Raw genomic sequence first — 144179 nt, forward strand, 5'->3', positions numbered from 1 at the left:
AAATTAGAAATAATTTATTGTCAGATATATTAATGAGTGATAAGACATATAACAGGCAAATAAATTTAATACTAGATAATTAACTACTCATATTTATTAATATAAGAATTTGTTTCAAAATAAATTTTTTTTTTTTTTAAACAGACATGTTAGTGCAATACAATTAATAACTAAACTATGACAATTTAATTACCAACAAAATTTAATAAGCATCAAGAAATTATATTTGCAAGTATTTTTAATGCTAGAAAATCAATTATATGTATTTATTAATGTAAGACAAAGTAATTAATGTAAATATTAAACAAGCATATTATTGTAATAGTTTTTGGATCACGCTAACAAGTCCCCTTAAGGCAATGGTTAACAATTAATTTTAAGAAATTTTGACACTACTTTTATGAGAAATGAAAAAAGTTATCAAAATATTAATTGTTCTTTTTCCCTTTCCCATAAAAATTTTCTTTAAATGGATTGTTAACCATTGCCTTAAGGGCATTTGTTAGCATTTCTCATAATTTTTTTCATTGATTTATTGCAAGATATTTAATGTCTAAATAGATAAATTTTATTTTTTCATAAATTTAATGAGTCAAAAAATTTATCAATCATATATATTTAATGTTGGATATTTAATAAAGCACATTTATTAAGACTTTTGTTAATGAATGCTAAAAATGAAAAGTAGAAAAATTACACTGTCCCTCCTTGAGCTTTACTAAAATTACATTGACCTCCCCCATATTTTTAGTTATACAAAGACCTCCTTTGTTTTTCAAAATAAATTACAGACACATTTCTTCTTGCAACTTAACACTATCAAATCCACTAAATAAATTTTTAATATAATTTAGAATTCGTTTTAATATTTTTACCTATATCCTCATTTTCAAATGAAAACCCCATTTTCTTATTAATAAATAATGGATTTAAAAACAAAAAGAGATTTTTTTGGGGGTATAATCAAAATTCAATAACAAAAAAAAAAAAAAAAGTATCAATAATGCAAAAGATCCCATCAAAGAAATATAAGGTACCCTATCAAGAAATAACATTATTCTAAGGAATATCACCCAAAAATCTTATAGTGCACTATTTTTCCCTACTTAACAAATTTGAGTTTGACATGGAGCTATACCCACAAAACTACCCAAAAAAAGAAATTAATTTAATTTATCAAGTTTCACAATTTTCTCTCTAATTGTATGTTTACAAAAACTAATGAAGGACTGAGGCTGAAGGTAGTTTGAGCAATTTTCGAAAATATATCATTTCATCAATGAAAATTATCAATAAAAAGATGTTGATTATCCCACCGTTTTGTAATTTTTTTTTTTTCCTTCATATGAAAAGAAAGTAAAAATAAAAATAAAGAAGTGGAAAAAAATTTGCTAAGAGTGCCAGTGGATTACTAGGCAAAAAGTTGTGGTGAAAAAAAAAATATCCTACAGTGTTTTTGGCACTAAAGTTAGTAACAAAATGAAGAAATTTCTTTGATGGTCTGTTATGAATCTTGCAACAGTGATTTCTTTATTTATTTATTTTTTTTTATTTTCTTTGTTCTTGAATATGGATGTAAAGAAATCTTTATTTATCTTTTCTATACTCTTTTTTTTTTTAATTGAGTTTTCAATTGAAAGTGAAGGGTAAATGTACAAAAATTTTAAATTAATTTATATTTTTAGACAATGAATATAATGTTGTTAAACAATTGGCAAGTGAGCAGTTTATTTTAAAAAGTTATGGAAGTTTGTCTACAATTTGTAACATGGGAGATGTTAGTATAATATCAGGTAAATTAAAGGGGAGATCAGTGCAATTTTCCTAATGTAAAGTTTAGGTGCATTTAATACATATAGCAATCACATATAATTTGAGCTTGCTATGTAAACGTACAACTAGGCAATCCCTAGGTATAAAAAGTAGAAGGACAATGTATTGCAAGTGTAGCCAAATAGCTTCTTAAAAAAAAGTGTAACCAAATATCCTTTCTGAGCACCAAAAAATGAAGCAGATATTATCTCAATTTTATTTTTATTTTTTCTATTTGTCCTTCTCTTAGCCTTTGACCTAAGTACTTCTTTTACGTTAAAGCACTATGTACAAATCATCAACCATCTCAACGAACCCCTTGACTACCATTGTAAATCTAAAAATGATGATTTAGGCATTAGAATTCTTCAAACCAATGGAGAGTGGGAATTTTCTTTTCACATCAGCTGGGTAGCCGTGACTGAATTCTACTGCTATTTTTGGTATGATAACTTCCAAGCTACTTTTGATGTGTTTAAAGATGGTGGTCTTTATGAGCAATGTGGTGGAGAACACTGCATTTGGACAGTACAAGAGGATGGATTCTACTTATATTCTATAAAGTTGGGTTACAATGTGAAGATGCATGATTGGAGCAATAAATGATGAAAAGTCTACATATCATAATGAATAAAAGTGATGATTTGACGAGAGAAAATTTAGGCTAAAATACATCATTGATCCCTAAAATTTGTCTACTAAGTGCTTTTGGTTCTTAAATGTTCAAATAAGCGAACTGGTCTCTGAAATTTAAAAAATGAGCTCTGTGAGTCTCTATGTTTAACTTCCATTACTTTTCTTGTTCATGTCTGACAGAACATGGATGTGATAGCCTTTTTTTTTTTTTTTTTTTTTTTTTTTCTTAATTACTAAAATTACACATAATCATGAACAGGACCAACCTATTTTATTTGTTCTACCTGCCTAATTAAATCCAAATCAATGATGAGTGAAAGTTTCTCTGCCGCTAGTGAAAGTTTTGTCTCTACAAACTTCTTCTAGGCTGTAGAATATTTTGTCTCTATTTGTAGGTGCATTTGTCCCTTAGGATAATAAGTTTATCTTTAAGGTTTGTGGTTATACTTTTTCGGGAATACGGGAAACACTTTGTAGTTATGGATGAACTTACAAACCATTGCAATGGTTTGTCAATTTCTAACAGAGTAGGACCAACTTTTGATCTGGAAGAGGAAATGGCTACATCAGAGTTCATCATTGCTACCAAGTTCTTCACAAGGCGAGCTCTAAACATTGAAGCAATTTCTTCGACTTTAAACCATTGTGGAGATCAAAAAATGATTTTAAAGTAAAAAAATATGGGAAACCACATAGTCCTCTTCACGTTTGATAACAAACTCGAAGTGGATACCACCTTTCAAACGAACCTTGGAGCTTTGATAAACATTTTATGGTGTTGGAATGCTATGATTAGGACATGTCAATTGAGGATTTGACTTTCAATCTGACATCCTTTTGGGTGCAGGTCCATGGAATACTAGTGCGATTCATGAACCAAAAGGTGGCAGAAGGCATTTGTGGCACTGTTGGTAATGTGGTTCAACATCCAGAGATGGAGGTTGATGGTGGAAGTTTTATAAGAGTCCGTATTAATTTGTACATCACTCGTCCACTGAGTTGAGGAAGAATGGTGTCTTTAGGACAAGTCCAAGAACAATGGGTCTCATTTAGGTACGAGGGCCTACCAAAACTTTGCTATTGGTGCAACTATCTCACCTATGATGATAAGGACTGTGAAGTTTGGTTCGATAGTGAAGGCTTTCTTATTGCCACGGACCAACAATTCGGACCTTTGCTACGTGCTGCACCAGTTAGTCAAGCACGTAAAAACGTGGTGTCAGTACTAGGTTTCTACAAGAAGACCACATGCAACACTTCCATGCCTAGGGCTCCTATAACTTCAAGGCGAGTACTAGCGGATGCCACGACGACTCCACCACGATCGATGGCAACTCCTGATATAGAAAACTCTCAAAGTGGAAATTTAATGAACCCAAAATTACCCTTCTCCACGGTATCGGTTACAGCTGGCCATAATAACTCTTCTCCTAATTTTATGCAGCACCATAATCATGAGGATCCATTTATGAGTCAATTGGAGGAGATAGACAGCGAGTTAAAGAGATTTGATTTGCCTAATAATAAGGCATGGGCTGTTACTCCACCAGCAGCAAATCTGAAATTAGCTCCTCCCCAAAAAGAATCCATTCCAATTATTACTCCTACAAAACAGAGTTAGCCATTTCACAGAGATCCTTTCCTTTCCAAGTTTGTTGAAATTGATGAGGGTTTATCAAAATTAAATTTTGTGTCAACCCCAATTACTAGCTCAATTAATCATGATTCACCAACGCTTATGAATTCAGAACACGCAAGCAACTGAGCAAACGGCTAGGGTTCACCGAGTTTAGGAGTCCGAAATTCACACAATTCCACTTGCAAACACAAGTGGCAAACAAAAAATACAAATCTCACAGAAAAAAGGCTCATGGAAATGATTGAACAATCCAGATGTAAGACAAAGTCATTATGGAAAATTGTGCTCAGAAGCGTAGACTCCGCATTTTGTACCCCTTACGACTCGAGCCCCCGTTCCCTTATGATGCTCTAACTCTAAAGCCCAAGGCCAATTTAGAGTTCAATCAGATATTAAATTGACTTGAGAAGTGTCAAAATGGAAAATATAACATTTTAAATAAGCAAAAATCTATTTTTGGAAATAAAATGACCAAAGACGCACTCAGCCTGCATACGTGGGTTGCAGCTTGCATATGCAAGCCAAAGCGTGCATACGTAGACACACTCCTGCATACGCAGCTAGGGTTTTAGAAGTATAAGTGTTGATACCGTATTTTGTCTGCCTTGATTTGCGTGCTGGACCCCCAAAAAAATTCAAAAATATCATTTTCTCTCTTCGGGGCCATGAGAACATCTAGAACAACGTGGCATAACCCGTTCGGGCATCGGAGCACCCAAAGTGCCTTTTTCAGCTAAAATGACCAAAATACCCCTAGTTAGCCCTAGGTTTGACCGAAGGTCAAACGAGGTCCAAACTTTCACAAAACAACATTTTCCACAATTTTGCACCAAACCTGAGCTTCTTGGAGATTTTTAACAACTTTGACCAAGTTCGACCCGAAGTCGATCTAGGGTGGGCCCAAAAACCCTAATTTTGATCTGGCTGTTAGAACGGGTTGAAAGCAATGCCATTGCGAAGATTATCAAACTATCATTCCAATGACTATTCATGGGTCGAAATCGGAGTTAGAACAGTCGAGATATCACGAAAACCAAGATGACGCACTAATTGATGCATCGCAAACTTCCGAGAGCCATAACTTTCGATCTGACTGTTGGATTTTCAAGATCCATACCTTTTTAGAAACAGGAAGTCAAGATATTTCCAGGAGTGTCATGATCCATTCATTTTGAGGCCTTTCGAGGCCGACAGCCCTTGAAGGGCCGTTTCCTCAAAAAACGCGCCTAGGGCTATAAATAGCCTTAAGCACCCCACAAATAGCGAGGAGAAACTTTTTTCTGAAATTCTCCTTTTGCCCATCCTCTCTACACATTTTTTTCTCTCTTCCAAACACCAAAAAAAAAAAAAAAAAAACACCCAAAAAACACAAGGTATTGTTCTTATACACAATCTTCCTTTCCTTGGTTCTACATGTTGGATTTGGGGTTTAGGGGTGTGGATGTAGCTTTTTGGCTAACATCCACACCCCTAACCTTCTAAATCTTTTTCTAGCATTTTATGTTGCTTTTATGCCTTAATAACATGATTTATTGTTTTCCTAGCATGTTTCTTGCCTTTTTTGTGCTTCTAGCTTAGATCTTCTTGGTTGTTATGTCTTATGCCATGTTTCGTGTTTAGATCTTTGTTTTCACACTTATATGTTTAGATCTACATGCTTAGGGTTTTTTATGCCACACTTCCCTTTGTTTCGTTCTTCTTTGTTTCATTCTTTCTTTCTTTTTTCTGCTTGATGTTGATGTTAGGGTTATATGTGCACATGTTTATCATGCATTGCTCAGATCTATGTTCTATATGCTTTATGCCATTTTCCATGTGCTTGTGCACTCCATGCCATGTTCATATGCCTAGACCTAGGATCTTTTTGTCATGCCATGTGTTATTGTAGCTCTTTTGTTGCTTTATCTTTCTTTCTTGTATTTTGGCCTATTGGTTCAGACCCAATCTAGGCCTTGTGGTCTTTGTCATTGTCCATGCCCCCTAGCCCACATCAAAGGGTTTGGATCATCCTTATTTGCATGTCTATGCTTGCTTGTTTCTATGCCTTACGCTTGTGTTGGCCTCTCTTGTTCTAGGCTTTGTCATGTTTGACACCCTCAGCGGGTTTGTAGTTATGTGGCTACATCCGACGCCTACGAGGCCTTGTCTGGATGTAACCACTAGGGATGCATCGCCACGATGCCGGTTGCTTCATGCATACCTTTCCCCTTTTCTGCTCCGTGTGATGATGTGCTTATCATGCTTGTTTGTGCCACCCATTGGCTTTCTCTGCATCTTTACACGCTTGTTTACATGTCCATGCATGAGCCTTGCTTGCTAGTGTGTCGTCCATGCTTCAACACAATGAAGCTATGGACATCTAAGCCAAACCTACATTTTTCCCTTGCGGACACCACCTTTTGTTTGCTTTCTTGCTTGTTTGCCTTTTTGCATGTTTGCTTGCTTTCCTACTATGCTTGCTATGTCTATCATGCTTATTTGCTTTATGCCTCTTTCCTATACTCTTTGCATCTTTTTTGCCATTGCTTGTCTTTGACTTTGTGTCTAACACACAGAGCAAGGACGCACAGAGCTAGGGCATGGTCTTCTAGGCACGAGCAAAAAGGGCGCAGACGCAAGCATGTAGATAAGCCAAGCAGCTGCGTTCAGTAGGCTTAGGAGTTTTAGCCTTTCCCTTTGGTTATGTACTCCTTTAAACCCCTTCCTTCCTCCTCCCTTTCTCTTTTAGATAGTTTGTATTAGGTATATCATGCCTTATACCATTCGTCCTCATCTCTAGAGTATGGCGACCCCTGTTTACTTTCTTGCACCTATATTTTGGGTCATGCTCTAGGGATGCATGCATTTACTTTCCTAATCTATGTGCTTGCATTGTGTATGACGTATGTATATATATACCTGCTCACCCTTTCCAGTGTGATTGTCATAGTCCGTGTCACCTAAGGCAAGTGATGCCTAATTTCCGCTGTGAAAGTAAGATGACTTCTCGCCAGATTTTCGCTGTGGAAATCTGGCACTCTGCTTGAACGCCTTAGGAAAGCATAGATTAGGACCACACCCATTTAAAAGCCAAACCTCAAAGCCCCCATGTATGCAAAGCCCCGAAAGCCAATGCCGAAATCATGTTTTTTGCCAATATCTGAAAATTAAGGTTTTATCAAAACAAAGGACTGTCCTTGGACAGGCGTTATGGGGTGCCTAACACCTTCCCCACATGTAACCAAACTTCTAGACCTAAGAATCAAGATTTTTTGCCATCCACATTAGATTAGGAAAAAAATGCCCTTTTTCTTATCCTAGAATTGTTAGAAAAACCCAATGATTGGTGGCAACTCCACTTACCTTTGGTAATCACCTAAAATTTGGCCCAAGTTCTTGCCATAACGCCAAAGGTAGACCTACCTTCCTCCATAGAGAAAGAGAAAGCACCTGAAGCTCCGTGCGAATCACTCTCGTGCACTACACCGATCATTGAAAGGGGCCTTCCAATGAGGCCCCGCGTGCGCAGGAGCTATCGCCATGACGGGTGGTCGAATGAAGGCATGGCGGCGGCAACGGTCTTTCCGCTTAGATGGTTGAGGCTAGGCCTTGATAGACTGGTAACTCAACTGGGGATCGATAAGAGTTTAGCCTTTAGAGTTTTTGATAAAACCATAATCTTTGGACATTGGCTTTCGAAAACACAGAAATTGGCATTGGCCTCTAGGGTTTCCTTGTGAAAAAGACTTCTACTATATCCTATAGACTATTTTCAAAAGAGCAAAAATCTTTTTCCAAAAAACCTTTTCCAAAAGGTTGGCTTTGAGGTATTTTCAACATGGGGCTTTACCGCTTTCCTCACATGCTTTACCACTTTCCTCACATGCTTTACAGCTTTCCTTCACATGCAAACACAGGGTAGCAAAATTTAATTTCTGCTACACCTTTATCTACTTTCCATATATATATATCTGCTGTGCTTTGAAAAAGTATTTCCCTTTCATTAAGGATTGCATGACATATACACCCTTTTTGAGCCGAACCCGGGCTTTGCACTGCTGGCGTTGTCACATCTCTTTGGGGATTTCATCACCCTATCTACAGATGCCCAGACACACACATCGGCAGTGTTACCCATAGTTAGATTTGGGGCTGATGTTGTAGGCACTTCTGGGTCCATGGGTGGACAAGAGTTGTAAAAAAGGCCCCCTTGATCCTTCCTACCCCAAAACCTCCATGAAGGGAGGGGTATGGCGATTAAGTACCCTAGGACAGGAACCACCTACCAATTAAGCCTTTGCATACAGTTGGCCTAGTTATGTCAAACCTGTGAGGACTAGATCAAGCCTAAAGCCCATCAGGACTAGGTGAAACCTAAAGAGTGAACATCCAAGCCTAGGAAAGGATACCCTTATAGGGCTAGAGATCAAAGGAAAGTGTGTTGTAACAGGTGCACCCTTTTTACTTATGCCAAAGAAATTGTGCTCTACTCCAGGTTCCTTCTATCCTGTTTGCACAGCATCCATGATCAAACCCTAGGAAAAGCAACCCCATTGCTTGTACATGTTAGATCACACCCTATTCTTAAGGGTTTACAACCCAACAAGGGCACTCATGCATACACTAATTGCTTATGTCACCTAATTGTGCAAAGATAAAATTTGTGGCAAGTGATCGAAACTCTATTTAAGGGGGAGGTGCTGCTGAAAAAACTGTCGAGAATCCCAAGACATCATAAATCCAAGATTTCTCCTAAGGAAGATCCAAAAAAGATTGCTAGGAGGCCAAGGGCTCCCCCAAGAAATCTAAAGGTCCGAGATATCCATGCTGTCCAAATTATCAAGAGATCCAAGTGGTCCACATTGTCAGAAGCCGAGTTCTTTCTCGCAATTGCATTTCTTGTAAAAGGCCCACTGTTGGAGCTGATGAGCCCAATATTGTAAAAGCAAGTCTTGTACAAGCATGTGATCAAAGGATGAGTCCTTCTCTCATTGTTGAGCATATCATGAAAGTTTTGGTTACTTGCCAATCTTGTGCATTAATCTTGCATCATAGTAGAAACTCACCGTGATAAATACCTGACCAAGGGTGCAAAGCCAAATTTTTCTGAAAATGGTAAGTGCATGTTAAATAGCAAGAGCATAAACTAACTTGATTTTGGTGTTGTGTTTCCGCTTTTTCAAACACACCCCGTTTCCTTCACCTCCCGCTATTTCTCAGGATCAAAAGACTAATAGAAAGGAACAGGCTAAGCTACCGCCATGCCATAATCCCATCGTCACTAGGTCTCACGTAAGAGAGATGTCTACTAGCATTACTTCTCTCCTTGAGGAAACTACTCAGGAAGTCGCTCTTCTGAAGGAGCAAATGGTAGAAATGATGCGTATGATGCAACAACTATTTGTAGGATGAGGACTAAACTTTTCCGGTCATAGTCAAGGGGGTACCCAAACGAAGAATGAAATCAACCTCCGCTAGTACAGGATCAGGGCCACAATGTACCGCCCCAGGGCAATGACTAGGAAACAGATCCTTCTAAGGACAAGAACCCCGAATCTGGGTATGGCCTAGTGAAGAGCCAAGTGGAAACTCTAGCTGAGAAGCTTTGTATCATAGAGGGCTCCAGTGTCCATAGTAGCATTGATCTAGATAGTCTGACCAACTACCCTCAAGTCATTATGCCTCCCAAGTTCAAGGCACCAAGTATGATGGTACTAGAGACCCTTGCGCGTACTTGCGCATGTTCTATAGGAAGATGGCTCCCTATGGGGATAATCACCCTCTGCTTTACTAGGTTTTCCCTGATAGTTTGACTGGCCCTGTGGCCACATGGTATGCGAGATTAGAAAAAACCTCTAACTTGAGGGAAATGATCAACTCTTTCCTGGAATACTACCAGTTCAACACCAAGATAGCTCCCGATCACATAGTTCTTCAGAGGATGGAAAAGAAGAGTGGGGAATCCTTCTAAGAGTATGCCCAGATGTGGCGTGAGCTAGCTGCACAAGTGCAACCCCCCATGATGGAGAACGAGATGATCAAGTGGTTCATTGATAACCTCAAGCCTCCTTACTATGAGAAGATGATCAGCACCCAAGTCACTCATTTCGCTAGCCTCATTCTTATTGGGGAGCGCGTTGACGAGGGTATTAGGAGCAAGAAGATCATGGATGCTGAGTCTCTAAGTTCCATGGTTGAATAACAAGTCAAGAGAATGACTGGTCACAAGACCAAGGAAGTCGACGTTTATATGGTCGATAACACATCAAAAAGACCTAGGGGTGTTGCTCCCGCCTATGTTGCCCCAGCTACTAGGCCTTATCAGCAACAGAATCAATTCGGTCGAGCACCTAACCAAGCCTTTAATCAGAGAGGGAGGCCAAACCCGCCTCGTCCCTTTAGGAAGGAAAATCGAAAGTACACTCCGTTACCCATGCCCTTGGCAGACCTCTGCGCTTACCTATTGGAAAGGAAGCTAGTGACCCCAGTATTTTACAGGCCTAAAGAAGGCCCCCCAGCGCTTGGTTTCGATCCATCCAAGAAGATTGAACACCATTTTAGGGTCGAAGGGCATACCCTTGAATAATGTTACCATTTGAAGGACCACGTCCAAGACCTCTTAGATAATAAGTTGATACAGTTCGATAATGTAGCTGCTCCGAACACCATCACAAACCATTTACATCCCCATAGGAAGGGAATGTGAATGCCATCATCACAGTGGAAGAAAGGGTTCCAGATTTCTCCTCACCATCATTCCCGTGGAAGGCTATGCTTCGAGCCTTGGTCCAAGCACTTTGATCTTAAAGGTATGGGAACCTCAGGATTTGATTGGGGAATCTGCTCATTCTATGACAGTGGAGACAGTTATGCCCTATTTGATTGCAAAGTGCTCCGAGCACAAGTGCAGAGTTTAGCCGAACACGGTATCATTTGGATTGAAAGGGAAATTGTGTAAAGAGATGATTGTATGGCAGCCAGCTTATGTCCTCTAGCTACCCAGTCAAGAGCCAATTGCAATGCTATATCAGTTGGGTCAAAGAAGGAGTGGGACAAGTATTTACTGAAACGTCTTGGCCAGGTTACTGCAGCACCTTCCTCTTCAGTAGTCATTGAGGATATCGTAGAATCACTTATGGATTCAGGATCATTAGATTCAGGGAAAGGGCAAACCCCACCTGCCATTGGAGGATTCGCTCCTCTAGTCCTTGCATTGCCTATGGTCACAGGGCTAGCTTCACCATCAGTTCAGGAGGGAACTGCCATCATTCCCACCATTCGAGGCTTCGATCCTTTAATTTTGCTAAAGTCTTTCTCGGGAATCTCTGGGGTGTCCAGCTCAAAGGCCCTTGAAGCCATGCTGCCAAGTTCGGTGGTCATTAATCTGAAGATGTTCTCCATAGCACCCAATTTATAAACTTAGGAGGGTGTTATCATTCGCATGCCAAAGCCATTCCTTTATGAAGATAGTCATCGTGTCCCCTGGAAATACGATGTGTCCTTGATCTCCACTCGAACCGGAAAAGAAGAGGTCTGTTCCAATATCTCTTCAGGTCTATATGGGCTTACTAGGAGTGGTCGTTTCTGTACTCCCGAGGAGCTAGAAAAGAGAAGGAAAGAGATTGGTAAGGGTATCGTCAAACCTATGAGAAGCAGGGCCATCACTGAAGAAGCCGAGGAATTCTTGAAAGTTACCAGAAACTTAGAGTACAGTGTGATTTAGTAGCTAAACAAGTTGCTGGCTCATATCTCCATCTTGGCATTATTTCTATCCTCTGAGGTCCACCACAATACTCTTTTGAAAGTCCTAAAAGAGACACGTGTTCCTACAAATGCTACAGAATTTGCCTTTAAGGGTATGGTCTCAACAGTGTTGGCCACCAACTAGATTTCCTTTACGAATGATGAACTACCACTAGAAGGTAGAGACCACACTTTACCCATGCACATTATAGTAAAGTGTAAGGATATGATCGTCGCCAGAGTACTGATTGACAATGGGTCGGCCCTGAATGTTTGCCTGATGTCCACTTTGGAGCATTTGAATGTGGATACCTCTCTTATTTGCCCTACCACCATGATCATTAGAGCTTTTGATGGCACTCTCCAGGAGGTGCAAGGCAAGATCGAGCTAGCCATTGGAGTTGGCTCCATGTCTTTCATGGTCAATTTCCAGGTCATCAAGGTGGATTCCCTTTATAACTTGCTCCTATGGAGGCCTTGGTTACACGCCGCGGGCGCGGTTGCTTCTACTCTTCATCGAAGACTCAAGTTCCCATCCAAGGATTTGATGGTCACTATTATGGCTAAAGAACCCCTGACTTTCTTCAAGGAGACTTATGTTCCTTACACTGGTGCTAATGCCTTTTCGGAGGCAACTTTTCACAGTTTTGAGCTAGTCTCCATAATTTCTAGAGCTTCGAAACTCGAGTCAGCATGGCCCTTATCCACTTTAATGGCCGACACAGAGATGCTCAAGTTTAGCTATCAGTTAGGCCAAAGCCTCAGTGTCGTAGGACATAGGAAGGCTTCTCTAGTTGAACTCCTAGACAGCAAATGAGGTTTTGGTCTAGGTTACGACCTTTCCGATGAAGAACTCTTTCAGGGGTCACTTTTCTGGCTCTGGCTGAGGTCATCAAATCAGAAGCAGCACAGGAATCATGCGAGGAAGAGTCAGATCTGGCGTGTCTTATCCGCCTTTGTCCAGAAGAATTCTCAGTGAATGTCATCATATCCCCAGGGGATGATCTGACTTCTACTATTAGGCCCTATATGCCAAGCAAGACAGTAGGCCATTGGACCGCTGAGCCCTGGTTTATGATTGCACCAATAGTGTGGTTGGGTCCTCCAATTGCCCGAGAGAGTTGGAATAGCATATCTAATTTGTTTTGCATGTTTATTTCCTATTCCTGCATTCCTTGTTTGCATATTCCAGTTTACTTTCCAAGAAAAAAATGTTTTCCTTTTTATCATTATCAGGTATGAACTTTGTTATCCCCCTATCTATAATCCCTTAATGAAATTATCCAGTGTATTATTCAGGAAATCTTTGCATTTATCTCCTTACTTGCTTTCTTATGAATATGTGTGTGCAAATTGTCTTATGGTTCCTTGTATATGTTCCGTTCTATAGGATCTATTCTAATTCCCAAGCGGGTACATCGTCCTGTTGCTATAACGAGGATATTGATGACACGAATGAGACAATAGAGTTGGAACATGATATTGAAGGGTTAGAGGAAATTCTGAGTCTGCCTCGTGATATTTTGGAAGCTCTAAATAGAGAGAGTGAAGGGTCCAAGCCCAACATAGAAGAGACAGAAGTGGTTAACCTTGTCAACGAAGGCAAGAATGAAAAACCTATCAAGATTGGGGTAAACTTTCCTAAAAACATGAAGCTTGAGCTCATAGCGCTACTCAAGGAATTTAGAGAGATCTTTGTCTAGTCCTACCAAGATATGCCAGGGTTAGATACTGAGATTGTCGTGCACAAAATTTCAGTTAAACCTAAATGCCCTCCAATACGATAGGCCCTTCGAAGAATGAAATCTAAGATCATTTTGAAGATCAAAGAAGAAGTAGAAAAGCAGTTGAAAGCCAGTTTCCTTACTGCAATAGCCTACTCAGATTAAGTTGCCAACATTGTTCCTGTGCCTAAGAAAGATGGGAAAGTATGCATGTGCGTTGATTACAGGGATTTGAACCGGGCCAACCCCAAGGATAACTTCCCGTTGCCACACATTGATACCCTGGTCTATAATACTACCACCAATAGGTTCTTCTCCTTCATGGACAGTTTCTCAAGTTACAATCATATCAAAATGGCTGAGGAGGACAAAGCCAAGACAACATTCACCACTCATTGGGAAACTTATGCATATGATGTTAGGCCATTCAGCTTGAAGAACGTCGGTACTACCTAACAAGTGCATCTTCGGAGCTAGTTCAGGGAAACTACTTGGCTTTATAGTCAGCCAAAGAGGGATTGAAGTGGACTTAGCAAAAGTCCAAGCCATCGAGGATATGCTGACACCGTAAACCGAGAAACAGATTTGCAGCTTCTTAGGCAAGGTCAATTACATAGCTTGCTTCATAGTGCAGTTGATTGCCACATGTAATCTGTTGTTCAAGCTCTTGAAGAAAGACACCAAGATAGAATGGAAAGATGAGTTTCAAGTGGCATTTGACAAGATAAAGCAGTATATATTGAACCCTCTTGTTCTGGTTCCCTTGACGCCGGGATATACGTTGATCCTCTACCTAGCGGTACAAGAAACCTCCATAGGCTACATGATAGTGTAGCTAATTGAGCCCGATCAGAAAGAAAGGGTGATTTACTACTTAAGCAAGAAGTTCACCAATTGTGAGATCAACTACATCGCCATTGAAAAGACGTGTTGCGCCCTAGCATGGGCATCACGCAAGTTATGGCAATATATGCTCTACTTCACCACAAGGCTTATTTCCCGCATGGATCCCATTAAATACATCTTTGAAAAGCCAGCTCTAACAGGGAAGATCTCTCGTTGGCAAATGTTGCTCTCCGAGTTCGACATTGTGTTTGTGACAAGAAAGACCATCAAGGACCAGGCCATGGCTGATTACCTAGTGGACCAGCCACTAAACAATCCAAAACTTTCAGAATCCCTCTTCCCTGATAAGGATGTCACGGCACTAGAGCTAGAGCCAGACAGTGTGGACCATGGTGTTGGAAGGTTTATTTCGATGGAGCCGCCAATTCTACCGAAAATGGAGTGGGAGCAGTCTTAGTTTCCCCCAAGGGCCAACAAATCCCTGTTTTAGTCAAGCTGAATTTCGGTTGCACCAACAATGTCATAGAATACGAAGCATGCATAGTCGGCCTACAAGTGACCCTAGAATTTGGAGCCTATGACTTGAGCGTCTTTGGAGATTCCCTGTTTATCATCTCCAAAATTGAAGGAAAATCGCAAGCCCAAGACACTAAGTTGATTCCATATCAGAAATACGTCAGCCGCTTGATTTTGAAGTTTTGAAACATCACATTCGCCTACTTGCCCTAAGCACACAACCAGTTTGCAGACACCCTTGCTACCTTGGCTAGCATGGTCAAGTTATCAGAAGGAACTGACTTGCAAGAATTGTGCATAGAAGTTTGTGGCATCCTAGCCTATTGCATGAACATTGAAGAATGCATGAGTGTCGAAGTCAAAGCCAACGAAAAGCCATGGTACCATGATATCAAGGCTTATATCAAGAACAGGAATACTCGCCCAATGCAACAAACAGTGAAAGGAAGTTCATTCGACGCATGGCCTACCAATTTTTCCTGAGTGGAGAAGTCCTGTACAAAAGGAACCACGATTCCACCTTGCTCCAATGTGTAGATGCCTCTAAGTCTAATCATCTAATGGAAGAGATGCATGAGGGCTTACTTGGGGCTCACGCTAGTGGACCCCTATTGGCCCACAAGATCATAAGAGCTGGTTATTACTGGCTTACCATGGAAAACGATTGCATTAAATATGTGAGGACATGCCACTGTTGCCAAGCCTATCAAGACATGAAGAACGCTCCTTCTCAGCCTTTGCATTCTTTGGCAGCACCATGGCCCTTCTCAACCTAGGGTATGGATGTCATTGAACCCATGATTCCGAAAGCTTCAAATGGTCATGAGTACATCTTAGTGGCCATTGATTACTTCACAAAATGAGTGGAAGCTGCTTCGTACAAGAGCGCCACTCAAGCAGTGGTAGCCCAATTCCTAAAACATAACATTATTTGCCATTACAGCGTGCCAGGAGAGCTCATTACAGATAATGGAACGAACCTAAAAGGGAAAATGATCCAGCAACTATGCCAACAGTTCAAGATTGAGCATAGAAATTCAGTTCCCTATCGTCCTCAAATGAATGGTGTAGTAGAAGCCGCTAACAAAAACATAAAGAAAATCTTGGTAAAGATGGCAGACACATACAAGGATTGGCACGAGTACCTATCGTTTGCTTTATGCGGGTATCGCACTTCTGTTCGTACTTCCACAGGTGCAACCTCGTATTCACTAGTATATGGCATAAAAGCCGTCCTTCCAGCAAAGGTAGAGATCCCGTCTCTCAGGATTTTATCTCAGACATAGCTATTAGAAGCTAAATAGGCCCGTTCCCGATATGAACAACTAAACATGATAGATGGGAAGTGCATGACCGCAATGTGCCATGGACAGTTGTACCAACGCCGTGCCAAGCAAGCATTCAACAAGAAAGTTAGACCCAAAGTCTTTGAAGAAGGCGATCTAGTCTTGAAGAAGCATAACTAGGCCACGCCTGATCACAGAGGAAAGTTTGCCCCAACTTACGAGGGCCCCTATGTGGTAAAGAATGCCTTTTTTGAAGGAGCCTTGATTCTAGCCGACATGGACGAGCATGAATTCAATATGCCCACCAATTCTGACACCGTCATACAGTACTTTACATGAAGGAGCCTCGCCATGCACCTCATTTTTATGTCAAAAAAAAAACACAAAATATATGCAAAAAGGCAGATTGAAAACCCGAAGAGGCGGTCTACGCAAAAGGAGAGCCAAAAGAAAGAGAGCGTGAGAAAATGCAAAAGGTAGATTGAAAACCTGAAATGGCGGTCTACTCAAAAGGAGAGCAAAAGAAAAGAGTGTGAGAGAGCCTGCTAGATTGAAAACCTGAAAGGTCGGTTTAGGCAAAAATTAAGGTTATCAAAAAGTTAGTTGAACTACGTAATGACCTGATCCTTCCTTGTGGAGGTATGTAGGCAGCCATCTTAGTTCGGTCACATCTGAAAAGAAAAATCAATCAGTTGTACTTGCTTGAATTTCTACTCGAGATCAGAAGATTAAAGGGATCCAACAACCAAGTCAAGATAGGAAGACACCTCCAAGATTGCTCTCTGTCTACAACACTACCACGACCCAGCGGTTTGCTCAAGATGTTTTGGCTTATGCCAATGGGAAATGTACCTCAATGGAAAAGGAAAAGATTTGTCTAGAATAGGATGTATCCTTGGAAAAATAAGATATTGATATGCATGGATTTTACATTTATTACTTATTTGTATAATCTTTCATTTTCAAACCATTTGCCTACGTATTCATTAAAATCCCTGTATTGTGCCGTTCTGTTTCTTTCATACATTTTGGTATCAAAACACGAAATCTCATCTCATATATAAATTTTCTGAATATCATCATGAAAATCTCTCTACACCATCTCTCAGTTTCTAAGCATGCCTAACAAATTAGACTATGCTTTAAGAACTCAAAACAAAAAGCAGAAGGCCTTACGCAATTACCTAGCAATTTACGAAGAACATTTCCATACATGGTGGAATACTAACTACATAGCTCATGTGCAGAAATAAAGTAAACAGAAAAGAATGCCAGCTAATCAAACATGGTCTAGAAGATCAAACATAGCCTGGCATAGCCTCCCAAAGCCAATGCGGAGAATCGGGTCATCCTGAGCATTAGTGCAAAGCAATCAAGCTGCATCGAAGCCCAGGTCTCTGACTACTTCTCTAAGTCTGTCATGAGAATGCCAAACTCCCTCTCCATCGTGGGATCAGAGGTAGAGCTCTGCCTCTCAGTCTCTAGCAAAGCTTACAAGGTGCTCACCTCTATAGTAGCGACTCTCAAGGCCTCCTCTCTCTCGGCCAGTTCAATCTGAAGGCGATGAAAAGCCTGCTACGGCTTGCTAGGCTCATCACCCTCTCTCCCATACTCCATGCTTAGGGTGGAGTGAATATAGGATCTCGCCTGCAATAGCTCCAGTGCTAAATCATCAGCCCGACTGCTAGCCTCGGCCCTGCCAGCCTCCAACGCGGCTCTTTTCTCATCCCAAGAGTGATCTAGGGTGGCACACCTCTGAGGAAAAGCCATAAGCTCATCCTCTAAACCCACGATCCAGGATCTCAACTGGACATATTCTGCCTCTATGCCTAGAGGGGTTGGCCCCCTCCGATGGAGCTCTGCCTTGAGAGCAGCGAGCTCACTCTCCTACACGCTGCTCATCTCTTTGATATCCTCCATGAGTGTATCAACTATCTCCCTGTATTAATCTTTGTCCCTGACAGCCTCCCTCAAGCACTCCCTAAAGTCTTCAAAGGCCCTCTCGACCCTGATCTCAAACTCCAGGGTATAATCTCTCAAAATGTCAGCCAGGAGTGGCATATCAGTCGAAACTGGCAACGACAAGTCAAGTACAAAGACGAGATCCCTCATGTCTTGCCACACTCTATACTCAGTAGAGAACCACTTCTAGTCGTCCCTAGAACAGAGGAGGAAGTACATACTCGATTTGTGTGCCTCCCAGAACATAAGAGGAAGTATACACTCGTCTCAGTAACCAATCGGGCACTTTGATAAATGGAACCGATCATGTAGGAATTTGAAGGACATGCTCCCTCCTACCCCACTATCGTGCCAAGTCAGCGCCTCCACAACAAGCCTCTTGAAGCCCATCAGATTAGCAAGTCGCTTACGGTAGTGTGTCCGCACTAGTGGAACGAAAACAATGCTCAAAGGAGTAGAAAAAGAGAGAGGAAACGATCATACTCCTCCAAAGTAGGCACCAAGTTGACTTCTCCAATGGTGACACACCTTAGAGCAAGGTCCCAACAAAAAGTGATGACTTCTAGCAAGTGCCAATCTGGTGTAGTGTGGAGCAAAGCAATGGCGTCTCGAAGAAGCCATCGGAGGAGTGCCTAGTCACCACAAGAAAAAGTGCCCCACCACCTCTTGAGCTTCTTCTCATGGTATTCCTCCCTCTCAAGCTCAACCAAGGTGTTATATGAATGAGCACTAAGAACATCCATGAGCAAGTCCTACGGAATCTGACAATCTAATGAAGATCCGCGCAAAAAACGATGAAGAACGGTGTTTTCTAAGTATTTTGAGTGAAGAAAGAGGTAGAAGCAAGCCCAGAAAAATCGTAGGACCAAATAAGTTGGGGCTGGGCTGAACCCAACTTTTTATACACACATCTCAAGGCAGCGGCCCTTGAAGGGTTGACAGACCTCGAGGAATGTGCAAGGGCTTTTCAGCCCCCCAGGCACAAACCACCATATTTGGCATGTTTTTGACCACTTTTGAGTGAAGATTCCCTTGTTTTAGTGCCCACCATAATGCATAGTCTACCCAATAGTGAACCGGACTATTGGAAACTCTCGCTCATGCATCCAAGGCCACAAAAATCCTACACTAGAGCAGTTTATATTTGTGCGTCTCATTTAGCGCTTTCAGATGTCTTGAACCTCATTTTCAAAGCCCGGTTCACCCGGTTCAAGGGTCAATTCAGCCCTGGTAATCAGAATCTACAACAAAAAAATGCTAGAGCCCAAACTCAGCCATCCGACGGCTTTTCTAGCTTATTCGGAGTACAGTGGAAGTTGTTTCTTATGGTGGTACCTCGAAATGCTCGTTATCAGACTTTTGGCTCGCTCGGGTAATAATCGGAGCAACCAATGCACACCGCTTCATGACATGTCTAAAGATGCCTCGTTCGAAGTATCCGTATTTGGTGTCAACTTTATGGTATGGGCTATGAAGCCAAGGCCACTTTCAGCCGGTCTACAAGCTCGAAACCCCACAAAACCCTAAACTAGGGTAGTTTATTTTGTGCGGTTCTCTCCCCCTTTATCCAATATATAAGGATGGGTTCGCCCCATTAAGGATGTGTCTCTCATATCGAGAATCGTATGAAACCCTAAATTAGGGCAGTTTATTTCACGCGATCTCTCCTTTCTATTTCCCCCAATGAGACGATTTTTGTTCAAAAGCCATTCACAAACCCGTGAAACTACGGTGCAAAACAAGTGGGTGTGACACAAGCCGGTTCAAGACCACCATCCATAACGAAAATGCAGTAATGCGTGCACACGTCTTAACAGTCCTCTTAGAGGCATTTTCCAAGATTGTACATGGTTATGCATATAAGTCCTAATCAAAGACATTTTTTTCATACACACCAGCTGCCTTCTTAAAGGCGCCTCCCTGGAGTTATGCATATAAGTCCTAATCAAAGGCATTGTCTTTTCTACACATCGGTAGCCCTTTCAAAGGCAGTTTACAGAGCTATACATATAAGTCCAAATCAGAAGCACTGTTTTCATATACATCAGTTGCCCTCTTAAAGGCGCTTCCCTAGAGCTACGCATATAAGTCCTATCAAAGGCATTGTTTTACACATACATCAACTGCCCTTTTAAAGGCATGTCCCTGGAATTATACATATAAGTCCTAATCGAAGGCATTGTTCCATACATACGTCATGAAACAAAGAGATAATATCATACATCAAAGCTCACTGTGGGGCAATACAATACATACATGTCCAAGCCTATCGAGAGGCGATGCATAATACACATACATAACTGGCCCATCATGGGGCAATGTCTACAGAATACATGGAAAGCATATGCCCATGCAGGGGCTACATCATGCTACAACAAATGGCTAATCCTATGGAGAATCATCACTGCCAATAAACTGGTTTGTAACTGACTCCATTCTCTATCCATCGTGGCAGCTCGCATCTCCCTATCTCCCTGCCAGATCTCCCTTTCTCGAGCTAACGCTTGAGTAGTCACCTTTTGCATATGTGCCTCTCTAGTAGTAGATAGGGCCTCAAGCTCTGTCACTCTGGCCTCGACAGTCTCTACAGGCGTTCTTCACTCTGCCTCGGTCGCCACCTAAGCACGAATAATGCCTCCCAGCACTCTACCTCCGCTCACGGGGACATCTCCAATGATAAGCCCAACAAAGGACTCTACAAACCAAGTGAAGTAGTCTCTGCTCGTATCCACATAAGCATCAAAGGCACCCATCGTATAAACTGGGTCGCCCATGACCGTGGCCTCGAATGACAAGCCGTGAGGAGGCGGATCTCTAGGCACTCCATGTACTGGCATAACCTAATAGAAGGTCCTCCCCATCAGAAAGAACTCCCAGCTCGTCAAGACCCGAAACCAACATCGGACCCTCGACTGGCCCATAGTAATGGTGAGCTCTAGCCTCTCCAGTAGCCTCCCGTCATAAGGGCGAACTATGATCTCATCCTGGGTGATGCAATCTAAAGCTGCAAAAATAGTGACCGGCTGCACTACAACAACCTTCATGATCCTACAATAAGCCCATGCATATGCTCAAGGGTATCCTGTCTCAGACAAGCCTGTATAATGTGGTTGTAAGGCTGTGGGATGTACTCATACGCCCACCATGTCAATATCTTCCAACATCCCTCCAAACTCCTAAAGTCTCACTAGGAGGCTCGCCTTAAGAAAGAGATGAAGAAGCCATAGGTCACTGACCCCCAGTCGTATGTCTTGATGTTGAAGACTACTCCCATGGCCCACAGTAGCTGACACTAACCGGTTGTTGCCCAAGAAGCAACTACCAAGGAACCACAGGAAGAACCAACGAAGATGAGCGTCGGTGGGGGCCACATCCCAAGGAATACTACTTTGCAGCCACTCAATATGGATCTATGGCGATGCAGTAAGCCCGAAATATCCCCTCGTCTCTACAATCAATGGAAGAGGGATGCCTAAGAACTTGCAAGCCATGTCAAAACTCAGTTCCTTGGTCGGAATCTGGTGGCCACCAAATCTAATACCCAGGATGGTTGTCTAGTCAAGAAGGAGGATCGCATACTCCCCACAACTCAAGTGAAAGGTGCCTGTCTTGGCATGAAACCCCCGCTTCTAAGCCTCCGCAATCCCGTGCCACATGGTGAACGGGGGAATCTACAAGAAGTCCTAAAATCCCTGCTCTCTCAAAAATGCAGCATACTGCAATTAGGTCCTAGGAGCGAACAACAGCCAAAGGAAGATAGACCAGGCGCCCTGACCACGGAGCTTGTCGCCCCCCTACATTTGAAATCAAAAGCTATTTATTAGTACATGCATATAATCAGAATCTGAAGGATCAAGAAGAAAATGCAACATACCTCTCCCCTCTGCGCTGGTGCGAAAGAGTGATCCTTCAACCCCTGTTGAAGGTGAGTGTCCTGAACAGCTCTATCTACGGTCCGAGTGTGAGTGTCAGCCTCGGCCTGATGTGGTGGAAACCTCAGCCTAAAATTGTGCCTTCGCGCCAAACTCCAATAGAACCTCAGGCCCAGCAAGGTTGTCATCTACGTTTATGAGGATGTCCTCAGCTCATACCACTCCTCTGAAGGCCCCCCCTCCTTTTAATCGGCCTACGCTGTGAAGTAGCCCCGCTAGAAACGGTATGGGACTCAAATGAGACACTGGCCATCTCAACTGACCGCTATCTCTTGGACCGCGTCTCGAAAGATATGTCGTCGACAGGACCAATATCCTTCTCCCTGCGATCGAAATAGCTCTGCAGAACTCGAGCCACCTGCTCGGTAGCCGAAGCGGTCTTGTCATCAAAAAAATCTCCCCCTAGGATGTCGTATACATGAAGGCCTTACCCCAATCTCCCCTAGAGATAGCTCTTTGAGACATAATCTACGAAACATTAAGAAATTCAGACATAAGTGGTAAGCCTATGAGTTAAATGGCAATGCAGATGAACTAACACCTTTTCCTAAATATGTTATGCAGGTATATGTCAAGCACATGATCTCACAAGAAGTAGATTCTCGCTTGCATTCTATACTAGGCACACTTGGACTCACACCCTACAGTGGGCGCACCAGCAATATACATCTCTGGACTCACATTCTACAGTAGGCGCACTAGCAATATACATTCCTGGACTCACATCCTACAATAGGTGCACCAGCGATATACATCTTTGGACTCGCATTCTATAGTGGGCGCACTCGCAATATACATTCCTGGACTCACATTGTACAACGGGCACACCAGCGATATACATCTCTAGACTCACATTCTACGGTGGGCGCACTAGCAATATACGTTCCTGGATTCACATCCTACAACGGGCGCACTAGCGATATACATCTCTAGACTCACATTCTACGGTGCGCGCACCAGCAATATACGTTCCTGGATTCACATCCTACAGCAGGCGCACTAGCGATATACATCTCTAGACTCGCATTTTATAGTGGGCGCACTAGCAATATACATTCTTGGACTTATATCGTACAACGGGCACACTAGCGAAATACATCTCTGGACTCGCATTCTACAGTGGGTGCACCAGCGATATACATCCCTGGACTCATATCCTACAATGGACGCACCAGCGATATACATCTTTAGACTCGCATTCTATAGTAGGTACACCCGCAATATATATCCCTGGACTCACATCCTACAGTGGGCACACCAGCAATATACATTCCTGGACTCGCATTCTATAGTGGGTGCACCAGTAATATACATTCCTGGACTTCCATCCTACAATGAGCCCACCAGCGATATACATCTCTAGACTCGTACTCTATGGTTGTCGCACCAGCGATATACATCCCAGGACTCACATCCTACAGTGGGTGCACCGACAACGAGCATCCCTCGAGCTCACATTCATTCAAAAGTTTTCCAAAAATCCTTAATCTACGGTGGGTGCACTGACGATGGGCGTCCCTCAGGCTCACCTTCACTCAAAAGTTTTCCAAAAATCCCTAAACTACACTGGGTGCACCGATGACAAGCATCCCTCAGGCTCACATTCATTTAGAAGTTTTCCAAAAATCCCTAATCTATAGTGGGTGCACCGACAACAAGCATCCCTCGGGCTCACCTGCACTCAGAAGTTTTCCAAAAATCCATAATCTATAGTGGATGCACTGACGGCAAGCATCCCTCGGGCTCACATTCATTCAGGAGTTTTCCAAAATCCTTAATCTATAGTGGGTGCACCGACGACAAACGTCCCTTGAGCTCACATTCATTTATAAGTTTTCCAAAAATCCCTAATCTACAATGGGTGCACTGACGACATGCGTCCTCGAGCTCACGCTCTTTCAAGAATTTTCGAATCACTAATCCACTATTCTCAACTATCAGGTACGTCCTCTTACCCATATCCCGCATTTTATTTTCAGCATTTAAATTCCCGCACTCATATATCCAAAACAAAAATATATATGTGCATTTTCCTAAGATAGCATGGCATAAATAATGGCAAAAAGTATACACTTGTAGAAAAAAATAAGAGAAGAAGGAAAAACAAACATTGACCTCAAATGCAAAAAAAGCTAAAGCAACAGACTAAAATGTCAAATTGAGGTTGCAAAGACAGACCCACTAGGCTCTAAGGACCTCAAGGAATTTTCGTAAAGAGTGACGAGTGGAGAGAAAAGGTGAAATGAGCCAAAAGGGGGGCCAAAAGGCCTTTTATAGGCCATAGGATGCCCGGCGGCCCTTCTAGGGCTGTTGGGCAACGTTGACCAGGTTAACGCTGACCCAGAAAAACCCTCAAAAAAAAAATCCTCTCCTTTCTCCTCTCTTAGAGCTCAAAGGCGCATTCGGAAAATAGTCCAAGCTGCAGCAAATCGGGCCGAGTAGGTAAAGTCCGGTCTCGGTCCATGAACAGTCTCCGCACTCAAGTTTGGGGGTAACAAAATTTGAAATCACATTCTTTATCTGACACCTCTCATTGCACTCGAGATATCAGATAAAGAAGAGGCAGCTATTGATATCGTATTTTGTTTGTCCTTGATTTGCGTGCTGGACCCCAAAAAATATCCAAAAATATCATTTTCTCTCTACGAGGCCATGAGAACATCTAAAACAACGTGGCGCAACCCATTCAGGCACTAGAGCACTTGAAGTGCCTTTTTCAACTAAAATGACCAAAATGCCCCTAGTCAACCCTAGGTTTGACTGATGGTCAAACGAGGTCCAAACGTTCACAAAATAACATTTTTCACAGTTTTGCACCAAACCCGAGCTTCTCAGAGATTTTTAACAACTTTGGTCAAGTTTGATTAAGTTTGACCTGAGGTCGATCCGAGATGGGCCCAAAAACCCTAATTCTGATCCGACTGTCAGAACAGGTTAAAACCAATTCCATTGCGAAGATTATCAAACTCTCATTCCAACAACTATTCATGGGTCAAAATCGGAGTTAGAACGGTAGAGATATCATGAAAACTGGGATGACGCACTGATCGATGCACCACAAATTTCCAAGAACCATCACTTTTAATCCAACCATTGGATTTTCAAGATCCATACCTTTTCAGAAACAATAATTCAAGATCTATCTAAGGGTGTCAAGATCCAAAAAACACACATCAAAGCTTCTTGATTCTTCCCTCTTCACCAAAAACACAAGGTGTTATTCTTATACTCAATCCCAAGCTTATACCAAAGGTCAAAATTAGTCAAAACCATTCCAAAACAACATTTCTCATGCTTTCACATCAAACCCAAGCTATTTGTTAATCCACTTTGACCAAGTTTGACCCAGTGTTGACTCTTGAGGGCCCTAGAAACTCTAATTTTGATCTAATCGTCAAACGAGTTGAGACCATCATCATTGCAAAGATTGTTGAATTCCTTTTCCAAGGACTATTTATGGGTCGAAATTGGAGTTAAAATGGTTGAGATATCTTGAAAACCATGCAAAGCGCATTAGCTTGCTTCCCGAGACCATAACTTTCGATCCGACCATTGGATTTCCAAGTTTTTTAGTTTTATAGAAATTAAACATCTAGAACTTTCCAGGGACACCAAGATGAACCCAATTCAAGCCAGGGAAGGCCTTCATCAGGCCATTTCAAGTCGGCAACCACTGAAGGGTCACTTTTTCATTATAAATACCCCCAAACCCCCTTAGATTTATATATATATATATATATATATGGAATTGGGGAAATTTTGGAGCATTTTCTAAGCGGATTCTCTCTATTTTCCTCCCTAAATTCTCTCCCAAACACATCAAAAAAAACCTTTGATTCCTCTCTTCTCTCAACAATCAAGAGTTAGTGTTCTTGCACTCTTTTTCCTCTCCTTGGTTTTAGGACCTTGGATTTAGGGTTTAAAGGGTGTAGATGTAACTTTTTAGCTACGATCACCCTTTGCTTTATCTTACTTTATAATATGTTTTATTGCTTTTCCTAGCATATCCATTGCTTTATTTTGCCTCCTAGCATGTTCTATAGCTTTCCTAGCTTGTCTCCTTGCTTTTTGCCATGTTTTAATGCTTTGATGATATTGGCCTAGCCTTCTTGGGCTAGGATTGCCTAAATTCTATGTTTATGCTTAGATCTACATGTCTATGTGCTCCTTGCCATGTTTATGCTTAGATCTATTTGTTTATGTGCTCTTTGCCATGTTTGTGTTTAGATCTATATCTTTGTGCACTTCATGCCATGTTCATATGTCTAGATCTACATGTTTGGTTGCTATGCTGTGTGCTCTTATAGCCTTTTTTGTCTCTTGATGTACCTCTTTCCTGTGTTTTGGCCCGTTTGGTAGGGTATAGATCTAGATCTTGTGGTCTAGGCCTACATCCATAACCCTTGGCCTATATCAAATGGTTTAAATCATTTCCTTTATGCCTGTCTATGTTTGCTTGTTTGCTTCTATGCTTTATCTCCATGTTGCCTATCTAGATCTAGGCTTTGACATGATTTTTGCCCTCCGTGGGTTTGTGCATGTCGGTCTTTGGGCCCACTTGCTTGCGTGGTTGCATCCACCCCTCTTGTGGCTTATTGGATGTGATCACTTGTGAGATACACCTCCGTGGTGTTGGTGTGCTTGAGACACACCTTTCTCTGCTCCATGCGATGTTGATATGCTTGCCTTGCTTGCTTTGTGCCACATGTTTGGCTTTCTCTACTTCATTGCATCTTTGCATGCTTACCTACATGTTCATGCATGAGTTTGTGTGTCGTCCATACTCCAATCCAATGAAACTATAGACACCCAATCCAAACCTACATTTGTCCTCCTAGGACACCCTCTTTTGTTTGATAATATGCTTGTTTGCCTCCGTTTGGCATCTTTTGCTAGCTTGTCTTTTAGCATGCTTTCCTTCTATTTGTTTCTTTGCTTGTTTGTTGGCTTGTTTGTTTTATCATTGCATGTACACACATGGAGCATAGACACTTGGAGCAAGGGTGTGACCTCCTAGGCACAAACAAAAAGGGCAAATATGTAAGCAAGAAGACACAAGCCCAAAAAGGGCAATGTTCAGTAGATTAGGGGGCCTAGCCCCTCTTGAGTGGTTTTCTCTTTCCCTCTCTCTCTCTTAGTCTCTTCTCTAGAGCATGTATTGGGGTTTGCTCTCTCCTTATACCCTTTATCTTTTCTTGCTCTTTAATTGGGCCACGTTCCCTGGGTATGGCAATGTCTGTTTTACATTTCATGTACCTTGCTAGGCCATACCCTTGGAACGTTGGCAATATCTGTTTTACTTCCCCGCTCTGTGTGATAGCATTGTGCATGATGTATGTATGTGTGTGTATGCCTACGTGTGAGTGGGTGATCATGCACTTTGTATGATAGACTCTCATGGCTACATGATCGACCCTTTCTAGCCATGAGTACTCTGGATCTTGTGACATGAGTATGTGCTCAAGGTATTTGCTGTAGGTGCATATTCATGTCAAACTGTGTGCATAGTCACCGCAGTGTGACCGTCTCGATCCATGTCACCAAGTAACACTGGTTTCCCTATGTATGCAACACATATCAACGTGCTTAAATGCTTTAAGGAGCTCCGACACGTTCTGGCATGACCATGTTGGCACATGTCGTATACACATGCATGAAACCTTGTCAGTGCACCATAACGCACCAAACGCAAAACTGTCAAATTTTCGCTGTGAAAATGGGGCATCCCCATTGCCATATTCTCACGGCAAAAGCTTGGTGAGAATAGTGTTTTGTGTGCTATGACGCACCTAAGGCGAAGCGCTGCCAGATTTCTACCACGAAAATAAGGTTAAAATGTTGCTGAATTTTCATTGTGGAAATTTGGCAACAATTCCAAACACAATTGGGAAGCATCGATTGAAACCACACCCTTTCCAAATCCAAATCTCAAAGCCCAATTTGCTTAAAACCCTGAAAGCTAATGCCAATAGCTCAATTTCAATTGCTAATCCCAAAAATTGGTTCTCAAATCAAATATATATTTTTTAATCTTATTTTTCAATTTTCAATATCCCACAATTAAAAAAAAAATTAAATGAAAACATGTTGTATAAAATTTTCATTTTTCAACCTCAAATTAAAAAGCACTTGAACTTTTCTCCAAATAAATAAATTTCATAAAAATAGAAGCACTCTTTTTTTTTGTCGGGGTTTATATAAAAAACAATTTCCATGAGAATGTTTTTTAATATATTCACCCAAAGGTCCTAAAAAATTAAATTAAATTTTGTATAAGGCACAAGAGCATTTCTCAATCACATATTTGCACGAGGCACAAGAACATTTCTCAATCTCAAACCTCTTGAGATTTTGGGGGGTTTGATAAAATTTCTTTTTGGCAAGAAAATCTGTATTCATGAGATTTCTCCATTTTGTGATTCACTATTAAAATTTTCCGTGAACTCCAACAATATTTTCCAATCACGTGTCACATTACATTACCATTTTTTTTTCTCTTTCAAAATGCACGTGACATTTTTTTTTTTAATCTACACACATATAAAGTGGCTAATAATGTACTAACATCTCAAAGAACATATCTTTTACCATGTTTTCCTTAACAAAAAAAAAAACAGGAAATTCAAAAATAAAAATTCATTGTATTTTCAAGTCTCATGTAGATATCTAACTATATACCACCTCAATTTTTCAATCCTATAAATATGTTAGTTGCACAAATCCCTTTCAATATTTTGCTTTAATTCATATCAATCAAATAAGTTTTTATCAAATGTCTTTAAAAACTTCTAACATATTATATCATTAGTCATTATATCTCTATGAAAAAATGTATATCTAACGATATACGTTCTCAAGATGTCCGTCTCATGGTATTAGAGGTCGAATTTATGCATATGAGTTTTCACTTTTCACTAGTAATTTTACACCCAAATAAGTTTATCCTATATGACACATAAACTCTTAACTTTGAATTTCATTTGCTACTATATTTCATGCACACAAATTGACATATAATAATGAACCAAAACTATATATATAAAATAAGAGATATCTTACTGCAAACTCAAATATTCTTGCCGCTCAGATTGCTTTTTATCTGAGAACTTGTTGAGATTTCCGCTATTGATATCCAAGGCTTCATAGCTTGAATCTCCATAAAATTGTTAGTGATAATACACTAAAATATAATAAAAATTACACAAATTTAAAAAATTAGAAAAAAAAAAAAAAGTAGAGATGCATTATAAAGAAAAATAGAACAAAACCAATTAGACTAAGGCGCGGCTCTCACCCACTTTAAAGAGATTCAAGCCCACTATAGTTGGTAATTTCACAAAACAATTCTGCAAAACTTTTATTTCACTTGCCTCCTCCTAAATACAATAGCCCAACTGGATCGTTGTGTGGCTTATGCTAATTCCGCACTAATAGCTTAGTCCAAAGCTCCACCAAACAAAAATACCTTTCTTAGCCCAACCGTTCTCAAATATGCATTATTGTAAATCACTTTTTACATACATAGATATTTTTATACACAGCAGAATGGTTCATATAGGTCTATATATATATATATATATATATATATATATAGAGAGAGAGAGAGAGAGAGAGAGAGAGAGAGAGAGAGAGAGATAAATTACTCAAGATTAATGGATAATATAACCCAATATAATTATATTCATTAGTGTAATGTAGTAGTTTCTAAAATTTAAAGATTGGAGTTAGAGGTAAGACACTAACTCTCCATAAAAATTGAAAGTCCTACACCTTTTCATTTACCAACAAAAATCAATACAAATAAATTTTATTATATCCCCATTCGGTATTATTTACCCACTCCCCAAATATCCTTCATTAAAAAAAAAATTAAAAAAAAAATTTGGGCCTCTACAATTATTTCCCACCACATTACCAAAATTGGCCAGAATATAGCCTATTTTTAAAAAGCCCAAAATCTTAAAACCCTAGACAACTACTACTTGGCAAATTATCTCAAATATCTTCCATAGGAGCTAAGATTAATAAATCTTGGCAAATAGTATTATTTAAGCCCATGGAAATTATTATTTTAAAAACCTATGGCAAATATTATTTATGAAATACTATGGAAATTATTAAACCAATGGCAAATATCATTTATAAAATATTACACGAATTATTGTTTAAACCCATGGGAATTATTACTCAAAAAAACCTACGATAAATATTGTTGAAAGCCTAATGTGTATATATATATATATATATATTCACAAAGCCCATGTAAAATACAAACCTATGACAATATTATTTATTTTATTGAGCATAAAGAATAGGGACAAAAAAGCAAGCCCAAGTGAGGACCACCAAGACAAGACCCACCTGGAAAGCTCAGCCCACATGACAAAATCCAGCAATAAACATTAGCAAAAGAGGCCCACGTGTGCAACTAAGCTAGCTGGGCAATCTCTTCTTTTAGTTCACCCCTAACAGAATGACAGTTGGGCAACACCATAAAAGCAACTAGGTTCTCTAACTAATTTGAGAGCTGATCACCTGTCAAGTTGACATCCCATCAGCACCTCTGTCACTAGCAGCACCTGACGTGTAGTCCCAACAAAATGGATTGGCACCAAAAAGCTGAAAAGCATCAAATGCTCTTCCTCTTCTTTCAAGTTTCAGTCACAAGTTAAAAGAAACCATAATCAGCATGCGTTTATGAGAAAGTGTCGTAAAAATATATTTAAACAATTAAAATTATTGTTTAAACAACACTAACAAATAAGTCCTAAAATGTGTAAAAATTGAGTAATGCACCATGCCCATAAATCCAAAAAAGAAAACTTTAGGGAAAAGTTAGTAAGCCTTGTAATCTCTTAAATACCCATAAGCATAAATAGCCCATCCTCACCATGGCCGAAAATAGCTAAGTACCATCCATATCCTTCTTCCATATTCACACTTACACATCCACACATTTGTCCCCATAAAAGTAGCTTCCACCATCTAGTACACATTTATATGTACTCCATTATGGGTATGACATGATCTATGGAAACCTTGAATAAGTTTTGGCTGTGCTAAGCTGGACTCTCTCTTTCCCTTTCATTCCACACCAAATATTCCCTTTTTTTCTTATAAATATAAAGTTTCTAGTTTTTGTTTATTATTTTGAAAATGAAGGCTATAATATGTATTTGTCAATATGGAATTTCTCCCCATGTTAGTATTCTAGTAGAAAAAAGCTCACAAGGTCCTTCTAACGATGGAACCAAGAATTTTCTGATATACCTAAACACCTTCCTCAGTCTACTTAGTGTCTGTTTGGTAATGTTGTTTGAACAATATAACATGTATTTCCACAACACTTTTTCCTCCACATATATTTCCACAGCACTTAAACAACATTATTAAAAATCTCATACCAAACAGACCCTTAATAACTGACTACTGGACATTACCATTTTCCTTTTAACATGGTTGCTATAGTGGGCCCACTTTTTGTATTGATCGGTTGCTATGGGGAATACCTTTGGGCTTTGTTTGTAACTCTTGCTAAGATGCGATCCAGATTTTGAGCAAATGATGAATCTATATAACATGACACCAAAAGCCTTTCGGTCATGTTCTAAGCCCAATGTCAAGTCTCAATTTTGGCCCCCTCAAATACTTTATTGGCGATAATTTAAAATATATACATACATATATATATATATATATATATATATATATATATATATATATATTTGCTGTCAACAACTATTATATTGGTATTGTTAGACACTGAAAGTCCCTCATTAGCTCAATATCCCATCTAGCTAGCACTAATTCATTCCTTTCGCGAAAGAAATCAAGCATTTGATTTTTTAGCAAAGCTTAGATGCATGCAACTTAGGCCTTTATTAGATGTTGATTTTTCAAATTCGATTTCAACCTTGTTTAGTCTTTATAATATCACCTTGTTAACCACCCAAAAAATAACAGGTGACATTGATATTCTAGTTACAATACGGGAAAGGGTAAAAGTTAGTGCGATGGACAAGTTAAACTAAGACATGCTACTCTGAGCTTTTTATTTTTATTTTTTTATATATATATAATTTATGAAAATGGTGTTCCAGCATTTTGTTAGACTAATCCACTCTCTATTGACTGGTATTTTGGAAATTTCATGAATTATTAATGTGATGAATAGAACTCAGGGCTTTCGAATTTACATGTTCTTCATGTCCATTAAGACCACCATACAAATGTCTCCGAAATAATACATTGTGAGAAAATTTAAAACGGGACCCAATAAGAAGATAAGATAATTACAACTAGTGAAACAAGATTGACCCAGATACTACTCAAGTCAATCCACCCATGCTATCATATATAATATCTTTTCAATTTGAGTGATTGATTTTTATATTGTTGATATAGAATAATTTCATTGAAAATAAGGGTAAGTTCAGCGAAGAAGACTACAAAAAGAGGAGAGGAGTAAGAGCCATCCAAAGATGTCCAACTCTTTTGTCATAAGGGATGGGTATGCATATGCAAATACACATGCGAGGAATTACATTTTTTTTTTTTTTTTGGATGCATGCGAGGAATTACATGGGAAGGTATTCTATGAAAAATTAATGACATGTTATAAACACAAATTTCAAGTTTAGAAATTAAATGATTGAAGACGTTTCATAAATGTCAATTTATATCGATGAATGTGTGGGTAGGATTTTTTGTATTTATATTTTATTACAATAGAATCATCCTCTAATTCGATTTCCTTGAAGAAAAAAATTAATTCAAGATTTATCTTGATTGATGAATTTCTGACCTGAACTGCCCTGGATACCCCTACCCTTAACAAATAACAAAGAACTAAATTCATTACTAACCAGAGAAAGTACAAGCGTAGGCTCTTCTCTAATAAAGTTGTAAAAATAGAATGCGAAAAAGAGTTAGGTAAAGCAGGGGAAAAAAAATCCAATTTTAGAGCTAACATATGATGTACAGATATGTTCACTTATGTTCATTTCACACGCAAGTGCTTTCTGTTGTATTCAGAGTTAAAAATAAATAAAAAAAAGGGAGAGAAAATTATGTTGCAAGTTGTAACCATAGCCTCCCAGTTTCTTTTTTCTTTTTTTCTTTTTTGCACTTTTTTTATTGAACAATTTATCTAATTAGTAATAAAACCACCCATAGGTAGATGTTATATCATATATGACATTTTATAAATTTTGTGTAACATCGAATCGTAAACTGCGGGTACGGAAAGAGGAAAGTATACTCAATTGCATATTTAATTTAATAACTTAGGGTCTGTTTGGATAGAACTTATTTTGCTGAAACTGAAAACTGAAAACTGAAAACACTGTAGCAAAATAATTTTTAAATGTGTGAATAGTACCGTGGGACCCATTTTTAATGAAAAAGTTGCTAAAAAGTGTAATTTGTGGGTCCGTGAACAGTGCATATATGCACTGTTCACTGAGGAAGTCAATATTTGCGGTTACTGTTCAATGAACAGTAACCGCATTACTCCAAAACAAAACGCGTGAAAAAAAAAAAAAAAAAAAAAAAAAAAGAAACGCAACGCAACGCAACTTAAGTCCAACCCAAACACACACTTACTCTCAAGATTTGTTACTCTCAACCATCTATCTTTTCCCTTTCCACTTTCTCTTTTATTTTTTTCCCAGTCTTAATCTTCACTGTCTTTAACATGGATGCGGCTGTGGAGGAACTATGGAAGAAATTTAATCTTTCTGAAGATGAAAAAGGTGTTTTGTCAATAAACTCTCAGGATGTTGCCCAATCTAAAGAACAAGCTCAATTCAACCTCTTGTTCAGGTTGCAAACCAACAAAGATTTTAATAAGGAGGCATTCAAGACCACCCTTCAACAGTTGTGGAGAGGTCCTCATCGTGTAACTATCAAAGAAGTGGGGAACAATTTATTTTTGGCAATCTTTGTCACTGGGGAACATATGAATGACATTTTAGATAGGAGTCCGTGGTCTTTTGATAAGAGGCTCGTTCTATTGAAACGGTTCAATGGTGATATTAGCCTAGACAAAGTTTCCTTTCAACGCTTCTCCTTTTGGATTTGGGTTTTCAATATCCCAATCAAAAGTATGTACTCAACTGTTGGAAATTATATTGCCAATGAGATTGGAATTCCTATTCTGGTTGATGCTCCTAAGAGTGGCCTTGCTTGGGGTCCTTTTCTTCGTATTAGAGTGGATATAGATATTACAAAACCTTTAATGAGGGGTAAGATGATCCACATTGAAGGTATGGAAAAAGGGTGGGTGTATTTCAAATATGAGAGGCTTCCTATTTACTGTTATAGGTGTGGAATTATGGGACATCAAGAGCGTGAGTGTCAACATGCCAGGAAAGGGTGTATTTCTTCAGAGAAGGATAACTATCAATTTGGTCCTTGGCTTCGTGCTGTGGGTTCTAAGGCCAATAGAGGGAAAAACTTTCACAATCAGTCCAAACCTAGAGAAGCCGAGGGTGAAGAATCTCAAGAATCTGATGGGGATGACGGCGATAAGGAGCTTATTCCATTTTCCCGTCGACTGTAAAGCTCACCACCGACCAAAAAGTTCTCCACAGAAATGGAGAGCAGTCCGTTGATGAAATTGCAAGATTCTCGATTAGCCAGGTGTTGAGGGGAAAATTTTGATGTTCCCAAATAAAATATGGGGTAGCCAAGCTGAAACTCAATGATGGGCCTTTGAAATAAAGTCCAAAGGCTATCGATGTGGTGTAAGTCCGCCTAAGCAAGAGATAAAAGCTGCACCCTAACAAGAAGACAACAATAAAGTACAATAAACATATTACTGTTGTTAGTTTGTTATATTATTAGTCCTTTTACAGCATCATAATTCAAATCAGTCCTTTAGCGGTACGGTATTATCTCTAGCAGTAGGGTAATTTCAGGCTAATAAGTGTGTTTACATGGTAAAAATCATATGTTTTCTTTATTATTATTAAGTCAACATAAGGGAAATCTTCCATAGTATCCAAAACATTATGGCCTTCATCATAATAATAATAAACAATGATTAAAGGCTTCATAGTTACAAATAAAAAAGGAAAAATAGGATAGAATGAAGGGAGAGAAAGATCCCAGCTCAGTGCAACAGGTATTAAACTAAGATTTTGATGAGTATGTGTGCATAAGGCATGAATGAGGTAATGTGGGCTGTTTTGAGTGAGTGGGATGGGATTAATATTGAGGTTAAAGCTTTTTGTGAGTAACGGGCTGTTTGTGTCTAGTTGGAGGATATTTTTGAGCTGTGATTATGTAAAGGGGTAAGAAGAATATCTGGGATTAGATGAGTGTAGGTTAAAGATGATGAGTGGTGAGCTTAAGGAAAGCTGAACCACGAGCAAAATAGCAAACAAACCTAGAGTTTCAGAGAGGTTAACTGGTTGTCCCCTTTTTTGGTTACTTGCTTGTGTTTTTATAATGGAGTTTTAGGGAAGCGTTAATTGACAAGAATCTAAAAAAGTATGACTACTCAGAGGTGATGAATCAAGGTCAGACTTTCCTGGGATTTTTTATCAGAAGTAGGAAAATCCATTTTAGGGGCTAACTTGCTTCTTTGGGTAATGATGGGATTTTAGAGTGTTTTGTATTAAATGCCAGGATTTGGGGCTGAGCTTAATTATTATGATTGATGCGTGTATCAAGAGCGAATCCTAATGCTGCAACTGAGATTCGGACCTTGAGAAGTAAGATTTAACACCCCCAAGCCAGGTGTCAAGTTCTAGTCTACTTCAGGGGGTTCCGCTGGAGATCCCTTTATGCCCTCCAAACCACATGCTCCCAATTTTTCCCCTTTAGGATTCATGGGCTTGGCACATGAATCATGTCTTGAATGTTTTTAACATTTTTAGTATCAATTTGTTGGAGTTTGAATAATTTGGTTTCAACTCCTCTTTTGTTAGAGGTGCAGTCTTGAGGAAGATGATGGAGTTCCATCATTCTTTAGACTTCAACTGATATAACAGCTCTTAGGCACTGTTCACGTCAGGCAGAGGGTGGCAGAAAACTGATGGGACAGCCCATAATTCATCCTCAAAGGCTTGATTTTCTTGTAGGAGTCTCTACTTATTTTTTTGGTTAGGGATGAACAAGGGCTGGTTGCCCACTTTCAAACCTCTTATTGGGGACCTTTTTGGGTTAGAACTTTGCTTCATTTCAACACTCTTAGTTGGGACATATGACCCTTTTTTTGCTTGGGCTTGTTCCCTACTTCATGAGATTCTTGGGCCTACAAAATGGGCATTAAAGGCATGCTTTGCCATAGGTTTTTTACTTCTCATGGGCTTTAGTTGTTAGTAGAAATAAAATGAATCCATGAGCTTTTATAAAATATTTATGATAGATTTTGGGTATTAATTTTCATGGGTTTTAAATAACAACTTGTATAGTTTCTCATAATTTTTGCCATGGATTACTTTGTAAATGATATTTTCTTTGGGGCTTTTTTAATTAATGACCTCCAATATTTTTCTTGAGAATAATATTTACCATGGGTTTTAAATGAATATGGTAACAAACACTATAATGGAATAATGTGATGTTCTCATGAGTTATTCTATAGATAATCATAATGGACATGTAGGATGAATAATTACCATGAATTTTGGTAATAAATATTATGAATGTTGTGATGTAAGATAGATAGTGAACATGAGTTTATAATATGAAATAAATGTCATGGGTCTAATAATTATAACTTTCCATGGGCTTTTATAAGATAATTGCCATCAGTTTTGAGAATAGATAATTCATAAATTCCATGAGCTTGTAATATTATAGTAATAGGTTTAAGAATCTAAAGTATTGTTCATTATTGGAATTTTAAGTGAAATAACTATGATATAAGATAATTATAACTTTCCATGGGCTTTTATAAGTAATTGCCATAGGTTTTGAGAATAGATAATTCATAAATTCCATGAGCTTGTAATATTATAGTAATAGGTTTAAGAATCTAAAGTATTGTTCATTATTAGAATTTTAAGTGAAATAACTATGATATATAGTATTTTGCCAAGTATTAATAATCCTAGGCTTTTGATAAAATGGTGCCAAGTAGTTAGCTTGGGCTTTTAATAGTGCCAACGTAAGTTGGGCTTTTGATATTACTAATGAGAATTGGGTTTTGATATTGCCAATAAGAATTGAGCTTTAAATATTGCCAATGAGAACTGGGTTTTGATATTGTCAATGAGAATTAGGTTTTGATGTTGCGAATGAGAAATTAGGCTTTGATGTTGCCAATGAGAAATTGGGTTTTGGATAAATAAATTGCCATGGGTTTAAATCATGAGCTTTGATCATGGATTTGAATTCCATTGATAAAATTGTTTTGCCATGGACTTAAATCATGGGCTTTTCAAATATTGTCAAGCATAAGTATTCTTGGGCTTTAAATAGAATAGGATGTGTTTATTGGGTTCATAGGGCCGGTTTTGGGCTTAGCTAAATAATGATAATGAAATTGGATAAAATATGAGTTTTTGGGCTTTTTTGTAATATTTTATATCATAACCCAATTTAGATGATGAGATATGAAACATTTGTGATTAACATAATAATAGAGCAAAAAATATTTACGAAAACCCAATAACTTATTAACGGTATAAATAGGTGGTACTCAAATAAAATTAGGCGTAAAAAAAAAAGTACCCTAACACCAGTTAACCTCAGAATCCTTTTTTGAATTCAAATGTTGAGCAAAACACTTGTCCACCTAATCCCAAAAAATCCACATCCCACTCTTTTTCAAATTCCAATTTGATAGAGAATCCACAACAGAATTTTTCAGATATATCCCATGCCACAATGGGATTAGCTTCAAAAAACCTTATCCCTACTTCAAAGGAAAGTAATTCATCCAAAAACCCCTCAACACACCCATACCATAGCCCACAACACTTAGGTGCTGATGAAATATTTTCTGGATCTGATTCAAGTTCAAAAAATTTGAAGGAGATGGCATTTAAAAATTCAAATGGGGATTTTTCAAACTGTGATATTGAAATGGAGTTATCCCCAAATATTACTGAGGATTCTTTGGGTCATATTAAAACAAGTCTTCGATCTTGGAAACGGTTGCTTCGAAATTCAAATCCTATTTCATCCTTAGAAGATAACAAGAAGTCTTTGCTGCACTCCCATATCAAACAACCCAACTCAGAATCATCTTCATTGGAATCTCCAATTCACAAAAAACTAGCAATAGAAGGTGACCAACCGTTCTTTGGGGGTACTATCCCTCCTTGTCATCCTCCATGAAAATCCTAAGCCTTAACTATCATGGGCTTGGGATCCTAGAGGCAGTTCAGGAGCTTCACTGCTTAGTTAGTGAAAAAGATCCCAAACTTCTCTTTCTCTCTGAAACTAAGCTGGATAGGGATGGTTTTAGGTGATTAATGAGAAAACTAGACAGAACATGCTCTTTAGAGGTTGCTTGGATTCTTGAAGACATTTCAATTATTAGAGATAGTTTTGTTTTTATTTCTTTTGTTAGTACTCCTTTATGATGTAATTATGCTGCACTAGCTTTAGCTAATGCTGCAAAAGACAAAGAGGAGGCCATTGTTTGATTAGAATGCCTATCTTTTCTCTTCCCTATTGTACAAAGTGATTTATATTAATAAAGTCTATTATCGTTTCTGCTCCCAAAAAAAAAAAAAAATTAATAACTTACTCTTGTGACTACTATTGGTGGATATTGTTTGCCCATGACTGATTATATGACCACACTTTTCATCTATCATTCACAAATGTCCAAGTTAGCAAGCACCAAAATTAACTGTGACGAACCCAATAAATTCCTTCGTCCAGATAAGTCAGCGTTGGAGGAGGGAAAGCACCATTAAGCCCATATTAAATGAAATGTTGTTACTCACCAATGAATGCAAGAAACATGGCCATTGGAAGAGATATCAAATCCTTTCATTTAAGCCACCCTGGGACGTTACAAAAAGACATTGAAATCACCATTGAATACCACCAATGGCTAGAAAAGAAAGCTCTATATATAGGCAATATCAAACCTCAAGAAGGGGTACGGATTCATTTTCTATACACATATAGCAAAAACAGAGCTCTTGTCATCACCATTATTCTTCAGTCATTAGACTTTATCATTGAAGGCCCAGTGGCCGACACCACACCGGTTACCTCTTGAGGAGAAATTCTCTTTTTGTTCTTGTGTAGGTCACCCGACGACCTTGAGCGACATCTTGTCTAGACAATTACCACAACTGACGATTTTGGCATCATCAAAGTATATAATTAAGTGTGTTTGTATGCAGACTTTGTGGATTTTGATCAAAGTGGCTAAAATAATTCTCCTTATCCCTTTTCCCTATTTTGAAAATGTAAGGACCCGCCACCCCCCTAAATAATAAATAAATAACTAAAAAAGGCCTATCGCCAATAGACTTTAAGGCAAGTCCATGCCACATTTTCAAACTCGGGTAGGGATATTTGGTTTTTTCATGTGAAAAACACGGTTTTCATTTTGGTCATGGTGAAAAAAATAGTTAAAATATATCGTTGAGTGCAAAGATAGCGAGTCTGTTCCAGCTCTATATGTTGAGGGTCTTGATCGAAGGCGGCCCTTGATGGCACAATTTTATATATATATCTTCAAGAATACGGATGACGATGACATAGATGATGATAAATTGATAGGGAGGAAAAATATTCTTTTGTAGAGTCTCATACTGTTAGAAATAAGCTTTCAACGAATCAACTTCATTGATCTTTCACAAGATCAAAATTAAAATTCCATTAATCTACATACATATGTGTCTTTTTCCATTCCAAAAAGACAAATTGAGAAAATGAAAAAGAAATTTAAAGATAGAATTCCCTACATTCCTCCCTCCAAAAATTATTGAGAAGGAACCCTTGCTAAGAAATTAAAATGAGTACCAAACTGTGATTAAAAAAAAAAAGTACAAGAATCAAAGCCACAAAGCCCCAGCTTCCTTCAAGATAGGCACCAATTCACCAGAAATATGAGTAGCCATGACTCTTTCTAACCCACCAAACAACTTGCCGCCAACAAAAACCACTGGGAATTGTACTGACGACCCATCTTGCCCACCTGATTCCTGATCAACACCATTAATTTTTAAAACTTGGTTAATCACAGCAGCCTCGTCCTGATCATCAACCTCGGAAACCGTGGGGTTCACACCAAGGCCTTGTAATAACCTCTTCACAACATGGCACATGCAACACCCACGTCTCCCAAACACTATCACAGCATTCTCTGATACCAGTTTCCCCACATTTGTTGCATCGGCAACACTGGTTGTGGTGGTGGTGGTGGTGGATGTGTCACGTGACAGTCCGATGGTGGTCGGAAAGTATGTTTTGTAACTATAGGGAATTGCTTGGTGCATGGTATAAAACTATGAAGATCAATTGGATTGATTGATTTTGTGAGAGAGAGAGAGAGAGAGAGCGAGAGAGAGAAAGAGAGAGTTGGGTTTTTGTTTGAGAATGGGGGATGTGGGGGTTTGATTATATATATATATATATATATATATATATATAAGGGTAGGCGTGTTGTATAGGGGGGCGGTAGTAGTGGGGGGCCTGGAAATAAGAGAAACGAAGACTCTAACCGTCAACGCCAGTTACGCAATCTACCACGTCATGGAACCTGTGGGTGATAAGTTATTGCGTCACCGCTGGCTCGACAAATTCGAGCTAGCTACTAGCAGCACGTCCCACAGCTTTATTTATTTATTATTTTTACAAACCCGAGACAATATTCAAAAAAAGAAAAAGAAAAAGAAAAAAAAAAGGATGGATTTACGTAAGGTTGCTCTAGAAATAGAAAAAATGATTCATCCATATAATGTGGCCCAACCTCCACAAGGAAGAAGGAAATGTGTTCTAATATAAAGGAACATCACAAACTCCACTTAAAAGTCATGATAACTTTAAGGAAACGTGGAGCAAGTTATACTGTACACAATACACTCTCTTAAGTAATATGGAACAAAGTGTATATTTTTGTCTAATTTTTTGAAATTCAATAATTATAGTAATTATTAATAGGTATTTATTATGTTTATATTTGTATATGGGAATTTGAAACATATTGAAAATTTTAACAAAACTAATTTTATTAGTTTTTATTTTTATTTTTTGTACAATTCTGAAATTTAATAATTGTGTTAATTATTAATAGGTATTTATTATGTGTGTATTTGTATATGAAAAAATTATTTGAAAATATTTTAATTGAAATTTTAAATGAAAATTAAAATTTAAAATCAATTAAAATATATAGTAATAGATTAATGACATGTAAAATTATTAAACCTCAAAATTTTATGTCGTAGATTCTCAAAAAAAACCAAAAAGGTTTATGTGGAAAAATATTATAAATTTAACCAAAAGCCAATTTTTTTTTTTCCTTCTGTTTTCTATATATAACTAGTTGACAATTCGTGCAATTCATGAAAAAGTTTAGTTTAATATAATTTTTCATTTTTTATTTTTTATTTAAAATATGAAATATGAAGTTTGATAATTATTATTGTTATTAATAGATATTTATTATGATTATTTTTTGTATATTTATTCTAGCATTATGCATTTATGATGATTGAGTTAATTTGTATATGGAATTATATATTCTACTATTTAAAGAAAATATGACCTACCAAGATTCTAATGAAGAGTTTTTTTTTTTTTTTTTTGAAGAGATTCTAATGAAGAGTGTAAATATATATATATATATATATATATATATATATATATATATATATATATATTATAATTTAAATTCAATTAATATATATATATATATATATTAGAATAAAATATGTGTAAAATAGTGAGACATCAAAAGTTTACGTGGCTTTTGATTGACATCTTATACATTTTCCATATAAGTTTTGAGTCCTCATAATTTTATACACCATTATTCTCATAAATATATTTTAATTGATTTTAAATTTATTCTATATTTAAACCTTCCATTAGAATCTTGGCACATCATTTTTTTTTTTAAATGGTAAAATATTTATTTCCAAGTACAATACATGCAATTATAATAAATACTTAAAGCTAGAGAATATTTAATTATATATATAATAAACATAATCATAGAATTTAAATAAAAATAAATGATAGAAAAATTTATTATACGTTAAATATATACTTTATTTATTTTAAGCATATTTTATATTGATTTAAAAATTTTAAAATAAAATAACTAACAAAATTAAGGAATTTTTTTAGGAAATTTTTTTTTTCTTCATTCTCAATACATTAAGGACATACAAGTAGGAGTATTCTCAATCTATTTATATCTGAAACAGACAAGGGTCTATTTGGTTATATTTTTTAAACAACAATTTTTGTTGTGTTGTTGTTTAAAACAACACAACACATATTTTCACAAATCTATGCGTAAAACACACATTAGCAAAATCTTTTATATATTTTAGCTTTTGGTTTTGGTCGCTGGTCACTATTTCCACCCCTTTTATAATAACCCTTCTTTTTTTTTTTTTTTTTGTGTAATAATTTCGGAAATATATGGTTCACTAGAATTTGAGAGTTGTGCACGCCATATAAGTTTTATAAACTTAACAAGAAATGTAACTAAAAGAAGAAAATTTTACTTTGGAGAATTGTTAGAACTTGGAAGGGTCATGTGTTTATGTTAGCAGAAGAGGTAAAAGAGCTCTTCGTTTTTTTTTCTTTGGGTTATGAGAAAAGACAAAATTCTTGCTTCTTGTGACATTTTATTTCTATGTTTGTAATAGTCACGGGTTTCTCTTACTATAGATGCATAACTTCAAAAACAATCATTTAAAAAAACAAAATTTTCAATTTATTGGTCACATTACAAAGAAGTTGTTACAGAAAAAAAAAAATGAAAAAAGTGTTATGATAGCATTAACACATTCAAAGACCCTCACAATTTTTTATTTAGAACATGAAGTACGTTTTTTTGTATTTATTTATTTAAGTTTTACCAAATGACATAAGCTCAAGCTCTTCAGAAAAACCTAGGGCTATTTACGAGTCATATGTATTCAAGTGGAGAATACACTTAATTGTCATCCATCATGAACATTTTGAGTGGGGAGGAACAAAATTCGTTGTTGTCCAACTCGATTAGACTGCTTGATTAGACTGAGTGTTATGGTAGGGGAGAAGTAAAGGGACAGAAGTGGTTTGATATAGTTGATTGCACATCTATAGGCTTGAAATTAATTAAAAAGAGAAGCCAACTGAACAAGTTTGGGAAAGGAGTATATACAGGTGGGTCGTGTGAGGCAGGTAACAAGCATGGAAGCACCCACACCTGCAAGTGTACTGATAAGTGTCAAATTTAAAGAGAAAAAATCTGCCCCAAGTTAATGTTATTCTAGTAATGTTGTTTAAGTATTGTAGAAATATGTATAGATTTGTGAAAATTGTGTTGTTTTAAACAACAATACAACAAAAATTGTTGTTTAAACAATATAACCAAACAGACCCTTGTCTGTTTCAGATATAAATAGATTGAGAATACTCCTACTTGTATGTCCTTAATGTATTGAGAGTGAAGAAAAAAAAAATTTTCCTAAAAAAATTCCTTAATTTTGTTAGTTATTTTATTTAAAAAATTTTAAATCAATATAAAATATGCTTAAAATAAATAAAGTATATATTTAACGTATAATAATTTTTTCTATCATTTATTTTTATTTAAATTCTATGATTATGTTTATTTTGTATATATAAAATTAAATATTCTAGCTTTAAGTATTTATTATAATTGTATGTATTGTACTTGGAAATAAATTTTCTTCTTTTAGTTACATTTCTTGTTAAGTTAAGAAAACTTATATGGCGTGCACAACTCTCAAATTCCAGTGAACCATATATTTCCAAAATTATTACACAAAAAAAGAACGGTTATTATAAAAGGTGTGGAAATAGTGACTAGTGACCAAAACCAAAAGCTAAAATATATAAAGGACGACAAGTTTCAATGACATCATTTTCAACCATTCGTATCACCTACATGACTTAATCCATTACATCACGTATCTCCACGTGGCAAATATTTAAACGACAGTGCATACTGTAGATTCCTCAATATATATCCGAATCTGACGTCGCATTCAGCCACCTGTATCCAAAGTGTTTGGTTTTCTCTTCTTGGCTTTATAAAGTCGAAAATGTATCATGTGCATCAAGTGCAAAAAACGTGATGCTCACAATCTATAGATCTTAGTGTATCAATGTATATGATCAACCGACCATATAAAAGTCTAGCTACATATGCCTAAAATATACTATTCTTCTTCTCAGGCGACACTGTATTTTATGGAAGTTTGGTTTATTTTTAGTATTTTTTTTAATTGAACATATCATTTTATTTTAAATATACAATGATAAGTGGTAGTGAATTTTAATCTCTATGTTTTATTTAGTTAGTGAATGATGTGACAATTTTTCATTAAAAAAATTTCAATTAAAAAAATATTGAAAATAAGTAAAAAATTTATTCTACTCCGTACAATTTGTTCATCCAGCGGTCATCAAATTTGGGGGAATTCTGTTATGGTACTTCACGTCACAGCCAGTGCGATCATAATATCTTAATTCTGATTATTCCATGTGTCTCACAATTTACACGTGCCAACTATCGTGTGGGCCCCTTTGCCCTTATCTTTCACTTCCGCGTTATGAGAGGTACGTCTGGTGATGTACTGCAAATATGGTAGGCATTTTTGAATTGGAACCCCCAAGTTCTTTTTGTATTTAGATTTTGGTCACCATTTCCTCCCTCTTTGACTTTGACCCCTTTTTTTTCTTTTTCTTTTTTCTTTTTTTTAAATAAATTTTTTCCGATACATTACCTAACAATTGATAAAATTATTCTTTTTTTGAGAATCCGCCCCAGAAATATGAGGGGTTGATAAAATTATTCAAATGGCCTACTTACATAATGATTAATAAGTCATACTACTTATTTAAATAATACACATATATAGGATAAAATATTGTCACCCTATGGTTTAGAGAAAATTCTTTCCAACTATTTTAGAGGAAACCTTTCTCATTTATTTTGCACAAGTTTAATTTCAAGCATGATTTTAAAAGTACACTTGACAAAAAAACCAAAATATGGATTGATTTTCAATTTTTTGTCCGATCGAGGTTTTCACTAATGGTGGAATGGGTGTTATTATAAATAATTTAATTAATAATTATCTAATAGCACAAATAAATTTACTATAACTAATAATTTTTATTTAAAAATTTCCAAAAATATATAAAAATAAATTTCAAATGTCTGAAATGAGATTTCATATCTTATATTACAAAAATTTTAAAAATTGAACTTATTCTTACTATTAATTTATATATAACTTTCTAAAGATTAACTTTTCTCAATAGCTTTTTTTCAATTTATTTTCTAAAATAAAATAAATTGACCCAAATACATTTTAAGTTTTATTTCTTTTGTTCGCTTTATTACATAATGATAGATGAAGGTAATTTGCGGTTATACCTAGTTGGTTATTTACGATTTTATATTTTAGTTTATCTCAAGTTTATATACAGTTTCTTAAAATAATTTATTAGATGCAATTTTATTTTTAAAATAAATTAAGTCCATGTAAATAAACTTGTCCAAACACACATAGTAATAATCTTATAAATTGTGATATTACGTTCGGTATGCTTTTGGATACAAAATAATCAATTTTAAGGTCTAGCCTCCATGGGGTACCAAAATGGTGGCTCATTGGTCAGGGGCATGAGTGGAATAATATGGCTTAATTTCAATCCATCGTACTATAGATCTATAGGATTTTCAAAATGTCTCGTAAGAGGAATAATCTAGCCAAAAGTTAGAACACCTCTTAGTTGTATAAAAAACAAAATTATAAGGTTTAAGAAAAGTTTCATTTTAGTTAATTATGAGTGGTGGTAATTGAAAGTTTTTTTCTTTTTTACTATGTAGGGAAGCATGTTATTCAGCAGTGCTAAGGATTATGAAATTGGTTAACCATAATTCTAAAATAGTAGAATATCAACCAAAAAAAAAAATTTTGAACATCAATAGATTTTTTTTTTTTTTTTTTTGAGGTAGAATATCAATAGTTTTTTCCTTGTTTTGGTTTGCGCGTTCTTCCGTTACTTGCTATAAGATTGTTTTGGTGTGAATATATTATGGGAAGAAAAATGGTTGGACAGCAGTTAGGAATGTGCTATGCAAGGAAAAGTAAATCTGTATTTCCAAACACATTTAACCTCAATGTTTTTTTTACTTCTTTTTTATTGGGGGTTGTTTAGAAAGACTCGATGGGGTTTTGTTTTCTTGTTGGATTAAAGAAAGAGGTATTAGGTAGGCTTGTGATTTGTGATTCTAATTCAAATTTCGAAGAATAAGAAAGAATAGTTAAATTATGATGACATAATGGGTGATTAATTAGGATCGCAGAAGATACCAAGCAGGGTTTACTTTGAAAATTAAGGTTGGTCGGTCGGTCTACTCTACGTGGAACCGAGTAAAGAATTGGTCATATCTAATCAAAATTTTTTTTTTTTTTGGGTTAAATATATCTAATCAAATTCACGCCCAAAAAGAACCTTCAAATGCCATTATTAAATGTAATCTGGAGAGGAACCTCATGAATCACAGAGAGGCACACACACCCACGTAAATAAAGTTGAAGACTGGTCTAAAGTAGCTCCCATTTCATGTCATCTCAAACGACTTGTGAGTCTTGGACCCCAACCACACATTCATGCCTTAATATAAGTTACATCAAGCACACAGAGAGAGAGAGTGTGTGTATGTCATGTCATATAGGATAATATGGTTTCAAAAATAATTAATATTTAATTACCAAAGGATCAAGAACATGATAATATATATATATATATATATATATATATATATATTCAATTGATTCTTCAAGTTAATCTTTGGATTTTCTGCTTTATTTATTTATTTATTTTTTATAGAAACAAACACACAGAATGAAATGAGTTCTTTCAGACCCTACCTAGCATAGTGATAAATTAAACCTATTGCATTCTTAGCCCCATCCTCTCATATTTTGTTCAATCATTTTCACCCACCATCACTAAAATTTGCGCAAGCTTCTTTTAACCTTATGTCCTTAAATCTAATGAGAAAAAATCATTGTGTTAAAAAGGGGAAAAAAAAATGAGGCACTTATATTAGGTGGAAGAACAAAATTTGTCAGAAACATCAACAATAATTTCTATTAAGTATCAACCATCAATAATCGCCCCAGTTGGCTTACAGGGTTGGGCCATATGGAAAAGCCTATCCTTTACCACCAAAATTTTGTGCTTAACGTGAAGACAAAGAATCATTACTTTTTAATCTGTGGATCTCACCAACATTAGCTGTAAACAACTTATTGACTCTGTCATGCTAATTAGTACGTGTATCTAAACAAATTCTTCAACTTGTCCTTCACATGTTTCCTTGAGGTGGCTTGTTTATATATATGAGTATGACACACTGAATGAGAAGTGCACTCTTTACATGGATTACTTCCGAAGCAGAACAAGCATCATAATTAATTGAACAAACTTGCCTTTGTTGATGACAACTTCCCATGTAAATTTGAAGATAAGATCATGGCCCCACTCTAATAAGATGGTCTTTGCGGTAACCGGCATCCGTACCATGCCTAACACTTTTAACATTTTGACTAAACTCAATGAAAGTTACCCAACACCGGAGAGGTGCATACGAAAGCAGCCAAGCCCCTGATTTTTTTAATACCCCTTTCAGTTTCACCCCAGTTTTCTTTTCCCAACCAACAGTTGGGAACGTGCTTTAACCGGCATCCGTACCATGCCTAACACTACTAACATTTTGGCTAAACTCAAAATGAAAGTTATTCAACACCGGCCCCAATAATGTATTAAAAAATTAACAATAAATAATATCTCAATATACTAATATAATCTTTATGAGTCCGTTTAATTAGAAGAAAAAAAAAAATGGAAGAATAGAAAATAGTGATTGGATGGAAGAGAAGGGAGATATAAAAAATTTTAATTTCCCTCATTTGTATTTGGTTGGAGGGTTGAAAAAGTAGAAGGTTGAAAAAACTTTTTTATTTGGTTGAGAAGAAAAGTAGGAAGATGAAAAATGTAATATATATATATATATATATATATTATTGGGTAAAAATAAATTGACCCCTTGTAAATAATTAATTAATTATTCAAGTTAATTAATTAGATCAAATTCATACAATAGCGAGGTAGTACAAACAAATCACTAATTATACTAAATCCAATGAAAAATAAATTTGATACGGTAATTTTTTTACGAATGGGAAAAACCGTCAAGGCAAAAACCCCACCGGGTGATTTTAAGATCACCACTTCCAAGAATCCACTATTATCAATCACAAGTGGTTTCAATTTTAAGGAATCTTACCAAACACTTTGGCATATCCCGAAATATCAACCTACAGTTCAACCCTTACCCTAATACCCAATTGGACTTATATTGTAGCGGCAATCTTTCCATTCAATGCACGAATCCCAGTACGTGATTAACCAGTGATGCATGGATCCTAGTATGTGACTTAACTCCACAGCAATCCTTTGATTGATGTAGTTAATTTGCAATAGTTTCACATAGAAATATCAATAAAATCTTCAATGATGGTGTAAGAGACTTTGCTTGGTTATAGAAACCAAAGGCATACAAGAAATGCAACAAGAACTATTTCTTCTGTAGGAGGAGGCTAGGGTTTCAAAAAGAAAACCTTACAAAGCTCTCTAGAGTTAGATTTTTCTTTTTCCACCTCCTTGTTTAAATAGGAGCTCAATGGGCTCTCTTATACAAAATAGGTATACACAAACCTTGGGCTTTTCTAGTTCATTAAGAATTATACAAACCCATAAACAAATAGCCTTTAAGAATAAAAACGTTGCTGGCTATAGTCTGAATCCCGTAAGCTCGATAGATCAAGACATGTGTCTAGCTTTAATGAATCTCAACAAATCGAGCTTTTGTCGAGAAGGTATTGAGACTTGCATATTGCACTTTTCTTGAGCAATTCTTAAGTAATCTTCATGTCTTCAATGTAATCACTTATAATGATCATCTTGAACCTACTTAGATTTACCCAAATAAAAGTAAAACATGTTTTGTCAAAGGATATACCAATTACATAAAAATATGTCCCTTACATATATAAATATATATATATATATATATATATATATATTAATAGGTAAAATTTAGAGAAAGTTCAATTAGAATCCAATTTTGCGTCATGTGTCTAAATTTATGTGAGGACCACACCATAATTATCCACTTAAGTTTGTGTCATGTGTCCATTTAAGTTTTTTAATCTTTGTGTCAAGTGAGTTAATGAGTGCAAAATATTAAAAATCCAATATTAATGAACTATAAAATTAAAAATAAAAATAAAAACCAATCACACATATTCAATAAAAATCACCACACAACAAAAATCATCACACATTCTATCTTATTAAAAATTAAAAGAAAAAAATGATCATAAGTAATATTAAATTTAAGTAAGAATTTAATATGTGACTAATTACATTTATTTTAAAAAACAAAATTTGACTAATTATTTATACATATGCATGTGTTACATGCTTTTCTTTAATAATTTGACTAAATATTTATATTTTTATAATTAAAATTGTGTAATTTTAAATTCATACATGCATTTGCATGGATTACATGCTAGTTTATATAAATTTACTCATATAACCTTATTAAAAAAAATTTCCCAATTAAAAAAAAAAACAATTAAAAAAGGCAAAGACCCAACTAACCAAAAAAAAAAAAGTAACTGAAAATAGCATTTATGTCCTGTTAGGAAAAAAAAAAATAAACAGATAAGGAAATAGAAAACCTAAAAAAGGAAACAAAGGTAGCACGTAACACTGTGGAGAATTGAAGATAGAAGAAGCTTGATGTGGACATTTTATGTCCAAATATTTTTGCCCCATTTTCTTCCCAATTCTCGGAGATTGTGTTTTGGTGGGTCCAAAGAGAAAACTCTTAAGCCCCACCAAAATTTTCTCCATTTTCCACCCTTAACCAAACGATTACAAACCTCATTTTCTCTCCACTTTTTTCTACTCCATTTTCCATCCCTCCAATAATCACCTCAACCAAATAGACTCCAAGAGTTTTGAATTCATTTTTATCTTTAGATGCGTTTGAATTTGATAAACTATTCCAAAACTTGGATTTAGCAGAAATTGGGACATGAGTGTCAATTAGTACCCATTTCTCTGTGATAAGGTACCAATCGGCACCTATGTCCTGGTTACATTTTAGCTCCAACTTCGTATTTTGGTAGGTTATGTGACAAGGGGCTGAATTTTTTTTTTTTTTGAGTAGGTAAATAATTGAATCATAATCAATTAATCCAAGTGAATATTTTTAAATCAGATAATACAATAATAATTAATTTAATTCAATAATAATTAATTTAATTCTATTTAAAGTGTTTTAAGTTTGGTGGATAATTGGAACATTGTCAATCAAACTGAGTTGAATTTTTTAATTTGAATAATTAAATCATTTTTAATTAGTCCTCATTAAAGTCTCTTGAGTTTGCAAATAATTGAATTATGAATCCATGTGAAGAATTCTAAATTTGGATAATCAAATCATGGTTAATTAATTATATTTAAAATCTTCTAGATTTTGTGGATGATTGGATCATCGTCAATCAATTTGAATTGAGTTTTTTTATTTTAGACAATTAGATCATTATTAATTAATCCTCATAAGCCAAAATTTATCATGATCAAACATCAAATATTTAGACAAATTAAGGTCAAACCTTAGTGAAGTTTGGTCAAATGTTCTAGAAGATGGATTTGGTTAAAATGAGGCTGAATTTGGTGGTTTGGTGGATTTTTGAGGTCGTATGACTATTGATTGGTTTGACCAAACTTGGTAAAAGTTAGATCAACAAAGGTAATTCTGGATTTTTTGCTTTCAAATCATAATAGTGCATCCACTATTCGATTGGGATAAATCAATTATTTCATATAATTTCTGAAATTTTAAGATGAAAATGAAATTTTTGGAATTTTTGGTCGTAAATTGAGGCGGATTAAATATGATATTATCACAACATTTGAGTCTTCAAGATAGATTTTGACAAAGATCTATAGGTGATTATTGTTTCATTTTAACTTTAGAAGTTCAAAATTCTCCTCAAATTCAACCGCCTCCATACATCCCAAGGGAAATGCTAGCGATACAAACTTTTTGACAAAATCTTTTACAAACTGTTGAAGAGTTTATGGCGTAATTATAAAGTGTAATATCAAGTATAGTTTTGGGTTATAAAGTTTAATTTTCGCTCTTTTTTAGAATAAACTACAATTACCTCTCTTACAACTCAACATTGTTAAATCCACTAAAGAAATCTTAAAAATAAATTAGAAAATTTGTATGTTTCTGCTTTTATCCTTATTCCCAAAAGAAAGTCCCATTTTCTTATCTATAATTAATTGATTAAAAAAAATGAAATGATAAATTTTTGTTTTAATCAAAATTCAATAACAAACTAGAATATGTAAAGGTCAAGAAATCAATATTGCAAAGATTCAATATATTTCATCAATGAAATATAACACTCCTCATCAAGAAATAACATTCTACTAAGTGTTGGAGCATTTTAATATTAATCAATTAAAATGAATAAATATTACAACATAAATGTGAAAAGATGTGGTAGTGAATATGGAAGATGAAGAGTTAGTGAAATTGTTTAATCCCACATTGAAAAGGAGATAGACTATTTTATTCCTTTTAATTGTAGTGATTAATTGGCTAATATGAATTGAATCAATTATTGGGCTAAATACGTGTGCAAGGGGGAGGTGAAGGGTGGAGGTATCAAAAATGGAAATGAATCAAGGTCTTGGATCCTCCTACTAGACAGCCCATTCAGAATAATTACCATATCTGTTGGTGAGTCCGATTGGGCCTTTTCATTCTTTGGAAACTCCTTATCTTACCATTCATTGTGTAACTCCAACCCATCAGGTTAATATCCAGCAATTAATCTTGTAACACCCACTACATCAGAATAATGCACCTAATTAATCAGATTAATTTAGGTAGTAATTTCGTGAGGTCCATTGAGCCTATAAATAGACTCATTCAAACCCAATCCAAATTACTGCAATATACACTAAAAAAAAAAAAAATAGAGAGGTTTTTGGCAAGGAAGGGTATTCTTTCTGGTGGAGTTTTGGACTTGAACACTTTGTGCAGATATTGTTCTAGCCATACGACACTTGTTTAGCTGTTGTATCCTGGGGGAGGCAAGTTAGAGAAGGTCTGCACCGGTTACAAAGTTTAGCCAACCAAGGGCTTGAATCTCCTTAAAGAGAGTGAGTGTCGCGCCTCAGTCAAATCACTATTGTGTAATCTTTCTCTTTAAATTAATAATATTTAGAAGTCTTATTCAGTTTCTCTTTTTGTTATTTCCATTATTATTGAGTTTGCACCAACAATTTTAAGGAGATTCAACACATGGAGCCTACACAAGAGAAACCAAATGAGCTTGTTAGAGATCTCAACAAGCCCTTTCACTTTAAGGGAGCCCACTTCAAGAGGTGGAAAGGGAAGGCCATCTTCTACTTGAGTCTTCTCAAAGTCACGTACATCCTCACTGACAAGAATCTATTAAAGATTTCTACCGATGAGATGAGTGAGGAAGAATTTAGTCTCCATCAAGAAAAAATAGATAAGTATACAAAAGATGAATATAATTGTCGCTCTTAACTTTTGAATTGTCTTGCCGATCATTTCTATGATTATTATGATACAACTTATAATTCTGCCAAGAAAATTTGGAAAGCTTTACGATGCAAGTATGGTACCGAGGAGGCTGGTGCAAAGAAGTATGCTGCTAGAAGATTTTTCCATTATCAAATGGTGGATGGAAAATCGGTGGTGGATCAAGCACAAAACTTCCAAATGATTGTGGTAGAATTGAGATCCAAAGGCATAAAGATTAGAGACAATTTGGTGGTAGCTGGCATAGTTAATAAATTACCACAATCTTGGAGGGAGTTCTAAAAGACTTTGCGGCACAAACAAAATGAGACATCCTTGGAGACTTTGGTCACACACATCCGTGTGGAGGAGGAGGCTAGAGGACAAGATGCACTCATGACACAAGAGAGTAATGGTAATTCCACCACAAAGGTAAACCTTATTTCAACCAATAATAATATGCCCAAAAATCATTTTTCTAGAAATGGTCAATTGAAGCCTAAAAAGAAAGCCTTTAAAAATAATAATAAACCTCAAGGAAGGGGGAAACTCAAATAAAAATTACAATAAGAACCAAGGACCCCCTTCACAAGATCAATTTAATAGATCCTGTTTTGTCTGTGGTAAGAGTAGGTATATTGCTCGATTTTGCAAATTTTGGAAACGTGAATCTGTCCCACAGGCTAACACAATTGAAGAGCCTTCAGTGGCAATGATTACAAACGTTAATATGGTGCAATATGTTGACGGGTGGTGGGCAAATTCTGGTACTAATAGGCACGTCTGTTATGACAAAAATTGGTTCAAGTTATACACTCCTTTTGAAGAAGAAAAAACGGTTATGCTTGGTGACTCTAACAAAGCCAAGGTTCTTAGGAGTGGTGTGGTTAATTTGAAATTCACTTCTGGATGTGTGCTAACATTGAAATATTTACTTTACACTCCGTCTATAAGGAAGAATTTGATGTCAAGTTTTTTTCTTGACAAGGCTAGATTCAAGCAAACTATGGAACCTAATAACTATCTAATCACTAAAAAGGGATTATTTGTGGGCAAGGTTTATGCTTGTGATAGAATGTTTAAATTGAATGTTGAAAATAATAAAGTATCTACCAGTTCAGTTTATATGCTTTTTTCTATTAATTTTTGGCATGCTCGTTTGTGTCATATAAATATAGATATGTGGGAATCATGAGTAGTTTAGGATTAATTCCAAGATTGTCAAAAGATTTTTAAAAATGTGAAACTTGTAGTCAAGTTAAGATTACAAAAAGGCCTTATAAAAGTGTTGTAAGAAATACTGAATTGCTTGAATTAATTCACTTTGATTTATGTGAATTTGAGGGAATTTTAACTCGTGGAGAAAATAGATATACTATCATTTTTATTGATGATTTCTCAAAATATACAACTATTTATTTGTTGAAAAATAAAAGTGATGCTTTTGAAAATTTTCAAGATTAAAAGAAGTTGAAAATCAATTCGGTAGAAAAATAAAAAGAATAAGAAGTGATAGAGGTTGTGAGTATGAATCAAGTGCATTCAACTCATTTGTTTAGTCTTTGGGAATTATCCATGAAACTACTACACCATATTCACCTACTTCTAATGGTGTGGTTGAAAGAAAAAAAATAACTTTAAATGAGTTAACAAATGTCATGTTAATTGAATCTAGTGCACCTTTACATTTTTGGGGTGAAGCAATTTTAATTGCATGATATGTTTTGAATAAGGTGCCATATAAAAAGTCACATACCACACCTTTTGAGATGTGGAAAGGACATAAGTCAAATTTGAGATATTTGAAAGTATGAGGTTATCTTGCTTATGTAAGACTTATTGACCCTAAAATACTTAAATTAGGTATAAGAGCTATTACTTGTGCTTTTCTTGGTTATGCGATTAATAGTGCAGCCTATAGATTTTTTGATCTTAAAAACAAAATAATTTTTGAATTTGGTGATGCAATTTTTCATGAAGAAAAAATTTCCTTTTAAATTGAAAAATAGTGTGGGTGAAGAAAATATTTTGTCACAGCCTAGCTCTTCAACTTCACATTTACAAAATCAAGAAAATTTTGAAATGGAACCTAGAAGGAGTAAAAGAGCTAGAATTGAAAAAGATTTTGGTCCTGATTATTATGTTTTTAACATTGAGGAAAATCTCCAAAATTTAAAAGAGGCTTTAACATCGCCTGATGCTATATTTTGGAAAGAGGCTATAAATGATGAGATGGAATCTCTAATTTCTAATAGAACTTGGAAATTAGTTGGTCTTCTACCAGGTTGTAAGACTATAGATTGTAAATGGGTCCTTAGAAAAAAGTTGAAACCGGATGGATCAATAGATAAGTTTAAAGCCAGACTTGTTGCATAAGGCATTAAACAAAAAGCTGATCTTAATTTCTTTGATACATTTTCTCCGATAACAAGAATTACATCTATTAGATTGTTAATTGCTATTACTGCAATTTTTGATTTGAAAATTCATCAAATGGATGTAAAAACTATTTTTCTAAATGGGGACCTAGAGGAAGAGATTTATATGGATCAACCTGAAGACTTTGTAGAGCCTGGACAAGAAAGCAAGGTATGTAAGCTAATTAAATCCCTATATGGCTTAAAACAAGCACCTAAGCAGTGGCATAAAAAGTTTGATTCCTGCATGACTGAGAATGATTATAAATCAAATGAATATGATAAATGTATTTATTCTAAATCATGGAATAATTTACATGTTATATTAGCCTCTGTGTGGATGATATGTTGATTTTTGGCTCAAATATGCATGTTATAAATGAGACAAAAAAATATGCTTAAAAGCCATTTTGATATGAAAGATCTTGGTGAGGCTAATTTTATTTTGGGCATGAAAATTACAAAAACATGTGATGGAATATTTCCTGATCAATCACATTATGTTGAGAAAATATTGAAAAAAATATAATTTTCATGATCACAAAAGTGTAGCTACTCCTTTTGATTCTAGTGTTCATTTATTTCTTGTGAATAATGATGATGAGATTTTTAATCAAAAGGATTATGCTAGCATCATTGGTAGTTTGTGTTATACTACTGATTGTATTAGACCTGACATTGCATATGCAGTAGGAGTGCTTAGCAGATTTACTAGCAAGCCTAGTAGAAATCATTGGCTAGCTATTAAGCGAGTCATGAGATATTTAATTAGTACCAAAAGCTATGACTTATTTTATAAAAAAGTATCCTTCCGTGATTGAAACTTTTAGTGATGTTGATTGGAATACTTTGTCAGGTGATTCTCTCTCTACCATTGATTATATTTTTATCTTAGGTAGTGGAGCTATTTGTTGGAAATCTAAAAAGCAAACAATAATTACTAATTCAACAATGAAAGCTGAATTAATAGCATTAGCTTTAGCTAGTGAAGAGGCAAATTGGCTTAGAGATTTGTTCTATGAAATTCCACTTTGGGAAAAGCCAATTCCACCTATATTAATTCATTGTGATAGACCTGTCACAATTGGTAGAGTTAAAAACCGTTATTACAATGGTAAATCCAAACCTAGAAGAAGAAAGCATAGTATCGTGCGATCTTATTTGAGTAGTAGCATCATAACTGTGGATTATATTAAATCTAATAATAATCTTGCAAATCCATTTACCAATGCCTTGGCAAAAGATAGGGTCTAGAATACATCGAGGGGGACGGGACTAAAGTCCATAGAATCATGAGCCATGTATGAGGATACCCAACCCAAGGACTAGAGATCTTGAGAATTGGGTTCAATGGGAAAAATTAATCATACGATGGTCGTAAAAAATGCATTATTTATTTTTTTAATTATTTATTTTGTAAATAATTTTTTAATTGTTCATCCTTATGATATAAGTGCATTTATCTTTTAATGTGAAGAGGTTGAGTAAGAAACTCTTAATGAAATTTGTAGCTCGTATGAGTGGGGTGTCAGACTTACAGGAGCACCCTTGACAAAATTTCTCCAATGTGAGTGTGGGGGTAGGGCCGCTCCCTATGAGATTTGGACTTAATCTCAAATACACTCATGAAACTAGGATCAGCACACGGCCGTAAAGTGCTAGCTATAAAAGCTCATGTCAACACCTGAGTTGTTATGTGTAAACAGTGATACTTAATTTCCCTAAAGCAGTCATAGTTCAAGTCGGAGACCACTACGACTCTGGAATTAAGATCATTATTTTATTAAGTGAAGGTTCAATGCAAATCACACTTTCATGATGCATATTGACCTGTCTTTGCCTAGTAATCTCTCTTTAACTAAAAAATTTAATATTAAAATGAGTGAGGAATTGTTGGAGCATTTTAATATTAATCAGTTAAAATGAATAAATATTACAACATAAATGTAAAAAGATGTGGGAGTGAATATGGAAGACGAGGAGTTAGTGAAATTGTTTAATTCCACATTGAAAAGGAGAGAGACTATTTTATTTCTTTTAATTGTGGTGATTAATGGGCTAATATGAATTGAATCAGATATTGGGCTAGATACATGCGCAAGGGGAAGGTGAAGGGTGAAGGTATCAAAATTGGAAATGCCATACAACACTTGTTGGGCTGTTGTATCTTAGGGGAGACAAGTCAGAGAATGTCTGTACTAGTTACAAAATTTAGCTAACCAAGGGCTTGAATCTCCTTAAAGAGAGCGAGTGCCCCGTCTCAGTTCAAATAGTATTGTGTAATCTTTTTCTTTAAATTAATAATATTCAGAAGTATTATTCAGTTTCTCTTTGTGTTGTTTCCATTATTATTGTGTTTGCATCAACACTAAGTAATATCATAAAAATAATAATAATAAATAAAACCTTATGTTGGAGCACAATAAAATTTGAGCTTGATCAGGAGCTACCCACGTAACTCTAAGAATCATTCACATAGTTAATTGAGTTGCAACAATGTTTTTTTCCTAATCGTATGTTTGCAAAAACTAATGAAAGGCAAAGGTTGAAGCTATTTTAGAATAAACTGCCTAAATTATATTTTTTTTCACCATTGCCAATTATCAATACAGAGGGGAGGATTATCGCACTATTTTGTAGCATACTGTTGACCTTCATATGAAAATAAAGCAAATATACCAAAGGAAGGATCAAAGAGGAAATATACCAAAAATATTTATTAAAAAAAAATTATTTTTTGTTAGTGGGTTTAATTTTTTTAAACAACAGGGAGGTGGGTAGTTTATTTTGAAGAGCTTGGGAGATTTGTGCATAATTTGAAAAAAGGGAGAGGTTAGTATAATCTTGGTAAACTTCATGGGAGGTTAGTGTAATTTGCCTAATATAAAATTAAGATGCATTTAATATATGTATTTGAACGCATTTGAACACATTTATTTAAGATGCAATTTTTTTTTTTTTTTTTTGAGAATCAAAACTAAGAAACTTTATTAAGGTAGGCTCTCAAGATCAGCCAAAAATACAGATTCAAGGTCTAGTGGTACTTCTTCCATCCAGACGAACATACTAGGAGGTATAATTGCTCTCCTTGCTAATGAATGTGCTAACTGATTACACTGTCTCCGGACAAAAGATATATTTGCTTTAGGGAAATGAGACAATAGGAAGAAAATATCAGCTACAATGTTTTTGTAGTGGGTCAGCTTGCTACCTCCATTCTTCAGGTTCCTTATAAGGAGCTCAGAGTCACCTTCAAGAGTTATATCGTCAAAGCCCAGTTCCAACGCAAATTCTAAAGCTCTTCTAGCCGCCAACACTTCCACCTCAATGACAGATGTTGGTAGAGGTATTTGTTGAGTCAAAGACGCCATGATCAGCCTAGCATCATTTCGGATTACTGTGCCGATTCTAGCACAATCTCTGTTTGCAAATATCGCGCCGTCAAAGTTTATCTTGAGCCCGTTAGCATCAGGTGTTGTCCAATGCATTGTTGCGCGTCCATGAGGGTGTGAAGATCGCTCGTTGGTTGTTTCAGACCTCGTCAGTCGTTCCTGGGCAAACTCCATCACTTTGTCAAGTGTTAAGGCCGGTTTGCCGAGGCGTAGGTTGTTGCGCCTATTCCAGAGTGTCCAAATTACTGCTGCAGACAGCTCCGGTTCTTTGTTTCCTGTAAAAATGAAATCAAACACGTCAATAAAGGAGGTGCACGCATGGAGCATGCCATGGTTCCACTCTGGCTGTGTGCACCACAGAGGCTTTAGGTCTAGACAGTGCAGCAACGCATGCATAGCATCTTCTTGGTGCATTTTATAGCTATCACAGGTGCCTGTTGTAGTGATTTTACAGCGGACCAGGTTCGCTTTAGTGGGCAAAGAGTCTTTGCAAGCTCTCCTGACCAGATGTTTCACTTTGTTTGGAACATTGAGACCCCAAATCTTCTTCCATAGTGGCTTTAGGGCTTCATTCTCAGATGGATCAGGTTACCTACCGATATGCTCTTCAAACAAAAACTTATACCCGGATTTAACAGTGTAGATGCCATCTGGGTTGAAGGGCCAAATCAGCACATCCTCTTAAATCGTCATACAGAGGGGGATATTTTTTTATAATACTCACTTCAAAAGGATAGAAGCAATTTTCTAACACATCTTCCCTCTATACTTTCTGCTCTTGGTCTATCAAATCTCTAACAAAGGTAATGGTGTTGTCCTCAATATGTGGTGACAATAGCTTTGGGTTAGCTCTGATTGGCAGCTAGTTATCCCCCCAGATTTGAACCGAGGTCCCGGAACCAATTCTCCACCTACTCCCCCATTTAATTACATCTCTTCCTTGCATAATACTCTGCCATGCGCGAGAAGCATTTACAGGTATTTTGGCCTCCATCACCGAAGAATTGGGAAAGAATTTGGCTTTAAAAACACAGTAGAATAAGGAGCTTGTGTCATGAAGCAACCTCCATGTGTGTTTTGCCAAATGTGCATCATTAAAAAGGGAGAGATTTTTAAAACCCATACCACCTTGAGCTTTAGGCTTACACAAGTCCTGCCACTTAACCCAATGAACCTTCCTATTATCACCCCTTTGACCCCAAAAAAATCTGCATATCATAATTTAATGTATGTATTTGAACACATTTTGTATAAAGATAACTATGTAACCTCTAGTTATAAAAAGTAGAAAGGCAATGATTTCAAGCATGCCCAGATACCTTTTCTAAGCACCATAAAAATGAAATAGAAAATAATTGTTAGGAACCCATGGGTAGAATTCACCCTTGGAAACTAGCTTGCAAGGGGAAGGTGTCTAAGAGCTTTATAAGCACATGATTAAACTTACACTTAATCAGTGTGGGACACTAGAATCATAACATACCACCACGCTCCGCAGCCAACGTTCATAACGGCTCACTCTAACGACACTAACTCGTTGGTAGCCCTTTCTTCTTTTAGCCTTACCCAACTCATTTGGAAAGAAACATGTACGAATTGTCAACAATTTAGAACCCTTCAACCCAACGAAGAGTGAGAATTCTCTTTTTCCGTCAACTTTTTTGACACAATGCGTTTCTATGGATCTTTTAGGTACAAGAACTTTAATGCTGCCTTTGATGTTTTTAGTCCAAAGTTTAAAGATTACATATGTGATGGGGACATTTGTATTTGAATGTTACAAGAGGATGAATTCTACTTAATTGAAAAAGATGTGGATAAAGTGGAGATGTTTGATTGAGAACAATAAATATGAAGGTTTGTACCTGATCTGATTACGCTTGATGTGAGAGGTCCTTGGAAGAAGAAAAAATGTTGTAAATGAGGAAGAATAGGGCTATTAAAAAATAAATATGGAAAGAGAAATTAATAATTAATATCGGTGTACCATTTTGGAGTTATCAACATATTTTATAAGCCTAAATATTAGTCTAAGTAAATTAACTTAATGTATAAGCCTAAATATTTTATAAGATTATTGCTAAAGTGTTGGTTAATCAGTTGAAGATAGTATTGCCTCATGTTGTTTCTGACTCTTAGAGTGCCTTCTTATCCGGGAGGCTGATCACTGACAATGCACTTATTGCCTTTGAGACTTTACATTATTTAAACGGAAGACACAAGGAAATTTGGGTTGCATGGTTCTCAAGTTTGACATAAGCAAAGCTTACAATAGAGTTGAATAGCAATTTTTAGAGAAGGTGATGATTCATTTGGGGTTCTCTGGTAATATTGTGTCTACTATCATGTCTTGCATTAAGTCTATTTCTTATGCCGTGCTTCTCAATGGTGATCTTGTGGGGCATATCAAACCAGCTAAAGGTTTACACAAAAGTTATCCTTTGTCCCCATATATGTTCCTTTTGTGTGCTATTGGCTTTCAAGGGCTTCTCCATAAAGCTGAATCTAATGGTTCTATTAGAGGGGTTTCTATATACCGAAATGGCCCACATGTATCTCACATTTTCTTTGCAAATGATAGTGTTCTTTTTTGCTGGGCGAAGGAGGCAAAATGTCAAGTTATTCTAGACATTTTGGCTACTTATGAAAAAGGCAGTGGGCAGAAAATTAACAAGAATAAGACCAATATCTTCTTTAGTTCCAATACTCATTAAGATGTGTAGGATCGCATTCAATAGCTCCTTGGTGTCCCTTCCATTAGAAACTTTGAAAAATATTTTGGGGCTTCTAGCCCTTGTGGGTAGAGGAAAAAAAACAAAGTTTCACTTACATCAAGAAGCGAGTGTGAAAAAACTCCAAGGGTGGAAGGAGGAGTTACTATCTCAATCTAGCTAAGAGAGGTGTTGATTAAATCAGTGATTCAAGCCATCCCAACCTATTCCATGAGATGCTTCAAGCTTCCAGAGGGGCTGATTAAATAATTGAAGACCATGATTCGAATATTTTGGTGGGGATATAGCAACGAAGGGAGGAAAATTCATTGGGTTACTTGAGAACATTTGTGTGAGGCCAAAGACAAGGGTGGGATGGGGTTCAAGGAGATTGAGAAATTTAATGATGCTTTGTAAACAAGTGTGGCGAATGATGCATAACCCGGATTCACTATGTCATAAGGTGTTCAAGGTAAGATTCTTTCTTGATTGTTCCATTTTAGAGGCCAAAGAATCCACAATTGGCTCCTATGCATGGAAGAGCATTCTAAGTGCAAGAGATGTTATTCAAAAAGGCATGGTGTGGCGGGTTGGGAATGGGTAGTTCGTGGGCATTAGGAAAGATAAATGGCTGCCTGCTCAAATTTGTAGAACTGTTATCACCCCCCCCCCCCCCCCCCCCCTCTCTACCCCTTGATGCCAAGGTTAGTTTCCTCATTGATTCTGAGTCAGTTACGTGGAAAGCAGATCAAGTGCAGCAATTGTTCATGCCTCATGAAGCCAAATTGATTCTTAGCACTCCTCTAAGTGTTAGGCTTCCTTCGGATCATCTAATTTGGTCTCAAACGCCTACGGGAGTGTTTACTACCTGTAGTGCTTATCAGCAGTTGGCCAATTCCGCTATGGCTAATAGTGCTAGTAGTTCTAACCCAAATCCCCAGAAGAAATTTTGGAGAGGACTTTAGGCTGTCCTAAGGTGGAAAAGGTGTGGAGTGATCATGCTTGGTTCTGCGAAGCAGTCTCCTCCCTACCGGCTAATTTCACTAACCTGTTGTCTAGATTTTTGCAAGTATCTGATGATAATAGGGCTGAATTTTTCATTTGCATGGCGTGGGGTCTTTGGAATCGACGAAATAATCTAAGGCTTGGTCTCCCATCTCCATCGCTGGACAGAATTGGAACACAAGCTACAAAGCTACTGCAAGATTTCATCAATGCCCAAGATGCTCAGTCGGTGTGCAGTACAATGGCTCCAAATTTCTGGTGTCCTCTGAGCTCCCTGGGTTTCAAGGCAAATTTTGATAGTGCTGTCTTCAGCAACTCCCACTCAGCTGGCATGGGAGTGGTCATTCACAATAGACGTAGCAAGGTGATTGCTGCTATGGTTGAACGTATTCCCCTTCCTAATTTAGTAGTTGAGGTTGAGGCAATGGCATGCAAACGAGCTGTGCAGTTTGCATATAAAATTGGTGTCCAAGAAGTTATCTTTGAGGGGGATTCGATGATTGTGATTCAAGCATTGACCCACGGTACTGCTAATGAAGCTCCATACGCAAGGGTGGAGGCACACATAAGCTTAGGGGGGCCATGGCCCCCCCAAAGCTTTTGAAACCCCTATATAATACTATATAAAAACAAGTTGGCCCTACATATGTATTAATTGGCCCCTCCAAAATAATTCACATACCTAGTCTAATGTTAGTTTTAGTGGTTTCCCCTTTGAAATATGTTGTGGTTGTATGATCGATCAAAGGGCTAAGGCAATTATCTCTCAAAACTACATAGAATGATGCACTAGCACGAGTGATAAAAAATATTTGATACCATAAGTATGTCTCAATCTTATTGGTTGATGATTGGATGTAACCAAAGCATGGAACTATTAGGATTAAAGAAAGTATATGGAAGTAATGAAAATAATTAGCTGAGTGGGGTTGTCTAGCAAATATGGCATATAAAATGACTAAAACAAAATAAAAGTATTAGTTACCCTTCAGTCATTAGCCTTTGGTTCAGCAAGTGACTGAAGCAATTGTCATATGTTTTATTTTGTTGTAGGTCTTATGCATCATACAATTTTAATTTCTTTATGGCATTCCTTTTGAAATATGACCATTTTTACAATTACAATATTTTAGTTTCTCAAGTGGACTTTACCCAACAAAACACACGTTTACTCAAACCAAAAAAAAAAGGTTTGTCAAGATGCTATTTTTTTTTTAAGTAAACAAAAGTGCACTATGTTTGTGTGTGTTCAAATGTGAAAGTCGCTAAAAGTTTATTGTTTTGCTTAAATTAGTGATTTTTTTGGTGGCATTTGTAGTCATTAAGCTTCATTTCTTTATTTCTTTTAACTCTATCTATCTCACACATACGTACACATAAATATATGAGTTATGACTAATGTACAAACATGTAATTCGACCCCCCAAGTTAAAAATTCTGGCTATGCCCCTATCCATACGGCAACCTAATCGATGACATTCTTATTCTTGCTTCTCATTTATCAAAAGTTAATTTTTGTCATGTTAAACGCTCTTGTAACAGGGTAGCTGATGCTTTAGCAAAATGAGTCAAAACTGGAGTTGATTCTAGGCATGGATTGAAGACCTGCCAGAGGACATTGCTCCCTTGGCTCTCTTTGATGTTCATTAAGTTCAATTGTATTTGGTTTTGTGGTTTCTAATAAAAGTCCCAGGCTTCTAGTCCTGTTGCTCAAAAAAAAAAAAAAAAAAAAAGACTGTATTATCTTAATTAAGAATTTTACACATTCTTTATTATTTTTAATTGTACTAACCAAAATATTTGAAACTTTTTGAGTACAACCCGACATTTTATCTGGTATGTTTCAAAAGAATACCAATATTGATTTAATTGCTTGTAAAGTAGTACTATACATATCATTAGTATAGTTGATACTAGTATTGTATTGACTACTTTAGTTCTCATAGTAACACATTATTTATTCTCATGCTAAAAAAAAAAAAAAACACTTAATCTACTGACTCTCCCCCATCCACAAAAGCAATATCATTCCTCTATCCACACGCTATGAAAGAGGACTTATTATTCCATTGCATGAGCCAACTATGGCTATTTTTAGGAAATATTACACATCCATCATCGTTTTCATAGGAACATAGAAGTAAGGAATTATAATATATATTACATTTGTATTGTTCCAAGTGCTGTTAGATTCTAAAACCAATTAGGACACCTCCAAACTTATTTTGTCACGAGTTGGACTTAACAAATCTCCCCCTCTAGAATATACTCTTTGCTAATTATAGATTCTCTCTTTAAATCCTTTTGTGGAAAATCAGTTGAGTTGAAGCAATGAGGGCTCTTATATTTGGTGGAAGATATCAACTTTGTCAGAAATATTTACGAATTCAACAACAATCTCTAATTAACAATCAATAAATCCCCCACTTGGCTTACAGGTTGGGCCGTATAGAAAAGAAAAGCTTCTTTAGGGCCAAAACTTGTGTGCTTAACGTGAAGACTAGAATCACCACTTTTTAATCTATGGATCGGATCAGCAATAGCTGTCTACAACTATTTTATGCAGAATAAGTCTTCATCTTGTCCCTTACATGTTTCTTGAGGTGGCTAAAGCATATCTCTATGACGCACTTAATGAGGAAGGATTACGGATTCCTTCCAAAGCAGAACAAACATCACAATTTGAACAAATTTGACTTTATTGATCACCAATTCAACTTTAAAAAGATAAATTTGAAGATAAAATCATGGGCCCACTCTAGCAAAATGGTTGTGACAAGTGACATATCTCTCTATGTGGTTTGTGGTGTCCACTCGGGCAGTGACACAGGTAAGTAGCCAAGCGACTATGTTTTTTAATATCCTAAAATCTTTTTTTTTTTTTTTTTTTCAAACTAATAATTGATGGTTTTTTTTCGGAGTCATAAATTTGGAGGTGTCTTTAACCCACCCTAAGTATAGCTTCCTCAAGTGCTCCTAGGTGAATACAACTGAGTCATTCCCCATTCAAGTCAACATCCTAAGGGAGGAATAAACGAGTTTTTAGGTAGAGAAGGCATATTTTGATTAGGACCCTTCTTTCATTCTCTAATGAAAGTGTCTACCGAAAAATGTATGACCCACTTCTTACAATCTTGCTTGAACCTTGCTTTAATTGATTGGGCACCACACACACCTATTAGTTTTTCAACCAACATTGGGATCAATTTATTGTATTAACAATATATATATATATATATATATAAATGAAAATATATATTATTTGCTTTATGTTTGAGTGAATTGTCATATTTCATCTCTGAAGTTTCATTTTTACAATAATAATTAGTAAATTTCACATTTGTTATCAATGTAAATCCTTTTGTTTAGAAATTACCATTCATTATCATCTATAAAACTATCTTTACTTCAAAATACAATTTGACAAAAATGACAATAGACAAAAAGACCAACTTAACACGAATATTAAAGTCTAACAACTAAAATAACAAAAATAAGCATTAGAGATGAAAATAACAAATTACCCTATATCTAAGATGGGGTTTGATAACTCTACAAACGAAGGTGTAATTTGGATTTTAACCATTAATTTTCAACTTATTCTACTTGACCTTCAATTTGTTATAATTATTTACTTTAACGGCAATTTTTAGCTTGAAATGTTTGTGTGTGTGTCTATATATATATATATATATATATCCAATCCAAGAAAGATCAAGACCAAAAGTTTACTGGCAAGGCATTTATGCTAATTGCTAAGTTGGTAACTCCGATTTTAGTTTTATCAGTACCTATATACAGTGGTTTGCTAATCAATGGGGAAATTTTGTGTGTGTGTGTGGGGGGGGGGGGGGGGGGGGGGGGGGGTGTTGTGGTGGGGTTTGGAAGTGTTAAATGTGGAACAAATTGCGATCCTAATATCTTATATAAATTTATTAATAAACATTATAGGTTAAAATATATATTATACTCTTTTAGTTTGGATAAATTGTCATTTTCCTTTTCAAAGTTTCATTTTTATTATTTTGATCTTTTAAGGTCACATTTGTTACCAACATCAATCCTCCCATTTAGAAACTGCCATTCGTTTTGGTCTACAAAACTGTCATTAAAGAAATGACAATAGATGAAATGATCACCTCTGAAATATTAAAGTTTAACAACTATGATGAAAAGAATAAGCATTAGATATAAAAATGATAATTTTCCCCATTTTCTATAACTTTACACAAAGGTGTAATTTGGATTTTATTCTTTAATTTTTAATTTATTGTACTTGACTTATTATGCCATAATTAATTACAAGTTGTTGATGGCTATTTTTGCATTAAATCATACAAGACTGATTCAAAGCAAAGCCCAACTTTCTTTTACTCTTGTATGTGTGGCCTAAATCCATGCAATTTAAATGGAGATTTAAAGGAATGTAGTTTAGAGATTGAGATTAAGTCTATTTGGGTTTTTTTCATGGTCCTTAAGTTTAAATTTTGCGAAGTGGGCTAAGACCTCTTGTAAAATCTAAGAATCCATTAAAGAAACCACATGCTAGCCACTTTGAGGCAAATAACACATTGTCTGCTCTATGTGAGTGAAGGCCCATGGACTAAAAAGGCATGCTAGTCCATTAATGATTTCTGAAAAGGTTTGTCACATTGCTCCTTGAGTGCCAACTTGTCCCATAGAATTCAACTAATCAGGTTTAGTCAACAAATTTTCTAATAAGATGGTCTCTGCGGTTTGGCACGTCGAGCGAATAGGGACGAAATGGGTAATTAACCATAATTTTCCAACTATTCAGTTGGTAGTTTAAGTTTTCAAACTATATTTTTTACTAGCATCTCGAGTCTAAGAGATTCGATTTAGGGTCTATAAATCGAGTTTTTGGGACTCGATTTTCATGGGTTGTTCACATCTGATGTGACACTTTTTCCACGTGGCATCTACTTGGAAATCGAGTCTCTAAGACTCAATTTCTAACGCAAAAATAATAATTATTAATGACCCAAAATACAGAAACAGCAAAAAACGTGGAAAGAAAGAAAAAAAGAAAGAGAGAGAGAGAAGAAGAAGAAGAAATGGAGATGCAAGCTCGCCGACCCAGGCCGCACAAGACCTCTCTCACTGCACCCTGTTTCTGTTTTTTTTTTTTTTTCTCTGATGAACACATATTTTTAGGAATTGCTGTTGCTGTTGTCATTGTGTTTCTTTTGCTATTGTCATTGTGGTTTTCTTTGTTTTCTTTTTAGATGGAAATCAAGTCTTAGAGAGTCGATTTCCAAGTAAATGCCACATGGAAAAAGTGCCACATCAGACGTGAACAATCCATGAAAATCAAGTCCCAAAAACTCGATTTATAAACCCTAAATCGAGTTTTTTAGACTCGAGATGCTAGTAAAAAATATAGTTTGAAAGCTTAAACTACTAATTATAATGTTTGAAATTTATGGTTAATTTCCATTTTTCTCCATTGGACAGTTGCATACGCAAGCAGCCAAGCCCCTATTTTTTTTAATACCCCTTTCAGTAGTTTCACCCCAGTTTTCTTTTCCCAACCAATAGTTGGGAATGTGTTTTAACCGGCATCCATACCATGCCTAACACTTTTAACATTTTGACGAAACTCAATGAAAGTTACCCAACACCAGCCCCAATAATGTATTAAAAAATTAACAATAAATAGTATCTCAATATACTAATATAATCTTTCCAAGATGAAAAAATGGGAGAATAAAAAATAGTAATGGGATGGAAGAGACAAATAATATAAAAGATTTTAATTTTTCTTATTTGTATTTGGTTGGAGGGTTGAAAAAGTTGAAAGATGAAAAAGCTTTTTTGTTTGGTTAAGAAGAAAAGTGGGAAGATGAAAAATGTAATATATATATATATATATATATATTTTTTTTTTAATAGGTAAAGTTTATAGAAAGTTCAATTAGAATTCGAAATTGAAATTCAATTTTGCGTCATGTGTCTAAATTTATGTGAGGACCACATCATAATTATCCACTTAAATTTATGTCATGTGTCTATTTAAGTTTTTTAATCTTTGTGCCAAGTGAGTTAATGAATGCAAAATACTAAAAATCCAATATTAATGAACTATAAAATTAAAAATAATAAAAAAAACCAATCACATATATTCAATAAAAATCACAACACAACAAAAATTAGTAGAGATAAATGGACTCAAGCCCAAAAAGCCTAAAACAATGAATTTGTAGAGAGTGAGTTGGGAAACTAGGCTTAAATTAGTTGGATGACAAATAAAGTGGATTCCAATGACAAGAACAAAAAGACGAATTGATTCAACTAAAGAAAATCGTCCTCGGCACAGTCTATGCAGATCAGTTCTTATATATTTCTCTTAGGTTTGATTACAAGTTTGTTTCTTGATCACTACAGTACTTTTCTCTTGATTCCGATCTCATTCTCTCATTGTCTCCTTCTCCTTTTATACTCTCTTCCTCTTTTATCCTTACCCTCCACGTGCAGGCCAGATGGTTGGTGTCTGATACTTGTCTCATCAACACCTTCCTGAAGTCTTTAGGTAGTAGCTGTAAGGCTGAAAACTACTGTTCAGGTATCACTTCTACATTAATGTGGCTAGAGAGTTAGCTCTAAAGCATTTAATGCAGTGGTAGCAGCTTTCTCCTTAAATATTTTAGGACTCCCCTTTGTCCTTTGTTTCTGTAATGCTTATCTGTGTCAACAGAACTTCCTAGGACATTCCCTCGGACGACAGACCACCTCTACTGACCTCGGCTTTGGTTGGCCGAGGAGGCATTCATCCTCGGCCCAACCTCCTAGGCCATTATGATTAAAACTAACTTCTTCATTTACTAGCACGGGCTCCCTTCACAATGTTTACCCCTTCTTGGAGCCTCGGCTTGGGCCTCAGGCCCAATATAAACATTGATAATGAGCTCCTGGCCCAATACCCCTACAATAGTCCCTCGAGATTCTTCTTTCTAGCTCCTCGAGAAGAAAGGAGGATTTCAATATCACCTTAGCTAGTCCGTGTCCATCACACATCTCCTTTGCCAGTGTAGATGTCTTTTTAACTGCCCAAGACATGCTCCTGACGCTTTGGCATACGAGACACGCCTTCATGAAATTTTGCAGCTCCCCGTCCCCCACGTTCTATGACGCGATGCAGATCCAACGGTTGGGGATTCTGCTAGAACATAGGCAGGAATTTTCCTGCTTGTAACCTTCTATTTGATATTAATACCACTCAAATCAATCTCCCATCTCATTCTAGCATTCACTTAGCTCTAGCGAACATACACTAAACCTGCCAACTTCCCTAACTTACTCGTGTCTCTACAAATACCAAAAACTTGTCTGAGGATACTTTCCTTCATTCTGTAAGTCTTCACAAATCTTTACACTTTGCTTTTCCATATATTTTTCTATTCTTTGTACTTTTCCTCTCCTCGGCTCTGTTTTTCTCCTCTCAATCTTTTTAGTTCCCTCAAACCCTCCTAGAAATTGGTAGATTTAAGAGTTTGGTAGACTCCGAGGAGGGAATAAAGAACTTTAGGGCTCGATATAGGATCCCTCCAGGTAGGGGTGTGCAGAAAACCCACCGACCCGCCAAACCCGACCCAACCCACCGACCCGTCGGGTTGGGTCGGTTTTTAAGGCTTGGTGGGTTGGGTTGGTTACAAAAAAAACTTTTATGGCGGGTTAGGTTGGGTTTGGGTCATAAAATTACAAACCCGCCAAACCCAACCCGACCCACCCATATTTAATATATATTTAAAAAATATTTTTATATTTAATAATTTTTTTTTTAAATCAATTGTAGGACACTTTTATATATATATATATATATATATATATATATATATATATATATATATTATATATTTAATAATTAAAAAAAAACAATTGTAGAGCAGCATTTCCTTAGTTTCTCCTACTAATACTAATTTAATATATATATATATATATATAATATATTATATAATTAATAATTTTTTTAAAATAGCCAGTTCTTCCTATCCTATATAAAAGCCAATTAGTTCACACAAATCCTAATAAATTACTATTGTTGTTTAGTCATTAATGTTGTTTGCCTTTAAGGAATTACATTGATACTAATCTTCAGGCTTTTTTAATATTTTAATATTTTTTTTCTACTCAATTTAATAATAATAATAATAAATTTCAAACCCATGGGTTCAACCCGACCCAACCCGACCCATGTGGGTTGGGTTGGGTTGGGTTTTTTTTGACCCACCATGGTGGGTTGGGTCAAAAAATCCCCTCAACCCAACCCGACCCGACCCATGCACACCCCTACCTCCAGGAGTAGGCATTAGGTATTGTAAAGATGGGCAATGGCACAAAGCAAGGCAAGAGGGAGAAGTAGTAATCTCGATGATTGCCTTCTTAGAAGGAGGGATGACAATCCCTATAGGTACTGTTACTAGAGACTACCTTAGAGCCCATAGGTTAACTCCCACTCAGTGCACACCTAATATGTTCAAAATCTTAGGTAGTGTAGATGCCTTTAACGAGAGAATGGGTTTAAACCTTACACACCATGACGTTAACTAGGTTTACAACCTTCATCACTTAGAGGGGTAGGGGTATTACCTAAAATCTAGATACCCCGAGGTCAGGCTATTTCAATGCCTCCATGACTCGAATAAAGGCCTAAACAATGATTTCTTGATCGTATTAGGGGAGTGGCACAATGGCCTCCCCTGTCCGACAAGAGAGGGGACTCCAGGTGGGGCTCTAGGTCTAGGTTTGCAATTTCTAAGTTGCTCCCATTTCTTTTTCTTTCATTTGTGTTTGTACTAGAAGATTCCTTTTGACTTGAGTTGTCCTTTGCTAATGATGCCTTTCGTTTCTCTTTATGGTTTTGCAGATAAGAGAGCTACTGTTCCTAACTTCAGCTTAGTGAACCAACAAAGTTTGGACAAAATCTTCAAGGCCGAGGTGTTTGTCCACGCAGACAGATAATTAAGAGCAGCTCACTTGATTTTAGACTACGTTCCAATTGCCAAGACCTTCCAGGCGCCAAAGTGCATAATTAAGCCAGAGGACTTGCATTTGCAATGGATCAGCATTGCTGCTCTAGGGTTCCTCATAGCTGGTCCAATCCGAGAGGGAACACTTGCCACTGATCCGATACCATAAGGTATACCAAAGGTCGCCCTACCACCACAACAGACAATCGGAGCGGCCACTTCTTCTCACCCTACTCACACAGAAGAAGAAGAAGGGGAAGAAGTAGTCGAAGTATCTGACTCCGATGACAAGTTTGAAGTCCTCAATCAAGCTTTGTCCCTAGAAACTTCAACTTTTGACCTCGGCCACCCATCTTTTGACCTCAGCGATCCATTCACACCAATACTTGATGAAATGGGGATTCAACGCAAGCCAAGGTCCAATTTGCTAGACTTGATAGAGTTTTAACTGGGGAGGGACGCACCTTGGAAGGCAGCCCAGACTAAGCCTCCCACCCCCCCCCCCTCAACCTGCCTTGCCCCTCCGACTCGAACCAGCCGACCTGAAAAGAAAGAGGGAGCCAAAGGGTAAGGAGGTGGTAGAAGTCAGTAAAACCCACCCTACCCAAGAAGACAAGGCCCAAAGAGCGGCCAAGCAACCCAAGGTGGGGTAAAAGGGCTTCGAGAAGAGGAGTGATCCTCAGGTTGCTCCTCCAGCCTGGACCCCCACCCCAATGCTGGATAGGGCCCCACTACCAGCCAGTGCCTCCATTAGGGACTTCCAAGGAGGGACGGCCGGTTATGTGGCTGATGCGGTGGAGCAAGCCCTGTTGCTCCTAGAGGACATGGCCGAGCTTAGGTCTATGAGGAGGCACGAGATCTTCCTCAGCTTGAAGAGGTACCTCGCAATGGTATGTATTCCACTTAGTCCCTTTTTTTGGTATCTTTTTTCTTCTTTTTTATTTATTTTTTTTATACTAATTTATCTCTATCCTCAGCAGATTGTTCAAGCTTCCTTCCAGGTGGAGAAGATAACCAACTACTGCTATAGGCAGATGAAAGAGGAAGAAGGAAGGCACAATGCCACCGTAGAGGCCTTCAACGTGGCCAAAAGGAGTATTCAAGAACTAAAGAACAAGCTGCTTGAGGAGGAGAGGGAATGAAAAAGTGCCACGGCTACCCTTGATAGTGTTGAGAGGCAGGCTAAAGGCCAGGGGGTGCTCCTTTGCAACACTGAAGATCAGCTGGCCTCCTCCAAAGCTCAGATTATTGCACTTAAGAAGAAATTTGAGGAGGTCGAGAAGGCAAAGGAACGAGTGAAGAGGGCCCAAGATAAGGCCGAGTAAGAGGAGTACGATGTAGGTGTGGCAGAGACCGGGGAGGCCCTCAAGGCTGAGGTCATGAAGGTATGTAGGAACTACTGCTCCCAAGTGTGGTATGAAGCTCTCAACCAAGCTAGGGTTGAGGCTTCATCTGCACTTAGGAAGGCAGAGAGTGTATACTTCCCCCCTGCCATCAGAGTGTCCGTTCCCTCTAACTCGAGAGCTGATACCGTGCTTGAGGTGGCAAAAAATTGGGTAAGGATAGCACAGTTAGTGTTTCGACCTCTTCTGACAAACCCTCCGAGGAGGCTGACTAGCCAGGGGCCACAAAAAAAGAAAAAGAGAAGAACACCAACCAAGGAGTGGCCCCTGATGCCATGAAGCCTCCATTTGTCACCCAGGATCCTTCTGCCGAGAAAGAAGCTCCTAAAAAGATGGAGATTGACTTGGCCACTCTTCCCCTGCCTGCCAAGACTGATCCTGCTAGCAACGTCCTCGAGGTCCCAGAAACAGCATCCTTTCAGCCAAGTAAAGCCCCTCCCAAGGAAAAAGATGTAATAAAAAAGAAATAGATCCTAGTGTAGTCCTTTCTTTTGTGTTTTTATATTCTTTTGTTGTGGTTTTCAAGGTTTGTAATCAAGTTGCCCCTTTTTTGTACTCAATCTGCCTTGTTTTAAGGCTTTAGTTAATGAAAGTTATGTATATTTTCTTTCTTCCTATGATTTTTATATTGATGTTGATATAAATTCTATCTTATCTAACACTTAATGAATGTAATAATGAGGTAAAACCCTTCTCATTAATTTGCATAAGTAACAGAAAAAGTTATCCCACCTCATATGATCAGCTCAAAACAAGTTAAATCTTCCAAGTCCATCATCTCGGCAAAGCATAATTCTAACTTGAAGAACATACATAGTATTATAACATAAAAATAGGTCTAAACTTACTCTGTTCCTAACCCATTAGTGAGTGTGAAGGGCCTGAGGAACAATCAAATCTCAAACAAATACAGGTATGCCCGTAAATACTTTAAGTGATGCTCATGAGCATCTACTTGAGTCTACTACCATAGTTAAAATCGTTGTTGTTTAAAGTGGCTGACCGTTTTTGACATTCAAATAATCAATGAGAAACACTAATTTACCTTAAGTATGTAATCCAAGGAGCCTGAAATAACCAAGGCTTTGTCCTGACACTTAGTAAAATGATAGGAAGTATTAATTTACCCAAAGTATGTGGCTTGAGGAGCCAAGCATAGCTAAGGTTCTGTTTAATACTCAAAGAAGTAATTTAACATATCAATTTACCTAAGGTATGTGGTCCGAGGAGCCAGACATGACCAAAGTTCTGTTTGATACTCAGAAAGATGCCATTAAATATTAATTAACCCAAAGTATGTGGTTCGAGGAATCAAGCATAGCTAAGGTTCTGTTTAATACTTAGAAAGATAACTGAACATATCAATCTACTCAAGGTATGTGGTCCGAGGAGCCAGGCATGACCAAGATTCTGTTTGATACTTAGAAAGATATCATTAAGTATTAATTTATCCAAAGTATGTGGTTCAAGGAACTAGGCATAGTTAAGGTTCTGTTTAATACTTAGATAGATAACTGAACATATCAATTTACCCAAGGTATGTGGTCTGAGGAGTCAGGCATGACCAATGTTCTGTTTGATACTTAGAAAGATGACATTAAGTATTAATTTATCCAAAGTATGTGGTCCAAGGAACTAGGCATAGCTAAGGTTTTGTTTAATACTTAGAAAGATAACTGAACATATCAATTTACCCAAGATATGTGGTCCGAGGAGCCAGGCATGACCAAAGTTTTGTTTGATACTTAAAAATATGTCATTTAGTATTAATTTACTCAAAGTATGTGGTCCGAGGAATCAGGCATAGCTAAGGTTCTATTTAATACTTGGAGTAACAATAATATGGAGCTTAACAGATAATGTAACAAACGAGAATGTGACAAGAAAGACTTTCATTAATAATAATACATTTTTAGGTTATTTACATTCCAGGGACATATTACAACATTCTCATCTAGGTCTTCAAGATGATACACACCTATTCTAGCCATTGAGGTGATGCGATATGACACTTCCCAGTTGGGCCCTAACTTTCCCCAGGTTGGGTTCTTTGCAGTATCCAAAACCTTTCTTCATACCAAGTCTCCGAGTGCCAGTGGCCTTAGCTTCACGTTGGCATTATATCCTTACTTGAGCTTATGTTGATAATAGGCTAATTGGACCATGGCACTTTCTCTTCGCTCTTCAATTAAGTCTAGACTCTTCCCTAACAGCTCATCATTGTTGCTTGGAGTGAAAGAACTCGTTCTAAGTGTTGGGAATCCAGTCTCCAGAGGAATAATAGCCTCGGCTCCATAAGTCATTGAAAATGGGGTCTCCCCAATGGACCTACGAGATGTAGTCCGGTATGTCCAAAGGACTTGTAACAACTCTTCCACCCATTTTCCCTTTGCGTCATCCAGCCTCTTCTTAAACCCACTCACTATGACCTTATTGACAACTTCAGCCTATCCATTCCCTTGAGGATATGCCAGGGTGGAATATCTATTCGTTATGCCCAGGTCACAGTAATACCTCCTGAACGCCTTGCTATCGAACTGAAGACTGTTGTCTAAGAAAAGGGTACGAGGGATTCCAAAACGAGTAACAATGTTTTTCCAAACAAATCTCTTGGCATCCACATCCCTGATATTTTTCAATGGTTCAACTTCAACCCATTTGGTGAAATAATCTGTGCCGACCAACAAATACCTCTTATTCCCTATTACCTTAAGGAAATGACCTACAATGTCCAAGCCCCATTGAGCGAAAGGCCAAGGGCTAGACAGAGAATTAAGAACTCCTCCCGATTGATGAATGTTGGGTGCAAATCTTTGGCATTGGCCACACTTCTTCACATACTCTTATGCTTCCCTTTGCATATTTGGCCACCAATAGCCCTAAGTGAGGGTCATGTGAGACAAAGATCTGCCTCCTGTGTGGCTTCCACAAATCCCTTCATGTAATTCTTCTAGGAGTAGCTCAACTGCTTTAGGGTGCATGCATAGCAAATATGGGCCAGAAAAAGATCACTTGTACAACTTCATGTCCTCGGATAGCTAAAACTAAGAAGCCTTCCTCCGTACCTTGTCAGCCTCAGACTTGTTCTTGGGCAAGATATCTTCCTTAAGGAATAGCACAATAGAGTCCATCCAGCTAGGACCTACCCTTACTTGATGAATATGAACCTCATTACCTCATTTCTCAGTAGGTTTACACAAATCTTTCACAAGGATCACCCGAGTAAACTTTAAGCCAAGGAGGTTGCCAGCGTGGCAAGAGAATCAGCATGTGTATTTCTACTTCTAGGGATTTGTGACAAATTAAAAGACTCAAATCCAAACTATAAGTGTCTAACCTGGTTCAAATATTCCTGCATTCTGAGATCTCTGGCTTCCAACTCTCCTTGAACTTGGCCCATGACCAGCCTTGAATTAGAGAACATTTCCACTACTTTTCCACCCATTTTCTGAACCATGGTCATCCCCACCAATAAAGTTTCATACTCAGCTTCATTGTTTGTGGCCGAGAAGCCCAATCTCAAGAATTTCTCAATTGCAATCCTCTCAGGAGATATCAGAACTAGCCCCATTCCAGGACAAAGGTTCTTGTAAGGAGATTGCACCAACCGTTTTTTCATCCATGTTTTGCTTCTGCACTCTCTCTTCTAATGGAGCTTCAGCAAACTTAGCTACTAAATTGGCGAGGACCTGACCCTTGATAGAGGTGTGAGGCATGTACTTGATATCAAAGGCCCTTAAGATCATACCTCACTTTGCAATCCTCCTAGTGTAATCAGCGCTTTGAAGTAGAGATCTAAGTGGGAGCTGGATTAGGACAACAACTGCGTGTGATTGGAAGTAGTGGGGGAGCTTATGTGTGGCATACACCACTGCCAAAATAGCTTTCTCCAGTGGTAGGTAACGGACCTCGACCTCGTGTAGTGATTTGTTCACATAATAAACTGACCTCTGCACGCCACTATCAATTCATACCAGCACCAGGCTTACTGCATGGGAAACCACTGCAATGTAGACAAACAAGACCTCGTCCACCTCAGGCCTGGATATAATGGGTGGCCAAGATAGATACTCCTTTAGCTACTAGAAGGCAAAAACACACTCCTCAGTCCATTCAAATCCCTTCCATTTTCTTAATAACTGGAAGAAAGGTCTACACCTGTCTGCTGACCGAGAGATGAATCGGTTCAAAGTAATAGTTATCCCTGTCAGCTTCTGGACTTTTTTGGGATTCCGAGGTGGCTGTAAATTGTTAATTTCTTTAATCTGGTTAGGGTTAACTTCAATTCCGCGATGTGTAACCATATACCCCAAAAACTTCCCTGATCCAACCATAAAAGAACACTTAGAAGTATTAAGTCGTAGCTTATGCCTTCTCAAGATCTCAAAGATATTCCCGAGGTTATTAACGTGCTCAGACTCCACCTTACTCTTGACCACCATGTCGTCTATATATACTTCGATATTCTTGCCTAGTTGTGGTTCAAATATCCTAGTTATCATCCTTTAATAGGTAGATCCTGCATTTTTCAATCCAAAAGGCATAACCTTGTAATGATAGTTTCCAATAGGAGTGACAAAAGTCGTTTTCTCCTGATCTTCCAAGGCTAAAGGTATCTGGTGGTAGCCTTGAAAGGTATCCAAAAAGCTCATTCGAGGATGACCCACAGTGGCATCCACTAGCTGTTCTATCTGAGGCATGGGGAAATGATCTTTTAGGTAGGCCTTGTTCAGATCTGTGAAGTCCACACATACCCGCCACTTTCTATTTTTCTTCTTCACAACCATAGTATTGGCCAACCATTCAGGGTAGAACACTTCTTTGATAGCCCCAACCTGTTTAAGCTTCATCACCTCATCTTTAACAGCGTCAGAATGATCTTTAAATGAGCGCCGAGGTGGTTGCTTTCTGGGGGTAACAGATGGATTAACATTCAAATGATGACAAATGAAGCTCAGATCCACCCCCGGCGCTTCGTAGGCATTCCAAGCGAATACATCAACGTTCTTCTTGAGAAACTCTACCAGCTCTTCTTTCTCCTGAAGAGGTAGTTAAGCTCCAACCTAAAAAAAACTTCTCCAGGTCATCACCTACAACAATCTTCTCTAAATCTTCACATTTCGCCTCCTCAGCTGGCCCATCGACAAGTAACACCAGAGATTTTGACTGCTATAAGCCCCCCTCAACAGAGGCCGAGGATTCAGCTGTAGGCTGATGCATAATTGCGGCCACGATGCACTACCAAACCATAAATTGACTCCCTACAAGTTCCTCAATCCGATCCCTTGATGGATACTTCACCTTCAAATGCAAAATGGAAGAGACAGCCCCTAAGGCATGAAGCCAGGGTCCGGCTATAATGGATGTGTAGGGGGAGTATGCATCCACTACAATGAAGTCCACTTCAACAACCTCTGACCCTGCCTATACTAGCAACCTAATCTGACCCTTTGGGATGACAACCTTCCCATCAAAGCTCACCAGAGGTGAACATAAGTTGTCAGGTCTTCGGACTTCAAGTTCAGCCCTCTGCTCAAATCAGGGTACATAATCTCTGCACCACTGCCCTGGTCTACCGTCACCCTCTTCACATCATACCTTCATATTCTGAGGGTGACTACCAAAGCATCATTGTGTGGCTGGATAGTTCTCATCTTGTCTTCATCCGAAAAACTCAATGTCAGTTGGATCTCCACTCTAGTCCTCTTTGGCTCAGAATTAGGCTCCTCAGCTGATAGCTGAGCTACGAACATCACCCTAAAAGGATGAGAGCCAGTCCTCCTAGGTGCAACAAAGATGACATTAATTGTACCTAACGGAGGCCTTGAAGAAGCGTTCCCCTGAGCCCTTGACCTTGATTGGTCTCCTTGTCAGTTAAACCGATACAAAAACTGTTGTAACCTTCCCTCTTTGACCAGTTGCTCTAGGTGGTTCCACAGAGTTCTGCAGTCCTCAGTGGTATGTCCCCACTCCTGGTGGTATTGGCAATGGAGGCTCTGGTTGCGTCTTAAGGGATCTCCTCCCATTTTTTTGGGCCATTTGAAGTATGGCTCGTTCTTGATCTTCTCCAAGACTTGATGCACTGGTTTTCGAAACACAATGTTAACCACCTGAGGGGCCGTAGACCCAAACTATCTCGTAAAATCCCTTCGGGGTCTATTGTTGTTGTACCTGTCTAACCTGAAATCCCTCCTCTCTTGAGGGATAACCTTATCCTTTCCCTTATCTTGCTGTTGGCCTTCCTCGACCTGCATATACTCATCAATGTGATCCATAATCTGACAAACACTCCTTACCAGCTCCTTAGTCAAGGATTTTCTCAAATCATGCTTGGTGGGCAATCCGACCTTGAAGGTCCTTATAGCCATGTCATCAAAATCCCCATCAATCTCATTAAACATCTCCCAGTACCTATCCGAGTATGTTTTCAAGGTCTCACCTTCTCGCATGGACATGGATAATAGAGAATCTAAAGGCCGAGGAACCCTACTACATGTAATAAAATGAGACCCAAACGTTCGGGTGAGTTCCTTGAAGGAGTCAATAGAACTTGCACCCAGAACATCAAACCACCTCATAGTCACAAGCCCCAAGCTAGATGGAAATACCTTGCACATTAAGGTTTCATTCTTGGAGTGTACAACCATTCTCTGGTTGAAGTGACTTACGTGCTCCACAGGGTCTATGCGACCGTTGTACATGGTGAACGTTGGCTGGGTGAACCACCGAGGAAGTCTCCCTTGCTTAATTTTGCGTGTGAAAGGTGATCTAGAAATTTTTTTAAGTGCTCTGCTCATCGTACTGTTCCCTAAGCCATTGGAAGATGAGCTTCTGTTTCTTTGTTCATGATGGTGGTCCTCATCGTACGAGAAAGACTCACTAGGAGGAGTCCTTGATCTTTGCCTATAACTACCGTTCTCCTCGACGTCAAAAGAGAAATTAGAAATGGAAAGAGTTCACCTTCTCCGTTTGTGGCGCAACTTCCTCTTTAAATGATCAATCTCCTACTACATGGCCCTGGTATTTTTCTCTTGAGAAAGGTGACTACCACCCCTAAAATGACTCCTACTAGTATGGGTAGTATACACACTCCCCTCCTAGTCCCTTCTTCACTCAAGGTTGACAAAATGATCTTCACGTTGAGACCCCTTAGATTCTGCCTGGTGTGAACTTGAACCTACCATAGTTGGAAATCAAACTCACTATAACACCAGAATTTCCCACAAATGGCACCAATTGTAAGGACTTGATCTAATTCTTAGCCCAAATGATAGATGGACTCAAGCCCAAAAAGCTCAAAACAATGAATTTGTAGAGAGTGGGTTGGAGAATTGGGCTTAAATGAGTTGGATGACAAATAAAGTGGGTTCCAATTACAAGAACAAAAAGACAGATTGATTCAACTAACGAAAATCGTCCTCAGCATGGTCTAAGGAGATCAGTTCTCTTAGGTTTGATTACAAGTTTGTTTCTTGATTGCTACAGTATTTTTCTCTTGATTCCGATCTCCTTCTCTCACTGTCTCCTTCTCCTTTATACTTTCTTGCTCTTTCATCCTTACCCTCCATGTGCAGGCCAGATGGTTGGTGCTTGATACTTATCTCATTAGCACCTTCCTGAAGTCTTTAGGTAGTAGCTATAAGATTGAAAACCACTGTTCAGATATTACTTCCACATTAATGGGACCAGAGAATTAGCTGTAGAGCATTTAATACGGTGATAGCAACTTTCTCCTTAGATATTTTAGGACTCCCCTATGTCCTTTGTTTCTACAATGCTTATCCGTGCCAATAGAACTTCCTGGGATATTCCCCTGGACGGCAGACTACCTCTACTAACCTCGACTTTCGTTTGCCGAGGAGGCATTCATCCTCGGCCCAACCTCCTGGGCCATTATGATCAAAACTAACTTTTTCATTTACTAGCACGGGCTCCCTTGACAATGTTTACCCCTCCTCGGACTACCTCTTATCTTTGGTTTGGGCCTCAGGCTCAATATAAACATTGATAATGAGCTCCTGGGCCCAATACCCCTACAAGTAGTATTAAATTTAGGTAAGAATTAATATGTGGCTAATTATGTTTACTTAAAAAAAAAAAATTGACTAATTATTTGTGTTATATGCTTTTTAAAAAAAATTAATTTGACTAAATATTTATATTTTTATAATTAATATTGTGTAATTTTCAATGCATCCATGCGTTTGTAAGGATTTTCTGCTAGTTTATATAAATTTACTCATATAACTTTATTAAAAAAAATTGTCCCAGTTAAAAAAAAAACAATTAAAAATAAAAGCAATCACACCAACTTTATTAAAACAAAAATCATGCTCAATTAAATTTTTTATTTTTTATTTTTTATTTAAAAAAAAAAGCAAAGACCCAACTAACCAAAATAAATAAATAAATAAATAAAGAAAAGAAAAAAGCAACTGAAACGATAGCATTTATGTCATGTTAGAAAAAATAAATAAACGGAAAAGGAAATAGAAAACCTAAAAAAGGAAACAAAGGTAGCACGTAACATTGCAGAGAATTGGAGATAGAAGGAGCTTGATGTGGGCATTTTGTGTCCAAATATTTTTGCCCCATTTTCTGTCCAATTCTCAGAGATTATGTTTTGGTGAGTCCGGAGAGAAAACTCTTAAGCCCCACCAAAATTTTCTCCATTTTCCACCCTTAACCAAACAATCACAAACCTCCTTTCCTCCCCACTTTTCTCTACTCCATTTTCCATCCCTCCAATATCACCTCAACCAAACAGAGTCCAAGAGTTTTGAATACATTTTATCTTTAGATATGTTTGAATTTGATAAACTACTCTAAAACTTGGATTTAGCGGAAATTGGGACATGAGTATCAATTAGTACCCATTTCTTTGTGATAAGGTGCCAATTAGCACCTATGTTCTAGTTACATTTTAGCTCCAACTGTGTATTTTAGCCTCTGTGACAAGGGGCTAATTTTTTTTTTTTTTTTTTTTTTTTTTTGATTAGGTAAATAATTGAATCGTAGTGAATTAATCCAAGTGAATATTTTTATATTAGATAATTCAATAATAATTAATTTAATTCTATTTAAAGTGTTTTAAGTTTGATGGATAATTGGATCATTGTCAATCAACTCGAGTTGTGTTCTTTAATTTGAATAATTAAATCGTTGTTAATTAATCCTCATTAAAGTCTCTTGAGTTTGCAGATAATTGAATTATGAATCCATGTGAAGAATTTTAAATTTGGATAATCAAATCATGGTTAATTAATTATATTTTAAATATTTTAAATTTTGTAAATGATTGGATCATCGTCAATCAATTTGAATTGAGTTTTTTTATTTTGGATAATTAGATCATTATTAATTAATCCTCATGATCAAACAGTCAAACATTTAGACAAATTAAGGTCAAACCTTAGCGAACTTTGGTCATGTTTTAGAAGATGGATTTGGTTAAAATGAGGTTGAATTTGGTGGTTTGGTGGATTTTTGAGTTCTATGACTATTGATCGGTTCGATCAAACTTGGTAAAAGTTAGATCAACAATGGTAATTCTGGATTTTTTGCTCTCAAATCATCAAATAGTGCATCCAATATTCGATTGGGATAAATCAATTATTTCATATAATTCCTGAAATTTTAAGATGAAAATGAAATTTTTGGAATTTTTAAAATTCAAACTGGAATTTTTGGTCGTAAATTGAGGCGAATTAAATACGATATTATCACAACATTCAAGTCTTCAATATATATTTTGAGAAAGAGCTATAGGTGATTACTGTTTCATTTTAAATTTAGAAGCTCAAAATTCTCTTCCAATTCAACCGCCTCCATACATCCCAAGGAAAATGCGAACAATACAAACTTTTTTACAAAATATTTTACAAACTGTTGATGTGAAGAGTGATTATTTTTTTAAACCAAAACGATAGAAATTTTATTTCAACAGCCAATATACAGTAATAACTAGATCAAACAGGCCAAAATGGCCCATTAGCATTAATTTTTGAAATATTTAGCAACAGAGCACTGTTTCGGAAATAATTAGGGAAATACCACTTTTTCTAGTACTCGAGCATGGTGAGCTCGAGTACCATCTTTTCATTGGTCAAACATCTTCTCAAAAAAAAAAAAAAAACGCCGCTATAAGGCCCGAAAACGTCACTATAGGGCTTAAAAACGCCGCTATAGGGCCCAAAAACGTCACTATAGGGCTTAAAAACGCCACTATAGGGCCCTTTGAACCTGTTATGGGACTTATAAAAAAAATTTTGCAGGAAAACGCCGCTATAGGGCCCGAAAACGTCACTATAGAGCCCCTTGAACCTGGTATGGGGGCTTAAAAACGCCGCTATAGGGCCCGAAAACGTCACTATAGGGCTTTAAAACGCCACTATAGGGCTCCTTGAATATGGGGCGATGGTGGATTAAAAAAACATGGTACTCGAGCTCCCCAAGCTCGAGTACCAGAAAAAGTGGTATTTCCCTAATTATTTCCGAAATAGTGCTCTGTTACTAAATATTTCAAAAATTAATGCTAATGGGCCATTTTGGCCAGATCAAACATCTAGTCCTTGGGTGGACCATCAGCGAACAACATGTTGCGATGACCCACAAGAGATACTTTTACATTCTAACCAATAAAGTAAGAACTGCTGCACTACATCCCTGCTAAACCCGTTGTGCACCATTGAGACGTTGATATTCCTCCAGCCATTTGTGAGCACTCTCAAAGATGACCTTCGGATGGAGCTGCACCTTCTCAAAGTAGACTTTATTGCGAGCTTGCCAAATCATCCAAGCTGTAGTTGCCCACTTCTCTAACTCCACAAGACTAATCCTCTGCTGCATCTTCTGAAAAAGGAGGAGGAAATCAATAGGCTCATTGCTGCATTTCTGGACAGTTCCCTTAAATAAAGCCCATACATTCTGCGCCAACGGACATTCCCACAACACATGGCTAACCGTCTCGGTCTGGTGACCACACAGTTCATAGCGTTCTTCTATTCTGACTCGTTTCTTGTGCAGATTCTGCCTTGTTGGTAGGCATCCTGAGCAAGCCCTCCAGATAAACATACGGACTTTTGGTGGCACGTTTAGCTTCCATATTTTGTTCCAAATATTTCCCTAGGCTTGCACCGCTGAATGTTCGGCTCGATTTGGTTGCTATAGGCGTAGAGCAACCTGGTACGCTGATCTAACCATGAAGGTGTGAGCTTTATTCTCCATCCATACCAATCTGTCTTGTGTGGCTTTGTGGTTTAGAGGCATATTGAGTATGGTCTCGCAGGTGTGTCTGTCAAATGTAGCAAAAAGCTTCCCCCTATCCCATTGCTTAGATTCCTCATTCATGAAGTCATGAACTGTCATATTCATTGGTGGTGCATTGATGAATACAGGGGAGTGAGGTAGCCAATTATGGGTGGCCACACGTATATTCCTACCGTCCCCAATCTCCCATCGAGAGCCAGCATATATGATATCTCTTGCAGCCAGTAACGAGTGCCATACAAAGGATGGGTTATTTCCCAGCTCGGCATCCAAAAAGGAGGTGCTTGGAAAATACCTTGCCTTGTAAACTCTATAAAATAGGGACCCGTTATTGTGAATTAGACGCCATGCTTGCTTGGCTAGCATAGCAAGATTGAAGGCATGGATGTCTTTAAATCCCATTCCTCTTTTTTTTGATGTACATAACTTTTTCCAACTAAGCCAATGGATTTTTCTTTCCGCCCCGGTTTGGCCCCACCAATATCTAGCCAAGAGGGAGTTTATGTTGTCACATATGGATTTCGGGAGCTTGAATAAGCTCATGGAATAGGTTGGGATAGCTTGAGCCACCGGTCTGATGAGGATTTCACAACCCGCCTTTGAGATAAACTTTTCCTTCCATCCCAATACCCTCTTTGTGATCCTTTCTTGTAACTCCTTGAACATTCCCACTTTTGACTTTCCATTAGGCATTGGGAGGCCCAAATACTTTTCACATTCCGTCATGACTCGTGCCCCCAACAGTTGTTGAATTTCATTTCTCACTTCTCTCTTCGTATTCTTGCTAAAGAAAATTGATGTCTTCTGTCTGTTGATTGCTTGTCCAGATGCACCCTCATATTTGCCCAGTAATTCCAGCAGTCTATGACATTCATCAACTGTTGCTTGGCAAAATAGTAGACTATCGTCGGCAAACAAAAGGTGTGAAATGCATACCCCATGTTTGCTAGACAACACTCCCTTGAGAGATCAGTTTTCTTCAGCTTTTCTCAGTAAGGCAGATAGCCCTTCTGCACATAGTAGGAACAAATATGGCGAAAGTGGATCCCTTTGCTTTATTCCCCTTGAAGGAGAGATAAAGCCCTTAGGCTCCCCATTGATAATAACTGAATAAGATGCTGTGGTGATCGTTTCCATTGCCAAATTCACCCATCTGCGATCCAAGCCCAATTTTATCATTATGTTCCGCAAGAAACTCCATTCAACTCGGTCATAAGCTTTGCAAATGTCAAGCTTCACCGCCATTTGGCCCACCTTGCCCTTTCTCTTATTCCGCATCTTATGTAACAGTTCATATGCCACAGTGGTATTGTCCGTGATCAACCGATTTGGAACAAATGCGCTTTGAGTCTCCGATATTATGGTTGGTAAAATAGTCTTCAACCTGTTCGCCAAGACTTTAGAGAGAACTCTAGATACCACATTTCCCAAACTAATGGGCCTGTAGTCAGACATCTGCTTAGGATCATTCTTTTTTGGGATTAGTACAATGTGAGTATAATTCATTTTACACAACATATGGCCAGAATTTAAAACTGACAGGATAGCCTCAGTTACATCAGATCCAACTATATTCCAATATTTTTGAAAAAAGAAAGGTGACATACCATCAGGACCAGGAGATTTTGAAGGATGCATTTGAAAGAGGGCCTGTCTAACCTCATCTGGTGCGTACCTTTGTAATAATGCATTGTTCATGTTTGGGGTGACACGTCTCTCCACCGCCTCTAGTACACTCCCCATTTCTGTGGGGTTTGCTGTGGTAAAAAGCTCTTTGAAGTATTGCTCGGCTACTTGGGCAATTTGCTCATCTGATGTATGCCAATCACCATCCGTATCCTGAACACCTGATATATGGTTTTTTCGACGCCGTTGACTTGCCCGTTGGTGAAAAAATTTTGTATTCTTGTCACCTGCAGGTAGCCAAATGGAACGGGACCTTTGTCTCCAAGAAAGCTCATCATGATGCAGGATTGTATTTATCTCGGATTTCAAGGTACTAATGCGTTGGGCATTATTGGCATTATTTTGCAATGAAAGATCTTCCAGTTCTGCTTGCTTTGCCTGTAGTTTGGTTTTAGAGTTCCCAAAAATGTCTTTGCTCCACTCCACTAATGCAACCCGGCACTGTTTGATTTTCTCAAAGAGCTTAAACATTGGACTCCCATTTTGAGTACTCCTTCCCCAAACTTCACGAATCAAGCCTTCACAATCCGGATGGGTGGACCATTTTTCTTCAAAACGCCTAAGATGCCTTTTCCTTCTCATATCAGCTATAGGTGGGTGAGTCGATATAAGAATGGGCACATGGTCCGAATATGTTACCTGGAGATGATTGACTTTCACATGTGGAAAAAGAGCCCTCCACTCAATGGTTCCACAAGCCCTATCCAATCTTTCTTGGACAAAACCCTCGCCTTCGTGTCCATTGCTCCATGTAAAAATGTTACCTTGAAATCCCAAATCCACCAACCCACATTGCAGAAGTGCTTCTCTAAATTCTTGCATCGGTCTTAGGGGTCGTATGAGCCCTCCTTGCTTTTCTTCCATGGTTAAAATCTCATTGAAATCTCCACAGCACAGCCATGGTGCCGTACTCCTAGAATGGAGATGTTTGAGTAAAGTCCATGACTCATGTTTTCTTTGCATCTCTGGCCGCCCGTAAAAGCCAGTAAATCTCCAAAATGAATTTTCTGACTTTATCAAGGAATCAATGTGATTGGGTGAGTAGGTTTGGACATGCAACTCCACCTCTTCCATCTATAAGAGAGCCAAACCACCACTTCTATGAACACTTGGGACTGCCACCATACACCGGTAAGGTAAATCATTTTGTACGTTTCGCATTTCGCCTACAGATAGTTTTGTCTCCATTAGAAACAAAACTTTAGGAGCTTTCTCCCTCACTAAATGAGAGAGGACTTCAACTGCCGTCTGGTTCCCAAGCCCACGGCAGTTCCAGCTTAGGAGATTCATTGTGCTCGGCGAAATAAAAAAGTGATATTATTTGTGGGCCTAAAAGTTACAACAGTTTGTACAAATGTTGTAAAATAATTTGTGCCTATAGTATTACTCTACATCCCAAACATAAAGTAGTAATTACATCATTTATTAAACTAGGAAATTTTATTGTCTAGTATATTTAATGAGTGCGAAGACATTTAAAAAGCAAGTATATTTAATTTTAGAAAATTAACTATGCATAAATTTTATTGTAAGAAAAATTAATTATTTACAAATGATTTTTTAAACAAATGTTTAATGTAAGACATTTAATAACTAAATTATGATAAATTAACTAGAGTAATGCTAAAAATACAAACTTTTTTGCAATAATTTTTACAAACTGCTAATGTGATAAGTGATTATTAGTAAATAAAAAGTGATGTTAATGGTGGGTCAAGATGAAAACCATTAAAAAGTTGGTCATATCATCAGTTTGTAAAAATGTTGCAAAATAGTTTGTGACTATACCATTACTTAGTTAATTATGATTTATATTTAATGAATATCCATACATTATATGCACACTTATAATTAATGTTAGTAAATTGCCTGTGTATTTATTAATGAGAAAATTTAATTAGTTCAAATATTAAACAAGCATATTTATTGTAATAAATTTTGTTTGATTGATTTATTGCAAGAAATTTAATGTCTAGATTTAGACAAATTACTTTTATATACGTATAATGAGTCAAGAAATTTACTAAGCAAGTATATTTAATGCTGAATAACAAAAAAAAAAAAAAATTATAAAACTTTCATTAATAAGGGCCAAAAATGAAAAGTGGGAAAATTGCACTAACCTCAATTGAGGTTTACTTAAAGAGATTAAATTTTGTAAGGTTATGGTGTAAAACCTATATTTTATTCCTCCAATCCCAAAATGCCACATCATTTTATCATATATTTAAGAATAAGCACAACAACACCCAATCAATTCTAATACCCATACATAAATCCAACCAAATTAGGATTTTATTGAGATGTTATTAGGTGTGGTAGGATGTATTGAATTTTAAGTAAAATATTGATGTGACAATCTCTTATTGGATAGTGTAAAACATGGGGAAATTAAGACTCTTAATTACACCCAATCCTTACCAAATTCAGACTCTTACTTAAATACATTAACATCCTCATATTTTTTATTGTACAAAATCTCCTTTGTTTTTTTGGGAAATTACACATTACCATCCTAAACTATAATCCTAATTACACTTTGCACCCTTAACTTTTCAAATCAATGGTTGGCATCCAAAATTATGGCTCTTGTTACACTTTGCACCTTGACATCAAATTTGCTATTAACATGGATGAAAAAATATGACACCACATGAAATGACCTAATTGCCCCTCTTTTCAATATTTTAAAAACAAAAAATAAATTATGTTTTACCATCCCAAACTATACTCCTAATTATACTTTGCACCCTAAATTTTGAATTTCCGTTCATGTTAATAGCAAACTTAACGTCGAGGTGTAACATCAAGGTATAAAGTGTAACAAGGAATATAGTCTAGGGTGCAAAACATACACTCAAAAAGTTTATGGCGTAATTATAAAGTGTAATATCCAGTATAGTTTTGAGTTATAAAGTGTAATTTCTACTCTTTTTTAGAATAAACTACAATTACCTCTCTTACAACTTAACATTGTTAAATTAGAAAATCTTAAAAATGAATTATAAAATTTGTATGTTTCCGCTTTTATCCTCCTTTCCAAAAGAAAGTCCCATTTTCTTATCTATAATTAATGAATTAAAAAATGAAATGATACATTTTTTTTTCATTAAAATTCAATAACAAACCAGAATATGTAAAGGTCAAGAAATCAATATTGCAAAGATTCAATATATTTCATCAATGAAATATAACACTCCTCATCAAGAAATAACATTCTACTAAGTAATATCATAAAAATAATAATAACTAGTCGCTAACTAGTGCGATGCACGGGATAGTTAAACAAAATTTATACACATTCACCTTTATTGGTACAATCATTTGAAAACAATTCTAACTAATACCCAAATGTAAGAGACACATTGACTTAATATTTAAAGTAACCTTCTGAAGAATTTACACATATTGTGCAACTGAGCCTTAAAATTTAATTCCTGAACACCGCAACTCCATAAAATTCATACTAATAATAATATTTTATGATTGCACAGACTGTTTTTTTAGAGTGGTTGATCTCAACATTGGCGTGCATTTAATCTTTCACTAAAAGCAAAGGGAAGTAGATTATGTGCATACATCTTTATGAGCAACATATCCTCTCTTATAAGTTGATGATGCCAAGTTTTAACATATCCTCTCCTTTTTTTTTTTTCTTTTTTTTTCCCCCCAAAGAAATAAAAGGACTTTAAAGACATGTCCAATTTGTTAAAATGCAAGTGCTTCAAGCCATAGAACAATTTAATGAAAATTGCAACTCCATGAATTGAATTTGCAAATGGTATTAACTATTGGCTATTAATGCGATTATTAAGCCGTACCACATTGTACATGTTTCTCTATCAAAATATATAAACAAACTAACCTTACAAAAGCTGAACTTTATAAGCTAAAATCTATACCGTGAGTTGTAGATCTTGAATGTTATACCATGCATTTAGGGCTTCCTACATCTGGAGAGAGAGAGAGTTTACAGAAACCAAAGAAAATCTCTCTATAGCTTAAGAAACAGAATATACTAAAATCAAAGAGAGAAAATTTTCGGAGGACAAAATATTATAGATAATTTAAAAGAATTTTGGTTTAATTCCTGAACTCCGTAACTCCATAAAATTCATACTAATAATAATATTTTATGATAGTGAAGTTAGAATTTTGGTTTAATTCTTGAACACTAAATTGGAAATTGATTATATGAGTATTCAATGGTGAACAAAGTACTATGTATTAATTAATATATAAACAAAACTAACCTTACAAAAGCTGAACTTTATAAGCTAAAATCTATACCGTGCGTTGTAGATCTTGAATGCTATACCGTGCGTTTAGGGCTTCCTACGTCTGGAGAGAGAGAGTTTGCGGAAACCGTGGCTTTATATTTCTTAACTTGAGAGAGGGGCTAACCTTACAAAAGCTGAACTTTATAAGCTAAAATCTATACCATGCGTTGTAGATCTTGAATGCTATACTGTGCGTTTAGGGCTTTCTACGTCTGGAGAGAGAGAGTTTGCAAAAACCGTGGCTTTATATTTCTTAACTTGAGAGAGGGGTAAGGTTGCTAGGGTTTTGAGGAGTTATAATGTTTTTATTTTTATTTTTTATTTTTTAAATATTGTGCTAACGTGGAAAATTGTGGTGCCAGCAAAGGCTTCGATTTTATATAGATATATAGATAAATAAAACCTTATGTTGGAGCACAATAAAATTTGAGCTTGATCAGGAGCTACCCACATAACTCTAGAATCATTCACATGGTCAATTGACTTGCAACAATGTTTTTTTCTAATCGTATGTTTGCAAAAACTAATGAAAGGCAAAGGTTGAAGCTATTTTAGAATAAACTGCCTAAATTATATTTTTTCATCATTGCCAATTATCAATACAAAAGGGAGGATTATCGCACAATTTTGTAGCGTATTGTTGACCTTCATATGAAAATAAAGTAAATATACCAAAGGAAGGATCAAAGAGAATTTCGTTTGAAAAGGAAGGATCAAAGAGGAAATATACCAAAAAAATTTATTTTTCGTTAGTGGATTTAATTTTTTTAAACAACAGGGAGATGAGTAGTTTATTTTGAAGAGCATTGGAGGTTTGTGCATAATTTGAAATAAGGGAGAGGTTAGTATAATCTTTGTAAACTTCATGGGAGGTCAGTGTAATTTACCTAATATAAAATTAAGATGCATTTAATGTATGTATTTGAATGCATTTTGTATAAAGACAACTATGTAACCTCTAGCTATAAAAAGTAGAAAGGCAATGCATTTCAAGTGTGCCCAAATTCCTTTTCTAAGCACCATAAAAATTAAACAGAAAATAATTGTTAGGAACCCATGGGTAGAATTCACCTTTGAAAACCAGCTTACAAGGGGAGGGTGTCCAAGAGCATATAAGCACATGATTAAACTTACACTTAATCAATGTGGGATGGATCATAACATACCACCATGCTCCGCAGCTGACGTTTACAATAGCTCACTCTAGTGACACTGCCCATTGGTAGCCCTTTCTCTTTTTGTTGGCTCTCCTTAACTTTCAATAATTTTATTCTAGGGCGAATGATAGGAACACATGGGTAGAACTCACCCTCGGCTTGCAAAGGGAGGGTGCCCAAGAGTTTATAAATACATAGTTAAGCTTACACTTAATTAATGTGGGACACTAGGACCATAACAATAATATCCCAATTTTATTGTTTTGTGTTTGTTCTTCTTTTAGCTTTACCCAACTCATTTGGAAAGAAGCATGTACGAATTGTCAACAATGTAGAACCCTATAGAACCCTTCAGCCCAACGAAGGGTGAGAATTCTCTTTTTCCGTCAACTTTTTTGACACAATGCATTTCTATGGATCTTTTAGGTACAAGAACTTTAATGCTGCCTTTGATGTTTTTAGTCCAAAGTTTAAAGATTACATATGTGATGGGGACTATTCTATTTGAATGGTACAAGAGGATGGATTCTACTTAATTGAAAAAGATGTGGGTAAAGTGGAGATGTATGATTGAGAACAATAAATATGAAGGTTTGTGCCTGATCTAATTGTGCTTGATGTGAGAAGTCCTTGGAAGAAGAAAAAATGTTGAAAATGAGGAAGTATAGGGCTATTTAAAAATAAATATGGAAAGAGAAATTAATAATTAATATTGGTGTACCATTTTGGAGTTATCAACATATTTTATAAGCCTATAGAAATATTAGTCTAAGTAAATTAACGTAATGTATAAGCCTAAATATTTTATAAGATTATTGCTAAGGTGTTGGTTAATCAGTTGAAGATAGTATTGCCTCATGTTTTTTTTTTTTTTTTTTTTTGAATCTTAGAGTGCCTTCCTATCTGGGAGGCTGATCATTGACAATGTGCTTATCGCCTTTAAGACTCTACATTATTTAAAACGGAAGACACAAGGAAATTTGGGTTACATGGCTTTCAAGCTTGACATGAGCAAAGCTTACGATAGAGTTGAATGACAATTTTTAGAGAAGGTGATGATTCATTTGGGGTTCTCTAGTAACATTGTGTTTACTATCATGTCCTGCATTAAGTTTATTTCTTATATTGTGCTTTCTTTGCAGATGATAGTGTTCTTTTTTGCTAGGCAAAGGAGGCAGAATGTCAAGTTATTCTAGACATTTTGGCTATTTACGAAAAAGGTAGTGGTCAGAAAATTAACAAGAATAAGACCAATATCTTCTTTAGTTCCAACACTCATCAAGATGTGTAGGATCGCATTCAATAGCTCCTTGGCGTCCCTTCCATAAGAAACTTTGAAAAATATTTGGGGCTTCCAGCCCTTATGGGTAGAAGAAAAAAACAAAGTTTCACTTACATCAAGGAGCGAGTGTCAAAAAACTTCAAGGGTGGAAGGAGAAGTTACTGTCTCAATCTGGCAGAGAGGTGTTGATTAAATCAGTGATTCATACCAACCCAACCTATTCCATAAATTGCTTCAAGCTTCCAAAGGGGCTAATTAAAGAATTGGAGACCATGATTCGAAAATTTTGGTGGGGATATAGCAATGGAGGGAAGAAAATTCATTGGGTTACTTGGGAACATTTGTGTGAGGCCGAAGAAAAGGGTGGGATGGGGTTCAACGAGATTGAGAAATTTAATGATGCTTTGTTAGCAAAACAAGTGAGGCGAATGATGCATAACCCAGATTCACTATGTCAAAAGATGTTCAAGGCAAGATTCTTTCTTGATTGTTCCATTTCAGAGGCCAAAGAATCCACAATTGGCTCCTATGCATGGAAGAGCATTCTAAGTGCAAAAGATGTTATTAAAAAAGGCATGGTGTGGCGGGTTGGGAATGGGCAGTCCATGTGCATTAGGGAAGATAAATGGCTGCCTGATCAAATCCGTAGAACTGTTATCACTCCCCCCCCACCCCCCCCCCCCCCCCCCCCCCCCTCTTCTCTACCCCTTGATGCTAAGGTTAGTTTCCTCATTGATTCTGAGTCAGTTACATGGAAAGCAAATCAAGTGCAGCAATTGTTCATGCCTCATGAAGCCAAATTGATCCCTAGCATTCCTCTAAGTGTTAGACTTCCTCTGGATCATCTAATTTGGTCTCAAACGCCTACGGGAGTGTTTACTACTCGTAGTGCTTATCAATTGTTGGCCAATTCTGCTATGGCTAATAGTGCTAGTAGTTCTAACCCAAACCCCAGAATAAATTTTGGAGAGGACTTTGGAAGCTACAAGTTCCTAACAAAGTGAAGTTATTTTCCTGGAGAGCTTGCAACAAAGCCCTGCCTACAATGGATAATTTGGTCTGGCACTACATTATTGAATTGGACCTATGCAACATCTGCAAAACTATTGCTGAGGATCCTTTGCATGTCATTTTGGGCTAAATTGAGGTGGAAAAGATGTGGAGTGATCATGCTTGGTTATGCCAAGCAGTCTCTTCCCCACCAGCTGATTTCACTGACTGGTTGTCTAGATTTTTGCAGGTATCTGATGATAACAGGGGCTGAATTTTTCATTTGCATGGCGTGGGGTCTCTAGAATCAACGGAATAATCTAAGGCTTGGTCTCCCATCTCCATTGCTAGAAAAAATTGGAACACAAGCTGCAAAGCTGCTGCAAGATTTCATCAATGCCCAAGATGCTCAATCCGCGTGCAGTACAACGGCTCCTCCAAATTTCTGGTGTCCTTCGAGCTCCCTGAGTTTCAAGAAAAATTTCAATAGTGCCGTCTTCAGCAGCTCCCACTTGATTGGCATGGGAGTTGTCATTCGCAATGGACATGGCGAGGTGATTTCTGCTATGGCTGAACATATTCCCCTTCCTAATTCAATTGCTGAGCAGGGGCGGAGCTATAGCATATGGCCCCCCCAAAATTTTAAAAAATTATTTTATATTATGTATAAGTATTAAATATTTAAATATTTAGTTACAAAAATAGAAGTTCCCTCCCCCCTCAAATGTTTGAGTTAGTCCAATAATGCTCTTAAAAACCAATAGAATTTGTCAATTGGTCTAATAGTTATAGAGACAAGGTAGTTTTTGTTTTCTCTAATTCGTTTTTTGTACATGTTTAATATCAAACTAGACAACTTTCGTATACTCATTGGAGTTTAAAAGATGATAAGTTTCCCTAAAGAATTATCTTGTGAATATATATATATATATATATATATATATATATATATATTTATATTTATATTTGAAAGTTGTTAATTTTATATATAATATATTTATGAATTATGAGCTACTCTAGTATCAAAATATTAATATTTATATTTGTGTATGTACATTTACGCATGTGTAGGATGGTTTATCTTGACTCAAAACTAAGGCACGGGTTCTCTCTAGAGAAGAAGAAGCAGAGTTATCACGCAGCAACAAAAAAGTAAAAGATGGTTGCCATGCTAACTTCAGTGATGGTCCAGGTGAAGACACTTCGTCACAAGGCAACCAGAGCTCTTGGAATGCAGCTAGAGCCTCCTTTAAAGACAAGCTTGTGGGTGAGATACCGGGGGCTTTTGCTCAAGCCTTCGATTTTTCGGACTCCATGGAAGCTGATTTTGGATCGGATGATGACGTGACGGAAGAGGAAGCTTGAGATGGAAGAGTCCCAATCAAGCTAACTCGGTAAACAAAAATCAGGATTAGGGGGCCATGGTCCAAAGCCATTATCGTCAAGCTTGTGGCTAGAACAACAGGTTTCAGCTACATCCAAACAAAACTCAACCAACTGTGGAAACCTTCAAGTAGAATGGATTGTGTTGACCTTGGGTATGGGTTCTTCTTGATTCATTTCTATGCTAAGGAAGACTTGGATTTTGTTTTACAGAGGGGTCCTTGGTTCATAGGTGACCATTTCCTGTAGTTGAGACCTTGGGAGCCATTTTTCAAACCCTCCACAGCAAACGTAGATTCGGTTGCGGTCTGGGTGAGGTTGAATGAGTTGCCCATTGAGTTGTATGAAAGGGATGTGCTTAGGCAGATTGGTGAGGCGGTTGGAAAGGTGTTGAGGATTGACACTCATACAGCCATGGAAGCTCGGGGTAAGTATGCGAGGTTGTGTGTCCAAGTTGATACGAGTAAGCCACTGACAAACACCGTTGTCATCGGACGCTTCGATCAACCAGTCATGTATGAGGGTATCCATAGCTTATGCTTCTCCTGTGGACGCGTTGGACATCGGAAGGATGATTGTCCGTTCATTATTAGGAAAGATAAGGAGGTTCTAGTGCCGGCAGACTCGACGGAGGAAGGACCGGAGAAGAACTCACGTAGGATGCATGATTCTACTTGTACTGACACCTCTAGCAAAGAGACAAAAGATAGTGGCACAGAAGAGGAGGGGCTGTATGGACCTTGGATGGTAGTGTCCAGGAAAAGAAATGGGTACAAGGCGACAAATAAAGGGACCAATCCCGAAGCGATCCCAGGTGCTGGCTGGAGGCCGACACGCTCCCACTCCTTTGAGGGACCCAGTCACGTGACCAAACAAAACTCTGGATCATCTATAAACTCGGCTGGGCCAAAAGTGACCATGCTTCATCCCATGTTGGGCCAGCAGACTCCAAATGGGCCTCAGAATAAACCAGATGCCATGAAATCCTCGTTTGGTGCTTCCCAAGCCTAGAGGTTGAAATTGAGAGATTCTGTCAGGGGTAAGAAAGACATTGCTTGGGGAAGATTAAGCTTACCCAGTACAAAGAGCACTGTTGACTCCCATCTAGGTACATCTCCTCTCTAACTTGCTTCCATTCTCAATAATGGACCTAAGCTACTCTCTAGAGGTCCTTTCAAGTTCACGGCCAACACTGAAGCTAAGGTGGGTCACCAATCTGAAGGGAGAGGCGTTAGAGATGCCGGAGATCATAAGGTGGAGATTTCTAGTGAAAGGCCTGTCACCAAAGGAGAAAAGAGCGCAGAGTTGGTTGGTGGCTCCACTGCTCACCATGATCCCGACTCTGTGCAATATGGACCCAGCCATGGGGATTTGTCTCTTCATCAAGTTGATTCTTGTATCCAAGTTAACTGTGATGCTCAATCTACACGCTCTAGCTTGGGAGGTAAGGAGGGGACTGTCTCTCAATCCTGGGTTCGGCCAATTGAAGGGGTTGATGGAGATGATAGGATGGGAGCTGAGGATGGGAGCGGAGCTACTTCCTCCTGCTGATGTCTATCTCATTCCGAATCATCTATTTATCATGAATATTATCATCTGGAACAGCAGGGGCGCTCTAATGCCCAATTTTCAGAACCATGTTCGGGAACTCGCTTGCAGTCATGATCCGGCCATTTTTGTGGTCATGGAAACTAAATTAGGAGGTGAAAGAGCTAGGGAGATCACTGACAGACTCCCCTTTGATGGGGCCATACACACGGACACTATCGGCTACGCGGGTGGACTCTAGTTATTATGGAATTCTGATAAAGTGGAGGTTCAAGCTCTTGCCAACACGGAATAGGAAATTCATGTGGAGGTTAAGGTATGTTCTGCTAACTCTGCTTGGTTATTTTTAGCAATTTATGCTAGTCCTAGAAGTGAGGAGAGGCAGGTCTTATGGAATAATTTGGCTAAAGTGGTTGAGCTACACAATAAGCCCTGGATCATGGCAGGGGACTTTAATGAGCCTCTAATAGAAGGGGATAAATTTGGGGGGAGAGGCGTGAGTCTTAATCGCTCCCTTTTATTTAAAGAGTGTTTGGATAGGTGTAACATGATTGATATGGGGTTTTCGGGTCCAAGATATACCTGGACAAACAAAAGAGGCATAGATGACCTTATTCTTGAAAGGATTGATCGGTTCTTCATGAATTCCAGCTGGTGTGTCTTGTATCCGGATGCCAAGGTTTCCCATTTGCCCAGGTGTCATTTTGATCATTGTCCAGTCCTTATGGAAGCCTTTCCAACCCAAGTTATCAGACTTAGTCGACCCTTCTGCTTCCAGAGTTTTTGGTTATCTGATCTATCCTTTCCGAAGGTAGTTTCTAAGGCTTGGAGCCACAATAGAAGTCTGGTTGATTCCATTGATACTTTCACCAAAGATGTTGCCCTGTGGAATAAAAATAGCTTCGGGAATATTCATGCTAAGAAAAAAAGAGTCCTTGCAAGACTTTATGGGGCTCAACGAGCTTTATCAAATAGGCCGAGTGCACCTCTTATCGAGCTAGAGAAATCTCTCCATCTAGAATTGGAGACACTTCTAGATCAGGAACGAGATTTATGGGCTTTGAAATCCAGAATTAATTGGATGATTCAAGGAGACCGCAACACCTCCTTTTACCATATATCTACTCTAGCCAGGAGAAAGCGGAATCACATTGCTTCGGTAAAAAATAGTGCAGGGGATTGGCTCACAAAGGAGAGGGATGTTATGGAGTATTTTAGAATTGGGTTTATTTCCCTATACACAACTTCTCATTCCAAAGCTGATTGGGGCACCAAGAAAATTTCAAGTTGGCAAATTTAGCTTTCTGAGAAGGATAAATGCAGTCTTACTGAGATGGTGTCTCCTGCGAAGATAAAAGAGGCACTTTGGTTTATGAAAGCTTACAAAGCCCCAGGTCCGAATGGTTTGCATGCTGGGTTCTTTCAAAGATTTTGGCTTGTAGTAGGAGACTTGGTGAAGGAGGAAGTGATGAAGGTGTTTAGGGATAGGAAGGTCCCTAAATATCTAAGCCATACCTTTATAGTTCTTATTCCGAAAATCCAAGGGCCCAATACTATTGGTAATTATAGACCAATAAGTTTATGCAACTCAATTTACAAGATTATTACAAAAGTCATTGTTGCTAGGATAAGACTGCACTTGGATAGTTTGATCTCTCCACTTCAGGCGGCTTTTGTCCCAGGAAGAAGGGGTGTGGACAACACCATCTTAGTTCAAGAACTTATCCATTCTATGGGGAGAGCTAAAGGGAGGAATGGATATATGGCAATAAAAATAGATCTAGAGAAGGCTTATGACAAACTTGAATGGGGTTTTATCAGAGAGATGCTTATGCGGTTTAATTTTGCAGAAAATCTAATTGAGCTCATCATGTGCTGCATCTCTTCAGTGTCTACCTCCTTACTTTTCAATGGTGGCTGCATGGACCCCTTCCGGCCTCCTAGGGGCATTAGACAAGGAGACCCGCTATCTCCGTATCTCTTCATTTTGTGCATGGAGTTCCTTGGGCAACTTATTGAAGAAAAATGCAGTAAGAAGCTGTGGGCAAAGGTTAAAACTTCAAAGAGCAGGCCTACCTTCTCCCACCTTTTCTTTGTCGATGATTTGGTCCTTTTTGCTCATGCCAACCTTGAGAATTGTAATACAAAAAGGGGTCCTCCAGGAGTTTTGTACCAGATCTAGACAAGTTGTTAGTGAAGCTAAGTCTCGGATTTATTTTTCTCCAAATGTAGATCCTGACCAAAGGGTTTTCCTAGCAGACACCCTCGGGTTCCAAACCACCCCCAACCTTGGAAAATATCTAGGATTTCCTTTGAAGCACTCTAGGAGTCATAGGCATGATTTTGATTTTGTCCTTGATAGAGTGAAACTAAAGCTTGCAGGGTGGAAAGGTAATCTTCTCTCAATGGCTGGATGAACAGTCTTGATCCAAGCTGCTTCCTCCACCATACCAGCCTACACCATGCAAAATGTTTACCTCCCGAACAAAATACTTGAGGGTATTGATAGAGTTAACAGAAACTTCTTATGGGGGTCGACTGAAACTGAAAGAAAAATGCATTGGGATAATTGGGAGAAGGTTACTAAGCCAAAAGACCTTGGAGGGTTGGGACTCCAAACTGCTAAAGGTAGAAACACAACCTTGTTAGCCAAACTTAATTAAAGGCTCAACACGGAACCTGACGCTCTGTGGGTGAGAGTTCTTAAGAAGAAGTATTGCACTCAACGGAGAATTAATTCTAGGACAAAGTTTAGCTACAAAATTAGTTGTAGTCTTAGGCTACAAACTTACTTAATATCTTTTTATTGGATGTGAATTTTGATAAATCCACCATTGGATTACATCTTCTTCTTATATCCTCCATGCTTGCAAAATTTCAAGAAAATTAAAGATCAATAGCTATGTCATCAATAAATTTTTTAAATTGCAAGTTTTTGTAATTTAAAATTATGTACAAAATATAAACTTATAGATAATATAGTAAATGATATCCGATTGACACAAAATTTAACATATGTATTAAGGGCGTAAAGAACATGCAATTCAACGGTTAAATTTTCAAAATATGTTGTAATATTTATTTTATTGAGTGAGTTTGTAGCCTTAAGCTACAACCAATTTTGTAGCTAAACTTTATCCTTAATTCTAACCGAGAAGTAAGGCTGCCAGCTTCCCCCACTTGGAAAGGCATTAGAAGAGGTGAGGATACCTTTATGAAGGGGATTAAGTGGAATCCTGGTCGGGATAGTATTTTAAATTTCTGGGCAGATGCCTGGACAAATCTTGGTCCCATTAGGAATCTCATCCAGGGTCCGTTGCCTCAATTGAGTCTTGATCTCAAAGTAAGGGATGTCATCACTCCCTATGGTTGTTGGGATTGGTCCTTGATTCCATTTAAGCTGCCCCAGAATATTAAAGCAAAAATTCAAGGCACTCCTATTCCTATCATGGCGAGGGGAGGTGATAAACTGGTTTGGAAATTCTCTCCGAAAGGTGGTTTTGAGATGAGAAGTGCTTATCTGCTCACCACAAACACCCTGGAAGCCCCCTCTTTCTCTAGAAGCTAGATTTGGAAAGCCCACACTCTCCCAAGAATCCAAACTTTTGTTTGGAAATGCATGCATGAAAGCATTGGAGTTAAAAATTGTCTAGCTGGAAGGGGTATGATGTTAGATACTACCTGCCCTTTATGCCAATTGAGGTGGAAGCAATTACTCATGCCCTGCGAGATTGCAATATGGTTAAAGCTGTCTGGCATCAGTTGGGAGTCCAAGCTTCTAACAGTGCCTTTTTCACTCAAAACTTAAGGGATTGGCCCAATACCAATGGCAAATGGATGCAGAACCATAATCCCACTAGCCTACCATGGAATGTAGTTTTTCTGTTTGCTGTCTGGGGGATTTGGAGACAAAGGAACAACCATGTGTTTAAGCGCAGTAGTAGCAACCCGAATCTAGCACGAGACATTGTAGCGCAAGCCTCAGAATTCTTCCTGTGTGCTGATCAAGCCAGGAGTATCAGTGGCAAAAGCATCAGAAAAATCAGGTGGGAAAAGCCGGAGGTAGGCTGGATGAAGCTTAATACTGATGGAGCCTTGAATTCGTTGTTGGGTTTAGCTGGTGGAGGAGGTCTGATAAGGGATGAAGCTGGCAGATGGGTTGCAGGATTTGCGAGAAAAATTGGGAAGGCTAATAGCTTCCTTGCGGAGCTATGGGCTCTTCGAGATGGCCTTTTGCTGTGCCAACAGATGAATGTGACTGCCCTTGTTATAGAAGTGGATGCAAAAGCTCTAGTTGACGCTCTCATTAATCCAAGCTATTCAAATGCCATCGTTTATGGTCTGTTTGACGACTGTAGGCAGTTGGTCAACCGGCTTCCCCAATTTCAAATCAAACATGTCTTCCACGAGGCCAACATGTGTGCTGATCAACTTGCTAGATTAGGCTGCTTACTAGTCTCAGATTTCACCTTGTATTCCTGTCCACCTGTGGACATCATGAAAATTTTTGAGGCTGATAGCCAGGGTCTGTTTTCAAGCAGGCTATGTACTGATCCTTTTTAGTTTAATGCAAGTCTTCCTTCTTACCAAAAAAAAAAAAAAAAACTAATATATTAATACCAAAATTCGGCCCCCAAACAAAAAATCCTAGCTCCGCCTCTGTTGCTGCAGTTGAGGCAATGGCATGCAGACGAGTTGTGCAATATGCATCTGAAATTGGTGTCCAAGAAGTTATCTTCGAGGGGGATTCGATGATTGTAATTCAAGCATTGACCCACGGTGCTGCTAGCAAAGCTCCATATGGCAACCTGATCGACAACATTCTTATTCTTGCTTCTCATTTATCAAAAGTTGATTTTTGTCATGTTAAACGCTCTTGTACTAGGGTAGCTAATGCTTTAGCAAAACGAGTCAAAACTGGAGTTGAATTCCTGGCATGGATTGAAGACCTGCCAGAGGACATTGCTCCCTTAGCTCTCTTTGATGTTCATTAAGTTCAATTGTATTTGGTTTTGTGGTTTCTAATAACAGTCCCAAGCTTCTAGTTTGGTTTCTCAAAAAAAAAAAAAAAAATGCATTAGCTTAATTAGGAATTTTACACATTCTTTATTATTTTTAATTGTACCAACCGAAATATCTGAAATATTTTGAGTACAACCTGACATTTTATCTAGTATGTTTCAAAAGAATACCAATATTGATTTAATTGCTAGTAAAGTAGTACTATACATATCATTAGTACAGTTGATACTAGTATTGTATTGACTACCTTAGTTCTCATAGTAACACATTATTTATTCTCATGCTAAAAAAAAAAATAATAATAATAATCTACTCTCACGCATCCACAAAAGCAATATCATTCCTCTATCCACACGCTATGAAAGAGAATGTATTATTCCATTGCATGAGCCAACTATGGCTATTTTTTGGAAATATTACACATCCATATCATTGTTTTCATATGAACATAGAAGTAAGGAATTATAACATATATTACATTTGTATTGTTCCAAGTGCTGTTAGATTCTAAAACCAATTAGGACACCTCCAAACTTATTTTGTCACGAGTTGGACATAACAAATCTCCACCTCTAGAATATACTCTTTGCTAATTATAGATTCTCTCTTTACATCCTTTTGTGGAAAATCAGTTGAGTTGAAGCAATGAGGGCTCATTATATTTGGTGGAAGATATCAACGTTGTCAGAAATATTTACGAATTCAACAACAATCTCTAATTAACAATCAATAAATCCCCCACTTGGCTTACAGGTTGGGCCGTATAGAAAAGAGAAGCTTCTTTAGGGCCAAAAATTGTGTGCTTAACGTGAAGACTAGAATCACCACTTTTTAATCTATGGATCGGATCAGCAATAGCTGTCTACAACTATTTTAATTATGTCAGACATAAGTCTTCGTCTTGTCCTTGAGGTGGCTAAAGCAAAGCTCTATGACGCACTTAATGAGGAAGGATCACCGATTCCTTCCAAAGCAGATCAAACATCACAATTTGAACAAATTTGACTTTATTGACCACCAATTTAACTTTAAAAGATAATTTTGAAGATAAAATCATGGGCCCACTCTAGCAAAATTGTTGTCACAAGTGACATATGTCTCTATGTGGTTTGGCATGTCCACTGGGGCAGTGGCATAGGTAAGTAGCCAAGCTAAAATCTTTTTTTTTTTTTTCTTAACTAATAATTGATGGTTTTTTTTTTCGGAGTCATAAATTTGGAGGTGTCTTTAACCCACCCTAAGCATAGCTTCCTCAAGTGCTCCTAGGTGAATACAACTGAGTCACTCCCCATTCAAGTCAACATCCTAAGGGAGGAATAAACGAGCTTTTAGGTAGAGAAGGCATATTTTGATTAGGCCCCTTCTTCCATTCTCTAATGAAAGAGCCTATCGAAAAATGTATCACCCAGTTCTTACAATCTTACTTGAACCTTGCTTTGATTGGGCACCACACACACCTATTAGTTTTTCAATTATCATTGGAATCAATTTATTGTATTTACAAAAATATATATATATATATATATCAATTTGTTATAATTATTTACTTTAACGGCAGTTTTTAGCTTAAAATGTTTTTGTGTGTGTATATATATATATCCAATCCAAGAAAGATCAACCCCGTTTTCAGTTTTATCAGTGCCTATATATAGTGGTTTGCTAATCAATGGGGAAATTGTGGGGTTGGGGGGAGTGTTAAATGTGTAACAAATTGCGATACTAATATCTTGTATAAATTTATTAAAAAACATTATAGGTGAAAATATATATTATACTCTTTTAGTTTGGATAAATTGTCATTTTCGTTTTCAAAGTTTCGATTTTATTATTTTGATATTTTAAGGTCACATTTGTTACCAACGTCAGTCCTCCCATTTAGAAACTACCATTCGTTTTGGTCTATAAAACTGTCATTAAAGAAATGGCAATAAATGAAATGATCATCTTTGGAATATTAAAGTTTAACAATTAAATTGAAAAAAATAAGCATTGGAGATGAAAATGACAATTTTCCCCATTTTCTAAAATAGTGTTTGATAACTTTACACAAAGGTGTAATTTGGATTTTATTCATTAATTTTTAATTTATTGTACTTAATTTATTATGCTATAATTAGTGTATAACACGTGCATATGCACGCTACAATTAAAAAAAATTACAATTACACACATATATGGATTCAAATTATACTCTTTCTCTCTCTCTCTCTTATTTTTTTATTTTAATTTCTTTTGGATATACTCATGAGTTTACTCTTTCTTTCTTTTTTTCTTTTTTTGTTTATTGAGTTTTTAATGATTTATTTATATTAGATCCTTCGTCTTTTGCACCTCATTAACTCATCTAGAACAAAATTAAAAAAAACAAAAAAAAAAACTTAAATAGGACACATGGTGCAAAATTAAACAACAATTATATATATATAAATATATATATTAATTACAAGTTGTTGATGGCTATTTTTGCATTAAATCATACAAGACTGATTCAAAGCAAAGCCCAACTTTCTTTTACTCTTGTATGTGTGGCCTAAATCCTTGCAATTTAAATGGAGATTTAAAGGAATTTAGTTTAGAAATTGAGATTTAAGTCTATTTGGGGTTTTTTCATGGACCTTAAGTTTAAATTTTGCTAAGTGGGCTGAGGCCTCTTGTAAAACCTAAGAATCCATTAAAGAAATCATATGGTAGCCACTTTGAGAGGATTCTGGCCCTTTGCCCTTTCTGGGAAACATATTTGGCATAATGCCCCTGTTTTGAAACTATATAGGGGCGTGCCCCTGTTTTGATACTCGATATCCGTAACGGCGAGTTACTTAAGTAACTCGATTATTGAGAAACCGAGTTGAGGGCAGGTTCTTGCCACGCTGGTGTTCCACCTTGGCTTTTGGGCAATAAAATATTCCCGCGTTACTGCTTGGAACTCGTCAATGGGGAAAACGAGTACTAAAAACCCGAATAACCGATAATCGAGTTATAATGTCAGACTCGGTTATTATATAACCGAGTTTCATGCTAGTCTGACGCCATTTCACATCAGTTGGACACACGTGAAGCTTAACCCGATTAATAGGAAATCGAGTTATTAATACTCGGTTCTTTAATAGTCGAGTTATTCTGCTATATGCAGTTCTCCTCATAATTCTCAGATATTCTCCTCATTCTTTGAATTTTCGGTCAGGGGCACGCGTTTTCTCTCCATCATCTCAGGTTTTCCTAACTCATTCTCTTCTTTGAAATACATTGAGAATTTTATTATTGTGTTGGTAAACATAGTTGTAGATACTATAAAAATTTATCAATCATAATGTATGTTTTTTTGTTAGAGTTTAATTTTCATTTAATAATTTGTATTACTTATGCTGTGGTATTTTCTTGAATGAGGGTTATGTGTATTTTCTTGAATGGTGTTTTAGAGGTATATTAGTTGTTTGGTGTTGTTTGATGTTACAAGAAACGTACGAGGATCAATAGAAATGGTGATAAATGTTATGTGTGTACATTGGGTTATATTGCGTGTTATGTGTGTAATGGTTATGGTAAAATTTGAGTGTTAGTATTTAATTTTTAGCATGTAATAGTACACAAATTGATGAATGTCTTTGTCATGTACCGGAGGCGGAGGCGGAGTCGGGGGGGGGGGGGGGGGGAGGGGGGAGGAGAGGGGGCAAGTGCCCCCCTTGACTTGTCCAACTATTAGGGAATATTTAGAATGCTTTACCCTCCTTGATGTAGAAAAAAAAACACAAATCAGGAAAAAAGCTATCAGGAAAAAAGCTTCCTGGCCCTGCTGAAATAGAGGGAAAATGACAAGCTTACCTAAGTCAATGACACCGTGTAAGGAAAAAAAAAAGGAAACAAGGAAAAAGTTTCGTGACAGAAGCAAAAATAATTAGAAGAATTTCCGTTAGGCACAATAACACACACCAAGAGCTTTAACTTGTTAGCTGTTAGCTTTTAATTATCATGCACTTAAGCCTAGCATAATAATAATGCATTGTAGTGTCTTTGTTATATGTCAATCGATAGTCCTATATCGTACACAATTTTTTTATATTGTTTTTTGGTCCTCAATTTGTTGACATTTCAGTTTTAAATTGTGGGTTTATGCTATGAACTAAAATTTTAATTAGTTTGTAAAATAAAAAGAAAGTCGAACTTTTCCTATAGTTTCAAAAACAATCAAGAAAAGATAGTGAGATGTGTATACAACTTTGCAAGTAAATTGCTATATTTTAAATATTTTTAAAATATATTTATTTCCACAATTTATTTTATAGTATTAACTTAAATGTGTAAATATAGTTTACATAGTTTTTGTATGACACTTATAGTTGTTTTTATAATTTTTTTGAATATATATATATAATTTTTGTTGGGTTAATATTGACTTCTAAGCTTGCCCCCCCTGAATTGAAATCCTACCTCCGCCACTGTCATGTACCATCTTATGCAGCATTACATTATTTACCAACAATTGATGCACACTATTAACTTGATCAGTTGATGTTATTGTATTCAGTGTCAATGTCTGGTTCTGGCAACCCACAACTCTATAGGCCTCACGATGTGTTCACTGCTATGGGTCGTTGCTGGGTATTGGAAGATGAGTTTAGCTATCCAATCAATCCAAATCTGCGAAATAGTGCTTATGTTCACAATACCATGAGACAGGAGTGGGATTGGTTATTTTGTGAACAACAAATGTTTTATGATGAGTTGACTGGTTTTAAGTTGCCAGTGCCTCGGCGACTCGCATCGCAGATGCCTAGAGACACGATTGACGAACTTCGTAAAGCATTGAACCGCATAAGAGAAGAAAATAATCGAATGAAGATACGTCTTAATCGATATCGGACCCAAGTCGAGATTCGAGAGTCAGTGGAGGGAGGGTGGTATGAGCACGCACAATTCATGCAATCACTTCTTGCTGATCCCATTTATCAGTCAGACGTGGAGATGTCAGATGAAGACTAATCGTGTCGTGGTGTAATTAGACTTTGTTATTTAACTATTTTTGTTAACTATGTTTTAAATGTATGTGGGTCACTGTTGTTGCATTTGTATTATGTAAACCTTATTATTGATTGTGAGGACCATGCACATTATTCGTAATCTACTTTATTCCCACAGAACGCATAAAAGTCAAATATTCCCATACATGATTGATGTTTTTCAATAAGCACCTAGAACATAACAATAAGCACCTACAACATAACACAGAAAACTTAAAGTAACTTACACGATGTCACCAATATGCATGCATTGCATATCGAACAGTAATGCTACTAACATTATTGACTTAACCTAGACATAACACACATACCACATAGGCATTCACTCTGACAGGTAGTCCTCGTAGTTGAGGACATTGTTACGTTCCGTCGGAGTGAGTTGCCGGTTCGTGGCGGCGGCCAGCTCTTCCGCTAGCTGTAGCATGTGATACCTGGACCTACGCAGTATCATCAGATTATTCTCTTTTTTTATTTTTGTCACTGCACGCTCATATTGATGCATATTTTGTCGTGATAGTGTGAGTGAGACACGATCAACAAGAGGCGCTCCGATTCGCACGAGATCATCGTGCAGAGCGTTGGACTCGTTCACACGAAAGTCCCACTCCCGCTGCAGTCCGGCATAGTATTCCCTCTCGTCGGAATCTCTCTCCCTCCTATAGTTATCTGGAAAACGAGGTAGCATCCAATTGCGCATTGACATTGGAAAATGTGACTTATGATCGGTATCTGTAGATGTTTTGCAAGGGTAGATGTAAATGGGAGTGGGACTTTATATAGGAGTTTTGCAAGGGTAGATGTAAATGGGACTAGGACTTTATATAGGAGTTTTGCAAGGGTAAATATTCACGTGGATGTGATTATATGTAAGGGTAAGTATTCACGTGAATAAAGATGATATGTCTCGTCATTGTATTGTTTAGTGAGGTGTTGAGGAGCACATACTAACTGCAAACATGACTTGGCTATACAGTGGCACCTGTTGGTGCACGTGGTTCGCTGAGGCAACTGTTTGATATGGATATAGCTTATGGTACAGTAGAAGGCAGGTGATGTGTACTGCAAAGGAGGTTGTGTGTTTATTCACGTGAAGACTATTCAGCATTCCTATGCTTCATCTGACATGACTTGACGAGACAGTGCTGAGTTGCATTAAATGTTTCATAAACTTTTCAAGGATGCTCTGCATCATTGAAAACGGTGCATTGCAAAAATCTGCATATTTGTGTATTGACGAGCGTGTAGGTGATATGACTAGATAGGGTTCACGTGAAGACTATTCAGCATTCCTGTGCCTCGTCTGACATAACTTGACGAGACAATGCCGAGCTTTGTTAAATGTATCATAAACTTTTCAGGAATGCTCTGCATCCTTGAAAACGGTGCATTGCGAAAGGATGCATATCTGTGTGCGCATGTGCGTGTAAGTGATATGACTGTATAGGGTTCAACAATGTGACGCACTGTTGAGCAGCACATGCAGCACTGCAAAGTGTATAAGTAGAAATGGTGGACAGCTCACCCCCAAAATCAATGCATAAACTTTGAAGGGATGCTCTGTATTTTCACGTGAGTGTGGATGGGTACTTGTGGTCAGGGTTAAACAGTGCTAAGCTATCCATGGTAGCTACACTCATTGTTCCCTATGGTGGTATTTGGCAAGTGGGATTGAATCCCTGTTGATAACAACATTTGGTTTTGTAATGGTTGGCAGGATTTCGTTGAACACCATTCTATCTGTTATGTTTATTTTCTAGTTTTCAGATGTGAAGGAAAATCAAGCTTCCATGTTCTTATATTTGATAAGACTACCATTGAGATTCAATATCCACCCAATAACAACTGTAAATTGGAAGATCATCAGCTATAAATAATAGACTTATATGAAGATGATAGAAACATATCCCTTAGCTGATTTGCCCATAAAACATGAAGCCAGACAAAAGTTTGTTACGAAAGTAACAAAAAACTTTCTTCTACATAAAGAGGAAGACAGAATGAGTGGTTGGCCTGATTTGGATGAGTCTGTATGTAATGTATTTATATAAAGTAGGACAGTTGTAGAACTAAGATACACGGATTCGGGTATATGATACAGCAACTGATGGTGTCATATATATGAATTATTTGTATTATTGAATCATATGTGTGGTTAGTATGTGTGGTTTGGATGAGTCTGTATGTATTGGATATATTAAATTTTTCTACAAGTAATGTGCAATAAATCTAAGTTGGGTGATGAGTGTTATGTGGGTAACATTTCAATTTACACAGAGAGAATATTGGAAACATCAACATTTCTAAGCAGAGGACATTTTCCAACCAAAGCACAAGAATCATATGTAGCAACAAAGAACAACAGGGAAAGAATGAATTACCAGCCTACTACACTTAGCTAATCCATTGAAAACATTGCAACATACTGACATAACAATTTAATATAGTACCAGTTTCACGGAATGCATGTTGGAAGGGAGTATTATCTTGAACAAAGGTGTGTTTTTACACCTCACCGGTGATGGTCTCAGTTGGGCCCTACTCTACTTCGGCGAGTCCTTGCTTTAGGAACCATATGGTTTTTGTGTGAAAGAGTGGTTGGTGTGTGTGGTTTGGAAGAGTCTGTATTGTAGAATGTATGAAATTTTCAGTTTAAATTTTCATATGTAGCAACAAAGAACAGCAGGTAAAAAATGATAAACTGATTTCATTTAAACTTAGCGAAAAGTAATGAATAGCTTATCTTTAGTAATGCAAAAGTTGAACGTACATAATCATCATTTGTCAGACGTTAAGAACAACATTTTGTAGTGCACAGAATGTGTAAACATTAACAACAACGTCTAATGTTCGTAGGTAGAAATTTCTGGAAGTCATCATTGCTTGAATCTGAGAAGTCTGAAATATCTCTTTCATCATCTAACGCAGTAATTTCATTAATAGACTTCATGGCTCGCTCTTGCGCCTTCCCCTTTAGATGCTTCCTAGCTTTTTGGATCGCGTGAAAACGGTCTAGTCGCCTTTGCATTTGATTGTTCTCTTGTTCAAGACGCGCAAGTATGTTGGCAGGTTCATCTCTAGGTAACTCGGCTGAGCGTGCCTTAGGAACTCGTAACCCGTGCCATCGACAATACACCTCCAACTCACACCTCTTCTCGTATAGGGTTGACCATGGTGGTTCTGCTACGGTGAACTCTATTGCGGTTGTATCTGTACTTAGTTTTGTGGGTTTGCCGACCATGATGTGTCCGACGCTTCCAAGACTCTCGTACGTGTATATTGGCATATTAATGAAATCTCTCTTCTTTCCGACCCATTTCCCTCCATAGTGGTCTGTGTATGTCTGTAGTTGTTGATCTGCTGGAGCTTCTGATGATCCATATGTTGAAGTAGATCCAAACTTGTTTCGCATTTTACGCTTTGACATTGAGACGCTGCGACTCATAGCTTACTCAATCTACGAATTTAGTGGGAGTAGAAAGAAAGTCATTATTGTGGTGCATTTATAACCGAGTTTCATGGTTCAAGCATTACAATCAAAATTTAGTAGAGCTTGTCATGTCAATACAGGCTAGAAAAACACTGTATGAAGAGGGTCATAATTGTTACCATTGTCATGTGTCTAGATTCTTGTGGGGACGACACCAATTTAAATATGAAATTGGTGTCTAATTTTCCTCCATCTGTCTAAATTTAACTGGGATCAATTGTAATTACGCTACTATTACTGATAGAAGTTAGGTGAAAGTTAGCTGTGCTGCTATTTTATTAATTTTTTTTCCCCCACACCTGTGTATTTTCAGGTTCACCTCTCCTTCTACAATAATCAAAACCCAAGATTGTTCCTCTCCCACTCAACTGATTACGCGACCTTAACATACAGCTCCCCTATTTTTCAATGAATGCTATTTATGTATCTTATATAGGAAGAGGTTCTCCATCTATTCCGATTTTACTTTTCTTTACAAGTTTAATGGTCCTGGTTTATGCTCTGCAAAACCAATTCCAACCATTCCTAAGGTTTGATTACTCATCTATATATATATATATAAAACCGAAGTCTCTGCTGGCACCACAATTTTCCACATCAGCATCATTTAAAAAAAAAAACAAAAATTCTAATTTATTTTTTTCTCTAAAACCTAATAATAATACATAAAAGTGATAAAACCCAATAATACAAACCCAATTCTCTTCAAGCCGACTCCAAACTTCTAAAAAACCTAAAAAACACACAGCCGACTCCAAGTTTTTGAAAAACCTAAAAAAACACACGGTGAAACCTTCAACTACCTCCTTCCTTCTCTCTCACTCCAATCTCTATCTATCTCTATCTCCAATGAGACCCAGAAAACTCATAAATCAACCATTGAAGAGTGAAAAAAAAGTTTTCAGAGCTGTGATCCTTGAACAAATAACATTCTTGGATGACAAAGCAGTCTTTTTATTCAATTGGTGATAAGAACACATATTTCTCTCATAAAAACTTATCTACAGTTTCTGTCCCAAGCTCTTTTGACCAAGACGATGGCTTATATATAAGTTTTTCTAGCACGGTCATACGGACTCATACGGCCAAACTGGGTATTCTGGATGTTCTGACTAACATTCCTGTTGCAGCATATTCCTTCGCCTTCCTTCATCAATATACAGCATCGACTTTTCTTTGTGTTGCAGCTAGGACAGGAATTCCGAACATATGGATGTCGGAAACCATAAGGAAGGTTTTTTCCATCGAACGAAGGTTTGTCACAATTCACTAGCGCTAATATAAATGCCAATAATGTAAATGGTACAATCCATTTATACTCCATATTTTGCATCTAAAAATTTTCTTTCTTCATTAAGAAATATTACTATATAATTTTAACAATTACAGTAAATAGTGGAATTCCCAAAAACAAGTGTTTAACCATCACCATAATCTCAACTGTATTGCTATATTCTTCCAATCATTGGCATCCAAACGCTCTTAGACACTGAATATTGTGGAAGCGTTGAAGCAATAGCTAAGAGAGGTTGCCTTTCTCAGTTATATACGTAGCTATCATTTGTTTGTTATGACTATAAGAATGCACGCATCGGCCGCAGTTGCATTTTTTGCTTACATTCTTTTCTTCTAAAAGACTATATCCATACAAATTATATATAGGAACCCATAATACCATCATGCTGTGGCAAATACTCTCTGAGAAATGCTATATCGGTATATCTATAATATTTTCACAATATTTTTATAACAAGTCTCAAATGGTAGATTGCTACAAAAAGTACTAACACAATTCAAACTGCATCAAACGGATCTAGCTTTTCCAGCCAAATTTTTTATGGAGATATTAATGAAGGTTCTCTGATTGTTTGAGTTACAAAAGCAATGTGTCCTTAAGTGCATCTGTTTGTCAGGTGGTAAAATCATTTTGGATCTATACATCTGTGTGTCCTTTATTGTTTATCAGTTTCTAATTGACTTGTAGATAACTTTTACGTACAAATTCATATATTGTGAGCTACATATCATACGTTATAATATTAAGTACAAAATTGTTATCAATGCTTTTAGGGAATAGAACCAATCTATTCAAATTTGATAATGGACTACTATGAGGGAGTCCAACCTCGAACAACATATGAATATAATGCCCTGTTTGTTTAATTATAAATGTTTTTTATTAGGAAATTGGTGATTTTCAAGAAAATCATATCATTTTTCTGTGTTTGGTATTGATCTTGAAAACGAGCTTAAAAATGTTTTCTAACCAAAAGTATAACTCTGAAGTATTATCTTATTTTTGTTTTTTTTTTTCTTCTTCACATGTATTTAGGGTTGTGTTGGGAATCAGGAATATTTATATAAATTGGATTTTTTGGCTTAAGCGTATATTAGATTTAGGGATTAGGTTTGCACAACATAATTAAGGGAATGATCGATTCAATTTTACTTTGAATTAAATTACATATTTTCATTCATTTTTTAAGTCATTATACCATCAATCAAAATAAATATACGTACTTTTTTTCATTCTTTGCTTTCTTTCTTTCTTTTTATTTTTATTTTTTTATATCTTTTATCCTAATATGTCAATAATTTTTTAATTTCTAGATTACATTATTCAAAAAAAATTTTTAAAGTCCCTCTATTTTAGCACCTGTACATCAATCAAGTTCTATTTCTTGGCTATATCTGTTAGGTATTTGACAAAGGGCGTACAAGAGAACTGTTGTACATGTATTGGAATAATAATTGAATTGGCATAAACTATTTGATGATGGCCCATGGTCACTAAGCTGCATCTTGCTGTTCAATGTGTCATTAAGTCATGTATTTCTGTTTTATAACTTATATTCATGGAAGCTACACTTTTTGCTATATGAAAAATGGGGTGTGATGATGGGGTGAACTGACTTGATTGTATTTCTGAAGACTAGGTTTGATTACTGATGTATGGATTTTTGTTACCTGATTGTTTGATTCTCTACTGGTAGATGGGTGCTTTAATAAAAATATGTTGGATTGCTATAATTGGAAATACATACCTATGCAAATATTTATGTTTGGTCTGTTATCCGCTCATCCTATAACTCCCTTGATATCCCTGCTCCAGGAGGTATAAAACAACGTAAGAAAGCTTGGCAAGCTAAAACTTTTAAAGTTACTTCCTTTCCAATCGAGTCTAAAATCTTAACAATTTATGCTAGGTTTGTTAATTCTGCTTCCAACAATCTCCCTCTATGTTCTTGATATTTGGTTCTTCATTTTGTGAATTTTAATTATTTTTATTTTGCTTCGTTCTTCTCTCTTCAAATATTACGATTATTTGTTGGTGATATTTTTGCATTATGGTGTTTTTAATACAAGGCTACTTTTGAATCAATCTGTATCTATGCTAATGGTGTATATATTGAGAACTTTAATAATAATGGCATGTAAGATTTTGATAAAATCATGAATCTTAACTTTTGTTGAGGGCGGCAAAAGTAGGAAATGAAAATTCTAGAATTCTGCTTTTGTCTGCATAGTTTTGCAAGGCAGGTTGCTTATGATGGGGGAGCTTTAGTTGTAGAGCAGAGAGAAGAATGAAGCAATCCAAGAGAGACTCTTTGTGATACAGTGTAGAGTCAACAACAATATGCCTTCACCTATTTTCTCATATTTAATATGACAACTTAAACAAGTCTTATGAAAAAGGTTATTTTTTATTGATAAAATATAGTTAGCAAAGCTACCCCCAGCAATTTAATCAGATTTTGTTGTTGATTTACAAAACTCTTTGAATATTATGATCATTTGTGTGCATGTCATATATTTTACTTTATGTTAGTGTTTCTTTTAAATGTGATATGTAATCTTGGTCACTATACACACACACACCTACCTTGGTTGACCAGCTCAAATCCTAATGAAATTTGTATATTCCTTTTTGTGTGAATTATTCCTTAAAATCCAAAGCGAAAACGTCCATATATATACACACACACACCTACCTTGGTTGACTAGCTCAAATCCTATTGAAATTTGTATGTTCCTTTTTGTGTGAGTTATTCCTTAAAATCCAAAGGGAAAATGTCCATTTAAGTTAAATTTCTCTCAACCCAACAAAAAATGCATTTAATTTGATTAAAAAAAATATTTAGCATTTTTAGGAACTTTCCCGTGCATCGCACGGGTTAGCGACTAGTTTGTTTAATATGCCTAAACTTTCGTTCCTTTTTTGTCAAAAAATTTTGTTGTGTAATTATATAATTTGATTGTTTTTCTATGATTGATGTTCTATGTTTTTTTTCCGTTTCATAACAAGTTGTAAGGAAACTGTTATTTTTAATGGTCCTGGGAAATGCTTCCTAAGGTTTGATTACTTCTTCCTTTCATCTGCCTATGCTTTCGTTTGCTGTTGTGAAAAAATTATATTGTTTAATTGTATAATTTATTTGTTTTCCTAGCATTGATGTTGCATGTTTATTTCCTATTTCATAGGAAGTTGCAAGGAAACTTAGAATTTAGCTGCTCCTGGTTTATGCTATGCAGAACGAATTCCAACCATTTCTAAGGTTTGATTACTCCTTTCGTTCATCTACCTATGGTTTCCTTCCTCTTGGTGAAGAATGTTTATTCTATTGGTGAAGAATGTTTTCTAAGGTTTCAACTCTTTTTCACTTTTGTTATGGATGTGTAGTAAGTGGGATTTTTTAAAACGTGTAGTTTTCCTTCTTTTCATAAACTTTTAAATAAGGATGGGGTCACACGAATTCCCCACTGTAATCTTAAAATTTTCCCTAAATATAAGGATATGGATGGAGAAGTGGAAACACAAAACAAATCAGTGATCGGAAACAGGAAACGTAGGTATTAATTATGAAAAAAAATGTATATAACGTTCATCGAGAAAGTATAAACGTGTATGAGTACGGCATAGGAAATTTACGAATTTTAAATTCAACTATAAACTAGGCTTTTAGCACGCGCGTGCTCAGAGTCTCTTCAATTTTTTGGGTAAGGGTTCAGTTACAGCAGTTATTGTAATATTGGATTATTATATTTTCCAATCATAAAAAAAATAAATAAATAAATAAAAATGAAACAAATAAAAAAAACCCTAAAGGGTGTGATGAGTATTATGTGCGGTGAATCACAATGCCGTACTTTTTTTTTGTTTGGAAAATGTAGTAATCCCAAATTATGATAAATGCTTTAAATTAATCCTTATCCATAAAATTAGAACAACCTCTGTGCACGTGCGTGCTCAGAGGCTAGTATGTGCTTAATCTACTTTTATGATCTCTTTCTATTTTTTTGGTGTAGCCATTGCATAACTAATCGATAATGCATATCGTGAGGTAGGTTCCTTTCTGTTATCATTTCAATGATTGTAGTTTTTCTTCAAATATGCATATCAACATTCCAGTTGAAGGAAAAAATGAAAGAAAGCAAATGATCATTCAATATAAAAGTCATCACACATTCTGAATATGGTCATATTATCATAAAATTAAAACCATGTTTGTGGACCTTGAATCATGTTATATAATAATATACAAATACTTGAGAATCACATAAAAAAACTTTCAAGGTCCACAAAGTATGGAAGCTACAAATTAACCCTAAAGCTCCTACGCTACAATCCCTACTTCCCCTGTCTGTTATGTATTGCCAAAGGCAATCATCAAGAGTCAGACGGTGGTGGAGGTGGAAAAGCACCGCTGTACTCTGAAAAATCTGCTCTCAACGCAGCAACCTCAGCAATAAGGCCATCTAAAAGCTGTCCATGAGCTGCTTGAGTCGTCATAATGGTCTCCATCATAGCACGAAGAGATAGGGGAGGAGGAACGGTGGGGTCTGCAGCTGTGCTGTGAGCATGTACCCCATCGTCACTAATGTCAGCAACGGTACCTGTAGGATCAACAACTCTGCTCAGCATGATCGCCTCCAGTGGTGGACTGTACTCGTGGCCTTTTTGATGACCCAACACTCGGTCCAACACTCCTCTTTTGTGCAGTCCGCTGTTTGAGAAAAGTGGCTCCTATAGGGGCTGTGATGTGGATCAACTCTAGGGAAGGAAAATTCTGTACCCCTACATAGCATAGAACCCTATAGATGAAAACTGGGAAGAATAGACCATGCTTCTTGCTCTTACTCCTATGCGCCCGAACAAGCGTTTCATAAAAAAGGGAAGCAAAACACATGGACGCATCAGTGACGAGGGCATACAAAAAGAAACACCTCTCTCTAGGAATAGTATGGACATGGGAGATGGGGAAGATGTTGTGACAAGCTATCCTAAATAAGATATAATTAAGCTCGGTTAAGTCACTCGAGTTAATTCTTGGCTCAAATCCCAATGTCATTGATTTTCCGCAAAGAAGAGTCATAACATCAGAGATTTCAGGACGGTTCGAGTATGAGTATGGATAAGTAGGTGTTCTAACACGAGGTACATCAAGAGCATTGGATATATCATTCTTAGTTATGACAAAGTATTGACCTCGAATCCAAGTAGCGAAATCATTATCAGAACGAATTTCGAGATTGGCATAGAACTCTCTAATCAGTGCAACTTGAGGGGGTTGTAAACCTTTACATAGAGACAACCAGTTCCTACACTGTAAATTCCTATGGACAGCAAGTGGTAATTCATCTAGATTGATTTCTCGTTCCGGCCAAATTGTCCAATACTGAATTACATTTTCAAACCTTTGTGCCTTCGTAAGATTATGAAACGTTGTTTCATCAAACACAATTGCGGGCTTAGATGAGGAGGCAGACACTCTTTTGGCAGGCTTAGATGAGGAGACACTCTTTTGGCAGGCTTAGATGAGGAGGCAGACACTCTTTTGGCTTTGGTTTTAATGGTTTTAGACTTCTTAGGAGCCATAACTAGGATGTACAAGTGGGAATGAAAGCACAACAGAAAACCAATATTTAGAACTGCGTTAGAGACACATAAACACAATGTACATATGCATGAGAAAAATACTGCATGATATTGATGCACAATAAGCGTCAATGAATGAATGCATTGAAATGAAATATTTTCTGTACGTACATGAACATTGACCCATACAGTCAAGTTATTTGAGAAGCATGCAAACCCACAGTGTAGGCCATTGTGCAACGGGTGTAAAACCAGTCACTACCATCCATCAATGTCTTACCATGTCGTCAATTTCAGGCAATTATACCCAATTCAACAAAACCCCAAATTCCACGAAGAACAAGATTGGCGAATGAACCAACATGCATACCAAGATGTGAAAATTTTGAATATAAACGATAGAGAACTGAATCGCCAACATGCATACACAGCAACCCATGAACCAGTTCAGATCAAATGAAGCAATACATGTGAAAATCCCGAAATTCCCAATATGAAGACATGAACTCTAATTTGTCATTTCTCACAAATCATGCGTTCTTTGCAATTAAAGTGTATAAAACGTGTGTACAACATCCATACAAAAAAACCCATTACCTATTTCATGTCAAAACACCAACACCCATGAAAATCCCCAAATTCCATATTAACACATGAACCCTAAATTGAATGGGCTTGTAGAAATCAGCTATGTTTATGTAATTAAAGGCTACAAATCGTATGAACAACATGCATATGTAAAAACCCATGACCCATTTCAGACCACAACACCCAAAATCATGAAAATCCCCACACTTGCATAGTTCGAAATTTCAGCTTTGACAGGGAGATTAATGCAGGATTTGAAATTAATTTCAATGGGAAGCAAGGGTAAAAGAGTCATACTACAGTTGAGGATCGATGTTTGGAACCCGGGAAGTCGCTTACGAGCTTGAGGAATCGAGAGCAATCGACTGCTGCTACCGTGGGAGTCCAGTGCGTCCACACAACATCAGCTTTCCTTTTTTTTCTTTTTATGAAACAACTGTTAACACTGAACTGTGTAAATGAAGAACGACATAACTCGATACTGATAACATCGAGTAATATACTACTCGCTTAACAAATAACCGAGTTACATAATTTGGACCGATCGTCCACCAATCAAGTAAGAATCGATTCTTACAGACAACTTTGGCTGGAGTTGTGATGGAACGCAGATCTGCTCGCTTTCGTTGAAAGCGAGTAATACAAGTAACTCGATTTCTCGGAGATCGAGTAATGTGAAAACTATTTCACAGTCACCACTTAGTACTCGATGACTACAGTACCGAGTTACTTTAAAAATACTCGCTTTCACGGAGAGCGAGTACTAACTGGTTATATATATTGTTAGACACCAGTTAGTACTCGGTTATAGTATAATCGAGTTATATAATTTGGACCGATCGTCCACCAATCAAGTAAGCGTCGATTCTTACAGACAACTTTCCCTGGAGTTGTGATGGAACGCAGGTCTACTCGCTTTCCTTGAAAACGAGTAATATCTGTAACTCGATTTAATGTAAATCGAGTACCGTGAAAGCTATAGTACTCGATGACTAAATTACCGAGTTAAATTTAAAATACTCGCTTTCATGGAGAGCGAGTACTACCTGGTTATATTTGTTCGACACCAGTAGTACTCGATTTTAGTATAGTCGAGTTACTTCATTTGGACCGATCGTCCACCAATCAAGTAAGCGTCGATTCTTACAGACAACTTTGGCTGGAGTTGTGATGGACTGCGAGTAATACAATGTCCTCGATGACTACAGTATCGAGTTAAGGATTGAACTCGCTTAATGTAAGATCGAGTAAAGTGTTTTCCAGTTTGTTTTCACAGACGAGTACGTGGTACTCGAGTGGTTTATTACCGAGTTATTACTGTTACTCGTTTTTACCAAAATCGAGTTTTGCAGAACAACCTTCCACTACATATTACAACTCGGCCTGCATGTTTTTTCCTGTTGCAACTCAGTCAGTTTTTTACACCAGGTATGTTCTGTTTATTACAATGTTCATGAAGCAACAAGTGCATGGCATGCAACACACTCCTATATTGTTGCTTTTGAGATTTCCACTACTATATAAATATGAATGCAACAAAGTTGGAGAAGTTGGAAATCATACTAAAACAGCTTAGTGAAACCCCATTGCAATAACTTCGTTTTTAACTGAATTGTTTGCTTGACCGGCTTAGTAAAACCCCCACCAGTACATAACATTAAAGGCACTAACAACGTGCATGACTACATAAGTACAAATTTTAATATCAACTTCTAAGCTGTTAACATGACCAATATCATTTGTCTTATCATCATGGGGCTGTGTTCAACTGGTGACGTTCGGTTGCTTCCAATTAAAGAGGTAGGGATCATCCTCGCTGCGCAACGTCCAGCTTTGTTAGCACCCATCCACCTTGGCTGCCGTACCTACTGTAAATAGTTATAAAATGTTATGTACACTGGACTTATATAAGTTATTAACACGCAACATAGGCAGAACAGGAAAAATTTACAACACTTACGACGAATAGTGTAACAAAAACAACTGAACAACCTCATTTGCCTATACATGCATGAACACCAGTGTTTGTTTCATGACTAGTCCAAATACTTACTATGGCAATAGAGAACAATATTCCAAGTTCTTAATAGTGGCAATTTATATATGACAAACGTTGTAGGAGATATATGAGCTTTACCTATGATGCAGCTCCACCGCTAGTTGACTCCACATTTCGAGTAGGACATGTTCTACGGTTGTGCCCCTCTTGGCCACACAACCCACATCTTGACTTGGGTCCATTCTCGATCCATAGGGAGGTCGGCAACTCCCTATCATTCTCGTCCATCTCATTGCGGATTCGTGTGGACTTTGGCCGACCTTTGTTCCGGATCAGGTGCGGATTGGGCATCACTACTCTAGTTTCTTCCGGATCCGGCCATGCTAATCTGTCTTTCAACGGTTGGAATACTAGTTCATAGCTATGGAACCTATGACTCACGCTATAGCAAGGATCAATAAACTGCTGCGCATCGTGCTTATACTTAGCACAAATTGCTATTACGTGTGAACACGGCATCTTGTATGCTTCCCATTTTCCACATGTGCATGTCATACCCCGAAGATCAACCCTGTGCGTGTGTTGTCCGCCCCCATTACTTAGAGGATTACCCGGTGTGTCAACCTGATATAACTGTGCTTGTGTGCACATCCGTGTCACCATATGGTCCTTTGCCTTCGCTTGGTGTTTTTCGAACCTATCCATGGCATACTTGCACCATTCTTGACCCGCTTCCAATTGCTCTAGAGCGAGATTACGACGAGCGTCAAAGTAGGAGTTCACTTTGAAGAAGGTGTACCTCACCATTGCCGTGATTGGCAAGCTGCGTGCACCTTTCAGTACTCCATTAAAACACTCCGATAGGTTGGTTGTCATTGCTCCGTATCGACGCCCTCCGTCGTGTGCAAGTGTCCACTTTTCTTTGTTTTCATTTTCCAAGTACCTGTGTGCAGCCGGTTTGACATTGCGAATTAAATCCAGTGTGGCCTGAAACTTTCTAACTTGATTCGCGCTTGCGGCCCTCCATACCATGTTCTTCAACTCCGGAATTTTCCATTTTGTGTTCACATTGCTAACTACATGGCGGAGGCAATACCGGTGATGGGCCTGGGGAGGCTGTAACCAAGTCATCCTTGTGTCATCAAAGCAAGCTTTTATACCCGAATGTCGGTCAGAGATGATGCAAAGATTTGTCCGGTCCGTAACATATCGTTTCAGGCATGCCAAGAACCATCCCCATGTCTCCTTGCTCTCACTCTCAACAACGGCAAACGCCAGTGGATAAACCTCGTTGTTAGCATCCGTTGCCATTGCTATCAACAACTTCCCCTTGTACTTGCCATAGAGGTGCGTTGCATCGATGCTTATCACCGGCCTACAATACTTGAACCCTTCTATACACGGACCAAAAGCCCAAAAGGCACAGTTAAATGTGCAAGTTCCCGGCACACTACGGTGGTCGCACTTCAACTGTGTCACTGTGGTTGGATCTGCATCTTTTAACGCTGCCAGGAACCGAGGCAATTCTGCGTATGACTCATCGAAACCACCGTAGATGGCTGCAACGGCTTTCTGTTTTGCATCCCAAACCTTATAGTGAGACGCCCAATGGCCATGCTTCGCATGAAGAACACTACGCAGGGTTGCTACTGTTCTTGAAATGTCTTCCCGTACGTATGACTCAATTGTGATGGCAATGAACTTCGAATCCATCATCCTTCCATCATATTCCACTTGGAGTGTCGAGCAAGTGTGGGGACCCTTACATGTTGTGATCATCCACAGCTTGTGCCTTTTGCTGTAGATAGCTCGAATTGACCACAGACATGCATCGTGTACACACGTTACAACCAGTCTCTCGGGGTCTGACTTCATGTACTTAAATTTTTTATTCAGCCCAACGGAGAACATGGTTAGCGCGTGCTGAACCGCAGCTTTATTCTTGAATAGCATCCCTTTGCTCGGTTCGTCCCCCGGTTTCCAACTCAGCAGACCTGTTTCTAGGGAAGGTGATGGGTCATTAATGTCATCCCATGTGTTTGACGTGAACCATTCGGGGTTATGGTTCGGATTATTTTCCGGTTGTAGTTCATCTAACAATTCTGGATTCTCTACCGGTCCATTGTTATCAATGAACTCCTCATGCACATCTCGAGTCTCATCCATTTCGGTTGCCTCGTCCAAGTAGGTTTGGATATCTTCATTTCGGTGAGTATATCCTTCATCCTCATGGGTATGGATAGACCCTAACACTTCGGCGTCTTCAGTATTGTCCATAGCAACCCCATTCCATGGTTGACAGTTGTGGGGCAAAGATGTCTCGGGTGTAACTGACGGGTGCACAACGGTTACAGGAATTGATTCTTGCTCTCCAACTCTACTGCCATATTGCGAACCCCCATCGACATTGAACCCAACAGTGTGGACAGTTACATACAAGTCAGAACCTATGAATTGCCCTGCCCGCTTTATCACTCCCCACATTATATTTGCATCATTGTCGCATTGTAACGGAATTGAATTGTAGAACACTTGGGTACCTACTAGTTGCTGCGGAGCCCGAAATACAATGGAGATGTCGTGGGTATCCTTGTCTAACCCCATAGTTGACATTATCTTCCGTTTAAGTTTTCTCGTGGGTATCCCACGTTTCACTTCAATAAGCGTTTGCTTTTGGTTCGGACCTCGGTATGATAGCCCGTGCAAGTCATTAATATATGCCTCCCCGTCGTAGTAAACATAGAAGTAATGTGGACTCATAACGGACCTAAACCACAAATAGTAATAATTGTATCATGCTGCGTAATATTTCCAAAGCATAGGCTAACTATACATGCCCTATGTACCTAAGCAAATTGTGCTGAACATGCTAAAAATTACTATTGAATAATTATATCGTCTACTCCATCAGAGTTCATTTCGATAACGAAAATGTTTGCACAATGTGGTCGGGTTTCATGCTGGCTATTGTTCAACAAATAATTCATGAGCATTGCAAATAAGCAAGATAATTCATACCATGCAATATGGACCACATTATTATGGTCATATACCTCCCATTGAAGACCCACAACATGAAACTAATTTATGTTCTCAAAAATTGTACCACATTATTATGTTCAAATACCCCCTATTGAAGACCCACAACATTCATATTATTTGTGTTCTCAAAAATTGTCAAGAACAGTATTATGTTCAGATGTCCCCATTCAAAAAATTGTCAAGAACAACATTGAGAAAATTCGTGTTGGTCTAAGGGAGATAATTCATAAGCATTGAAATAATTCCTAGCATGCAAAAGCATTGCAAATATCAGTTATATAATTCCTAGCATGCAACATGTACCACATTATTATGTTCAGATACTTAGCATTGAAGACCCACAACATTGAAATAATTTCTGTTATCAAATTTTGTACTACATAAGTTTGTTCAGATACCCCAATTCAACACCCACAACAGCAATAAAAAAATTTGTGTTGCTGTAAAGTGTTATATGAATTACTGACCTATCAACTGAGATGTTGACAGAACAATTTCTTGAAGTGCACTGGCAATGAATTAGCGTGCTTTGTGTAGATAGTTAATTGATGTAAGATGACACCTCTCACTAGTTGTGACACAATGGTTGCAAGCGCAGACCGGTCCACCTCCAGAGTTCAGAACAACAGTATGAACTATAATTGGTAAGTGGTCCCAGAAAGTTGGGCGGGTGGGGGTGTGTTATGGTTGGAACATACTCGGCATTACTTATATCGAGTTACATATAACTCGATGATACTTAGGACGAGTATTATGGAAACCGTGTACGTCATGAATGCAACTCGTTTCTGAAACAATCGAGTTACATATAACTCGATTCTTGAGAAACCGAGTATTATTAAAACCTACAACTACCAGCAGAACGCACAGTGATTCTGAAATGGAGTTAAATAAAACTCGTTCCTGAGGAGACCGAGTATTATTTACTTCACCAAACTGGTCGTTAGGACAGTTGTTTATACTCGCCATTTACAGAGGCGAGTTGCATGTTGTACTCGAAACTTGTACATTCGAGTACAACAGTTATTCCACTTTATATAAGATGACAGGTTCCTCTCCTGGTGGATTGGAACCTTGGCAGAGGAAAACATTCAGACAGGGAGAGAAGCCTCCTTCGCTTCTAGAGGTAACATGCCCACCTTCTTTGTACTTCTCATTAAATAATTTACTACTGTACAAACCAAATGCTGATGATGCAACTGTTTGTCAGATCTTTTAACAAGAAACGTCAACGTTGCTGCAGTCCACTGGCACCTATTGGTAGAGCAACATGGTACATTTTTATCTAATACCTCAGTTTCGAAACTTCGTAAGTTCTAACCCCAGCACAACGAGCAATAGGTTTTAACATACAGTGTTGTTGTACGAACTCTTTTAGGGTGGCAGATACTATGTTGTTTTCGTTGGCCGTGCTCCTGGCATATACGACAATTGGGCAGAAGCAAGTAAACAAGTTCATCGATTCGCGAACGCTGAACACAAGTCATACAAGGATCGACGGGAAGCAGAATCTGCATACATGGAGTTCATGCAACGTAATGGTAGGAACGTGCAGTATGGTGCTTCCCAATCGTGGACATCTCCTACCATGTCGCCATCAAGTTCTGGAATGGCATCTCAAAGCGAAGGAACTAGCTATTGCGATGGAGACGTTAGGAACAGATTGTTGAGGTATCAGTTAAACGTTGCTATTGAGGAGCGTGACCATGCAAGGAGGATTGCAACCTTGAGTACTAACATGCTAAGTGAAGTGGTAGCCCATGTTATGGGGGATGACGAAGTTCATGATTCGGCACGACAAGGAAGCACGAAATGAAGGTGAAACTATGGCTCTTGCTTGTGGCATTTATGAATCTAGTAATACTAAATATATAAATATATGTGTTTTTATGACCCCTATGGCTCACAATTGTGCTGAACATGCTAAAGTGTTGTTGAATATCTTTGTTGTTTCCCTTTTCAACGTTTATTATGTACTTTGTCTTAGCCTGTTGGCTTGTAATTGCTTGTATTGTTGTTAACATTGGGTATGTTGTTTTGGATACTTATTGGCTTTGGATAGCCAATAAGTATTTTATCTATATATTTTTTTGCGTAGGAAAAACAAAAAAAAAAACTTGTATATAATTAAGTTGCGAATATAACGAGCAATAGGTTAGTTGTCGTAACGCTAATGTAATATACCCCGTGTCGGTTATGATTTTGCAGCATGACATTGAGCCATATTGGAACATAAAATCCAGATATGCACACCACCTAGCAATGAAACATGTATGGGCATTTGCCAAACTGTTTCATTACGTAATATGCAGTTATTCGACCTTAACATATACAAATGTACATTTCCAAATAAATTTAAACATACTTGGGAAGAAAAAGACCATTTCATTCCTTACTTCGACAGAATTGATCATTTGACTCTGCGTCAAAGAATGTTGACCATTTTTTGTAAGGACCTTTTGCAGATGAGACATGAGGATAAGGATAGACAAAGTCAAATAATATTGTAACTGATAGACTGTAACTGTTTGATGATCATGAAACCGAATTTTATTTTCTCTGTTTTATATGAGGAGAGTTTAAACTTGTACGTAGGTAAGAAAGAGTGGATGACCTTTTTGAAGGTTTTTTTATTTATTGTTTTTATTTCTTAAATTTATTTGGATTTTATTTTCTTTTATTTCTTTTTTTTGTAATTGTTCAAAACATCATTGTTGTGATAATTGGATTGAGATACGATAATTACAAAATTTTATTTTTCTTTAAATAAAGGTAATTGATTTTTATTTTTTGTTTCAATAACGGCAGATGTGTGTGTTCAACGGTTGGTACCACATTATTATAATTTTTTTGTTTATCAATTATCATGGCAGATGTATTATCAAACAAACGTGTTTGTTTTAATGAAATTTTTTTGATAAGTGAATAAAGTAATTTGAATACCATCAGGAGAGTAATCTAATTTTGTAGGCAATGTTTTGGTGCAAGTTAGACATGTATTTTTACCTTTCATTCAATAGTCAGAACTTAAATATAGACGTTAAGGACATTCACTTAATTAATAAATGGGGACTCGAAATAAGAGAAACCCCTAAACTATTTTAATACATAATCTTAAAAAAACATCAGGTTCAGTACAAAATGATAAAAACTCGACTAAATACTAAATTGTATAATATTTTATTTTCTGAGATTGCCCCTGATGTTCAGGGAAAGCGCTAAACAACTAATGAAAATTATGAAATACCCTTAATGTAATAAACTTATCTTTATCTCTAATTCATAAGAAATGGTTTAAACTCTTAAATTGATAAAAATTGAAAGCAAACAATGTAATGAAAAAAGTGAACTTCTATAAATAAAAAAAAAAACATATGTACCACGGTTATATTTTGAAAAAACAATAAATAAATAAAAACTATCTCGGCCTGTTCTTTGTTGTTTCAAATTCAAAACATAATAATTCCACTACATATTACACTTAACACGTTTGAATTCCACTCCCACATTGTCAAATAACCTGTTATGTTGCCCATGTATGTACATTCAGAATTCAACCATAAATCAAGTAAAAAAAAGTCAAAATAACGACAAATGCAAATACTTCGGCAACTCTTCCACTAAAACAATTAATATTTCCAAAATGTTCCACAGTCCGTCCATACTAAGTAAACAACAATACCATGTCAAAGTTCCATAATAAATAACCAAGTATTCTCCTATTAGATGCCATTTTCAGTTCCATATGAAAAACTAAAACACATAACAGATTAAGATAATAAAAACCCAAAATGATTACGTCGCAAATAGTAATAATTGTTCATGGCAAAATCCAGTGCCATATCAAAAAGCCTTCAGACATCACTAAGAGACTCGATTAGAAGAGCTGTCTTCCTTGTGCTCATCGTTATTGATCTCCATGCTCTTTTTATCTTCACTGACCTCTTCCAATTGTGGCTGTACAAGGTCTACATCAAATGAATTGAATGAAACATTAAAAACGTATAAACGATATAAATCTGAAATTTAAAATGTGTGCATAATGAAGCAATGTAAGCAATGAATCAATTAAACAAATAAGTCATTTGCATAGTAGTAAGAAAAAACAATGACTGGTAAATTTTTTGTACTGTCTACTGTCTGCCAACAAAATCCAAAAACGATTCTAAAAAATATGCATGAATATAATTTGTATTACGTTGGTATCAACCATACCATCATGCATAATTTTTCATCAGATTATTCCATTTAAATTCTCGCCAAGATTGTGCACACTCTGCGCAGCATGTTCTATTTTCATAACTCAAATTTGTACTACATATAGCAACTTCAATGCCATTTCAACTTTTCTCTACACCACCTCATCATTAATATTTAAAGTAAACATTTTTGTACTTTATGGGAAATCCAGAACCTTTTGGACATATATATTATAATTTTTTTTTAAATCATAAACTTATAACTTTGGATAGCCAACATATAAATAAAAAATGCATTACCTGTAGAAACAGGAATGCTCAATGGCACTTCCAATTTCTTTCGACATAACTCCGAATGGCGCTTCAAATTATACTGAACAAATGCTCCGTCAGCAATAAATTTCTTTCCACACTACTTACATTTGCATGAAGGCCGTTCTTTACCTTTTGTCGGAAGCATCTCAAAGTCACGCCAAACACCTGAAGTCCTCCTCTTGTAGACTTTGAGCTCAGTCTTTGCCTTCTTTGGCTCGGGAAGGTCAGACACTTCATTAAATTGGGCATCTAACTCAGGCTGTTTTCCTTTTTTCGTCATGTCACTGCGAATCATCTGATCACTTTCCATCTAGACCAATTTAAAGAAAAATTATTGATAACAAATTCAGTAATTGTAAGAAAAAGTAAGGACTGACAAATTAATTTAAAATCGACAAAAGGAACAAACAATCTACTATTACTACTTAACAATTAGACACTAGTGGGTTAATTGGCCAAATTTGGACTAAATTTAACCCACGTATACCTCACCCTGAACTATTGTGCAAGCATAGACAAAGGCCACAGGCCCGAGCCCAGAACACTGGGACTAATACAATAAGTATGTAGACATAGTAAAATTCATAATAAATTTTAGAATTGTATGACGTGGCATATTGTTCAATATGGATAATAAAAGTATGTCAATATTAAACAACATGAGACTCAATAATAACCTACCAATTTAACACGTGTCAAAATTTGTGGAGAAGTTGTAACATTACTTTTGTAAGTATTGATATAACTTTAGCACCCTCTAAAGACAAAAAGGGTGAAATTTTAGGTTTCTGTGTCTCTAGACTTTTCTTTTGTTTTACATCATATAATTTAACTGTTATGATCTATTCTAAATCGATTTACTTATTAAAAATGACAAAGTCTACTATAAGTACTAAAAAATGGACATGATGATGATTAACACAGTAAACGAAATCTACAATTTAATGAAGCAATTTCATTACTAACTAAACAAAATTGCATGTACATTATGATGGACACAAACGAACGGATGTATTCTCAAAATATTTTGTTTGAAGATGACAGATACAAAGAAATTTGAAAAGAAATCAGACAACAAGACCCAATTATTTAAAAATCAACAACACAAATCTATGGACATTACGATAATAATGAGTAACACAGCAAACGACATCTACTACACTTTAATGAATCAATTTCACTTCTAACTAAACAAAACAAAAATTATAATGGACATTCATCATCTGAAAAGGACATACCTTGCTGGACTGGATTCGGTGGTTCAAAGCTGAAGAAAAATAACCGGTTGGAATACCGGTTGTGAGGAGAAGATAAATCAGAGGGGTCGCCTACGGATTTGAGGGGAATAGTGACTTTGAGAGACATTTTCAGACTAGGGTTTTGGTTTTATACTGAAGAATTTTATCTGTACTGTACTGTGTACATCAAAGAGGGGCGATTGTAGTTTTGAGGAGATTCAGCGAAAATTACAGAGAGTAATGGTTGACGACGAAAACGAAGAGGCAGTCTTCAGATTCAGAATTTCAGAGAGGCGTGAGGGTTCGTTCAGTTTCTGGGGGAAAGGTACCTAGACACATAGAAATCAAATAAACCAGTACGGTACTCGATAATTACATAAGCGAGTCTAAGGGCACAATTACTCGGCTTCAGCTTATTCGAGTAATATTACTCGAGAAGATCATCACCGAGTTACATGGAAACTGACCGATCACACACCAATCCAACAGCAATCGAGTTGTACAGACAGGATTGGGTGGAGTGATGGAATTTCTTGGTTTTAAATTAGTACTCGCTTCCAAGGAACTCGAGTACTAAATTGCGTTGTACGCAGGAATTTTAGTTCACAATTACTCGGCTTCAGCTTATTCGAGTAACATTACTCGAGAAGATCATCACCGAGTTACATGGAAACTGACCGATCACACACCAATCCAACAGCAATCGAGTTGTGCAGACAAGATTGGATGGACTGATGGAATTTCTTGGTTTTAAATTAGTACTCGCTTCCAAGGAACTCGAGTACTAAATTGCATTGTACGCAGGAATTTTAGGGCACAATTACTCGGCTTCAACTTATTCGAGTAATGTTACTCGAGAAGTTTATCAGCGAGTTACATGGAAACTGACCGATCACACACCAATCCAACAGCAATCGAGTTGTGCAGACAAGATTGGATGGACTGATGGAATTTCTTGGTTTTAACTTGGAACTCGCTTCCGTGAAAATCGAGTACTTCTTAGTATGGTACGCAGGAATGTGATTACGAATTACTCGGCTTCATATTATTCGAGTAATTATACTCGACAAGGGTATCAGCGAGTTATATGGAAACTGACCGATCACACACCAGTCCAACAGCAATCGAGTTGTGCAGACAAGATTGAATGGACTGATGGAATTTCTTGGTTTTAAATTAGTACTCGATTCCGTGGAAATCGAGTACGGGGTAGTGTACTTAGCAGGAATTTTATTACGCTTTACTCGGCTACGTAATATTCGAGTAATTTTACTCGACAAGTGTATCAGCGAGTAATACTGTAAGTATTACGATCCTGATTATTAGTAAGATTATGATTACGAATATGTAATAATATTGAATATTGGAATTAAATGAACAAAACAATATAAAGATAGTAGTTCATTAGGGGGGGATAAATAGACCGAACTGGAATTTTACGACAAATATCTTCTCGATCTCTTTCCTTTTTTTTACTTCGCCTTTTGTTTGTTGCCGTGCCCCAGAACGTTAGCTAAAATCTGTAATTTCAATATTACTTCTATACTTTATATAGTTTATATTTATATGATTTATCTATTTAGTTTTTATATATTATGCTCACCCCTTACATTATCTCGATACGCACATTTTTTGCGTAAGGGTTAAACTTAAAAAATAAATCACGCAAACTAGTCAATGATGACCCTCCATGGATTCACCTATATAAGCCACAGTTACAGCTGCAAAAATAAGAGCGTGAATATTGGTTGTAAATAATCCACAAAGTATGACGGGTATAGGAACAATCCTCATGGGTACTAGAGAAACAAGAACAAGAACTAGTAATTCATCAGCTAACGTTGCATTCATCTTGAACAAATCCCAACTGTCTAAATTTACTCTAGAGTCTTTTGCTTATAAAAGAGACCCACATAAAAGGAAAATTTCAACAAATGTAATGTATAAATTAAACTTCTTCAGTTGTGGGATCTCCATCCATCATCACTATATTGCATTCGTCTAATGCTGCCCTTGTTCAAATATGCAGATTCATAGATACAAAAATCTAGAAATGAACTTTTCCATTGCACATGAAAATATCCACCCTTTGCAAATATAATTGGTATAATTGGTACCTAACTCGAAGCTGACTCAAATATTCATGTACATCATAAACATGCTTAATTAGGTTCATTTACAAAATATGTTCCAAAAGCTGTGTCTAACATATCCAAAAAATCAGCTGTTAACATATATGCCCTCCAAAAATCTGCTGTCATGTATGCTCTCCAAAAATCTGTCAGTCTTTTATGTCCAAAAAATGTTCTCAAAGTTTTATCCGCTAGCTGTTACACGAACAATAACACGTCTACCAACTCCTGTGCAAAAAACAAAGAAAAAAACAAATTGTGGTCAGGTTTCTTTTAATATCAATAGTAGGAACCACTGAAGCCTGCAAAAACTTCAATGCCAAATATGAATCAATAAATAAAAAACAAAAACCAACAACTAAATGACAATATAAGTTTAAACTATACAAAAATCCCTTAACGTTTACGCACACCTAAGTCATGCCATATATCCCAACCAACTAATAATAAGGACATTTATTTTCTCTTTTTTTTTTTTTTGGTTGTGAATTGTAATTTTCGAAATTGAACCTCAAAAACTAAAATAAATTAAAAATGTATCAACTATATTGGGCAAGGTTTTACCCCCATAAGCTCCACATCATCAACGGCTCAACGATCTTTTCGTTTCCTCACAATTGCCTTCGCCGGTCTCGTCTTACCTGAAATTCAAAGGGATCACACATTACTTGAATGCACACATTCCCTATGCTTAATTTAATTATCAGAAAATGTATGATCTGAGTACGATCATCACTTAAAGCACACAACATCATATGCAAGTCCTGTGACATTCTATTAAGGTAAATGATAAACAGTTTACATAGCATGGAGGTGCACTGCCTAAATAATAAAATATAATGCAAACTAAGCAGAAGATTGTTAATCTGAACAATCTGATGAACATGTAGCAGTTAAGAAAGATGCCTTCCTAGCTATGCAAATAATTACTTTATCATTATGAAAATAGAAGACTATGACATATAATGACATAGTAATAGTTCCTTTATGAGTTTTATATGTGTTTTATAATTATGCGCAGTCTATGGATAGCTTCCATGTTTCCATAAATCATGTTATTTACCGTCGCCGGTCCCACAACCAGGGGGATGTATGTCAGTGCGAAGTGATCTTCGCAACCCATGTACCGGCACTATATTCTCACCCTGTATCTGTTCGATTTGTGCAGCCGGTTCGTCAGGGTTAGGAAGTGAAGGGTCCTGGGTGGGCTCAGCTTGAACTACAGGTGGTGTCGGTCGGCCAGGGGTGGGTACAAATATACAGCCACCGTCGTGGGCAGAGTCGGCAAACAATGGGGGAGACAGCCGAGTGGGTGGTGGGGACCGAGGGCCAGCTTGGGCACAGGATGTGTGTTCTGCACTATTCTCATGGCCAGGGGGGTGGGATGGCTGGGCAGCAGCGTCAGACGTGCATCGCGATGACCCGACACCATCCATGTACATGCCCCAGTCGCCCTCCAACGCCTCATCATCTGCAGAAAAACAGTTGCATTTATTAAGATAACCACATTGAGTCATAAAATGTCTTACTATTTGCAGCGTAGATATGATTCAATGGCATTTGACCCTTTAAACTCGCTTAATTTGGGTGCATGAGACCTCTCATATACACACTCACATGCACACAACCAATCATACAAAATGAAGTCTCATGGTTGCTTGAATTTCCGGTCCAATGTTCTTACTCTGAATTCTGATTGAATGCTTTTCCATTTGCAATGGCAGTATCATATTTTGCCCCAAGCTAGAGAAAATGGGCAAATGCCCATTCCAAAAAAACAATTTAGCATTTTGCCGTCTTTCCCAAATTAATTAGGGAAATACCCCTCTTTTTAAACTCGATTTTCTCTAAAACAAAGTTAAGCCCTATAGTGACATTTGTAAGGATCCTATAGTGAGTTTTTAAGGAACTATAGTGGCATTTTATAATCCAATCTCCATAAAGTCGAGTTACATGCAATTTTTTTCTCTTTTTGTTACCTATAATTGAACTTCATGGAAATCGGATTACAAAACGCCACTATAGGTCCTTAAAACGTCACTATAAAATCCTAAAAAACGTCACTATAGAGCTTAACTTGATTTTCAAAAAATCGAATTTAAACAGAGGGGCATTTCCTAATTAATTTGGAAAATACGGTAAAATGCTAGATTGTTTTTTTGAAAGGGGCAAAAGCCAATTTTTTCATACAATAATTATTTCAACTTCAACAATAAAACATTGTTTCTAACAGAAGATTCAAAATGTGAAGTGTAACCAAGGGCGAAGTGAATACGGTGTAAACCCTATTGTAAAGTGTAAACCCAACATCAGACAAGGGCCAAATGCGTAAGTAATCGCTTGACCCGCACCTAGTGCATGTCGTTCATAGAATCCAATAACTATTGTCTAGTGTAAACCCTTCCCAATAAAACTAATACTCACGCCACCTAGACGAGTTACGTATAAACCTTGTTTTGTTGGTAAAATCTAATAAAAATTTGTTTTTAATTCATCATTGGCATATTAAATTAACTATAATAATAAAATTTATAAAACAAAACCTTTGAAATACAAAGTCCAGCTTTGTTTAGTTGAGCATGTACTATCATTGTTATTACTATTTTTTAAACTCTAATTTTATGAACGTCATAGTGTGATCACAACTTTGAATTTCCTCATATAATGCTAATTTTATGTTCATGGTCGCATAGCAATATTTTTAAAAGGAATTACATTGGCATCCATAGTGCTCTGTGCTTTATACGATGAAAAAATGATTTTGCTGGACTTTTGTTTTCATACATAAGCATAATATATTAGCATTGATGTGTATATGTTAAAAGTGGATAATAGTATTGTGATTGTAGTTGATAAGGAATGAATGAAACAAGTTTGCATGTCTTACATTTCAATACATATATATATCGCTTGGAAGAAAAAAGTGCTTATTCCCATTGGTTAATTTTTATGATAATTGCAGAACATTGTAACGCTACTAATTATACCATAATTATGAGAAGGAAGTGAAAATTAACACTAAAAACATGTTACCAAACAATATATACTTTGCTACTATAATATGTCCTCTAAATAAATTACAATTGAAAGTAGTAGAAGTTAAAGTCAATAAGAATTGAAGGTATTAGAGTTGGAAGTTACCCAAGACATCGTCATCCTCGTGACCACGTCCACGACCTCCACTGTATGCACGACCTCCACTGTGTCCACGCCCTCTAGACCCACGACCTCCCCCACCACGGCCTGTGGCCTGTGTGCTCGCCTCAGTCACCGTGGCACGCGCATTCTCCAATGCCGCTCGGCTCATCTCTCCGACAAGATCCAGCGTCCTCTTCAGGTGGTTGTACACTGCGGAGTTTGGTTCGCATTGCAATAGTAATTCCACAGTGGACTCAACCTGCGAAATAAAGGAGTCCCATTAAAACTTCTTTCTTTAGTTTTGTGTTGTGCAACACTAGGCCTTTAAGTCCAAAGCACTAAATCTGTTTTATCTTTGCATTAACATTTTCTTTGCATATTATTGGCGAAGGTCATGTCAATAATTTAGTAAGATACTATATAAGATGGTCTTTCACCAAGAATTATAGTGTTCGATCAAATGCGAGTTTGAATTTGCTTGAGTCTTCAGAGTTGTATCATCTTATGCTTGCCCCACTAAAATGAGACTATAAAAGTGAATGAAAAGGTTTATGTTAGTTTATTTCAAAGTGCAAATCATGCAATGTTATGCGATTATTAAGTATTCTACCTACTGCTGAGTCATACACTGATTAGTATTTTTTATATAACGAATTTGGCATAACCTAATTATATGATATCAAAATCTGTAGAAAAAGAATCCCTTAATTACTTTTCTTCTATTTGATGAGCAATATATGAATTGTATAAAATGGGTACCAGAGAAGAGAACCCTTCTAGTCTATGGACCTACTAACATAAGTCGTAAAAAGAATATATAATAGGTTGGAGTAAAAGTAGACATTGCAATGGAACCCAATGTTATAAAATGTGCAACAAAGTTTGCAGTATAAAGTATTTGGCTAGTTCCTTTTTTAAATATTTGTCTAGTCTTTTTAAAGAATCAGAGGTACAAACAATATCATTATTACATTTGTTTTCCTAAATAAATGTAAATTAACTAATAATGGGTTGGGCCCTAACTATGAGGAACAGGGCTGGCCATAATCCCAATCGTGTTGCAATATCATATTCTCTTTGTCTATGGACCAAACCCAAATTTATGATAATCCATAGATGTGCTAAACCCAACCCGGTTATACTAATTCAATGAGACTGCTCCACTTATATTTTCTAAAATAGCTTACTTTTGTGACCATACCATGCCTCAAACAATCTCAGTTTTAGGGCAAATTTCATATGGAAAACTAAGTGGGGTGATATTACAACAGCCACATCAATGAGCTCCTAGCTAGGAAAAAGCCAATGATTAATTATTAAATTCTATCATGAGTACTAATTTAAAATGCAACTTTGATTCACTGTTATTTGACCAAATATAAGTGTAGTAAATTAACATGACCAAGTAACTTACCACTACACACTCTTGGTGTGATGGTCACTCCACAAATTTACTACACTTAAAGGTGAAAGGCAACCTTAAGGTGCCAAAAGAAGGGGGAAAAAAGATTCGGTTACTTTCTTCCTCTTCTCTCAAGAACTTTTTTAGGAAGCCCATTATGAAAAAAAAAAATCCTACAATTCTGTGTAATTCAATCAACTTTTGCAAGATATGGACTGGGTTTTCCGAGGAAAACACCAAGCTAGCTAGGGACGGTACTTTAAAGTATCCATAACTAATTGGTACTCATTACCGCATGTTCAAAAACAATTTGGCAAACCTAAAAATAAATAAATATACCCTAATGAATATGAAAATGTTCTCTAAAATGAAATGTTCTCTAAAATGAATATCAAAATATTGATCCAATGACTCCACTCATCAAAAAATTCTCATAATGCATGCAGCAACACACATATATTGTCAATCCATAAAAGAAGCATCGAATTGTTGCCTTACCATTATTTCCCAATACGCCGAGTCGCGTGTAATGTACCGTCTCGTCGTCTTTCGGTACGACTCCATGTAAGCAGCAAGGTATGTCGTGTCCCCATCCAATGCCGATGCATCAGCAATATGTTCCTCTCTATGGGCCCATCGGTCAATGTAGACAGCATGCTCTTGCACCCAATCCTTATCTAGTTTACCTTGGAGGGAGATTTTGTGGAGATGAACGGACGTATCTACAATATCCGGTGGCACTTGCTTCATCCCAAACTGACGAAAGACACGTTCCGGATGATGATCCTCTACTATCCAAAAATAGATCAATGGCACATTGGCCCTCCATATTTGTCGGCCAGCAGTGCAATATGGGGGCAACAACTCTAGGACATCGATGTAGGGCTCCCAGACAACCTGCATAAATGGTCAACAATAAGATGCCTGCCAACAATAAGAGAAGCTCAGAGTGCTACTAGTGTGGCAGCCACATAATAAAAAGCTATGATGCTTGAATCAGAAAATATGATCAAGGAGAGAATTACTTATTAATTATGGTTGTCACCTTATACCTATGTATGATTTGAGTTCTTTCTTAGATAGAGTTGTTATTTCATGTCATCGAAAACATTTTCTTATCTGTATACGTATTCCTTTATTGGCTCGAGCTATAACTTGCCATCAGTAATCTGTCTACAATTATAGCATGCATGCTTACTTTTTATGTATCATTGAATTTCCAATAATTTTATATTTATGGTCATGAATCATGAACTGCATGAATGTGGTTCCCCACTAATTATCTCTAACTTTGGCAAAGATTTGTTTGTCGGAAAAAGGGAAGGTGACTTGAGAAAATCCTGATATATAATTTACACTATCAGACATTGATTCACAATCAAAATTAAACGTAATTCTACCATCAGGAGAATTTCTTATAGTGCTGGATTTATGAGTTAACATATTATTCTTTGCACTTCAATTAGAACAAACAGTATCACTCGACGATCATATGTGGACAACGTGAAGCACGATAGAACAAACAGTATCAATTGTGACATGAAGCGGTAGAATACCTGGTGTGCCCGTATACTCGACAGTGACGCACGATACGCAACTAGCACATGTGTCGCATGCTCTGTCGTGCTCTTCGGCCCCTTCCATCTAGTAAACATATAATTTCAAACAATGCTCATTAGTTATCATCCAAATAATAGATTCCAAATAATTATCATGCAAATATTCATGCCACTGTAGTACATTTTCAGTGTACTTGGGTTGCCTATTCTTTAATAAAAAGTTCTAAAGTTATATATCAAAAAAATAAAAAATAAAAAATATCATGCTAAATTTGGAACTTTTCTTCTCTAGAATGAAAGACAGAAAAAGAGTGGCTCCTTTATTACTACAAGCATGGTGTAATATCTTTTTTTCTTTTCAATCTTGGATTCCCATTGGGTGCACCTATAACTTACCAGTTAAAAAAAATAAAAATAAAAACAAGTCAAAATCAATGAGGGACTTATTGTTTTGTAAGAAAGACTTATTGAAAGTCCCAGATTGAAATGAAAGGGGATACTATACTTCCTCCTCAATAAATACCTCTCCATCAAGAATTTCAAACATGAATACATTGTTTAGTTTTTGCAAGGGCCTGACATTGTTTAGTTTTTAATGTTGGGCTAGCTTATGTGTAAACATAACATATGCATGATATTTATATATATATATATATATATATATATATATATATATATATTAGATTGTTACTTATCAAAAAAATAATATACAAGGTTTTCTTTTGTAAGAGAATAAAAATATTTAGTAATTAAAAAAGGGGCCAAAACTAATCAAACTGCTCAAAACCAGGAAGCGGTTTGACTGGTTTTGAGCCCTTCCAATTTTTTCCTGGTTTTTTAATGTGGACCATACCAGTCTAGGTCCCAGTTCACTGGTCTGTAGTCCACTGGCCGCTCTGGTCTGCTTTAAAAATTTAAGCTCCTTCAACTTTGCATTGTTGGATAAGTGAATATGGTGCTTTACTCAGGGAAATGACCAATTGTGGAGATGCCTTCTGAGAATTAAATACGAGCAAGATTCCCAGTGGACTATAGACGGAGTAGAATTTCCACACGGAGTGGGACTGTGGAAAGGAATAAGAGCAGGTTTTGGGAGTCCTATAAATTTATTAGATTTCAAATTGGGGATGGCATGATGGTGAGGGTATATGGCCTGATGCATGGTGCGGGAACAAGTCTTTTAATTGGTTAGTTTACGTTAGTTTATGATCCTTTCCAAATTGCAGCTAACAAACATGCTAGGGTTAGTGATTATTTGGATGTTAGGGGTAAAGTAGTGCATTAGTACCCTATCTATGTTAGGCAATTGCAGGATTGGGAATTATTGTCTCCCTGCCCTGTTTGATTTACTGTATTCTCAATGGGTTCAGCTTTGGACAGAAGACAGCATATTGGAAACTAGATAGAAATGGTGACTAACTCCATGTGAATGTATCTTCAATTTCTTGAATTTTCTTTACCCTTTTCGTTTGTAACATTTTGATTCGACAATGGAACCCCACAATCACAAAACCAACTTGTGATTAGGGAATATGGGTCGTTCACGGTGGTGGATAAAGTTGGGATTTCGATAATTTGGTTGGGGTTGGTCTGGTATTTGTCCTTCACCGGGTAGTAGAGCAATTATAGAAATTGTGGATCATTATAGAGAAATTGGAGAAATTGTCACATTGAATACTATTTTATATTATTTATTGACAAAATATAAATTCTCCAATGACATAACCGTACATAATTTCATTTAGTATAATTACTTTCTAGTAAGAGTTTTAGCATGATACCAAAATTTATTTCTCAAAAGAATGTAGTCAAAAAAATTTCTTTCGACTGAATTCATTCTACCAAAGTTTAAAATCTATTTGCAGTTGTCTCCTCAAATGCTGCATTAGAAGCTACAAAAGGCAGATTGAACCTATGGCATTAGTAAGCATCTCATGACCATGGACCCTTTTAGGACAAGAGGCCAGTCCCTAAGCTAATAGAGGCAATTTTGATTTGAAACAGGCCTATAGCTTCATTAACATATCAAAGTTACCATCAACCCAAAAAAAAAAAAAAATCAAAGTTACCAGAACTTCCATTACCTTCATAACCATTTACTTGGCAATGTATGCAACTACCAATCCACATAAAATGTTTATGCTACACATCAAAAGTGATACCAAATAATTCATGAGGTCTTTAACCTTTAGACTAAACAACAATGACATACGGCAGAAAAATATTCTACCACCCAATCTAGAGACTGAGATAAAGGAATGCCAAGAATAACAATCATCGATGGAAATGCTAAGAGGATTTAAATTAATTTCTAAGCTCTTACTAACCCACCGTGATGCATATTGGTTAGCCAAGTCCTACAATTAGTGCCAACGAGCTCTTGACTCATGTACATCTCATATATCAATTTATGTATATTCTATGATGAATGATTTTTGAAAACCAAAAAACCAATACTTCATTTCTAAACACAATTATCAAAAATACATTAGATTGAAATTTGAAGGAGGAATATTAAACCCAAACCATCTGAGAAGTGAAAACCCAAGGTTATCTATGATATCCAACCATCATTCTGGGTTTCCACCACTTATTTTACTAAAAATTAGAAAGATCTAGACATAGAGAGATTCTTGACTTAGGGATTTGTTGAAAGTATATGATTTAATCTCTTCTATCTTCTTCTGTATTAGAGGTGTGATATACATGTAATATATACTTATTTGTCTTACCATATAAAAATAGTTAAGCATAGGGTAAAGTTAAGTTATGGCCCTGATTCTATTTTTTATTTTTTTATAATTTCATAGTTGGAGTGGGGGATTTGAACCCTAGATGTCTACGTCGGAAACAATAGGAGGTGCCAATTAAACTACAAGGCTCTTGCCTAGGTTATGGCCCTAATTATCTTGCAAATTCAGAACTACTACCAGGCAGAAAAGGACATTGGCCAAAACAACTATGCTTTAGCATTGCCAATACATTTTAGCATTTCTAATATTAACTAAATGTAGTAAGATATTGGAATTTAAATTGGAATCAGACTAACCAAAATAATAATAATGCAAATATAATGATTGACATAAGGTGAAGAAATTTGTCTTTCGCAAAGTAGCATGCTTTAATCATAGAAGCAACATAGTCTTACAAATATACGTAGGCACCACAAATCATACCAAACATTTATTGAAAAAAAATAAGAGTACTTGACAATTGTATCAAACTACTCAAATAACATACCGATTGGCAAGGGGACCTGCCTCCACTGGCGGTAGTGGCAACCTCATAACAGGGCATATCAATGGGAACCTCGAATACGCCCACAGCTGCACCAACATCACTGCTCCACCAATCTGCTTCGCCTTCGACTCCGATGCCTTGCATAAGTGCCTGTACAACCAGGCTAATGCCCCACTACCCCAACTGTACCTCTTCGCGTTGCTGATTGGGTTTAGGAACTGTAGAGGCAGCACCGACACCCGGTCTGCTGACTTATCCATAAACAAAATCGTCCCCAACCGATCGAGTATGTGATAGCGCGCATGTTGCTGCACCACCTCATCAGTAGCATCCGCAGCTAGGGGCCCACTAAATAGTGCATCCAGCCACGTGAATCTGAGCCTCGCCCCAGCAAGGATAGAGGTGTTCTCATGGGGATGCGGTATCGGGTCTGGTGGACGATGACCCAATAACTCAAGACACAACGTAGGCCAATCCATCTTCACAGCCCCAGTAATTGGCAACCCATCAACAGGAACCCCTAGCATCACCTCAATATCTTGTAAGGTGATGCTCATCTCTCCATGCGGTAGGTGGAATGTGTGCGTCTCCGGACGCCAACGCTCAACTAGTGCTGTGATCAACGCATGATCCACTTCCAAGTTTGGGACCTTGAATAACCCTTCAAAACCCGCCTCAGTTATGTACCGAGCAATCCGTGGGTCAAGCCCATGCTCGGGTAACTTGCAACTTCAGCGTCTGCAGTTTAGCACGCCTGGCACTACCTGCACACGAAAGAGCATTGTCTTAGGATAGTGCACACGAAATAACTATAACAATGCTACATAATAATAATATGCAAGAAACAGTAGGCTAACTAGTTAGTCCCGAACATTTTGCAAAACGTTAGTTACAATGTTAATTGCTTATTCGCTCTACCTCAATAGCAGATAGGATCAAATTCAACATCAATGACATTGTTTAAAATTATCACTAAGGTGATGGGCATCATGTTTTGAAATGAATGAACAAAGTGCCTCACTATGTCAAATGGAGTAGGGAATTAGGAATCAAGGTCGTTAGTTGTCTTATGTGTAGCCACGCGTAATTGTGTGTGCATGTTTGGAAAAAAGAATAGTAGCGGATTCAATTATTTATTGATTACTATAGCTTCTAAATGACATGTACTGACTTTGGACATGTACTGACTTTGAACATTTCTGCTCCACACAATGTTCTTGATTATTTATGCTTCATGCCATTTTCTCTTTGGATTAAATACAATTCTGCGTAAACCAAAACATTCTACCATGTCCAAAGTCTATTTGCTAAGAATCAAAGAACCCTACAAAAATAAAATTAAATGATTTCGACATGTTCAAAGTTCAGTACAACTACACACCTGACCGGCTGGCGTCTCCCAAAGCAGCGTGGATCGATGAACCGGCTGCCGCGTCAACTGTGTACCAACCGTCGGTCCAGGATCCACATTTCCCACTTGCTGCATATCTGACACGCATGCAATCATGTTAGACACGTAAACACAGACAAGTAAACACAGGCAAGTAATAGTGAAGAAAAGCTTGGCTTTTGCAAGTAAACACAGGCAAGTAATTGAATGTTCTACAACAAACTCACAGAAACAAATACAGAGAGACAGAGTGAAAGAGAGATTTCACAGAAAATTGAAAACATATAATTGCTAAACTGAATTATACATCATGCATCTATATACACTGATTTTCAATCGATTTAATCATATCAAGGAAGAGTTAAAGTAAAACACTAAAATATAAACAACCTAACGTTCATGGCTGCAAGGCATAAACATAAAAGACACATAGTTGCAAATTGTATAAGCAACCTAACCAACCAACCAAGTTGAGATTCAATGTCTAAATCAAACAAAGTAAACCAACAAATGAACAAAGCATAATGCAAACCAAACAATCAATTAAGCACCACAAAAAACACCATTCTAGAACACTAAAACATAGCTCTAAAATTAAAAGGTACCCAATTACCAATTAGCCCTAAACAAGCCCTGCCACCCATGAGTACTAGAATTTCCCTTCTTTAATCGAAGTGTAAACTTCCTTCCTTTTGCTTTTGCTTGTTCCCATACTTGACATCACACTCTAAAAGAAATTTTATTTAATAAAGCAAGAACTGAAAAGGGTTCATTGTAACTTAGTGGCTACTGAGGTGTGTTTTCAACAAAAAAAGGGGGAGACAAACATGGAAATAGGTAAAGGTTCCATTAGAGACTCTACTGCAATGGACATCTCACTCACAAGCACAGCTTTCGAGGCAACTAATAATAGTCAAATTAATATTGAGCTTTATTAAATGGATTAAACAACTGTGAGACCTATACCATCAAATGATGGTGTGTGCATAGTTATGTGTCAAATGAACACTGAATTGGTGACCATAACAGTCCAAGACCTTTGCTTTCTTCTCTTTTAGGTTTTGTTCCTTCATTTGTTTTTATGAAGTCGATTATTTTTTCTCTTAGAAGTCAATTATATTTTTATTGGTCAAGTCTTGGTCGTAAATTAGGTTATTAGTAATTCATTTCTTTTCTTCAAATCAAGCAGATTTTTTAAAATCAATAGTTGGCTTTCCTAAGTCAACTAGAAATAGGGTCAAGGTAGTTAAAGGCGAAAGGCAACCTTAAGGTGCCAAGGTGCCAAGGCCTTATATGGCCCGATGCCCTAAGGTGTGAGGCGACAAGGCCTTTGGTGCAGCCAAGGCCAGCCCATTCCAGAAGACCTAGAATTTACCAAATAGTCTTCATTCTGGGAGAACTTAATTAAAAGCATTCCAACAGTGAAAAACATAAAACAAACAATCAAATAAGTGTCAAGTCAATTCAACTTTAGATCGACCAACGAAGGTCCCAAGATAACTCTTCATCATCTAAAATTCCCAAATTAAAAGGTCTTTAAAGAAAACTGCAATCAAATAACAGTACATTCAAGTTTAGACTAAGGAAGGTCCCGATAGAACTCTTCATCATCTGAAACATCCCAATAGACTAAGCCAATTACATTCCCATCACTGACTCGTACGTTTTTAATTTCTTATCATTTTTCATCTTTGACTGTTCTCATCTGATTCACCCATGGTAATGCCTTCTAATTGTTTAATCAATTGGCTTATTCAATTGGTTAAAAAAGAGCTCTCAATCTTGTGCTGTTAGAAAAGACTTAACAACTAACTAGTTAAAAAAAAGGAAATTCAGCAACCTGTTACAAAAACTACAAAGCAGCATTTCACATTTACAAGCTTAGATGCTCCTGCATCAAAAACTGCTATCGATAATCTTATTGCAAAATGTTTACAGTTTACAAACAGACATGGAAATTTCTGACTCAGCTGGTTAAGTGGGGTCACATGTCAAGTGTGATGCACGCACGTGCGCCACTTTTTTGTTAATATAACACCAACACATACAGCAGGACATTGTAGCAAGGTTATAAAATTGGGGAGTCATTAACGAATTTCGAAAGCATGGAGGACATTGTAATCAGAGTAAAAGTTTAGGATCGAACAGTGTAATTTATCCTAACAAAAATTTTTCTTTTCACAGCTACTCAATCCCTACACTAGCATGGTGGTATTATCAAAGATTTTCCAGGATGGAATCATCAAGGCATCTCATTCTGATAAGAAATACTAGGATAGTGAGCCTACCATTGTTGTTGCTAATCCTTTCAATTTCGATGATGGGTACAGATGGCGTAAATATGGGCAGAAGGTGGTTAAGCTACTACAAATGTACATGTGTGGGTTGTAATGTCAGAAAATGGGTTGAGCAATCTCCTGCCAGAGAAATGCCTAAAATTAAGTACGAAGGCAAACATAATCATGAAATGCCTAACAAGCTTGCAAAAGAAATTAGTGATTCGCAATATCTGGCCGGAAATATGAACATTCTAAGTCACAATTGGAAACAAAAAGTGACTGTGAGGAGGAAGGTGTTGCAGAAACAAGAAGTTAATTCCGACACACAGAAATCAATACCCTAGGGAAATAAGTATAGTAGGCCAAACCACCAAAAAAATAAATAAATAAACAAAGCCCTAGGTCCTTCAGAAGCACCCTAGAGGATGTACTATTTCCATTCCCAAAAGCCACCACAAATCTCAATGCTCCCTAACCTAACCCAACCTATTATGAAAGGATTGGGTGACCCTAAAAGGCCACTAAGGCCACTAACTTCCCTTTTCAACCCCAAATGTAATAGATGATAATAATAATAATTCGATGTACTTAGTCAACAAACATAACCCACAGAAGCTGCTAATCTGACACAAGACAGGAGCTTCAACGGGCTTTAATACCAAATTTGATGTAGCCTTTTTAGGAATTTCAACACTAAACTACATTCTTGATAACATATTGATTGTGTTGATGACTGTTTGGTATTTAAACAATAAAAAAAACATCAAATAAACAAAGATAAAACATTGGGCAATCACACGTAGGCTTTCCTAAGCACTCACATTTAGGTACGAGATAG

At 37.1% G+C, this 144179-nt stretch overlaps 7 protein-coding genes across 7 annotated transcripts; 1 reads left to right on the top strand and 6 right to left on the bottom strand.

Moving 5' to 3' along the window:
• The first annotated feature begins 33770 nt into the window (after window positions 1-33770).
• LOC126728219 (uncharacterized) lies at window positions 33771-34637 on the top strand. Its single transcript, XM_050434082.1, has one exon. The coding sequence runs from the start codon at window positions 33771-33773 to the stop codon at window positions 34635-34637; it is 867 nt and encodes a 288-aa protein (XP_050290039.1).
• Window positions 34638-39822: 5185 nt separating this feature from the next.
• LOC126726043 (glutaredoxin-C9-like) lies at window positions 39823-40608 on the bottom strand. Its single transcript, XM_050431153.1, has one exon. It carries the CDS (start codon window positions 40492-40494, stop codon window positions 40051-40053), a length of 444 nt encoding a protein of 147 aa, XP_050287110.1. The 5' UTR covers window positions 40495-40608; the 3' UTR covers window positions 39823-40050.
• A 17709-nt stretch (window positions 40609-58317) lies between these two features.
• Window positions 58318-59133, bottom strand: LOC126728220 (uncharacterized). Its single transcript, XM_050434083.1, has one exon. The coding sequence runs from the start codon at window positions 59131-59133 to the stop codon at window positions 58318-58320; it is 816 nt and encodes a 271-aa protein (XP_050290040.1).
• A 19292-nt stretch (window positions 59134-78425) lies between these two features.
• LOC126728221 (uncharacterized) lies at window positions 78426-79526 on the bottom strand. The gene is made up of 2 exons (XM_050434084.1): window positions 79006-79526; window positions 78426-78606 (listed from the first exon to the last, which is right to left on the bottom strand). Exons 1-2 carry the CDS (start codon window positions 79524-79526, stop codon window positions 78426-78428), a joined length of 702 nt encoding a protein of 233 aa, XP_050290041.1.
• Window positions 79527-83988: 4462 nt separating this feature from the next.
• LOC126728222 (uncharacterized mitochondrial protein AtMg00310-like) lies at window positions 83989-84819 on the bottom strand. The gene has a single exon (XM_050434086.1). It carries the CDS (start codon window positions 84817-84819, stop codon window positions 83989-83991), a length of 831 nt encoding a protein of 276 aa, XP_050290043.1.
• A 34726-nt stretch (window positions 84820-119545) lies between these two features.
• LOC126728223 (uncharacterized) lies at window positions 119546-122011 on the bottom strand. The gene has a single exon (XM_050434087.1). The coding sequence runs from the start codon at window positions 122009-122011 to the stop codon at window positions 119546-119548; it is 2466 nt and encodes an 821-aa protein (XP_050290044.1).
• Window positions 122012-130896: 8885 nt separating this feature from the next.
• LOC126728224 (serine/threonine-protein phosphatase 7 long form homolog) lies at window positions 130897-140399 on the bottom strand. Its single transcript, XM_050434088.1, has 6 exons — window positions 139673-140399; window positions 136430-136517; window positions 135372-135770; window positions 133475-133730; window positions 131397-131804; window positions 130897-130974 (listed from the first exon to the last, which is right to left on the bottom strand). The coding sequence occupies exons 1-6, from the start codon at window positions 140227-140229 to the stop codon at window positions 130925-130927; spliced, it is 1758 nt and encodes a 585-aa protein (XP_050290045.1). The 5' UTR covers window positions 140230-140399; the 3' UTR covers window positions 130897-130924.
• Window positions 140400-144179: the final 3780 nt, after the last annotated feature.

This window comes from Quercus robur, chromosome 5 (assembly GCF_932294415.1).
Source record: "Quercus robur chromosome 5, dhQueRobu3.1, whole genome shotgun sequence".
In the NCBI taxonomy this organism is placed as follows: Eukaryota; Viridiplantae; Streptophyta; class Magnoliopsida; order Fagales; family Fagaceae; genus Quercus; species Quercus robur.

Bases quoted from the DNA above. Each gene is read 5' to 3' on its own strand.
- LOC126728219 (XM_050434082.1), top strand. From the start codon at position 33,771: ATGGATGCGGCTGTGGAGGAACTATGGAAGAAATTTAATCTTTCTGAA.
- LOC126726043 (XM_050431153.1), bottom strand. From the start codon at position 40,494: ATGCACCAAGCAATTCCCTATAGTTACAAAACATACTTTCCGACCACC.
- LOC126728220 (XM_050434083.1), bottom strand. From the start codon at position 59,133: ATGCACCAAGAAGATGCTATGCATGCGTTGCTGCACTGTCTAGACCTA.
- LOC126728221 (XM_050434084.1), bottom strand. From the start codon at position 79,526: ATGTACAACGGTCGCATAGACCCTGTGGAGCACGTAAGTCACTTCAAC. The intron at 78,607-79,005 runs GTTAGACAGGTA...TGTTGCACCTAG, and splicing joins CAAGAGAGGAGGGATTTCAG to GAGGACTGGCTCTCATCCTT.
- LOC126728222 (XM_050434086.1), bottom strand. From the start codon at position 84,819: ATGACGGAATGTGAAAAGTATTTGGGCCTCCCAATGCCTAATGGAAAG.
- LOC126728223 (XM_050434087.1), bottom strand. From the start codon at position 122,011: ATGGGGTTAGACAAGGATACCCACGACATCTCCATTGTATTTCGGGCT.
- LOC126728224 (XM_050434088.1), bottom strand. From the start codon at position 140,229: ATGAGCATCACCTTACAAGATATTGAGGTGATGCTAGGGGTTCCTGTT. The intron at 136,518-139,672 runs GTATGTTATTTG...TATGTTTACTAG, and splicing joins GCAGGTCCCCTTGCCAATCG to ATGGAAGGGGCCGAAGAGCA. The intron at 131,805-133,474 runs GTAACTTCCAAC...GTTTTTCTGCAG, and splicing joins CGAGGATGACGATGTCTTGG to ATGATGAGGCGTTGGAGGGC.